At 43.2% G+C, this 129,922-nt stretch overlaps 5 protein-coding genes and 1 long non-coding RNA gene across 15 annotated transcripts; 5 read left to right on the top strand and 1 right to left on the bottom strand.

Annotated features, from left to right (window-relative positions):
• Positions 1-43,707: 43,707 nt before the first annotated feature.
• LOC119141021 lies at positions 43,708-48,645 on the bottom strand. Its single transcript, XR_005101805.1, has 3 exons — positions 48,286-48,645; positions 46,702-46,742; positions 43,708-44,278 (listed from the first exon to the last, which is right to left on the bottom strand). It is a non-coding gene; the product is annotated as an uncharacterized LOC119141021 (long non-coding RNA).
• Positions 48,646-48,874: 229 nt separating this feature from the next.
• SLC30A5 (solute carrier family 30 member 5) lies at positions 48,875-74,641 on the top strand. 3 transcript variants are annotated; one of them, XM_037373515.1, is made up of 16 exons: positions 48,875-49,090; positions 49,312-49,434; positions 53,090-53,156; positions 54,494-54,579; positions 56,362-56,449; positions 58,218-58,305; positions 61,395-61,471; positions 62,681-62,851; positions 63,476-63,764; positions 64,132-64,340; positions 65,400-65,557; positions 66,163-66,292; positions 67,780-68,005; positions 69,416-69,642; positions 71,324-71,452; positions 72,200-74,641. In XM_037373515.1, the coding sequence occupies exons 1-16, from the start codon at positions 49,017-49,019 to the stop codon at positions 72,368-72,370; spliced, it is 2,313 nt and encodes a 770-aa protein (XP_037229412.1). In that variant the 5' UTR covers positions 48,875-49,016; the 3' UTR covers positions 72,371-74,641. The 3 variants fall into 3 exon arrangements, with proteins under 3 accessions (XP_037229412.1, XP_037229413.1, XP_037229414.1); XM_037373516.1 differs by having other exon boundaries at positions 49,042-49,113; XM_037373517.1 differs by lacking the exons at positions 48,875-49,090; positions 49,312-49,434; positions 53,090-53,156; positions 54,494-54,579 and adding an exon at positions 55,674-55,782.
• A 1,144-nt stretch (positions 74,642-75,785) lies between these two features.
• Positions 75,786-78,459, top strand: CCNB1 (cyclin B1). The gene is made up of 4 exons (XM_037373665.1): positions 75,786-75,960; positions 77,020-77,085; positions 77,448-77,558; positions 77,827-78,459. Exons 1-4 carry the CDS (start codon positions 75,856-75,858, stop codon positions 77,926-77,928), a joined length of 384 nt encoding a protein of 127 aa, XP_037229562.1. The 5' UTR covers positions 75,786-75,855; the 3' UTR covers positions 77,929-78,459.
• CENPH (centromere protein H) lies at positions 78,457-85,547 on the top strand. The gene is made up of 9 exons (XM_037373664.1): positions 78,457-78,591; positions 78,684-78,739; positions 79,395-79,443; positions 79,867-79,929; positions 80,600-80,656; positions 81,446-81,509; positions 81,798-81,849; positions 83,065-83,228; positions 84,840-85,547. The coding sequence occupies exons 1-9, from the start codon at positions 78,518-78,520 to the stop codon at positions 84,930-84,932; spliced, it is 672 nt and encodes a 223-aa protein (XP_037229561.1). The 5' UTR covers positions 78,457-78,517; the 3' UTR covers positions 84,933-85,547.
• A 99-nt stretch (positions 85,548-85,646) lies between these two features.
• MRPS36 (mitochondrial ribosomal protein S36) lies at positions 85,647-91,113 on the top strand. Its single transcript, XM_037373666.1, has 4 exons — positions 85,647-85,776; positions 86,536-86,599; positions 89,382-89,584; positions 90,843-91,113. Exons 1-4 carry the CDS (start codon positions 85,738-85,740, stop codon positions 90,858-90,860), a joined length of 324 nt encoding a protein of 107 aa, XP_037229563.1. The 5' UTR covers positions 85,647-85,737; the 3' UTR covers positions 90,861-91,113.
• Positions 91,114-91,599: 486 nt separating this feature from the next.
• CDK7 (cyclin dependent kinase 7) lies at positions 91,600-115,335 on the top strand. Of its 8 annotated transcripts, XM_037373453.1 has the most exons (13): positions 91,600-91,684; positions 91,716-91,797; positions 92,200-92,259; positions 96,704-96,737; positions 98,494-98,561; positions 100,446-100,514; positions 102,081-102,191; positions 103,463-103,581; positions 104,620-104,719; positions 106,522-106,608; positions 112,223-112,372; positions 113,992-114,139; positions 115,107-115,335. In XM_037373453.1, the coding sequence occupies exons 2-13, from the start codon at positions 91,738-91,740 to the stop codon at positions 115,130-115,132; spliced, it is 1,032 nt and encodes a 343-aa protein (XP_037229350.1). In that variant the 5' UTR covers positions 91,600-91,684; positions 91,716-91,737; the 3' UTR covers positions 115,133-115,335. The 8 variants fall into 8 exon arrangements, with proteins under 8 accessions (XP_037229350.1, XP_037229352.1, XP_037229357.1 ...); XM_037373455.1 differs by lacking the exon at positions 92,200-92,259 and having other exon boundaries at positions 91,606-91,684; XM_037373452.1 differs by having other exon boundaries at positions 91,631-91,797.
• Positions 115,336-129,922: the final 14,587 nt, after the last annotated feature.

Raw genomic sequence — 129,922 nt, 5'->3', positions numbered from 1 at the left:
ACCACATCCCTTAAAGACAGACAAAAGTTTAAACTCAGGGTTCCTCTGTGTTGGTAATAACACAAAAGACTGCTGGATGAAACCCTGTGAGTACAAACCTGTGTGAAATATCCATTCAGATATTTACAGACATAGAGCAGAATCAGGTTTGCTTCAGAGATGATAGTAACTATTCATCCCTAATTTTCTGATGACAGCCTATAGCCTACGACAGGGTCATGCTAATCCATTGCCCTCTTCTCCCCAGATAAAAGAACACAGGATACCAAGGGGACAGAAAGCATGTGTTAAATAGCTGACTTGTGCCTTGCTATTATCCTTCTCCTTCCTACATAATAACCTCCTCTTCTCTATTTATATTCACATCTATATTTAATGCTCACTGAAGACTACAGACTTGTGTTTGATGTTCAGCTAAAGACATGATTCATCACAATCCTCATTTTAATAATGGAAAAAGGCTGTGTTAGAAAAAAAACAGATGAGACTGCTTTTCATCTTGGTAGCCATGTAACCTTTATGTGAACTTGGGAAGTCATACAAAGAATAGCAGCCTCAGTCTATCATGGGTGATTCACAGAGTTTTCTGAATGCTGCATGATCTGCCTAGCAGTATCTGATCTCTCCTTTGAAGAACGCTCATTAAAAATAGACAGCAAATCACCCATTCCTTGACCTACCATTTCTGTGGTTGTTTTTAACATAAGATGTAAAAAAAATTTATTTTTTATAAAGTTTTTTTAAAAAACAGATGTTATCATTTCTGTGTCTGCAGTCCTAAGAATGAAAAACAAGGAGGTAAAGGTCAGTTATTAACTTGTTTTTCATGCTCTACCTTGCAGCCAGAGCCACCAGTGTTACGACTCTCAACCAGGCAGCTGGAGGGGAGCATGGCATTCCCTTCTCACCTACCAACCGCAATCTAACAGCAACCTACTTCAGGGTCACTGAACGCAAACAACCAAATGCCAATGTTCTTGGAGTTAAAAATAATCTTATGCACAGAGGCCAGCTGCTAGCTATTATTTATCCACAACTTTATGAAGTTTTTTTCACAGAAAAGAGTTTTACCTCTTTTCCAAACTGGCTAATTTCCCTTGAAATAGCTAACATCAGCCTGCTAAGAGATCAGACATAGCTGGGTTAGATGACACTATAATTTCAGAATATAATTTAATGCTAACTTTTCATGCCAATGTGAAAGATTGAAATTCAATGGAATATGTGAATTCATTGAATTGAAGTTATTTTCATTCTTCAGAATGCATTCTTTACATAGATAAGAAATACTATAAATTACCTCAAAATTCACAGTTGCTATTAGGGATATTGTAGTTTTGTTTGAATTAAAAACTCTTTTAATTTCTGGAAAAGAAAAAGTATGCGTCTTTCATCTCCCATTCCTGTCTTCCCCAAAGGAGCTTCAGTCAAAGGGGGGTTATGGTGAGCAAGGAACCCACAGAGCTGGCTGAAAATGCACCTGCACGGTCATGAAGCCAAAGCAGGTGTGGTTTAGAGGCCTGAAGTGCTGCCCCTGACTGAGTGACAGGTGACTGAGAGGCTCATCTGCTAAATGGTGCTGGGGTGTGATTTGAAGCTGTTTGCTCAAAATCACTTCGCAGATCCAAATATGTCCTGGAGCTGGCCCCATGCTGAGGAACTGTCAAAGGCAACTCCTCCTGGCAGAGAAGTGGAGCAAAGCCTCAGCCCCAGACACGTACTGCAGTGACAGGGCAGGACAGAGGGCACGCATGGGTGCTCACTCAGGCATGCCACCCTGCCATCGGGAAGGGGCTGTGCCCAGCACAGAGACCTGAGCACCCAGCCTCCCACACAGCCCAGACCCCAGACCCCACCACGTGTCCCCCTCCTCATACTGACTGCCCGTTTTGCAATGTCTGTAGATGTTCAGGTTCCCCAGAAAGCCAGCCTGTGACCTCTCTTTGGTCCAGCATCGCTCCATCTGTCCATCTCTCGTAGTGGGCAGCATCAGCCATTTCTACCGAACACGTAGGCTGCAGCTCCCGGTATCAGCGCCAGTCCCAGCCACTCGTTTCCCCTCGCTCCCCCTGGGGCCGCAGCTCTCACACAGCCCCTCAGCCACACCAGGTCAGCTCTTGGGGTGGGTACAGCTAGGTGATGGGACCAGCCTGAGTTGGTTTGTTCTGCGGGACTGTGTTGGGGCGGGGGGGGGGGGCGGGTGCGGGGGGGGGGTGTGCGTGCTGTTTTTGTGACCCCCTGCTGGCCAAGGGAGCCAGGGCAAGCAGAGCAGGAGGACAGCGCTGCTGAGCTGGTTCTGCTGCCAAAAGAAAGCCTTGTCCAAGTCTAGCCGCAGTGGTACCATTAATTGGGGTGCCTGAGACTGGGTACTTCATGCAACATTTTAATCTGTACTGCCACTTTATACAGACGCTTACAGCAACACTAGGCATCGGGGTGTCCTATGTGCATGCGTATGCTCTACCGCTTCCTTCCAAGTCCAAGGAAGGACTTCCTTCCAAATAGCATGCCATATCCCACCTCCCCTCTCTTCCTTCCAGCAGCCTTACCTCTTCCCTTCCTCTTGCCATCACTGCCTGCATGCCTGACTGGTGGGGCCAGGGACTCAATGCCTGAGCAAGTGCTGTGGAGAGGCTCAGGAGAAAACCTGGGCAGTACAGGACAACACTGGAATGGTTGTGCTAGAAATCAAGGAGGTCGCATTTTATATGTGAAGGCAATTGTCAGTCTCAGTCCTGCTCTCCCTTCCATCAGCAAGGGTACTGCAGTACCACACAGGTGAAAATCTGGCCCATGCACCCCAGAAAACCTTCCCCCAGATGCACTGAGGCTAAAACCGGAAAGGCAGGTCAGGTGCCGTTCTGTTCTCCTGCTATCCCCACCCCTCTCCACATTTCTGTTAAAAAGCAATGACTGAAACCCATTTCCCTTCTTGTTATTCCTGCATTATAATTGTTTGTAAATGCTGTTTTTTCTTTAATTACCCCTTCCTACACATACATGAGAATGATAGGGTAAAGAACAACTCAACATTGCAATTGAATTACAAAAGTATTGCACACAGCTGTCCTATTAACTTCATAGCAGCGATGTGTTATAAAATGCAAAGTGCAGGAAAGGGGGTAGTAATTTGTTTATAAATATGTTAGATAGGTGGAGCAAATGCCATATTGCCCGAGAAAAGAAAATCACTGATTGCAAAGTATGCCTTCTAGCATGGATTTCACAGGGCAAAACGAAGTTAATAAAACTACCTTTATGGGTTTTATTGCAGCTTTTTAGCATAAATAGCTAATAACCAATTTACATTAATGGTATTGGCACAAATGTAAATTAGGGTCTTTTTGTTTGTATTGCTGAAGTGCAATTCTATTGTCAGATGATTGTATTTGGCCATTTCATTAACTGAAGAGATCTAAGAAACAGATACAGTTCCAGAGCCTGCCTGAGGAATATTAATATGGAAAAGAAATTGCACCACACACCCGGTTACAAGCTGGGGGCCTCACAAAGAACACGTGTGCTTTTCACACCCAAGCCTGTTCCTCCATCAGGCACACTGGCATAGAGGGACCGCATCTCGAGCACACTGGTACCGCCTCAGATCAGGTTTAGAAACAAGGCTTTCCAGCCTCACACAGCATTCCAAGAGTTGAGCCATTTTCCTGTTCTGAGTCACAAGCACCAGGGTCTCGGGATGCTGGTTGCCACCCACCTTAACAAAAAGCAAGGGGGGTGGCTTGCTCTGCTGGGAACAAGTCCAGCTAACATGTCAGGAATGGGGCTGTCCCCTCCCTCACAGGGCTCCATTCTCCAGGTCTGGCTCTCCTCTGCTAGCAAAAATTCTCCTGCTCCTGACTGATTTAGAGCACCCTCCTCCTCGCCATAGGGAAACTGTTTTCCTGCAGCTGAAAGACCTGCCTTGTATTTTCTCTGGCACAGTAAGTGGTGTGGAACCCTGCACAGGATTTACACCACCACTTCTCCCCATTCCCTGGGTGATGGCTTTCCTGCTTGACACCTGGAAAAAGGGATGGTTGCAACGTAATTTTTATTGGTTTAGAGGGCAGGTAGAGAAAGGGGCTTTTACAGCCTACTAAATGAATGCTTCTGCTAGCCAAAGATCAAATGTAAATGTTGGCAAATTACTGGCAAGGCACGTGAAAGCCACACAACCCCGTCTCCTATTGCAATACAGGTTTTCCATTTCAGGCCTCGTTCATCTGGGACCTTTCATATTCACAGGGTCTTTCTTTAGTCATGCTACATAAGCAGCTACTGTACATACTGAAAGCCAATTTTCCCACATGCTTAAGTGTGCTGCTGGAGGAAGAATAAATCATTAATCTATTTCAAATTTCATTACCCTTTATGTGATATTGATACAAAAGCATCCTTTCCCTTCATCTGCTTGCTTCTTAGATGAAGACTAGAAGAAAGCCTTCTTTTTATACAAATTGGCAGTTAGCTGTTTTCCCTTCACCAATACAGAAGGCAACAGACATTTTCTACAGCAAAAGGATTTTGGAAAAGGGATGCATGTATTGATTGTGTGTCATTTTGCTTCCAAGCATGCAATATACTGGGCTTAATTTTACTGTCATTGACACCAGTATAACATCTCCAGAAAATCCCTGATGAACACAGAATATTTTTTTTTCCTTTTGAATGATAACAGCCATTTAAAAAACATAGAATATTTTTTTTCCTTTTGAACAATAACAGACACTTAAAGAATCATTATGTAAATATACATACATATACATTAGCCACATCCCCTTCTCATCCTCATCATGAGCAATGCCATTCTAGCAGATCAACAGAATTACACCAGATCTCAGCTTTGTACTTACGCTGCACTGCTATAAATCAAGAATAATTTAATTGAAGTTCATCAAATCCTGCTGATGTAACTCCAATGTAAATGAGGTCAAACACAGGCTTCATGACCTCTGGGTCTTCTTGACCAGTATATGCACAGAACACAAACTAAGCAAACATAGTAGGCAAGATAATGCTATTCCTGTAACATACAAAATATTAAAAGCAATTTACAACATCAGCATTATGTGATGAATGTTATGAATGGCCAAGACTTCTTACAAGAAGTAAAAGAGAAGAATCACTTCTCTGGAGACCTGGCACCAGGGAACAGAACCCATCATTCTATAGGAAGGCAGTACCCCTAGCTTGTCCTGGGTTTGGTAATTACTTAGAGTAGTTATGATCTGATTACAATTAGGTTGACTAAGTGAAAGACTTCATGGTTTCGCTTCCATTCCTAAGCAACAAGACCAATGCTTCACCTGGCTTATATGTTTCTCTGGCATATTATGAGCCATACAAATACCAAATCAAGTTAATTATGATTCATGTTAAACTTGTTAAACACCACCCAATCCAAATCCCATTATCTGAATACAAAGATTCCCAAGGGGTCCCACAGGGTTTGGATCAGATCTACAATGACAAAGACCAGGTTTGTAGGGCCAAAATGACTGTACCAGCATAATTTCAGCAGACCTCTATTAAAGTCAGTGGGGCTACTCTGATTTATGAGACTCTGAGAGAAGAATTGAACCATTAGTGGTTTGTACTGGAATACAGTGTGCTTCTCATTTTATAGCAGCCCTAAAAATTTGGTTCTGTTCTTGGTTGTTGGGGTTTTTTTAAATCTTAATCATTTTTTCTTTCAGCTCTAGCTGTTACATGTTCTTCTGATGGTTTTTCAGAGGTAAGATACCTCATTTAATGAGCTCATGATTTCTTCCAGTAAAAATACTGGTTACACCCTATAATAGGGCAGGAAAGTTTTAGTACAGTGTAGCCTTTGAGCCAAATTCAGCTCTTGTTCATTCTTCAGTGGGATTCTGTTCTCACTTGACATCAATAACATTATCTAAGAGGAAATGAGAGAGGTGTTTCGTCAATTATACACGTATAATTTTAACAGAGCCAGCTTGAAAGTGACAGAAATAATCATTAATGAAGACTAATGGGAAGATTCTGGGGTACAGAAATAATCTTTTACTATTCCACTTTAAGGGAAAGAATGGGAGGACAGAAAATGAGTTATTACAAGAGCTACAACCCAGTATGGAGCAGTGTGTTTAGGAGTAAATGGCTATTAATAAACTCATATGCCGCTATTTCTATATGAATAATATCTCAAAGCTTTATGGAGCTGCCGCAGCCTCAGCTCACATTTAATGAGAAGGCACCACCTGTTGCTTTGAAGCACTGAGTGGGTTACAAAGCTAGATGAAACTGTTTGCTGCTTCTGAGCCGTGGCTGGCTGTGCCAGCTCCAGCAACTGAGGAGCTGCCCTGCGTTTCCCTGCTGTCGGTGTCAACATTCCCACTCACCTCCAGCACAGAGGAACACGGGGCACCATCAGCCACTTGCATGCCTCCCAACTCCATGCAGGAGTTGTAGTATTTTACAGATAAATAAAGCTGTCTGCAAGGAAAAGTATTTGTTTTCAAGTTTTCTCCTCCAAGGAAAAAGCCCATTTCTTTATCAGTGGGAATAGTAAGTACTGTTTGTAAGAAAAGGACAACAAAACAGGCCACTCTTCCCAGAGAAAGTCCTCCAGACAGACAAAGTTCTGGAGAGTTTGGCTGGTGAACTGATGCTTCCTACAGCACCGCTGAAGCTTTGAATGCCGTGGCATCATTTTTAGGGGATAAAACTGCATATTCCATAAACCTACCTTAGTCTGGCAACTTTTACAAGTGCTAAATTCCCTTTTAATCAGGTGTTTAAAAAAAAAGTACTGAGGCACAGACTTAACAGCTGAGATTTAGTCAGTCAAAATCAAAAGCAGGTACAGAATAGCTATTAAAAAAGATCAAATGGTGTGTGCATCATAGCAGAGGTGGGTGCAGTGATATATGGTGCAGTTGACACTGCCCCATTTGCCCAGAGTCACTGCATTGCCAGCACTATATCCTAACTTAAGTGCTCCATGAAAGTGCTCTGGAATAGGGAAGTGTGAGACGAGTCATATAAAACCAACTTCTCTTTCATTCTCTTTAAAAGTTAAAGGCACCAGTAAAAAGAGAATAAATATCACTCCTTGCTTTATGCAGATGAGAATATCCGTCACAAAATGATTGATAAGCCGTTTTCAAAAGGCAGTCTTCAGGGTGCTCCTCTCTGCTGCCTTGCTGAGAGATGCAGTGCTGTATCCACAGGCCACAGCTGCAGAGACAGTGGGAATCTCCCTGCCAGCCTCTGCACACCCGGGGCAGGGACAGCCCCTGTGGGGCAGCCTGCAGAGGTGACAAGCCTGCTGCAATGTTTTGGCTGGGGGCCTGGGCACGAGCCCTTGCACATGCCTCATGGATGACTCTGCACTATGCCATACCACTTGCTACACCTTAACCATTTCATTTCGGAGAAGGAAATAGGGATGCTCCAGCCTATCCATGGCATCAGAAAGCATGTGCCAATAACTGCCCTGTCTCTGGTCATGTCACTCCTTGGATGTCTTCTCTAGCAGAGGAAAAATGTTTGCCCATGGCCTTTATGAACCCAGGGAGTGTGCAGGAATGAATAAATCGTCTACAGCAATTACAGATGCCTGGAGACCTCTTCAGTGCCCACTTGCAATACCTGCTGTAAGGAGTGAGGGAAATACTCAGCAGTTATCAGTCATTAACAAAGCCAAATGCACCTCAGGGAGAGGACAGGACAGGATTTGCACAGAAAAGCGAACAAGAGAGTGAAGCTGCCATGCCAACACATATTTAAATACCAGCTTGTGGTCCGGAACAACTGCCTGCATTAGGCTTGACTAAAACTTCTGGGAAAGAGACAGCTAAACAAAACTTCTCACCAAGGAAAAATTATCCCAAGAAGAGAGATGCTTCAGGAGCACAGCAACCTCTTCTCAGCACTCGGCTCTCAACCATCACTGTCTGCGGACAAGGCGGCAGGGCAGAGTGCCTTGGCAGGGAAGAAGCCCCTGTCAGTGCTCCCCACAACCATCACCCTGCAAGCCCTGCAAGCTCACAGCACCTCGTGCTTGGTTGTAGAGAAATGAAGCTGGGTTAATTAGCATTGACAATACATAGTTGTGGGCTGGCTTGGGGGGGGTGGCTGATGATGTAGATAAGGTGCAGCTGTGGCTGGTTCTGTTAAGTGGTTGAGAGCCAGTGAAGGGAGAGCTGCCGAGGTAGAGAGAGGAGGAGGAGGAAGAAGAAGCAGAAAGAGCCTGCACACTGGGTGAGGTGAGACGAGACTAGGAGAAGGCAGCAGAGGGACTGGCATGAAGATTATGCTCGTATGTGATGGTAAAAGACCTTGTTGCAGCTTGATAGTTTGGAGAGTGCTGTGACACTTGGTCTCCCAGAAAGCTCTGGTTTTACCTGCTGGTGCTCCAGTCTGCGGTCAAAACTTGCAAAAGCAGGTGTGTCATGGGCCCCCTAACAACTGGAGCATCATCAGACACAGCCCCAAGGTGTTCAACAGTGTTGGGCATAATGGCAAAAAGCAAATTACTTATGTATATATCAGACTTATATTCTGTTGAATTACGTGTCTGTCTTATCTTTACCTCCTGTCAAATGCAGTGACGTTTCCCTTGTGATAGCCTCGGCAGCCAGTGTCTCCACGTGCCGGCAGCCCTCCTCCTCGCAGAGGGCAGTGAGCCTGTCAGACTGCACACTGAGCCATCTCACACCTGCACGCATGGGCACAGACATCAGCTTGTGCTCACCCCTGACCAGAGAATCTATTCATGTTTCCAGCTCTTCCCTTCATGAAGAAGTTTCTGGAGGCTTTTGCTGATCAACAGCTGTCAGGCTGGCCCCTGCTGCATGCTCATTAATCTCCTCTAATTGCTACACGGTGGAATATTTAAAACAGCTTCTTTTGTGACTGGTTTTTTGCCTGCAGTGGAAATTTTGTTTGCATTGTCCATATGGGGATGCTTATTTCTAAACTTAATTATTGTTTTCTACCCATCTGTGTATAAAGACAGGTGTAAAAGAAATCTCTTCTTCGATATTACTTATGGATACATTTCTTAGAAATAAAAGCAATTAAAGAACTAAAAAGAAAGTAAAAAACCCTATCACAAGATCATAGAGATTTCAATTCTTGGAGAAGTCAGGATGGGGGGTCAGCAGAATGGCTACACTGGACTTCCAGAGGACTCAGCTTTGCCTCTTTAAGAGCCTGGTTGACAGAGTCCCTTGGAGGATCGTTCTGAAGGGCCAAGGGGTCCAGGAAGGCTGGGCGTTCTTCAGGAAGGAACTCTTAAAGGTGCAGGAGCAGGCTATTCCCATGTGCTGAAAGACGAGCTGGTGGGGAAGACCAGCCTGGCTGAACAGAGCTTTGGCTGGAACTCAGGGAAAAAGGAGAGTTTAGCACCTTTGGAAGAAGCAACAGGCAACTCTGCAGGACTGTAAGGATGTCGTGAGGTTATGCAGGAAGAAGATTAGAGACATGAAAGCCCAGCTAGAACTCAGGCTGTCCACTGCTGTAAAAGATAGCAAAAAACATTTTTACAGATACATCAGAAACAAAAGGAGGGCCCAGGATAATCTCCACCCTTTATTGGGTGTTGGGGGTAACACTGCCACAAAGGATGGGGAAAAGGCTGAGGTGCTTCATGCTGCCTTTGCCTCAGTCTTTAACAGCAAGACCAGCTGCCCTCAGGGTACCCAGCCCCCTGAGCTGGAAGACAGGGGTGAGGAGGAGCAGAACGAAGTCCGTAACAGGGAAGGTTACGGAGCAGATAAGCCTGAGTGCCATCATGTGGCATATGTGCAGGACAGCCGGGGGATCAGGCCCAGCCAGCAGGGGGTTATGAAAGGCAGGTCCTCTTTGACCAACCTGATCTACTTCTACGACAAGATGACCCACCCAGTGGATGAGGCAAAGGCTGTGGATGTTGTCTGCCTGGACATTAGTAAAGGCTTTGACACCATCTCCCACAGCATTCTCCTGGGGAAACTGGCTGCTCATGGCCTGGATGGATGTGCTTTGCGCAGGGTAAAAAGCTGGCTGGATGGCCGTGCCCAAAGAGTGGTGGGGAATGCAGTTACATCCAGCTGGTGGCCATTCACCAGTGGTGTTCCCCAGGGCTCACTACTGGGGCCAGCTCTGTTCAGTATCTTTATCGGCGCTCTGGACGAGGGGATCGAGTGCACCCTCAGTAAGTTTGCAGATGACGCCAAGCTGGGCAGCAGCGCTGATCTGCAGGAGGGCAGGAGGCTCTGCAGAGGGGTCTGGACATGCCGGACCGATGGGCCGAGGCCAGCTGGATGAGGTTGTGATTGATGATGGGATGAGGGAAGTGATTGTCCCCCCACCAGTCAGCACTGGTGAGGTGGCACCTCAAATTCTGTGTTGAGGTTTGGGCCCCTCACTGCAAGAAGGACGCTGAGGTACTGGAGCATGTCCGGAGAAGGGCAACAAAGCTGGTGAAGTGTCTAGAGAACAAGTCTCAGGAGGAGTGGCTGAGGGAACTGGGATGGTCTAGTCTGGAGAAGAGGAGACTTAGGTGGGATCTTATGACACTCTACAACTGCCTGGAAGGAGGCTGTAGGCAGGCAGGGGTCAATCTCTTCTCCCAGGTAACAAATAACAGGACAAGAGGAAACAGCTTCAAGTTACACCAGGGTGGTGGTGTAGATTGGATATTAGGAAAAATGTCTTCACTGAAGGGGTACTGAAGCACTGGAACAGGCTGCCCAGGGAGGTGGTAGAATCACCATCCCTGGTGGTGTTCAAAAAACACATAGATGCAGTGCTTCAGAACATGACTTAGGGATGGACTTGTTAGTCCTGGGTTAATGGTTGGACTTGACCTCAGAGGTCTTTTCCAAACTAAATGATTCTATGATTCTATCATAAAATAACCTCATATATGCCAGTCTCAAAACGGCATTTTCATTAAATCACAAACATAAGTTTAATTGATAAAGATACCAAATTCTAGAGAAGGCTTTTTTCAGCACTGGAAGCAGTGCAGCAGCCCCAGCAGACCAGCACGGTGAGCTGCTGTCTCTGCAGGGCACCCAGCAAGGTGACAGCACAGCTGCCTGTGGTTCCATGTCTGGCAGCGGGGACGTTTGAGCAGCTGGTGAGGTGTGAAGGGAGCCTTTGTCCTTCAGAGGATGTCTGAGTAGGGCCAGGGAGAACTCACTTTATAAATAAACGTTGCACCTTAACACAGACCATCTTCTCTGTAGAGGATGCTTGGGCAGGATTCATTTCATTACCAAGGAGTCCCTAAGATCCTCAAGGCAGGCAGATCCTACACTTCACCACCCCACAGAGCCCCACAGTTGCATCTGGCCAAAGAACAGCTGGTTTTGGTCCGATTGAAACATTTTGGTCTGTCTGGACATCCAGTTCTGGTATGAAAACACCAGGAAGCAGAAACTCTGCCTCCTACCTCCATGGTTTACTCGAGAAATACCACCTGTCCTGCACTACAGCTTCAGCCAGTTATGCCTTTCTCTGCAACATTAAATACTCTTAATAGCTACTACGCTATCCCCACAGAAATGTTACTCACTGCAAGTAAGTCACCTCTCTGACAGATAACAAAGAAAATACTTTGATCCCAGATTCTGTATGCACTAAAGTGAGGTGAGCCTGTTGGGACCAGCTTCTCCATAACTTTCTTTTGAGAGGATGAAGCCCCTCGCATGGGAGTCACCACCTTAACTTTGTCCAGGTCAAAGCTGCTGTCCGAGGTGTCCCATTTGATAAGGACAGCAACCCTTGTTTTTAGTTTATGACAGTTCTAATACACTGAAATTTACTTGGATATACTTCTGAGTGTGCTGTTCTCAGCAGTAATTACTAATCTTTGTGGTGGCCTTTACTAATCCTTGTGGTGGCATAAAATTTTGAACAGAAGCTATTTTACCTTTGGAAAAGGGTTACCAATAACAGTGTTGAGTTACATGAGGTTTAGGGCAGATGTCAGCATCACAGTCAACCAGACTCTGCAATGCTTCCCCATGGCCAACCACTCTTCCAGACCTGTCAGTCCATTTTCAGTCCATGGCCTTTCCAAATATTAAAATTAAAAAGGGCGGGTGGATTAGAAGACTTTCAGAAAGTGTGAAGTCAACCACCTACACGTGCTGCATCTTCACAGCTGGGCCTTGCAGGAAAATTTGTCCTCTCAGTGTCTCAGAAAATCTTAGAGCTATGTTTTCTGAAGCCAGTCTAGAAATCAGGTGGTTGTGAACACTCAAACCAGTGGCCACTTCTGCTGCTTCCCAATGAGAGAGAGGTGAACAAGCACATCTTTGTTTGCTGCTTCAGAGTCATCAGGAGATAATAAAAGTGCAGCCAGCAAATATGATGCAATGCACAGAAAATGCTCATATCTCATGCCTAGGTCTACAAATTGTCTAGTGAAAACACATCAAAACTCTTGTTGCTGCTTGTGCCTCCAACCACATTTCCTCAGAAGTAGAAACATGGAGAAAATACAGGTCTCCTTCCACTGAATGGCTCTGTTAGAAAGCAAAGTTTCCAAAGACAAAAGCTCTCACGCACTTCCAGCTGGGAGCACTGCCTAAGGGCTCTGCCAAGTCACACTGGGCCCACAAGGCAAACACATTCATGTTATCAGCCTGCTGGTAAGGCTGTCCCTTACCACTGGAAAGTGTCTTTTTACACAGTCTTGGCAGACGGATGGTATAATCGTTACCATATGAGTTTCGGATTTAGGACTTCCTGGCCCGCAATAGCTCTGTGATCTTCAGCAAGTCACTTAATACCTTCCTGGCAACGCTTCACTCTAAAAAATGTAAGGATAAAAATACCTCCCTATTCACAGCAGGTTGTAAGGATAAACACAGCTCAGATACTGAAGCACTGAGCTACCATGATAACATACGTGCCATAAAAAGGAAATGTCTCATGAATACATTGAAGAAGACAGGAGACAGGTTAGACTTCAAGGAGCAGCATATGTCAGTCTAGCAAAGTACAGACATTTCTACAGCTTTCTCCTTTTCTGCCACCAAGGACTAAAGCCATGGCCCACTAGCATCATCTGCTTGCCATCAAAGCAACAGTGCTCAGTCAACAGCATCAAAAACTTCAGACAAGATCTTAACTGTGCATTAAAAATTAATGGTAAAACCTGCCTGGAGCCTATAGCCTGTAACACAGAAGCAACAGTGCACAGGGAGCCATCCGCAACAGAACTAACTTTGTATCATGACCTCTGACAAAATCTCATAGTCAGGAAGGTGCCTTTGTTGTGGAGGACAGAATTACCCAGACTTTACACAAAGGTCAGTCTTTCTGACAAGTTCTGTCTGCTTATCATAACGCTGGGTCCAAATTTGCCCTAGCTCTGGGGAAAGGTTTCAGGCTTGTTTTGAAAAACAAGAGATGCTGGAAGGCCACAGCGTTCTAGGCAGCCTGAATGATCCTCAAGTAAAATTTGTAATGCTGGTCAAAAGCAACCTCAGGTATACCACCTTGGACCTTTACATCCAAAAATTACCGCTGGGTTTACTGCATTACCCATTTACTCAGACAGGTTATTCCGAGCCCCTGCAGTGCTGTGTGTAGTCCATGCAGTGCAGTAAATATAGGCTTGAGCTACTCTACAGCTTCTCAGATTGCCCTTTTTGCTGTGACCTTCACAGGATTGCAATATTGACAGCAAAATTGTCACTATGGTTGGGGATAAGCCATTTTCTCAAACAAAACAGTCTGTGACAGCTTGTAGTACTGAAAGATTAGAAGGCTGTGATTACAGAAAAGAAAAATTCCATGAACCTGTATCAGAAGTTGGTGCAAAGTGGCTTGTAAAACTTCCAGTGGGGCTATAGAAAAGAAGTTCTTGGGATAAGCTCAGGAAAATCCACAAAATCAGTTTTGGAATAAACATGATGACAAAATTGGATGGATTGAATATACAACCAGTGTTAAGAGTGCATGAAACAGGAAGAAAAAGGTAAAAAGCAAGACCAGAACTGGTACTCCACTGGTACAAGAATGCCCTCCTAGGAACAACATTAAGCTCTCAGCATTTGATCTAAGTGGAGCAAATATGTACATCTGTCACCATGAAAAACAAGAGGAAGATAAACACTATGAAGAACAGCACAGAATATTGGGCTGCACATAGTCAGACAGGAACACCTACATCTAGACTGTTCCTTCAGCTTGACCAGGCCACGGACTGGGTTCCTCTGGACACATTAGTCCCATGTTATACACTGGTGTACAGCACAGCACTACTTTTGTCTGTCTTCTGTTTTTATCAGAAAAGTACATGAATGTATCAGCAAAATAAAAACACTTCTGGAAAAAAATATGTTTCTTCTGATTCTCTGCTCTGCACACAAAAAGGCAGTCATTCTTAGGAAGCAGATGTATTTGGATCACATTTCTTCTTTCTCTTAAAAAGGAGAGGCATTTTAAAATAGTCCAGCATAATTTTAAAATAGATTTATCATCTGGTTTTCCAGTTTCCCTTAGGCTTTTATAATTGTGAAACTATAAGCATGAGAGGGATGCTCTGTCCTATGTAAAGAAGGCATCTTGTGGGGGACCTAGGCATGGCCACGTCTCCTGTCCACACCTCAAGCTCATGGCTTCTCCTACCAGAACACTTAAAAACCACACAGTTGTGCTTGCTTTTGTCCCTTAATTTTCAGAACAAAGGCTGATAAATGCAAACAAATGACCCCCAATCCTTATTCAAACAATGGTCTGTTTACACTTTTCCAGAATTCTGGAGGATCTTTCAAGGGGGTTTGTGATAAACTTTCATTGCCTTTCTAGCACATGCTGCTGTCTGGAGTCTTGACTTAACAAGGCTCATTATTTCTCCATAAAGATGTCTTTCTAGATGAGCTTCCTGATTTTCTTGTTTGTGTCAGTGTTTGTGATTGAAAGTGTCATGTCCCCAAACTGCTAGTATCAATCATTACAGTTTAATTATCAAAACATTTTTTTCTCCTCCAAGTAATCTTTGGCTAAACAAGTCAATGTGACAAGTAAAGAAGACAGGAGTTTTTACAGACAGCCTGTACTTATCCAGGTAATGTGGACAGCAAGTGCACATGTAAGGTCTTTATTTCAGGAAGCTCTGCAGGATCAGATCATGTCCTTCATAGCAGAACAGGCAAAACATGGTACACAAGCCCAAGCACCACTCCTTTGTCTTCAGATGGTTGCTCCAACATGGTACTGACAGGATCTCACCCAAACTCCATCTGCATGAGGAAACTCCACTGTGGCTCCTCCGGGCATCCTCAGGGGTCAGCTGGATGCACACCCTCTATCCACGCTGGAACTGATGACAACAAACGTAACACTGTATGTATGTTATTCAAAAGGTAATGTGGCTCTGCAAGAAAGCTAGCAGTTTGCATCTGCAACCCTGACAGCCTGAAGTGCTGAATCTCTTTGCTCAGGCAGTCCAAGGGCAAAAAAAAGTGTACATTTGCTAGAACTGTAAGAATATTTCCAGTTAATAGGCTGCATTAATGTCTAAAAGTTAAATTACCATCTTTACACTTTCTCTGCCTTTCCTCTGAATACTCAGCTCCATTTGTGCATGTACAGACAAGAGAGATTTTGAATTCATTCTGAATTAATAAACGTGGTATTATGGCATGATCCTTTAAGCAACTCTGAGATGAAAGGCTGATTTTTGTTTCAGTCCTAAGCACACTGACATCAGGGGTAAATTTGGAGCTTGATGCAAGGGATTCAGCTGTGCAAGTGACATTAAAGCTAATACAAGCCACAATAAAAACAAAATGACATTCTCTTCCTCAGACAAGAAATTAAATACAGATTGCAACTTATACAAAGAGTTCAAAGTCAATTACTTTCTTCCAGTGAAATCAATGAAAAGGACTTTCCATTTCAGTTCATCAGACTTGATGCAAGCTGAGAAGAGTGACTTTATCTGGGATCTTTATCAACATTTGCTTTCCTGGGTTGTTGGGTTTTCTTTCTGTCTTCGTCTGATTGATGATCAGTCTCATAAATACAACATTCATTTTTTTCCAAAGGCAATTCCAATGTTTTCCATAACTGGCTAGAATTTTGAAAAATCACTGGCATTTTCCTTTAAGACACTGTAAATGCCACAACAAAGACCAATATTAGGTGGATGAAACATCCAAAGCACACATCCTGTTCCCCAACAGGCCTGTTAAAGTGCAGCTGCAGATTTATGGAGACACTCTAACCAGGATCAACTTTAATCCAGTGACCTCTCCAAAAATGCTGTGCATACTTTGACTTGGTCTTCATTTGTTTCTGTTTGGTTAAGGTGAGTACCACTTGATTGGACTTGATCTTTCTCCATCGGTGGTAGCAGTGTGCACAACAGCTGACAGTCACTTATAAAACCACTACAGAACATGGACTACATGTGCCTGAGCAAGATGAGGCTGACATCTACACTCCATTCATTCAAAGATGCCAACTTCATCTGCTTATATGTACTGATTCCACATTTTGTTCTAAGGGACTGGGTGTTGGCATTGCCATCTCCAAGATCTGGGCTGGTTTCTGGCCTGACACCTGTCATTCATTCTTAAAATCACATGTCCACACAAACACAACATCTCATCCCTTTATTTTCCACACAAGATTTGTAGCTGATCTGGGGCTAGTATAAAATTAGTGCGCCCTCTCGGCTTACGTACAGCTACACCAGCCCAGGCAAGCTGAACATCCAGCAGCCAAATCACCAGGGCCCAATTTCCAACATTATTTAATAATCATCATAACATTTAGCTGCTAAGTAGCCGAAGTAATTAATCACATCGTTCTCAACTTCCCATGCCCTGTAGTTACCTCACTCCCTATGACTGCTGCTCCGCAGCCTGCCTGGTGTGCCCACGGTGGCCGGTGAGTGATGCCGCAGACCACACAAGGGCTCTGCCCAGCTGATTTCACCCCATGGTCATTTGCACCCCAAGCTTGTGCTTGTGAAGACAGATGTGCATGATACAGCAGGGGCACAGCTGCCAGCAGGACAGGGGTAGGAGCAGGAGCTGACGGTGCAGTTAATGCTGCAGGGTGTAGTTTGCCATACAGTCCCCGGGGGAAGGGATATGGGGAAAAGGGGGTTTGTCTGAGCAGCACTTGCCCTCTCTCCCTTGACACTACTATATATAAGTACTAAATACATATACAGTATATGCAGGATTTGCTATAGTTAGCTAAAGGAAAATATTTAAAGGACTGTTCTTCTCATGGTAGTTTTCTTTTACTCTTGAACTACAATTTGCAGTTTAGGGGGAAAAAACAGATCTATACTTTCGTTAAAAATCTTGGTGTACACTAGGAGAAAGAGAAATGGAGAGACCCAGATCTTTTGGAGAAAGCAGAGAGCAGGAAATATCCCAAGAGGACAGGTAATGGGTTTATCACCATTGACCTAGGCTCTGTACAATAACATGTGTGTCAGCCACCCAAACAAAACTGAACAAAACAGCCAACATGATAAAAGGCAGAGTCTGTTGTTTAGCAAATACCCATATGGGACACACACTGAGCACTAGTATTGGGTCTTTGATGGCACTGGAAAGAGGAGCTGTCTCGCTGGGTTGAGCTGTGGCTGCACCCAGCCCCGACCAAGCTCCCCACGCCCAGCAGGCATCCATACCGAGCTCCCCATGCCCGGCAGGCATCCGTACCGAGCTCCCCATGCCCGGCAGGCATCCGTACCGAGCTCCCCATGCCCAGCAGGCATCCATACCGAGCTCCCCATGCCCGGCAGGCATCCATACCGAGCTCCCCATGCCCAGCAGGCATCCGTACCGAGCTCCCCATGCCCGGCAGGCATCCGTACCGAGCTCCCCATGCCCGGCAGGCATCCGTACCGAGCTCCCCATGCCCGGCAGGCATCCGTACCGAGCTCCCCATGCCCAGCAGGCATCCGTACCGAGCTCCCCATGCCCGGCAGGCATCCGTACCGAGCTCCCCACACCCGGCACGCATCTGTCCACTAAGGGCAGGCTCAGCCCAAGCACTGCTGGCTCAGCTGCGGCTGCCATATAGCAACACTTGTGCTCCAGTGCTGCATTTTTTCAAGCCATCAAAGGCTGCAAACTTCACCCCAGATAAGATGCAATTGTCCTGCTGAAGTGGACACCACCAGGCTGTAGCAAAGGTGGTGGGCATTTGTTTGCCCAGAGCTGTCACCCCAGGAGTCCCCTTCCCTCATGGGAGGGAAGTGCCTTTCCATCACAGGAACTCACCACTTCTGGTGTGACGTGCACACAAAATGCTGGGAAGCACCAAGCAGCCATGAAGGGACTTTATTTTGATCATATTGCCCATGGAAATACAGTGCTTCCAAGCAACAGTGGTGATTATATAGGTTGTAGGCTTTTAATAATCAAGGGTTTGGCACCATGCAGATGTTCAGGACAGCCTCGTGGTTTCAAGACTGCTTTGGGGCCTTAGAGAGATGAGTTCAGCTCAGCCACAAATTTCCTGAAGATGAACTCCTCTCAGCCTGTTCTGTGACTCATCCTCCACCTACACAAACAGAGCCACTACCTCACAGGGATGTTCAGAGAACAAAATAACCCAGAGAGTACAGGGCTTCTTACCTGCACCAGCGCTGAAGGCCAGTAAGGCCCCTAGAGCCTCACAGTTCAGCCAACGGCTGGTCCAGGACTAACTGCCACCTCCAAAAGTTCAGAGCATTTAGGCCTAGTTATATCCCGACAGAGCTTTTACATGTGCTTATACAGCCAAGGTTGCAAGACAGGCTCTGAGATTACTAGGGCAAGTTTTAATGTCATGAAAAAATTAAGTGAATCTCATTGCTTTTTACGTTTCATAAATAAAAACAACAAAGCAAGGATTTTTTTCCTGAAATACCAGTTCAATTGATAAATTAATTCCCTGTTGTTTGGCTTTACTCAGGGTATAGTTCTACATGTACTAAAAGGATAAAGAGGACAGAAGTGGAAGACCATCTACACTATGAAGATAAAAAACAATAAGCATCGTGATCTGTGCAAACCCTCTGAAACACTACTTTTGTTCTTGATTTTATTTCTGTCCTATATTTTTAAGAATTCAGTTGAAATAATAAATATCCCACCTTCTACCACTGGAAGAATCACTGCATTTTGTAAGACATAAAACAGATGTTCATATGGAGAGTTCATACAGCTTATTTTCAAATATATTCATATATATTCACAAAGATTTTTAACCCCGTAATAGTTCGGAATCACTTTCATCAATGTGTGCCTGTATGTACACATTTCTTTCATTATATACATCATTAGCAAATAGAAATGTTTACGTTACAAAAGGACACCTGTATCAAAGTGGCCGTTACCTCATGGGATTTTTACAGATAGCATTACAGCAAAATCACTTGCAGAGCTTTATGTACCATAAACAGTATATCTCAGCAGCACAACCAAGAGCATGAAGAGGCATCAGGAGTAGGGAAGGCAAGGGACATAGCCTTCCCACCACATCAGCAAGGGGCAAAAATATAACCATTGCAGTAATAAAAGCTTGTCACAACGTAACCATCCTCTGCAAAGGTGTGTAGTTATTTCCTGTGCGTTAGCACTACTATCTACTGTGACAGTGAAGGTACTGCATCGAAGTATCTAGCAAAGGGCTGAAAGGTACTGAATGTTGCTCCCATCAAAGGGCTTAGAATGGTGAAGAGAGAGGAGATGCCTTGCCAGCCTCAGTGCCCTGCCTGCTGTGAAGGGGGAACAGCCCCCAGAGTGGGATCAGGGCACCTTCCCAGTAGGCCTCAGGGGACATCCCTGCTCCCACCAACCCTAAGGCATCCCTTGCTGCTCACTGGGTCACTTGGTTCTGGTGGATGAGCCGCTGGCAGCAGCTGCCCCTCTCTGTCACCCTCCCCTGACTGTCCATGGAACCTGTGCTTCGCAGTCCCCTCCCCAGGATGCTGGCTGGAGCCCAGGTCAGGTTTGGAAAGATTCTTTTCACAATGTGTTTTCCAAAATCCTGCCCTCTATCCCAGCAGCAATCTCATAAGCCACCTTGTCCCTGGCATATGAAGCACCAGGAGAGCATGGGTCCCATGGCTGGGTGCTGACCCACATCTCCCCAAGCTGCTCCACATGGAGAAACAAGATCCCTGGTGCACGCAGAGAGAGCCAAAGCCCACCTCAAGCCTACCTCTGCCCTAAATGCTGGAAACACAGACAGCTTCGTGCCTTCTCTATCCCTTTTCTAAAAACTCCTGATAACCTTGGCAAAGGGAAAAGAAAAAGAAACCAATCGTGAGAGAGCCCTCTGCTGGTGAATTAATTTCTGGTTGGAGAAGAAATGACAAAATCTGGCTTGTGTTGGGATTCTTCTCCACCCTGTCAGCAGATCTGTAAGGTTATACAAAACAGCATCCTTTCATAACTGCATTAAAGGAACAAGGACATCTGAAAATCTGTGTGCTGGGAAGACAGTGGTGAATGAGGTCCCCAGGTTAGGAAAATCAAGTTAGGACAGTTTGCTGTTGATTTCCTGGGGCGGATTTAACTATTGAGTTAAAACCCACCATTATGAGAGGTGACATTACAATGTAAGTCAAAGGAAGATGCTGTGAGAGTTCAGGCTGGGGAGCAGAGAAATAAAGGACTTGCTCCCCATGCCCTGTCCACACTGATTATCCACGTGCATTGCATATATGATGAACGCCAAGTTTTCATACAAGGCACAAATCTGGCCTGCAATTTGTGCCACACTGGCTGTCACCCAAGTGTTGGGTATGAACACTGCTCTCCCCCATCTCTGCATTCGGTCCTACTACAGCAGATGTACTGATGTACCAATCGTGGTAGGACAACACTAACACCTTTGAAAATGCTTTTAGGGTTGAAATAAACCCAGGGGAGAACATAGAGCCAATTAGGTGTGGGCTGGCAGTGGTGGGTGGCTGGAAGGCAATCAGTGCAGTGTCCTTCTGCAAGCAAAAAGGATCATACTCCCAGGGCAGGAAGACAATCCTTCCTTCCCTATGCAGTTTTATCATGACCTTCCCTGGGATTCTGCCATCAGTCCTGACCATTCTGTTATCCATGACCTACAACCCAAGAGAAACTGAAAAGCAGAGGTGAGGGATACTGTGCTTCAGGGGATTTCTATCATCTTTCTCCATCAAGAATATTTAAAATAAAATAGGCCTCAGCAGTCTTTCCTCCACCACCACCGATGGCTGTAAGCGCCATGCCATGGTACATGTCCTCTTATTTTTGGTCACTGGCCACACAAAGGAGAGATCAGCACACCTGCCCATGAGGCAGGAGAGATTCATAACTTGAAGGTCCTGTGAGCTCCTTCAATACTTACGCTGCCTGAACCCCAAGCACCACATGTTAGGGTATTGATCTAAAAGTTCCTTGACCACGCACAGAGAAATACTACATTGATGACATATAGTAAGGAGAAATATATTTTGGGATCTAATGATAACTTGTTGCAGTTTGAAATGGTGACAAGATGTGATTAGCTGAGGTAAAAATACGCTACCAATCATTTGGCAAGAGGTCAAGTGTACTTCAGCTTCATGGTTCCCTTGCAAAGGCCAACAATAAAAAGCAGAGGGAACAAACTGCGTGAAGGCTTTTTCTCACTAAGATCAGCATTTTATGTTCAACTATTGAATTATAGAACCGCCGATTTGGAGAGGGAGCCTTAATAAACTGACCTATTCTCTGCGATGCTGGTTTCATATTTTTCATCTCTTTCCTAATATGATCGATAGTAAAGGAAAAACTGGGCTGTAAGTAAAATTGCTTATGTGGGCAGTCAATGGAAAGCATTAAGAGGATGTTTTAAAGACTCTTAATAACCATTAACATCTCAGAGAGGGTGTTGCAGCCATCAGTGGGGCCCGGGTTAGTGCGCTGTCAGTGGGAACTGCTTCTGTCAGACCACACACCTCTGCCACGCCACAGACTTCTTGCTTTATGGAAAAATGTAGTGCAATGTAGTGTAGGGTACAAATCTAGCAGCAGTTCACTTCTTTTTGCAGGGAGAGTACAGGATGCCCAGTCCTCACTCCAGAGAGAGAAGCCAAGTCCAGCTGTAGAGAGGGCAGAGCAAAAGGACCAAAAGTATAACTGGACCCCAAACCACCCATGTCAGGAACATCTACTGCCAACACGACCCAGGGTGGGTGCCCTTCCTGATCATCCTCCACAGAGCACATCTTCCCCTTCAGTGGATTGAAGGGGTCACCAAACCATCAGAAATTATCCCCTGATTGCCAAAAATCCTGGCCACAGGCCAGCACACAGGTTTCATTGATCCTTCAAGTGGACACAAGGCTACTTTGTATCTCCCAGGAATGCCTGCCACATCTGGCAGAATTGCCCTGCAGGAAAAATAACAAAAGCCTCTTCTTACATGTCTACATTGCAATGCCCAGATGTTCATCTAAGTGCCATTTGCACGTAGTGAACTTCCTTTTTTTAAAAGTAATCTTGTTCCAAGAATTGTAGTACAGACCTCAAAATGGATTTTATTACTATTATTTTATTTATTAAATGTAAGGTTGCACATAAAACAGAGAATGCTCTCCAGCTGTCAGATGTCTTATGCCAATTCATTATTCATTAATCTGACACTAATTTTTTAGATATTAAGCTATGGTGCAATAGCTGGTCGGACATTTCAAATAAGGATGGGGAGTAGAAATGAATGCTTTTGGAGTGGGCCAGACTCATTGTAGAGGAATTGCAATTGCAAGTACCCCTCACTCCTCCACTGCTGACTTACTCCTCTTCTGCAAGGTGATTTCTTGGACCTCATAATGTGCCCCAGCAACCTCCTTTGCACCTGTTTGTCTGCCAGCACATGTGAAGGGGATGCAACTTACAAAATATTGGTCTCTGCTGTGGAAGGTGGGAAGAGGTACCAAATGACACCACTGGAATCACATACTTCACAACCTTTTAACAGTGCCCTGAGGCATCCAGTTATGGGCAAATCTAGATTTTCATCATTTAAGTGACAGTCAGGTCTCAGCGACATGCAAGGAATCAGTTGGGCTGTGGTTTAACTATGTCCCAAGTGCCAAGAAACTGGGAGGGTTTCCACAAACTCACCTATGACCAGAGGCACTGCGGTCCTGTACAAAGCAAGAGTTGCTGTACCAACACGCCTCTCCACCCCACAGCCCATGGAACTCAGTTCTTTGCATGAACCAGCGTCATCTGAGCTTTCTTTTTCTCCTCACACTTTCACTGTGTCTTTTGGGGCCTATCTTCTGTACAGCTTGCTTTATCCAGCTTGTTCCAAACTACCCACTGCTTCGGGTAACCAAGAGTTATTACTGAAATAACCATGCAAGAACAAGGAGGAGATATTCAGGAGCACAAATGAGCACAAGGGTCTCATTTGTGTCTTTGAAAATTCCCCTCATTAGTATTACAAGCGTATCTTGAGAAGGATGCCTGATGGTGGCAGCCCATATGGCGAAAAAAAGACAATGTTCAAATAACAAGAGACATATTTGCCAAAAGCCAGCACAGAAGCATCACGGGATTACATCCCAGGTGTTAAGTGCATTCCCCCGGGCACTCTCTGCTCATACACCTTTGCTGTATGTCAGACCCTTCCTCAGCACGTTCTTCAAAGAGAAGAAATAAAACATTTCAAAGAGTCTGGTGAGACACCCAGAATCAGTGTGTAACACCACACCCACCCTGCAGTGCCTTCAAAACCCCGTAGCAAATGCAGTATTTCTCTTGCTTTTTCATTCTGGGGTCTACTTGTTCCATGAGACTAAAATCTTGTCTCCATGCAAGCTTTGCTCTATAATTCACTCTCCAGTCTCTGCTTAAGACACACCAGATTCCAGCTATAAACTGCTTCAAATATCCTGAGAACTTCTGCAAAGCACAATGTAAATTTGAAAAGTTCAAGCCTGGTGCTAATGCAATAAAAGAAGGCAAATATGATTCCAGATATACAGTTGGTGTAATGCCTTTAGGAAGCGCTCCATCAGTTTGATTTAGAAAATGACTGTATTATGTTAAAACAACTAAATTGGATAACAGGGAGAGGGATTTGTTGACGTAAATCTTGTGTCTGGGCTCCAAACCCCTCCAAGTAAATGGAAATAAGAAAATATATACAGAGAGAACTGCCGATTTCCCCTGAGGAGATCTCTTCTCAAGGAAATAAAAGTCCATATTGGAAATCAATCCAGTTGTTTATAAAGCAAGAAACCTCTATTGGAAATCAGCGGGAAGGAACATTGGAAGCAAACCATCAAACAAATAGCAGAGAATAAAGGGAAAAAACACCCGAACTATATATCCCAAACTTACTGTTTTCAAATAATGGTTCTGATTCTGACCTCATCTGCAATAAATTGGGAATAATTTGGCATACATTAGCGGAACGTAACCAGCTCAAAGCAAACAAAACACAATGGAAGAACAATAAGGAGTAGGCCAATAGCTTTAGTAGGGCTCACCGTGAATAACCAGCACAGGGAAGAAACAAGGCAGAAACAACCTCAGGCAGCAGAAATTCTTTAATATTTTGCACAGACCTGACACTATGTGCTAGTGGCAATCTTCAGCCTACCAACTGACAGTGGTAGCTATTCACTTTAATATTTCTCCTGCCAGAGGAGTCCTGCCAAACGACATCAGCCAGGTGGGAACAGGGAGCCTGGGCAGAGGCCAGGGTAGGAGATGAAGGATTTGCCTCCCTTCTGCTTTCTTCCATCCCCACAGCTCCCCAAAATCAGGAGGAAGAGAGACAGGGAGCAGAGCCTGCTGGAGGCACCTTTCCACAGACAGCTGTGATATTACCAATCAATTCTTCTTCCAGCCCAGCCTTGTTTTTTCCCTAACCTCCTGCTTAAATAGGTAATTGAATATTGCTTCACTGAATTAAATAGAAGATCTGGGAAATAAGTGCAGCTTCATGCTGTAGAAATGATGGCAAAAAATATCAATACGTACGTCTGTGTAATGCTAAACAGCTGTCAAGAAGTAAAAAGAAACAAATCTGAAATGACACTGTTACGCATCCCCATTAAATTCTTTCCCTGTAACCATTACTGCTCCTTCATCTGTTATGCCAGCAGGGAAACATTTGCTAGGTGGTGAATTAACTCATTAAGATTACTCAAAGCTTTGATTGCTGAGCAATGGCCAAAGGCTGGTTGGCTGCTGTCCCTCTGCCCACAGGCTGGCGTGGCCATGCCAGTTACTTGCAGCCCTTCGTCTGGGTGGACGGCAGTGGCAGTGATGGTGACAGCTGCCTGTGCTCAGCGTAGGTGCTGGTGCAGATGAGGTGGACTTCAAGCCATGCACTGGGCACTGGCTGTGGGGAGAGGGATACATTTTAAGGGTTGCCAGCCCAGAGGCACCTGGATCCTTGCCTCAACTCGCCCTTAATTTGAGTCTGTGAGTAAGGTAGTCTTAAATCTCAACAGGCGGCACAGTTGCAAAGCTTGTTACAGACAGAGGCTGATAGAAATGGAAAAACCCACGCTTTATCTCCTCCTGCACAGAGTGAAATCACAAAGGCATCTTACCCTCGCTGCAAAGCCACAGGACCTTGGTAACTGTGGGGGAATGGCCCTCATCCCTGGACCAGTAGCAGAAGCAAGGTGTCTCACACACTTCTGTCTACCCAGGTATCACTGCTCCTTGGCCTGTTTCAGCACTCTCCCTTGGTGAGTGACAGCTTTCACTTCTCCAGAAATGCTACCATCTTGGTAGACTGAGCATACTCATTTCTTGTCCCAGTGGTACATACTAGCACCTGCCCTAGCGCTTGACTAAATCTTGAGAATGTTACTGATCTGTTAAAGAGTGAAATGCTCTTTCCTTCTTGGCACAGTAACAGACAGCCTGAGAGCCTTGCCATACACTGAATGAGATGTGGTCTGTGACCATGTAAAACTAGTGCCCACATATTGTTCAGGCATTTATGTTAGATCAGTGATGCCAAACAGCATCATCTCTTTCACCATGATGAAATAGAAGTGGTTATGGCAATCCATCCGGAAGAGCATGATCCCACCCTGGTTTTTCAGGAAGGCAGGGGAAATTATTCTGAGAAAGTAGAAAACAGCAACAGCTCTTCACCAGCATGTCTTTGCCAAAGGCAAAATAAAGAACAGCAAGGAGAGTGTCTTTTCATTCTCTTTTACTAACGTATAGCTCAGTCCTTGACAAGGAAGCATGCCCTAATACCAGGGCTCTGATCCCATAAGGATAGGGATGAAGCTAAGGGCCAGAGTTCCTGGCTACCAAACCAGTGCAGGCATGGGTTTATGCATGGAAGAGAAAGCAAGCTGCATGCCTTTCCTTAGACTTCACTGGTTAAAATGCAGAGATCCTGAACTGCTACAGCATCTCAGCCCAGGAGAGGACCCAGGTTTCCCCACAGACAGGGCTGTGGGAAGTGAAGCAACCAGAGATCGAAAAAATCTCACCTGCTATTCAGCCAATGTTTTATCAAATAAGAATTCTTTTCTCCCTGAGAGCCAACTCTCACTGATGCTCATAGAAATTCTTGCACTGTCAGCTCATATTTTTGTGATCCTTCCCAGGGGACTGAAATAACCTTATTAGCATTACGTAATTAGTCTTTCTTTACCCTGTTTAAATTGTGGCTGTAACATAGTAAGAGGAGCACAGTTACAAGCTGTAAATGCACAGGAACAGCAAAGCTCGCTGGAGGTCTCACTTGATGTCATGCAGAAATCTCCATGGAGAGGCATTATCTACTGCTACCTCACTGCAAAGGCCTGTCACTCAAGCGATGGAAATTCATTTTCCATCACAGAAGAGGGTGTTGCTTGAGATGGCATCATCATAACTCCGTTTTCACCCCAAGATGAGCTTAGCCTCTACCAGCACTTGTCCTCAAACCCCACTCTACTCCTGCCCAGTACCACCCTGATGCAACAATCTGCTTCCACTCCTGCAACATCCACAATCAAAAATGTCATGGACATCCCTCTTGATGGATGTAAAAATGTTTCTCCCTCCCTTTAGAAATCCCTAGGTCAGCTGTTCATTGCCATGACACTCCTGTGAGAAAGGGAAAAATATGTTCATCCAAAAACCTCAGGTGCTGGAAAGAGAGGTTTTCATCCTAAAATGTCCCACTGCTGCCTCTGCTGCTAGTAATAGTCATTGTGGCTCTGTGCATGGCCAGCTTTCAGCCCTGATAGTGATTTCTTTTCCTAAGGTCACCTGCAGGAAAATCAGAAACAGGAATAAGGCATCCTGACTCCAAATCTTACACTTCAATCACATAGCCATTGCCTCCCTTTTTTGCCTTTACTAATTTTATACTGTCCTGCTTGCAGCAACATTCATGCTCTACAGCATCTCTCTCCTCCAAATGAAAATCAATTAAAGTCACCACTCGTTTAAAAAACCAAAGCAAACAAACTCTTCAGTAACTCTTAACAATGCTCAGACAGGAGAAAAGCACGCCAGAAGGCTGCACCACATCGGTGTTCTAGAGCAGTAAGTTGTAGCTGGACTGCTCTGCTCCCCCTTGCCATTTCCATCACAAAAAAACAAAATTGGATATCGCACCCAAGAGAGTACCACAACCGACCATTCTGTACCAACCTTGGGAAAATATGGAGGGGGAGTAAAATGGCTGTAGCAACTAGCTTCATGTATGTATCAGGCAGACCTACACTGCTCGATAAATATACCATATGACAATCCCTGGGAGAAAGGCAATTACAGTAACAGTGGCTTATCCGCATGATATTTGAGTAACTTAAAAGGAGCTAAACAAAAAACTATTTCTCTTCAACAACCTGTCCTGCTTCCTCCTTGAATTGTAGGGTATTGAAAAAAGAAAGCAAAAAGCCCATCTTTAGATAGAGCAAGTTCTTGCCAATGCCTTGTTCCCCCATCCCAGGCAGCTGCCACCCACCAAAAATTTGGGGAAGGAGAGCGTCACCGCTGCTGGGAGGGCTGGCAGCCTGTGTCCCAGCAGCACCACACACAGCACCACAGCCACCACACCAGGACCTCCCAGAGGCTTCAGAGGCAAGAGGTGCAAGGCAAAATCCAAGTCCCCTCAAAACTGATAGCAAAACTTCTGCTGAATTCAGCCAGGTCAGGGTGTCATCCATAAATTTTTGTAGTAGACACTTCTATTTCTGACTTAATTTACTGGAACAGCTGATTAAATACATTTCAACTAACATTCACATCAGTGCATCGTGTTGTCCTGCCTGGCACCCCAGGTGAAACTGAGCACAGCAATTCACCCCAGGGATGAGGAGAAGAACACACTGAAGGATCACCCACATGTCTGTGTGAAGGAGGACCAGGAGCCTATAAGAGCAGAAAGATAATTCAATTCTTCTTTGCAGTGAAAAAAAAAAAAAAAATCCCTGCGGAAAACACTCAAGTACATATAATTCACACCTGGTTTTTTTGCTAGAAGTCTGACCCCAGGGTATGGGTAATGATGCAAATTAGAAAAACTCTTATTTGGGGAAATTAACTGTGCAACCTCAAAAAATCCCCATCACATTAAAGATGAGATTCTCTTACAAAACTGAAAAAATCCTGCTTGGATGTTAACTATTTCACAGGCATCTCAGACATCATATTATTTGCATCAAGATGGGGGTGGCAGAACTTCTCGGGGAACCTCAAGCAAATATTTCAAGGGTTTCTTTTTTTTTTTTTTTTTTCCATTTATCTATGTGCAAAACCTAATGGCTTGTTTTTCACTTTTCTCAGAGAGAAAAAATTATCCTGATTCAAAGCAGCACTGAAATACAAGGCTCTGCCAGATGTTACATAAACGATGATGTAATGCTGAAGTATTTCATTACACATGCAGCTCTGTTCTTCAGCCCAGCAGTGATTTATTATATTTTGTCAATCCCATTTTATGTACCCACATCATTTTTACATCATTTTTCTTCATGACATTGTTACATTCTCACAGAAGCACACAGAGATAACATCGTAACAGTGCAGGCAATGAAGTTAGCATTTTACAAATAACGTTACTAATAAATAAGTATACCAGTGAGGGGAAATGGTCTGTCTGAGAGAGTGAAAAGCAAATTTACCTTTGAATAATCTGATGGGGGAAAGAGGCCATAGGTCCAATAAGAACACTGAGCTTGTATCCTCTCGGAGCATCTTCTGCCTTCATGCAGAACGGTGAGGAAATGCTGTTCTTGCCTCTTTTCAGTTTAATCTCACACTCCCTTTGTTTTCCTAATGTTTTCTGTGTGCTGCCGGCTAAATCTCACACACCAGCTGCTTGGTCAAACAGATTCATCAGGAAGTGCAAGAAGATCAATGCTTAAAATCTGTTTTGACCCTGAAATTATCAAGACATCTGACATATTAGCTATTTTTTCCTGACCATCCATCAAGGTTTGTTACAAAATGCACACCCAGCAACATTGCATCTTATTGGGAGGAAAAAAAATCCAGAAACGATAAGCTGAAAAGATATGAAGATTGTGTCAAAATAATGCAGCAGGATACTCAAAAGATGCATCCCTACAGCAATATGGTTAAAGAAAATAACCCTTCTAATGAGCAGGATGCCAAAAATCCTGTTAGACAACTGAAACAGAGAAGTCCTCTTTTCTAGCAGACAGCCATTAACCTGCATCATGCAAAATGTTGCAGTGAAAAGTTGCAGCTGATAAAAATTTGAAATTCCCTTCTTCCAAGGAGCACAAGGCCAAATTCTGCTTTTGCTATGTTGCTAGAAAGTCAAAGAAATCTGCTGTTTTAAATGGCGTGTCCCCCTTGGGCATGTAAAAGACATATCCTTGTTTTATGCGGAGGTCAGGATTTGTTACTCAGTAATTAAACTACAGGTCAGCAGAAGACTCAAGTACATGCTTAATTCTCATTAATTTCAATGGCTAAGCACATGCTTGGGGATTTGGTGAAACCAAAGCTTCCTTGTCCTGTTCTTTGGGATATGCTTGGGCCCTATTCCAACACCCATTAAAATTTGTCTGAGGCCACCCACCAACCACACTGCATCGGGGATTTCTTTGCAGAGCACTCAGCCTGCCCTAAAATGTCAGTGTTTCACAGAGATGTGCTTCTACACTTACAAATAGCTGAGTATGATCCCAGTCTGGATGTCAAAAACAAGCAGAAAGGAAACTGCTTTCTGCTCCAGGACATCTCTGAGTAGCTGTCTGGTCCACAGACTCTTACTGACTGAAGTGAGTGAAGAGAAAAGCTGGGTTTACTTTGACTCCCTGCTTGGGTTCCAGACCATTCATAATTAATCCTCTAGTTGCATTGGTAGGTTGGGACCCAACACCTACTACTGTTTGTGTTCCCCAGATGGTGAGACTACCCTCTCCTCCAAAGGTAAGCAGAGAGCAGAAGCGGAGAAACCTCAACATACCACAATTTTTTCTGTCTCTAGCTAATCCGAGATCTTTCCAAGCAGAATCTTCTTAAAACAATTTACTCCATTCTGCCTTTACTGTTTATTTACTTATGTAGGCTCAGCCAGTCATGGCACCGCAGCAAGTCATCCCTACTGCCATTGCACAGTTCAGAAGAGGGATGTGTGGGTAAGGGGAGGCACAGAGAAGGGAAAGGACCTGCCCAAGGCCATGCAGAAAATGAATGGCAGACGCAGAAACAAAGCTAGGTCTCCCAAATGTCTGTCGTCTTACTGGACCTTGCTGTCACAGTGAAATGCCAGCTGGGAGCAGAGTTTCATCTCTTTTGGGTAACGTCAAGCAAAACACTCATGTTTTTTTGTTTTGGAGGTTCAGCCTATTGACCAGCTCATTCAGAGCTCATGTCTTTGGGGTGCCACACCAGCAAGTGCTGAGGTGCTGAGCAGCTGGTGGGTCGGTTTCTGGAAGGGCAACACACCCTGCCTGGCTCCAGGCATCGCTCATGGAGCCCATCAGGCTCTGAGGACACTTCCATGGTTTGGCTTAGAAGCTGACATTATTTTGAAGGGGAAGGAGGAAGGACTGGGTGTTCAGCTTTCTCACAAAGACTGAAGTAACTTCCAGCACCCCAGCAACACAACACAGTCATCCTCTCAGCCCTGCCCTGTGTAAGGATACCTGGAAATGGAGAAAGAGCTTTTAACATACCATGCCACACATGAGGATATAACCCCTTGGTGGGTGTAGGCTGCTTTTATCTTCTCATCAGAGTAAAAAAAAAAAAAGTTTATTATCTAACTAGCCATGAGATTTAAACTGGGGCAAACAGGACTTTGATTTCTTTTCAGATAAAAGGGATGTTACAAATGAGAATTTTATCTTACATGGAGGCGTGACAAAGTATAAGACAGAATCTTTCTTGATTACAATCTTCCATCATTTGATTTTATAATTACTGAATGGAATCAATCAGCTTTCAATTGTTACCTTGGCAAAAGATTAAAACATCATTACTTGTCATACATATTTCACACTTTAGCAAATTTTAATAAACTGAATGCATGAGAAATGGTCATATTATCTTTCACAGCACTGGGACGCTAATGACATTTCTATTGATTTTAATTCACATTTGTTGGTCAAAATAACTCAGATTCAGGCAAGGCATGACTCCCATAATGAACCCTAACAAATGAAGACTGCTGAGCACTAAAATGGCTGAAATTGAATCGTTAATCAGTAATATCACAAAATTATTGCCAATGAGCTAAGGAGGTCTTATCTTCCTAAGGACTGTCCTTTATGGGCTATCAATCCGTTTATAAGGGGTATGTGTTGGTGATCTCTCCATAAGAGTGCTAGGCAGGAGGTAAAGGAGAGCACCACAAAGTACATGATAAAAGACAAGCAGGGGAAGCCATCTTGGATGCAGCTGCCCATCAACCATCACAGCCATTTTCACCACCCCAGTATTTCGGTGGGAAGCCAAGATGCCTCCTCAGGGATCTGGTATTGGCTTGCTGTGGTGGAGAACTTTTCCTCATGGCACTCACCACCCTGTCATGGTTTAACCCCAGCCAGCAACCAAGCCCACACAGCTGCTCACTCACTCCTCCTGCACCAGGATGGGGGAGAGAATCGGAAGGGTAAAAGTGAGAAAACTCATGCGTTGATATAAAGACAGTTTGATAGGTAAAGCAAAAGCCATGTGCAAGCAAAGCAAAACAAGGAATTCATTCACCACTTCCCACGGGCAGGCAGGGGTTCAGCCACCTGCAGGACAGCAGGGCTGCATCACACATAACGGTTACTTGGGGAGACAAACAGCATCACTCCAAACGTCCCCCCCTTCCTTCTTCTTCCCCCAGCTTTCTATGCTGAGCATGACATCATATGGTATGGCACAGCCCTGTGGTCAGTTGGGGTCAGCTGCCCTGCTGTGTCCCCTCCCAGCTTCTTGTGCACCCCCAGCCTGCTCGCTGGTGGGGTGGTGGGAGAAGCAGAAAAGGCTTTGGCTCTGTGTCAGCACTGAGGAGCAACAATGAAAACATCCCTGTACTGTCAACATTGTTTTCAGCACCAATCCAAGATATAGCCCCACTTCAACTATGGTGTAGAAAATTTCTTCTATCTCAGCCAACACGAGCATACCAGGCCAGTCAGAACAAGCTTTGGACCTGCCAGCAATGTCCCTGCCAATCCACAGCTGGTGCCAGCACTACCAGCCTTTATGGCTGTAGCAGTCACTCCCACAACACCACGTGTATGCCAGGTCTTGTTCCTGCCAGCCCGGTCCATGCAAAGTAGCAACACCTCTACCATGCATAAAGTGACGGGGAGGAGGTTTGGGAGGTTTTTGGTGGGTTCTGAATACCTATTAAATACAAACTACAGGACAGTCTGCTTCTCTTACCACATATACTGTGAGTAGGCCAATAGTCCATTATCCAACTTACCCAAACAATCCCATCTATTAAGACAGAGATACTGACTACTCAATGTTCCTGAAAGTTTTAAAAATCTAGTGCAACCAGCACTTTTTTGCTGAATCATATTTTGTTCTTTGAACTCATATTGGTGGCTTCCACTCTACTTCTAAGCACGACTTAATAGCAAGATGATGTAATTAGATCTTGAATTACTCAGACTTCATTACTATTATCAATACATTACAGAACATTTACTAATATACACTGAAATATTATAAATAATTAAAACTTAAATACACTTGTTGAATTAATACAGCACATTCTGTGATACATTTTTTCCCTTGTTCTCCTATGGTCCAATACTGGGATGCTATTAGCCTACGGACCTGCAAGCTTTTAAGAATCAACTCATCTCTAAGCCCTTGAGGAGTTCCGTTAACACCAATAGAGCTAGACACAGCTTTAAAGTTGAGCACATGCAGAAGTGTTTGCAAGGCCAAGACTTAGCCTTCTTGCCTACTACTGATTTCCTTGAGCTCCCATGTTGGTCAGTGGAGTAAGTAGGTTTACCATCCTGTAGGGCAACGCAATAATACTGTCCCAAGGCTTTATTGCTTCAATGCATGCACTCACAGACATATGCAATTCACTGATTTACAGCAGAACTTCACCAGTCATGCAGCACATTAGCAAAACTGTAACTTAGCTGAATTACCAGCTCATTTCTACAAACACCACTAGAAACCTTAATTGTCCCTTTCCTCATCATCACCAAACATAAACATGAGTGGGCAGGAGTACTATATGTCATGGCTTTAATGAGTGTAATGCAAAACAGTACATTTATTACTGCCCTTAAATAGGGTATGTTTGTTCTAGTGGTGCTGTGGGTTTTGTTTCAGAAGTCTCCCACACAGAAGTATAGATGTACTGTTGTATCTCTTTAGTAAATATTATGATTTGAGATCCAGCATTACCAGGTGTAGAGGATGTGTACCTACTGTGGCTACACTTAGAAACCATGCCCCATCCTGTTACACAGTGTATGCACACACATAACCATTCAACAGTTCCTGCCCTAAAAACTGCTAACTTATTTGCAATGCATCATACAATAGCAGATAAAGTGGGGATTATACGTATCATTCATTGCAAATCACTTAACTGCATAAAGAGAGATATAGGTACTTAGAAGACAAAACGTGGCATGTTTCTTGGTATATCCCTGCTGGAAACAAAGGACAAATTCCCTGCATTCCCTCTGTTGTAGAGATTATCAGTTACCCAGTGAATCTGGCTCCTCCAAGAACCACACCATGAGCACAGGCAATCCAGGGTTTGAGGCTCACTTCCACACTGTATAGTACTGAATGAAATTCAGAGATATCAGGAGGGACAGAAGGGACCTCTTTACAGTCTCGCATGGACGAGTAGATGTTTACAGACAGCGTGAACTAGGAACGCAAGAATTGCTGCACAAAGCTGCATTGGCTGAGTTTGACGCTTAAGTGTTTTAAAAACATACCAGGGGTAAGTGCATGTTACCAGGCATGTTACAGCCTTGGGTACCACATTTTGAGGGTGTTCAAGTCAGGTTTTCCTGATAGTCCTTCTCTTCTATCAGGCATATCTGCTAGGTTAACTAGGGTATTCTCATAAGCAGTAGAAACACTGTAAAAGCCAATACTTATTGGAGGTCTAACTCTGCTGAAGGTAAAATACAAATATATATGCCAGGAAAACTGAACCAAGCCTGGGCCCATACTGAAGGGAATCATGGAAGCAGCCAGTGTTCTGGACCAGCAACAACAGAAAACAACAAATTGTAAATATTAATCTACCCTTTCACCAGGATAATAAAACATGTGTCCCTTTTCCCCCTGCACCTCTTCAGAATGGGAGATATGATAAGCCTCTAATGCTTCAGCAGTAGCACATACTACAAAGGGTTTTTTATGCTTATTCATGTTTTAAAACCCACACTCCAAGCAAAGCCACTAGAGCCCTTGCCTTCAGTTTGAGGCTCCAGGCAAGCTCTCCCAAACAGCTTGTCCGTGTTCACAAAATCAAGAAATTCCAGTCTCTGAATTTCCTTGGCAATGGGTGAGCAGCCAGCAAAAACCCCTTGATATCAGCCGTCAGGACTTTACATCCTCACCAGAAAAACACGGTACCAGGAAAACAAAACCACATCAACTCACAAGGAAGCCAGTAGCATTCTTCCTCTGATTATAGCAGCCTGGGAATAATCAGGCACTGTCCTTCACATCCAAAGGCACAAGAAGAGACACCAAGTTTTATCTTGCTGATGATTTGTTGATTAATGGCCTCCTAACAGTCGAGGTCATTCACTGCATACCCAACATGACTGATGCAACACGCTGTGGTAATAATCTCAAATCAGAGCAAAATCAAAAATGAGCCTCAAGGACAAAATTCCCCCTTTCCTATTGTCACATAATGGCCATTTATAAAGCCTCAACAAGCCTCAAAGTGCACCTTGAAACACCAAATTTAAACATAGGAGCCTGACTTGCAAAGTAAAATGAATGTAGAAGAGTTTACTTGTTTTAGAAACCTCTTAGGGCATCACTGTTAAAAATAATAAAAAAACCCAGAAGAATTGACAAAATTATGGCAGTGACACAAAACCAATAAAGCAGATAAATTTGGAGTTGACGAATCACTCTTACACTGCATCAGTCCATAAGAGAATAAAATGTGCTGCTAAACTAAAGCCTTATTAAGATGTCATGTACTCTTCCTGTTTTCCTTTCCATGCTCACTGGTTTCCAGGGTTTCTCCCTTCTAATCAGTTCCTTTTTAATATCTTGCTCATACTGGGTGAAATATTTGCTCTGGAGCCAGTGTGAGATTTTCCATTTACTTCAGCATTGCCAGGACCTCACAGTCAGATTTTATTGTGTCTGTGGCTTGGCATAGTCCTGTGATGCCCCTTCTGCCCTGCACCGCTGCTCACTATCTGCCCTCCCCAGCCCCCTGCCCACCACATATCCCCAGAGCGCCATCAGTAACTAGAAAATCCTACCTTTTCCTGAGCACATGGCTCATATACATATATGTGTATGGATATAGATACAGATATGGATATGCATATGTACATACATATGTAAATATCTAATTACAAGGAAGGAAAGATAAAGTCTATTCACCTAAACTTGAGATTTTGAATATGTATAGGTCCCACTGACATATCAGCTTACACAGCTATCCTGCCCAGTGATCCAGCTGCACAGCCCAGGCCACCTCAGAGCATAAGGACATTGGAGAGATCTTATCTCCTTGTCCCCTAAGTTTTGCCTCCCCTCTTCTCTAAACTAGGTGGGACCTGGACTGTGGTTCCTGCACGTCTAATATGCAGTCAGGGCCATGGAGACATTCCTGTCCTCCCTTCACTGAGGGTCATGGCTCTCCTGGGGATCTCATTTTACGTCATCCTCTGCCTGTCTGGTCATGGGCTGACACAAGTAAGCCATCACCATGGGGAAGAGAGAGATGCAGGTTTCAGGGCTGGGGGAGAGCTGCAGGTGAATGGGACTCTTTCTTGTAATTTGTTGATTTTCCTCTTCTCTGTTATAACTGTAACATACTTTTAACATCTTTATAGATGTATATGAAAGAGTCAATTCTCTTGTTGTTACGTATTGTTAAAGAACCTATAAATGCCTTTGGAGTCAAGGATCTCCAGCTAGAAGAAAAGAACTTAAAAATGGAACAAAATTGCCATCCATAATTTAAATGGGCATCTCTCCCATTGAAAAATGTGTTTCAATTTAAACTCTATTTACAGGAAATCAGGACTTTTCGCATTACAGTGTTATTGTTTATTTTACAATGAAAACTAAGAACATAAAATACTACAGCTCAGATGTTTGCTAGACCCAGAAAAAAATTAAACCATTTTATTACATTTTTTTACCCCCAATGATTATCTTATAGTCTCTGGCAATTTAAATTTAATTGAAAATAATATTAAGAAGGTAGCAAAATTTTGGACCAAATCCTCATTGCTCAATGGAATTCAATGCTCATTGGAATCAATGACAGAACTGCCATCCGCTTCCATATGATCAGGATTTCAACGAGGGTGTTGTATTAACAGTACCGATACCACACAAGCGGATGACCCTTGACTCTTTGCATGACCAATCTTCCACTAGAGTCCAGAGAAGAATACCACAATTGACACATGTAAAACAAAAGTTTCACACTTCCTGACTGGATTCACTTGTAAAAAAAATAATCTAGATATAGCATCACAGAACCATTTATGTTGGAAAGGACCTTTAAGATCATCAAGTCCCACCATTAACCCAGCGCTCCCAAGTCCACCACTAACCCATGTCCCTAAGTGCCACATCTATGTGTCTTTTAAATACCTTCAGGGATGGTGACTCAACACTTCCCAGGGATATCAATGTAATGTGTATGCATTTTAGGGAAAAACACATGCATACATTTGCATGTAGCTGCGGGTGCAGCTGCGTGTACATATATATGCCATCATAAGTATCTGACTGCACTGCCAAGGGGGCAAAGAGATTGCAATATAAATGGGAATTTTGTTCTGGGAATTTAGTCCCTGTTAAATAGTTACATGTGCAACATAGAGTTCAGCAAAACAGGTAATTCAATATTCCAGCATATGGAATCCTGAGTTTTTATTTGCAGAGCAACCATTAGCCTGAGGCATAGTTTTCAAGTGTCCAAAACCACCTGATCTAGAAAAATGACAACATCACATGCTTTTCTTCCAGGAAAGATTCTGAAAATTCTTAATTTTGGTCTGGCCAGAAATATAGTAACACCAATCTTTCTCATCACACGTGGGTTCTTCTGCAGTAACGTCTAAAAACAAGAAGTGTAAAGAGTAGCAAAAAGGAAAACAAAAAGGCTAGCTAGAATTTTGTAAACCTGAAGAAAAACACAAACTCTAATTGCATTCACAATTAAAATCTTCCCAATCATTGCAAGCTAAGAAAGCTCCTGACTTTCTTTAGTTGGAGTAATTTTTTTTTGTTTTCATATGAACCGTATCGGCTCAGTCATTCCTTGATCTAGTTTTCATCAGTTTGCTTTTCCTGTATCATGTTCTTAGCAAAGAATTTCCACATGTTTACAGTAAAGAAATGTGACTTCTTACAGTATAAGGCTGCTTGTTTTTCTAGCTGGTATCCCTTGTCATATGCCCTGAGGGCTTGGTCTCTGCGAACCAATGAAACCCCAAAGAGCACTAATAAAACCTGGTAATAACTAACAGTGTCAAAACATTTAGGCAAAGAGGACAATGCCCTTCAGTGAGTCACACTTTACAGGAGTGCCTCTAAAGAAGGAAATGAGCCCACAGGACCGGGGTGGCTCTTCTGTGATTTCAGCAGCAAAACCTGCTCCATCCCTTGGGCTCACCGCCGTCGTCCTCTCCCCCCGGCCAGCGCCTCTAAACCCAGCTCACAGCATGCCCCTGACGTGGTGGTTGCATGCTGCAAATGAGGCAAGCTTCTCTATGTAGTTCAGCTCCTTTGGTGACAGGACGCTCACACGCCGCCAGCTAAACCCACCCTCAGGTCTGCACACCCATTAAAGAGCACTGGGAGCTGCTCAGCTGCTGGAGTCCAGCTTCCTGCTGCTTTCTCTCTCAGGCTTGGGTTTTCTAATCGAGCACAAACTACAGGTTAAGCTTTCTTTTACAAGAAACATCCAAAATATCCCTTTCTTGTGTAGATTTTCTATAGGCTTCAGTAAAGGGTAAACATAGACAGGTGCCGGCCCCCCAGAGCAGAACTCCACAGCATCTCTCCTCTTCATCCAGGCTGTCTTTTTCATGAAAATTATTCTATCTCTAGCTGAAATTAGCCCATACATCCAGGTGAGAGGTGCAAGCACATAGACATAAATGCATTCTGGATGGCTACAACAGCCCTGTTTTTGGGGGGAAAGGGGCAAAAAGTATGGGTCTTGGCCATTATTGGTACTGATGCCAAAATTCTCAACAGGAGCACACACAAGCAAAGGCATGTTACACTTTTGGTGCTGCAGAGGATATTAAGCTGTAAGACATGTTAGCTGTCCTGGATAAAAGCCCAGGCTTTTCCTCAGATACTTTTGTGCAATGTGGCTGCCATGAAAGCTGAGATCTCCCTCTCCTGGCAGCTCAGATGTCCATGCTGCTCTGAGCCCTGCCACCCTCTTTGCTCCATCGCCTCTGCAGCTTCAGGTTCCTCCAGCAGATGCATTTCCAGAGGCTATAGGGTAGCATATATCCTTGGTGAGAGCACATCACTCCTCTGAGATCCCCACTTGCATGGGGGAATCTGCAGCAGCTGCCAGGCTAAAGCCAGTTTTGCACCAGCATCACCCCAGACACATTAGACGTCTACAGGGTAGATCAAAGGGAGGAACAGGACTGCTTTGCCTACCTGGCAGGATGTGACCCATGTCATATAGGGAAGTGAGAGGCTACATTAACCTGATGCTGAGCTGAATAATAATCCTTCTACATGCACACAGCACACACTCACTCTGGCTGAGCCCCTTACCACAGCATGCTGAGGCTGAGTTGCTTTGGTGTCCAACCAGCCCTGAGCACAGGCAGAGCTAGCACCATTCCTCCAGCCTGCCCCATAGCTATGTTTAATAGCTGTAAGTCTCAGGCTCTCCATGTCGTGGCACATTTCAATTGCTTCCAGCTGCTACAGACATGAGCAAAATAAGCCTTGGTAACAGGCTGCACTAGAAGGACTGAGACGTGACATCTCCCTCAGCTCATAATCCCAGTAATTGTTTATCAGGCAACAGAGAGCAGCTTGATCATGTCCAGTACGGACTAACTACTTAGCCCAGTGCTTGTTCCTTAATTGTGATAATCTTTCTTCCACATCCCATCTGTCTTTACACTTACTATCAAATCCAGACCTGGCACAATAGGCCACTTTGCTGGTTTCAGTGGACCTGCACTTTTGGATGCCAGTGTCGGATGTTGCCCTTCACCATCCATGATCCTACAGGGCTACTCATCAGCTGCTCTCTCTCAGTGCACATAAAGTAACCATTCATGCAGAGGCATCTGCTCCAAGTGAGCTCAGTGATCTTGGGCTGTTCCAATAACATTGACTAAATCCTTTCCCCTTTTTATTTTCTAAATCCACCTACTGAAAGAAAGGCCACTTCAAAGGGAGAGACCCTCACCCTGCCTGACATCATGGCATGTTGAGATAATTCAGAACAGTTGTGATAAATATTCTGACTATTGGCCTCAAAAAATAAATGATGGGCTCACAGCAACATAAGATTAAACATGTTTCCACAATTGTCTGGGGAATTGTCTTGCTGACCATGTCCTTTCTTGCTATTTTTTACTGCCTGAAACAAACAGGAAACCTTAGAGAGTTGTTTGAAACACAGATGCAGTGCTTTAGAACCCACACACAAGGCAAGAAAGCTCTTTTAGAAGAGGGTTTTCACTTGTCAGGTAAGAAAGGACGTGTTTGTAGCCTCTGCACCACAGGCTCCTCTTGGTTCATTTAAAAGGGATACACTGCTGCTTACAAGGGATAATTCTCACTGTACCGTTAGCTTGGTGGAGGGAGGCAACAGTCAGGAAAGAACAAACCTGGGTGGCAAAAGCCAAAAGGATTTGCAGTAAGAGGAAGCATGGGCTGCCAAGCCTTGATCCCAGCCACCAGCTGTGTCAAAGAGCCTGGTACTCTGTAGGCCAGCCATGAAAACAGTCAGCCTTGACAAAGACCAAGTGGGAGAAGATGGAGCAAGCTGGGGAGTACAAAAACATGAGCTCAGAGCTGCAGGCAGGACTAGATTATGAAAAAAAAAGAAGCAAGAAGTAATTCATCAGAGCACCTCCATCTTAATTCAACTGCTTCTTTCCTTGCAATCCCATCCACTGCATTTCTTCCTTTGTTTCCCACTTCCATTTCTTCTTCAACAAGGATTTACCAGTTAGGTTCCCTTCCTTCCACAACACCAGAACAAGCTACCTTATTTTGCCCCCAGCAACTCCGCACACCTCTCTTTTAAGCCAGCCAGCCACCCTCCATTGCACCTGGCCTCCAGCCCATCGGATCTCACAGGATAAATCGGCTGTGAGTAGTTATGTAGATGAGTTTTCCTGGGGCAAGAACCAAACCTATACCCCCAAAACAGCCTGGTCATATGAGCCAGAAGCTGGTCAAACCATTTCAAAACTTCAGTCCTGTGCCCAGGTGTGTTCTCTGCTTAATATCCTAGCTAGGTTCAGTGCTGCTGGATGTGTGCTTTTCTACCAGCCTGCTTTCCTAAGCATTGCCTACAAGTAATTTCATTGGCTTTGCGTTCATTCCCTCCTATGACAATTTTACTTGTCAGCCAGCCTTAGCTGCTGACAGAGCAGTAGAGGTCCTAGCAGCATTTAGTTCCCAGAGTTGTGTGAAAACACACAGCCAGGTGGAGAGAGACCTAGACTGGTATCCCACTCCGGAAAATTCTTCAGTATGAGTTTGACCCAACTACCAGACAATAGAGCATTCACATAGATTAAGACCATCCTAAATGCCTCAACAGCAGGAAGTTTCATTTGGGCTTCATTAATGATTCAGTAGTTAGAAAGTCATTCTAGACAACCTACATATCATTAATAGCTATCGTTTTGGCGATAAAAATGTTCCTTTGTTCACAGTGACTTTTTTATTTTTCTTCCCTCTTTTCCTCACCTTACCTGCTTTCATAATCATGTTTTTTAAACCAAAAAAAGTCTTTTTTTTCAACCCTATGTTCCAATAGGAGCAAAAATGTATCCTCAGCGTAAGTCCTGGCTCTCCAGAGACCAGGCCCTATTACATATCTTGTCAAAACAAGACCTGAGGAATACCAGTATGGATGCTAACAAGTAACAGTATGGGAAAAAAGCCTGACACATCCCAGGACAACACAAAAGCAAACACCAGCCTGTTCAAGCAGTACATATACATACACAAAAGAGCTCAGCAATGGTCAGGAACCCTCCGCTCTGCAGCCCGATAAAGCAGACCGGCTGTCCCCCAGGGGCCTGCAGAAAAGGAGATGAATGTGTAATGTGAATTCCGCCTCCAATTTATGGATTAATTTTAAAATAACTGGAAATAAAACATGAAGAGGAATATCACCCACAGAGAGTAGTCTGAACTCTGCTTTCTATCACTTTCCTACAGCTCCCATTTATCTCTGTCAGCACAGAAATGAATATGCCTGTACTATGAGTTACGCATCAGGCCAGGCTTGTTCCCAAGGCTGGGCTCGCCCACAATCCACGTTGTTTCAAGCCCATACGTCTGCAGTCCTCCACAGCCCAGAGCCTGAGGTCCAACCACTTACTCATGGGCCATACACAGCTTACACTGGCACAAAGCCAGATACAGCAAGGCATAGTCTACCAGAACTAGCTCGAATATAGGGCTCTTAAAGCACATTTTATTATACTTTTTTTCTAACGCATGCCCAGGGGCTTAAAATTAAGCAGTACCAGGAGGAGGAAGGAGGGCCGTGAAGCAGGTCACAGGGCTTAGACCATCTATTGCCTTGAATTCACCATATCTCCACCATCAGCCCTGCCTGCATTACCAGCTCTCTTTAATTTTCTACCAGTGCTGGAAAACATAGGTGGGCTGGTGTAGACTGACCATTAATATGTTTATCTCTGTATCATCCAGGAGGTTGAAGAGGACAATGTTTTTATTGCTAATGTTCATGTGACTGCAACTCCATAATTGCTGCCTTCAGTCATGCTGGGGAAGGGGGAAATCTGAGGCAAAATGTGGTTGAATTAGGTTTGTATGGTTCAGCTTCTCAGTAGCATGTGTTCTTTGTTACTCAGAACTGTCACAGAGAAGGGAAGACAATGCAAACTAAGAGCTAACTGAAGTTGCTGGTTTTGGACGGAAAGTTAGCATCATGCATTTGTCTCTACTCGCATTAGCCCGTGCTTCATGGGATTCCTAAAGCAGAGTTCACTGCATCAGCAAAACAGACCATGTGTTAATTTATACCCTTAGGATGGAAAGCAGTGAATCATTTCTAATGGTTCAGGTGCTCTACTCATAGCACTGAATTAATTCTGACTAGAAAGATGTAAAAAATTCCCTCAGACGATTTCAAGTATTTATTTCAGTTCTATTATTAAATAAGTCAAAATGAATGAGGAACTGACCTTGTGGTTAAATTGCTGGACTAGGACTGAGGTTCAGTCCCTGACTCAGCTCCCTACAAAACCACATCACTTAGCTGGCCCTTGCTGTATGTGTCCCTCCACTAAACTTTTTAGCAAACCACATACATGACCCTGGGAGATGCTCAGCTCTCTCCATGCATCGCTGACATCAAAGGGCCACATCCTGAAGGGGGGACATGGAAGGGAGGACCAATCTCTGGGGTTTCTTCCTTTTCTTGGGGAAAAGCCAGGCCAGACTGCAGACTAGCCCTCAGCGGGGCCACGCCACTGAGCACGGAGCTAGGTGGAGGAGGCTGACTGCCCTCTGGACTGGAGCCAACCAGATCCCCACCACTGACCCCATCTGTGCCAAGCATGGCAGAGCCAGAACCATGCCAGGAAGACGGTGCTGGGGCCACAGCAAGCACCACTGCTCAGTGCCAACAGCCCGTAGCGAGGACAGGAGGGAAAACCATAGCCAGAGACCTGCATTAACGAGACTGATTAACAAAAGCTGCTTATATCTAAACAAAAGCTTTCTGGTAATGCAAAATTAAACCAACAGTAAAGTAAGCAACACACGTTAGAATACAGTCTAACACATGCTTTAGCATCTGTTTTATGTGAATTTGAACAGGCACCATCCTCTGTGACCAGTTCAATAAGGAACACAACTCTCATTCCAGCACAGCAACCCTGTGTATGTTTTCTCAACTTTTATTTTCTGCTACATTCACCTCAGCTACAAATTTCCCAGCAAAAATACAACAGATGTTTTATGTCACATTACAGGAAATCACAAAAGCCTCTAAAGTGACCCTGATTTTCAGATGCTTTCCTGATTTTCTCTAAGCCCTTTTTTCCCTTCTCATGCCTGTTAAATAGTTAATATTAGAGCTTTATAACAGGCAAATGTAATTTTTCAGTCACAGTAAGGCTTTCTTGCTATGCCATTTATTTTCTCTGCATTTCTACAACAGAAGCTTTTTTTCCCTTTCTCTTTTATCACTGTAATTTCAGTAGTTTACATAGTGATATACACAGATATACCACAGCAGCACAAGAAGAGACGGAGATTCACAGCAATCCAAGTCACAGCGTTGTTTCAGAGACAGGTGCCCTCCTTTCCTCACTTCCTCAGACACCAGTCCTGACATTTTCTGCAAACTGCTGTGGGTCAGTTTAGTATCATGATGGAACTGAAATCTATGGACCACTGATGTCTGCACACTTTTCAGTAATTCCAGTTTCTGCTCAGTTGTTCTTTGCTACCTGAGAAATGAAAGCGCACAGCTTGTATTAGAATCAGAAGGAAGAAATGCATAACCCAAGTCTTAGCAAAGTCACTGTCCTCTCAGGCCAAATCAGAAAAAAAACCACATTTTCTGCCATTCCAATTATGCAGTCAATCCCAGCGAGCTTTTCCTGGAACAGATATCTGTGGCACCATTACTCAATAAATACAAAGCTATTAAGATATTTTCTAAACAAAACTCTGAAAGCACAACTTGGAATAAATGCCCATCAGCAGCATGGCTCTGCCAGAGCTCCCCCACCAGAACATTTGCCACCATCCTGAGTGTGCTTTCCCACAGAGCCGTGTCCAGAGCTCACTCCAGATAACCACTCCTGCATTTGGTGGCACCCGCATTTCACTCCCTCCCACCCAGAAGGCAAATGCTTGATCTCTCTTGACAGACCAAAAAGCCCAAACTTGAAATGACTGCAGCTCTTTGCAGAGCACAGATTTAAGGACTTTTGCTTTCAGGGGGAAGGGATTTCTGGGCTTTTTTTTAAATCTACCATAGTTAAGTGTAATCTTGGAATAGCAAAAAGAAGTATGTCACTTAGAAAGAGGCACGGGTCCATTTTTGCTTCAATTTTCCCAAGTTCTCATTCAGTGGAACAAATGAAAAAAAAATTATCCTCCCAAATTTCTCTCAGACTTTCTCTTCTGAGTCTCCCTTAGCCTCACTAGGTTGCAGCAACAATCAGGTTTATTGTTTCACAGGTACATTTCCTAAGCATCTGGTTTTTCCTCATTCTCTTTCTTACCATGTCACATTTTCATTGAACGGTAACACAGATACCCCAGGACCACTGCTACAACTCCAGCTACACTTTATCCCCAGAGCTGTAACCTTTTAGATACTCTGATTTCACAGCTCAAGTCTTCAGGAGCATGCAATACTTCAGCAAACAAGCTTTGCAAGGCTCCTCAAAACCAAAAAACTTAATACACATTTAGAACTAAAAGAACAATAAATGTTTATACATGATTTTATGCCTTGGTTTTCTCACCATTTCTGCATGTTTTGCAGGGTGTAAATAAGAGCCTTTTCAACCCCTACCCAATAACCCCATATCCTCCTGCATGTGGCCTCTCCTTTCAATCCTAAAGTCTCTGGGTTTAGGTCTATTCTTCCTGAGGCTCCAGTTTCTCTCTCCTTCAGCTGTTCCTGCAGACTCCAACTTTGCTCTAGTTAATAGTTATTTATTTGCACCATTCCCTTGAATAATCCTGACCAGATTCACCAGGTGTTTTTTCTTCCACAATTTTGCTTTTTAGCTACCTGCCCCCATCTTTACAGCAGGGCAGTAGCCACGTACATGTGCAGTGGCGCCCTGCTCGAATATATGAGCATCCACTTTTTAACAGCCCTCACACGGACCCTGGCAGGGTCTAGTAATGTGTATTTTCACAACTAATGGAGACACGGTATGTTTTCACACATAACAGAGTTCACATGTTGATATCAAGACACCTCTTGGCCAAACCAAATACCATTGCACAAGGCTGACAAGTCAGGGGTGGATTTCCAGTACATCAAGACCACAGGCAGATCCACATGCACATAAACTCAAGTCCTAGGTGTGCTTCTGAATGTACAGGTGAGGCAGAACAACTGATGTGGCAGGATACATGTCCTCCCAGAGCACTCCTTTGAGCCACAGGTCCTGCAGGGGTGCCCTAGCCCAGGACACCCAGCACCACCAGCAGCCAAGAGGATGCCACCAGGCACAGGTGCTTGAGACACATGTTGAGGAGGTGCTCAGTGGGGTGAATCAGCAGGGCAGCATTTGGGACAATACAAGGCTTATGCATGCTGTCACCACCCCAGAGCTGCAGGCAAGACACTGACAGGCAGCAGCCTGCCCTGGCATGCCACATATTCCCCCCTTTAAACAGCGTTGAGGATCCATGCCTGCCTCCCACTGTCTTTGCAATGCTGTCATTTAACTCACACCTCTGTTTTCTGCTTTTCTCCCAGTTTTTCGTCCCAGAAAGCTTTCCCCTGTGCCTCTATAGCCTTTCTCTCTTTCCCTCTCTGCATGGCTCTGACCCAGAGGGTTGATTCTCACCCTCTGCCCACTCCCACAGCACTTGGTCTCCCTACTCAGCTCCCAGGCCATCCACCCACCCCTGCCTCTGGGTTGCAGTCCTCTCCTTGTGCTGTTTGCCAACATCTCCATCTCCCGGACACAGCACACACCGCACATAACTAAACATCTTTTTCTTCCTGGCTACAAATGTTATCCATTTTCTGCTTGATCCATGGTCTTCAGGGAACTTGAGGCTGTGAACTGAGGGCTTTTGGACTGGAGGCAGGACCCATGAATTAAACTTTTAAGGGGTCTTCACAAGGCGGCTGAATTAACAGAGCTGGCTTTTCCCTTAACAAGGTTATGCTTACCATTCAGAGGTCTTCACCTGCATTGGGAATAATTTGCAAATCTGCAAATAAGAAAAAAATAATCTTTGATTCCTGAACACTGAAATTCTGAAATTTTCATCTGCCAGCAGCCATACTCCCCCATGTTCCTATCCCTCCATCTCTTCCTAGCTCAAGCCTACCCAAGCTCGTTACTTCAAAGAAATCCAACATGCAGCTGGGACTCATTCAACACATGATGCTTGCAGGAGGGGACTTGAAATAGGCAAGGCCAGTCCCCTTACTCACCTCTCCAGTCTCTCCTGAGATGCTATCCTTTTCCCTGCTCTATTCCGCCCCTACTCCACCTCCCTTCACATGTTGATTTCTCATTTCTTTGTCCTGTCTCAGTGCTGAACTAAGGACTGAAATCATGTGTTGGTATGTCCTGAAACCAAGGAGCTTGATACATGGCTGGAACAAAAGTGCTAATTCACAATATTGACATTTACTATCTTGTGCCTCACTTTTCCCGTTAGTTTCAACTGCACATTTTAGTCCCCTGTGCTCTTCTGTAGCATTTCCATAAACTGTTACACACTTTGTCTGTCATCTAGGATGCTGCTCCACTTTTCCTGTGAGTGAAGTGATTCCTGTGCAGAGACCCTACTGGTACACTGGAGGTGGGGTGAAACCAGCTGGGTGTCAGGCAGTTCACTAATACATACCAAAACTCATCATGCAGGGGACTTTCCAGTGCTGTGACTGTTACCAGAATATTCTGAGCAACCTAGCACATACATGAAGAAACAGCCATATAGAATAGCTTTGCAAGCAAGATCAGGCTTGGGTATATACATGGTGATGTTGATGCCTTGTCCAAAAGGGGGGGCATCAAGGGAGGGAGGCTGACTCTTAACACTGCCACAGGTGGGTGCACCACGAATTAGTTATTCAAAGTAATTAAAGTGCTCAGGCAACTCACAAGACACATTTGCTAAGCTTTCTGGCTCATTTGCCAAATCACCAGGCTGCTGGGGGTAGACTCTGTTTCAGATGACAGGTCTTAAACAAAATATCTGATCCAAACAATCTGCATATTAGAAATTCATCAGGGAAACTAGGACCACACCAGCTTAAGTGGAAGGAAAAAAAAAGGAGATACTCTGCGAACAGTGTGCAGCAATGGTCCTGAGAAAAAGACGGCATGTATTTTTGGTGGGAGTGCTTACAGGCTCGGAACTGTCAGCAGGGAAATGCCCTCCTGTTCCTTGATCCTGACAATGGTCAGGACAACAAGGCTTTGCACATAATACTACAAAATAGACTTGCACAAAAACACCATGCAACTCCACAATTCACCTCCCCTAATGGAAACAAGTTTCACAGCTCTACATATTGCCCAACTTTTTCAGATGGAAAGTAGTGACATGATACACCATGGTCAACTCTTGCTACCTATTCCATGGCAACACAATGTTCTGCAGAAACAAAGCGCTACTGGTATATATAATTTTATTAGTGAGAACAGCTGCAGTTTATTTCCAATATGAGACAGGGGTACAATGCAGCCCCATTCGCAGGGCATGGGCACTCCCACACCTGCAGAGCCCTGGTGAGCCATACCTTATAGCACCACATACCAACTGGAATGGCCATCGGGCAGGCTGCAGACATCACAGACCAGTTTAAGGACAAACATGTTTCCTTTAAAGCACAGGAGAAGTGAAGGTGAAAACCTAAGGACAGGTTGGGAAAGCAAGTCACAAAGAACACAAACATATGCGTGGCAAGCCACAAAAAAACGTGTGGCAATTGTCAACCTGCGGCCAGGCCTCCCTCCCAAGCACAACGCCAGGAGGCGTGAAGCACCACGTACAAACAGCATCTGCTCGCTACGCGGGGGAAAACCAAGTCTCTGAGAGCGCAGAGAAGCACGAAGCCCCGCCCCCACCGGACACGCAGCGCGGACACGCAGCGCAGGCCCGAAGCTGCGCCCTCAGCGCAAACAGCGGACGCCGGCGACCCCGCCCACCCCGAGGGCAGGGAACGACCGCGCCTCTTCCGCGCGCCCGGCCCCACCCCCTGCCCCCCCGCTGGGGCGCCTGCGCACTTCGCCCGGCGCATGCGCGCGGGCCGGCGGGCGGCCTGCCCCGCCCTTCTCCCCTCCCCTCCCACCCCCACCCCCACCCCCACCCCCACCCCTCCTCCCGTGTTCCCACCCGCAGCGGCGGCCGCCGGGCCGCGGGGAAGGCGCTGCCTCGCTGCGGGGGAGGCGGGCCGTGCCGCGCCGCGCCGGAGCGCTCGCACCCCTTCCCCCGCAGGAGTGCGGGGCCGTGCCGCTCCCTCGCCCCGGCATGGAGGAGAAGTACAGCGGGCAGGCCTTGGCTGGCGGCGGCCTCCTGGGGCCTGTGGATGTACCCAGCGCCCGGTAACGGCGGCGGGGAGGGAACGGTTCGTCGCTGGGTGAGGCGGGCCCCTTCGGCGGGCGCTACCCGTGGCCGCCTCTCCCGCTGGGCCGGGGGGCAGCGGCCGTCGCCCTTCGGCCCGCCGGGGGCGGTGGGAGCCGGCGGCCTCAGCGGCGTGAGGCGCGGGCGGGGCGGGCGGCGGCCCTGCGTGGCCGGAGGTGCAGGCTGCACTCTTCTCTTACAGGCTGACTCGCTACATCGTGCTGCTGTGCTTCGCCAAGTTTTTGAAAGCCGTGGGCCTCTTCGAGTCTTACGACCTTCTGAAAGCGGTGCACCTTGTGCAGTTTATTTTTATAGTGCAGCTGGGGTGAGTGTGCAGGGGGTGAAGCCTTGTCCACCGCCGTTACAGCTTGCTTTGTCTACGGTGTTATTTGTCAGCATCAAGTTTATACCGTCCATTATGTTATTATCAGTTAATTAAAGAGGAGAAAGCATAGCAGTGGATCAAGGAAATACTCTATTCATATAAGTTTTCACCCATATCTCTAGTCACTGTAATTTCAGAATTATATAATAAGTTAGAAAGGACCCATAAGGATAATCAAGTCCAACTCCCTGCTCCTTGCAGGACTACCTGAAACTAAACTGTACGGCTAAGAACATTGTCTAGATGCTCCTTGAACTGTGACAGGCTTGGTGCCAGTATCATTTCCCTGGGCAGCCTGTCCCAGTGACTGACCAGCATCTCAGTGAACAACCTTTTCCTCATGTCCAGTCTGAACTTCCCCTTGCAGTTTCATTCCATCTCCTTATGTCCTATCACTGGTCACCAGCAAGGAAACCGGCACCTCCCCCTCGGCAGCACGCCTCGAGGAAGTTGCAGGCTGTGATGAGGCCACCCTTCAGCCCTCTCCAAGCTGAGCAAGCCGGGTGACCACAGCCACTTCTAAGTTTTGCCCTTGAGACCTTTCACCATCTTGGTCACCCTTCTGTGAACACACTGTCAACAGTCTAATGTCCTTGCATTGAAGCACCAACAACTGCACACAGTACTTGACATGGGGCTGCAGCAGTGCAGTGTAAAGTGGGACAGTCACCTCCCTGGACTGGTTGGCCGTGCTGTGCTTCATGCACCCCAGGACATGGTTGGCCCTTCTGGCTGCCAGGACACACTGATGACTCATACTCAACTTGCCATCAACCCAAACGCCCAGCTCTTTCTGTGGGGCTGCTCTCCAGCCTCCTGTCCCTCAGTGTGTATGTATAGCCAGGATTACCACATCCCAAGTGGAGAATCTGGCACTTGCTCTTTTTAAAATTTCATACTGTAGTGATTGCCCAGCTCTGTAGTCTATCCACGTCTCTTCTTTAAGGCCTCTTTACCATTAGGAAACTTCAGTGTTTCTGCTACTTCAAAACTAGTCGTATTGCGACAGTACTGATCGTGGGAAACTTGGACATGTCCACATTTTCTTAAGAAGGGTATAGAAGACAAGCTTGCTTGCTTATAATTTGTATTCGTATAGTTCTTGGGAGCTTCAACTGCTGTTTTTGCCTGATTGAGAGCTGAAGTTTAGGAACTAACAGCAAATACACAGAAGCATCCTTTGCAGACACAATCCTGCTTCATGTTTACCTGATAATAGAATCATAGAATGGTTTGGATTGGAAGGAACCTTAAAGGTCATCGCATTCCAAGACCCTGCCGTGGGCAGGGACACCTTCCATGAGACCAGGTGGCTCAAACCCACATCCAACCTGGCCTTGAACACTGCCAGGGATGGGGCATCCACAGCTTCTCTGGGCAGCCTGTTCCCAGGCTGCTTCACCACCCTCACAGTAAGGAGTGTCTTCCTAATATCTAACCTAAATCCACCCTCTTTTGGTTTAAATACATTCCCCCTTGTCCTGTTGCTACATGCCCTTGTCAGAAGTCCCTCTCCAGCTTTCTTGCAGGCCCACTTCAGGAACTGGACAGCTGCTACAAGGTCTCCTCGGAGTCTGCTTCTCCAGGCTGAGCAATCCCAACTCTCAGCCTGTTTTCATAGGAGAGCTGCTCCAGCCCTCTGATCATCCTTGTGCCCTTCCTCTGGACTTGCTCCAACAGGTTCATGTCCTTATTTTGGGGGCCCCACAGCTGGATGCACTATTCCAGGTGGGGTTTCACCAGAGCAGAGCAGAGAGAGAGAATCGCCTCCCTCGACCTGCTGGCCATGCTTCTTTTGATGCAGCCTAGGTATCCTAGGCTTTCTGGGTTGCAAGCACACATTGTCAGGTCATGTTGAGCTTCTTGTCCTCCTCAGGGCTGCACTCAATCCATTCCCAACCTAGCCCGTATTTGTGCTTGGGATTGCCCCAACACAAGTGCAGGACCTTGCACTCGGCATTGTTGAACTTCATGAGGTTTGCCTCTCAACCTGTCAAGGTCTCTCTGGATGTCATCCTTTCCCTCCAGCCTGTCAACCTCACTGCATAGCTTGATGTGATCAGCTAACCTGCTGAGGGTGCACCTGATCCCACTGCCAGTGTCACTGACAAAGATGTTAAACAGTGCCAACCCCTGAGGAGCACCACTCACCACTGGTCTTGACTTGGACATCAAGTTATTGACCACAACTCCTTGAGCGCAGCCATCCAGCCACTTCCTCATCCACCTAGTCATCCATCCATCAGATCCATGTCTCCAGTTTAGAGACAGGGATGTCGTGTGGGATGTGTCAAAAGCTTTGCAGAAGTCCAGGTAGATGACATCAGTCGCTCTTCCCTTGTCCGTTAAGACTGTGACCACATCATAGAAGGCCACCAGATTTGTCAGGCATGATTTGCCCTTAGTGAAGCCATGCTGGCTGTCACCAGTCACCTTCTTATTTATCATGTGCCTTAGCATATTTTCCATAGTTTCCAGGAGGATCTGCTCCATGTTAGAACAGCCACCACAGCTTATGATCATGCAGTTTGTGCAGCCACCACGTAATGGCTGATCAGCTGACTGAAGAACAGGTTGCTGAATTCAAGGAAGCTTTTTACCTATTTGATGAAGATGGTCGTGGTACCATCACAGCAAAAGAACTGAGGGTTGGGGCAAAATCCCACAGAAAATCTTCTCTCTACAACTACCTGAAAGGAGGTTGTGGGCAGGTGGGAGTAGGTGTCTTCTCCCAGGTAACAAGCAACAGGACAAGAGTAAACAGCCTCAAGTTAAGCCAGGGGAGGTTTAGATTGGATATTAGGAAAGATTTCTTCACGGAAGGGCTGTTGACGCAATGGATGGTAGAATCACCATTTCTGGAGGTGTTCAAAAAATATGCAGATGCAGTGCTTAAGGACATGGTTTCGTGATGGACTTGGCAATCCTGGGTTAATGGTTCAATTTGATGATCTCAAAGATCTTGTCCACCCTAAATCATTCTATGATCTTGTCAGGCACTGATGTGGAAGAGCATTTCTGTAATAAACTTGGCAGAGTTGGTACATTTGGAACCTCATTTTTTCCTTTTATTTCAAATTTTTCACATTTCTGAGCTTTTCACATGCGTATTCTGAAGCACCATAGTCTTTTTCTTTTTCCCATCATTTACTCTTGATCCCAGTTGAGGAAAATGCGTGCTGTTTCTTTCTTACCATTTCTAACAAGGCTGTGTTTAGCATTCCATATGTGAATAAGCCTTTGGGTGTATGTATCTTGCTAATAAAAAGCATAGTATTATTTCTCCCCAAAACTAAGGTCAGTTATTTTGATTTTTGTAAATCACGGGTAGACTTCTCAATTAGCCATTCTCTGGAGAACTTGCATTAAAGTTGACAAGAACTAAAGTTCACTTTTCATCATCTTTGTACTGGTATCTGACGTGTAATGCAGCAGGGAAAATAAAACCAGTGACTCTGGTCAGTGTGTTTTTAAGAAAAATGCAGAGGAAGCTATTTTGTAAACTGAGCTTAGTAGGAGAGACCTAGTTGTTTAGAGCAGGCTTGAATAAAAAGCTGTTTATGTACTAATAGAGAAAACTTTCTCCTTTTAACAGGTCCGCATTTTTTATGGTTTTGTTTCAAAAACCATTTTCTTCTGGAAAAGTGGTAACTAAGCGTCAGGTGAGTTGACATAGGTAATAGTGATTTGATAAGCTTTGTAGATAGTTTTGACAACGTGGCTTTTGCCAAGAGTAAAAGTGGAACAAAGTTTAATCCACTTGAAGATGTGGTTGCAGTTTCTAGAAGTGTGTAACTAACTTTGTGTCTAGTGCACTGTAAAAAACAACCAGCATTTGTAGGTTTTGTTAGCTCCTTTTGACAGTGTTGTGAAAAGTTTGGTCCTTGGCTCCATACAAACATGTCTTTTGAGGATTGAATTTTCAAAAAGAGCTGAAGTCTACTTAGCCGATTTCGCCAGTTCGGAAGGTCTAATTCTGGACTGGCAAAATGTCAAAGTCCTCCAGTCCTGTCCCCCAAGCAAAAAGAGTGGTTTCTGTATGGTGTGTTGTGTTGTGTTGTGTTGAGGAGCTAGTGTAACTGCTCTTCAAACCCATCTTGAGTTCCCAGTACCCTGAGAAGTTAAGAGCAGGGCCAGGTTGGGACCTGCTATTTTGTATGAAATAAATTTTCTTCACCTGCTTTGTATTTATCTTGGTTGTATGAACTATGCAAAAACTTGATTCATGCACGGTGTTAACAGTGCATGTGCCAAGTAGAGACAGTCTGGAGGATAGCCTGAGAAGTGTTCCAAATGTCAACTGCTTTTGTGTTTAGATACATATGGCAGAATTTTAAAGTGTGGACAGGAACAAATTGGATCTTTGATTTTTGTTCAGAAGAATCTGTCCAGTTACAGTTTCACTATTGCTAAAATTTTTTAAATTGGGGATTTTTTAGATGTAATGTTTGTCATAGGCACTTTGTCTTGTTTAACGTGTTTCCAAAATTACTTCCCTTCAAAAACTTGCATTAGAAGTTAATAATGTATTGAATAGCTGAATTACAACCTGCTTCCTGAAGAAAGAATTTAACATGTGCATAAATACTTGTAGACCTAGGGTCTTAGTCTCTGTATCTTGAATGTTTTATCTAGCTCTGTATGTGTTTATCAGATATATGCAATAGATTACAAAATAAACAGCATCTTTGACAGGTAAATAGACTTAATTTTTTTCAGCCTTTTTGTCCAGTTTTTTTGTTAAGGAGATCTCAGATTATACTATAGAATCTAGTACTGTGGTAGAAAAGAAGTAATTAATTCTGTTTCATAATATGTCCAAAAAACCCTTTGTTGCCTGGCAAAGTGGGTAAGAAGATAATCATACTCTGAATTTTGCAGACACTGCAGAGCGTATGTTTCCTTTATATTTCTACAGCTACTGTGCTAATAATGCTAATAATGGGGCATTTATTTTGAAACTGTGGAGAAATAATAATGAAATACCTTTCTTTTGTAGTGGATCAAAATTTTTAAGCATGCTGTTGTGGGATGTATCATTTCACTCTTGTGGTTTTTTGGCCTTACTCTTTGTGGACCACTGAGGTAATTATGTATTTACTGTAAAGAATTTTCTCTCTATTTAAGCTAATTTTTGTGATCTTTCCCTGTCTTATTCTTTTTTTTTTGTTTTCTGTCCGTCAGCCCCTTGTCTTATTTTTTTGAAATTTTAGATGAATCTTTATGCTTTTTCCTGTGAACACTGTTGTGCTTGGGAAAAACTACATGTAATTTTCTGCAGAACTTGTAATTTTCTTCATGCATTCTTTGACAAGATACCAGTGAAATTCTTGACAGTGCTTAAACTATTGATGTGAGTGATACAACAAGATCGCTGTTTTTCTGGCTATAGTTTTCATCATTTCCCTAGACTCATTAATGCAACCCCAACTGTTTATTTAAGGGTTGAAGTCCATGACTTGACAACTAGTGTTGGCAGCTTGTATTCCTATGCCAGGTGACTAGACTCAATCTCTGCATTTGTTGTAGGGCACTTGTACACATGTGCTGTGTTGGACTTGGGTAGCATTAGGGCATATACTGGGAGAAGAATCACTTCACAAAATCACAGAATGGTTTGGATTGGAAGGGACCTTAAAGATCATCTAGTTCCAACCCTCCTGCATGGGCAGGGACACCTTCCACTAGACCAGGTTGTTCAAAGCCACATCCAACCTGGCCTTGAACACTTCCAGGGATGGGGCATCCACAGCTTCTCTGCGCAGCCTGTTCACTCTCACAGTGAGGAATGTCTTCCTAATATCTAATCTAAATCTACCTTATTTTAGTTTAAAACCATTACCCCTTGTCCTGTCGCTGCAGGTCCTACCAAAATGTCTGTCCCCATCTTTCTTATAAGCAGCCCCCTTTAGGAACTGGACAGCTGCTATAAGGTCTCCAGGGAGCCTTCTCTTCTTCAGGCTGAACAACCCCAGTTCTCTCAGCCTGTCTTGCGTGGTTTGTTAGCAGTACTAAGTAATTATAAAGAATAACATTAGACAGCAACATCAACATACAGTTGATGTATTAGAAAGCATCTTTCATTAGAGAGAGGAAGGTAAAGCCTTAAATGATGCATTTTATGAAGTTGAAATTTTATCTTCTATACACAGGAGAAGGCACACCTGAGATTAATAGGACTTTTAATACTGTAGTGCCTTTCTGGATGCTTGCAGTCTTCCCAAACAGAACCAGTAGCATGGGCCCTAACAGGCTATATTTCTATGGGGAGAACAGCAGAAGCATTTGGTAAATGTGACAGTGATTATTACTTTCATGTTCTGCTCTGAAAAGCTGTCAGTATAGCTTATTAGTCTGCCTTTGTCATCTGAAGCAGATTAGTGTGCAAGTTAGAATTTCTTGTTTTCAGTAATTAAGAGGTTCTGAGGTTTTATAAACTATTAGACCATCAACACCTCAATAAACACAATGTAATAGAACAGCACACGACCTCTCTTTTTTCTGGGAGCCAGAAACTTTGGGTTAGAGGAGGTATTGTAGTGGGAATAATAATTCTATCTTGAGCAAGTCATTATCTTGTGTTATAAGAAGAAAATATAAGAAAGTAATCTATAAATGAGTAATTTTAATCTGCTCCTTGAGTTAGGAAGTTCTTAGTTTGTGATATGTCTAGCTGTCCACATCTAGATCTATTACTGGTAAAGGCAAATAGATTCGCATTTATCCTTTTGAATTGTTTAAATTTGTTGAAATGACAGGATGTCTTTAACTGCTGTGTCATTGAATTTTAGGTGAAATAGTGTACATCAAGCTTGTGAGATAAACTCCTTGTAAGTGGATGTAAGTGTTTTATTTCATTTTTTATAGGACATTGTTGCTGTTTGAGCACAGTGATGTGGTTGTGCTATCACTCCTTAGTGTCTTATTCACAAACTCAGGTGGAGGACCAGCAAAGGTATTTAAAAATGTTGGTTTATCAAATGCAAAAAATACCGAATGCTAGAAATTCAAGTACTTCTTTACCGGAAACAAACAATGTTCATAGAAACTGTGGGATTTTTTAGTTTAATTAGTGGTGAAATTGTAAGATTTACTACCTGAAATAATAAAGATGACATTGAAAGCAAAACAGTGGGTGAACCTGTTGGAGATCCATGTCAAGTACCTGAGAGGTTTTCTGTTTCTAGGTGGAAAAGAACCTTGAGAATTATTTTTGCACGTCAGCATTCTTTGTAATGAGGTTTTCAGTTCAAACTGACAAAAGCACATACAAATGTGTAGTGGCACTGGCCTTCAGACACTGAAGTCTAGCAATACAGTCTCCAGATCCTTGCCTAGCCTCTTCAGTGTCTATAGGTTTTCACATACTTTGTTTTTTCTGCCAGAAAGTTCTCTAAGTACTTTAATGTCTGCATGAGCCTATATGTGCTGAATACTTGGGCCCAGTCTGTCACTTAAGCAGAGGTCTATGCCTTTTGTCTGAGTTGCATTACAAAAATTTCGCAAGGTTCTCTCCAGCTGTGTGCTGTATCAACCCTGAATGGAGTGAGCTCATCCCAGCACCTTGAAGTCTTGGCTACTTTCACTCGAAAGCAGTGATAGTTGGAGAAAGGTATCTTATGATGTCACATACCTGAGGCTAGAGTACTTGCTGTGTAAGAGGAAGTCAGGCTTTGGTGTTGCCTCAGACTGGGAGCTTTTTTTAAATTTCTGTCTCATAAATGCTGCTGGAGTCCCCCAGTCACTTTTAAAAAGGCTGGCCATAAAGTGAATAGCACAGTCATCTGCTCTGACACTCTACACTAACCGCCCTCAAACTGAGATGCTTAGGGCATCCAGCATGAAGCGTTTCATGTGGAACAAAAAATTTTTCTCCAGCCAACCACCCAAAGAGTAGATTTAGAGCTTCAGAGAGGCTCTTTGTCAATCTATCTTAGAGGACCAGGCTTGACAATTAAGCTGCATATCTAAGGCAGTAGAAACAAAGAAGCAATAACCCTGTCCTCTGAATATTTCAGCTTTATGAACTGTGGCAAAAAGAAGTCAGCTGACTTTCTGAAACAAGAATGTCATAGCTGTATTTGGCTTAGGAAAATGAACTGTTGTAGTATTTTTTTATCTGTAGAGCTCAGGGTTTTGCCAAGATGAATACGAAAATTGCAGTGTTACAAGTCAGGGTGGTGAAAGCTGGGATTTCATAGCTACCTCTGTCCCTTCCCCAGAGAAGGACTTCAGAGCTTTGCTTTCTCAGAGCCTTTGCACAGTGCTTTAGCCTTTACTTCCCCTAAGACAAAATTCTACAGTTTGTCCACTAGATCTGCTTTATAGCTCCTTGATGCTACAAAATAGGAAGTGATCAGGCTTAAGTAGCTGTGCATTCTGGCAGGCAGAAACACCATGAAGAAGGAAGCAATCATACCTGAAGTTCATAAGATACAGGCATCTAGCTTGCTACAGTGGTGATTTGCTCTGAGTTCTGTGGTAAATCTGAAAACCAGAACAAATATAAAATTATATTGTTACAGTCACTTTAAAAAAAAAAAATGGTGGGTTTTTCATGTTTTTCTTACTGAACTGAAGTATGAACTAAAGTATGCTTGCATCGATCAAGAAAGAGAGAGGGAAGGGACTAATTTCCTGTATTTTTTATATTAATCTGTTAAAGCACATTATAAAAATATTTGGGATGTGGTTTTGTTGTTGGTTTCTTTTTCTTCTTACAGACAAGAGGTGCTGCATTTTTCATCATAGCTGTCATCTGCTTGCTACTTTTTGATAATGATGACCTCATGGCTAAAATAGCAGAACATCGTATCCTTTCTTGTTGTGTGTATGGGCAAGTGCCTGTATCTGGAGCAGAGAGAATGTGAAAGTGAGTGCACTGAATTATACAGGCTTGCATTTTTCTTGATAGGAATCTTAGCTTTCAAGGATATTATAGCGTAAGATTTTACCTTTACATCTAAATACTGATACTTAGAGCTGAATGAATGGCATTACTTACTTTGATAACTTAGAACTCAGCTGTAGATTTTAAGTTGTAATTAAAGGCTCCTTGCTCATTTGCACGTATCAGACCACTTAGGATTGCTAGAAGCTTTTTTGATCGGCTCTCCCTGGTTTTTTAGAAATGCTAGATATAATGGCTGTAGCGTAAGTGTGTGCAGTAAACTGTTGACAGCCTGGCTGGCAGTCCTTTCCATACATCCAGGAAGTCATAGAATCACAGAACACAGAATGGTTTGGGTTGGAAGGGATCTTTAAAGTTCATGTAGTTCAACCCCCCTACAATGAGCAGGGACATCAACTAGATCACGTTGCTCAGAGCCCCATCCAACATGACCCTGAATGTTTCCAGGGATGGGGCACCTACCACCTCTCTGGACAGCCTGTTCAGGGTTTCACCAACCTTATCGTAAAAGATTTCTTCCTTATATCTAGTCTGAATCTACCCTCTTTTAGTTTAAAACCATTACGCCTTGTCCTGTCACAACAGGCCCTGCCAAGAAATCTGTCCCCATCTTTCTTATAAGCTGTGGCGAATGAAGAGACGGACACAGCTTGATGCAAGCAAATGTCAATTTATTGTACAGCAGCACGAGTTTATATACACTTTCAGAAGCTGCGCGTTTTAAACAGATTGGTTCTTGAAGCTAAGCCTTGCATACTAGGCAATCCCCGATTGGTGGTTAACTACCATCAATTAACAGCAAGGTGTTACCTTTCCTTGGCGCCATCCCTCCCCCACTCCCCTGTGCTCTGTATCATGTTAATTGTTGTCTAGACAAGCTCGAGCACATTCCCCTCAGCTAACTGATTGCCACTTTATGGTCCTGATTTCCAGGCCCCCTCCTGCAATAAGCCACCACTGCATGTTATGGAACACTTCTTTGGCTAGTTCAGGTCAGCTGTCCTGGCTGTGTCCCCTCCAATGACTGATGACGCTCCAGCCCTCTCTCTGGCAAGGCCCGAGAAACCAAAAAGTCCTTGACTTATTATAAACATTACCTAGCAACAACCATCAGTGTGGTACCAACATTGTTCTCACACCAAATCCAAAACAGCACTGCAGCAGCTACTAAGAAAATTAACTATCCCAGCTGAAACCAGGAAAATTACTGCAGGTGGGGTCTCATGAGAGTGGAGTAGAGGGGCAGAATGACCTCCCTCAACCTGCTGGCCATGGTTCTTTTGATGCAAGCCAGGGTACAGTTGGCTTTCTGGCCTGTGAGCACACATTGTCAGCTCATGTCCAGCTTTTCATCCACCAGTACCCCCAAGTGCCTCTCCTCAGGGCTGTTCTCAATCCCTTCATCCCCCAACCTGTATTGATCCTGGGGGCTGCCCCAACCCTGGTGCAGGACCTTGCACTTGTCTCTGTTGAACCTCCTGATGTTTACATGGGCCCACTTCTCAAGCTTATCCAGGTCTTGAATGGCATCCATCCCTCAGGCACCTCAGCCGCACCACTCGGCTTAGTGTCATCTGCAGATTTGCTGAGGGTGCGCTCAATTCCACTGTCTGTCATTGAGGAAGATACTAAACACTGTTGGTCCCAGTACAGACCCCTGACAGACACCAGTTGTCACTGAGCTCCATCCAGACATGGAGCGCTGACCACTACTTTCTGGCTGTGGCCATCCAGCTAGTTCCTTATCCACCAAACAGTCCATCAAATCCATCTCTCTAGTTTAGAGGGAAGGATGTTGTGGGAGACAGTGAAAGGCCTTACAAAAGTCCAGGTAGATGATGTCCATAGCTCTTCCCTGGTCCACTGAAGTAGTCACTCCATCATGGGAGGCCACTAGGTTGGTCAGGCAGGACTTGCTCTCAATGAAGCCATGCTGCCTATCTCAGATCCCTTCCCTGTCCTCCATGTGCTTCAGCATAGCTTCCAGGAGGATCTGTTCCATGATCTTCCCAGGCACAGAGGTGAGGCTGACAGGTCAGTAGTTCTCAGGGTCCTCCTTTCTAGCCTTTTGAAAAATGAGTGCTGTATTTCCCTTTTTCCAGTTGCCAGGACTTCACCTGACTGCCATGACTTCTCAAATATCATGGGGGGTGGCTTGAAGATTGTTTTGTGCTTATGTAAATGTGGTAATCTCAGTTCAGCTGCTGTATTGAAAAGTGACGTGAAGTAGCCTGCAGTAGTTCTAACAATGGACTTAAAGCCGCAAATGGAAGCTGGCTAACATGCTTTCAGAGCCATGGAGTAAACTGGAAGTGTTGAAGTTTTCAACACATCATCCCATCATAGTGAAGTACACTGGCAAAAGGTGGTACATCTAAGGATGGGCAGTAGAAACAAACAAGGTGAAAGTAAATTTTCTCAAGGAAGGATGAAAAATGGAATTACAAGTGCAAATGGTATATTCAGGAATAGTATCAATCAATCCAGAGTTTTCAGTGAGTAAATTCATTGTTAAAGTGTGCTTTGGTAGGCTTCCCAAAACCTGTCAGGTTTTTAGTATTTGCTACGTTGTGCTTGTCAATTACTTTTTGTTTTCTAAAGTTTAAATATTTAGAAATTGGAAAAATACAGATCATATTTTAGACACCTCACTGGTTTAGTGCTTTTAGTGAAACTTGATCTGATTTTTAATGCTGTTGAGTATATTTTTCAATTAACTTAAATCCTGTATCATGACTGCTGTGCAGTATTTAACAGTGACAATGTTCTGTTATTTCAAAATACTTGAGGTTTTTTTCCCCCAATATTTGTAACTGTTTAATTTCTAAGGAAATATTTTTATCCTTCCTAAATTTTAATGAGATGACAAACCTTACAGTTCAGTTTGCTTACATCTGCTTTCTGTGGTCTTCTGCTATCTCTACCTGCTCTTTGGTTTTAAAAACAAAATTGTAAAATAAAACTGTTCCTTAATATTTTTTTTATTTAGCTGAAGGTCATCATGATAGTGCTCTTACCCATGTTCTGTATACAATCATTGCTTTCCTGGGTGTTGCAGATCACAAGGTAAATAACTTGTATTTTAGTAGGTTAATATTTCTCTTAAGTTTTGTAGGTAAGAATTTTACCAGCTCACACCTAATCCAAGCCTAGATGAAAACAGGAAAGTTAAACATCCCCACCCCATATGGGAACTGAACTAGCACTGTAATTTTTACATCCTGATTGAGTATGAGCAGCTTCAATACAGCAAGCCAAACCATACAATATTCAGCTTATATAGCTGATACGGGTTTTGCTGTAATGTATAACCTAAAAAGTCTCATTAAAATTACCATGAAATATTCCGTCATCAGTGTTCTGGATGTTCGTAATGCTTTGCATACATGCTGTTTCTTGCTCACTTTTTTGGCCTGTGTTTTCTTGCTGCTTCTTTATCTTTCCCCAGTCTTTCCTTGTATCTGGAATCTGCATCCTTATTCTTTAGACACTTGTATCTGGAGGCACAGATTCTGATACTTCTGCTCAGTAGTATAGTCACATTATAACTGGTGGCATGAGTAACAACTGAGTATCAAAATCTTACCGTATGGAATTGACCTGGCTAATTGAGTTGTTTGGTTAGCTTAGTCTTGTGCCAAGTGGCTGCATTGCAGACTATGACGGAAAAAAAATACAGAGCAGCTGAGAAAGTGTCAATATAAAAATAAATTAAATGTTAGGGAGACTGGTTAACTGTGCTCAAAACAAGTGTGATATAAGGGAGATGAGGTGCTATGTGTGTATCTTGTGATTCATTTATGGAACAGTTGTGAAGGGAAGAAAATACTATGAAGCACTATGATACGGTGCAATTAAAGGTAAGTGATGGAAAGGTTTTCAAAAGCTTAGAAACCCAGGTGACATGGTACTTTTGGGATTTACGTATGCTTTCAACAGCTTTTTAATAATGGAAGATAGGAAATCAAATTCTGTGTAATTTTTCTTTTTCCTCGTATGCTGTTCACTACCAGTTCACTGCTGTTGTATGTCAATTAACACTATTGAGAGTTTTAAACTTCAAGTCTTATTAGGGTGTTGTGTATAGTGCTGAGGTATAACTATGTATGCTGTGTTACTGTTTTTGAGTAGCAATTACAGGAAATGACCCTGTCCTTGGCTTTCATTGGTAAGTTAAGGAAAGCATATTAATCTTCTTTCATGTCAGCGTCACTTTGTTTGGAGTGAGATATTTGAATCCTAAGAAATGCTAATGGGATCCCTCTATGTTTCCAGGGCGGAGTATTGCTTCTTGTAGTGGCATTGTGCTGTAAGGTTGGTTTTCACATCGCTTCCCGAAAACTATCTGTAGATGTAGGTGGAGCCAAGCGTCTTCAAGCTTTGTCTCATCTTGTTTCTGTCGTTTTGTTGTGCCCATGGGTCATTGTCCTCTCTCTGACAACGGAGGTAAGATAGCAAGTACAAAAAATATATTTTTTTGTAATGCTTCTGCTTGTCAAGTACAATTTATTTTAAATCTTTCCTCTAAAATATCTTTAAAATTCCTAAAGTTACCATCATTTTTGTAGTAAGCTCTGTTTGAAATTTTCCCTCTTATATTTTTATGTTTATCTGTGTGATACCTTGATTTCCTCTTTTGTGTAATAACTTTGTTTCATCTTTCTGCCTCAGGTATTATATCCTGGATTCATATAGTAACATTGCACAAGTATTAATGACAATAAATGCAGGGCTCTTTTATCCTGAGGAGTAGATTACTGTAATTTAAAGACATGTTGGTTATGCCTGCGTGCTTAGGGAGAGCAGACCATTGCTAACATGGTGTTGCATATGGTGTTGCTTTTAAGCACATTAAAGTATTTAAAATAAGCTTCTGCAGTGCATATTAGCTATGTGCCTCTTTCCATAGCTGGAATGTTGAGTTTGTGTGATACACTGAAAGTATAAAATAATTTATGTTTTGATGGATTGCTGAAAACATTTGTAATGAAAGTGACCTAGATTTAATGCTGTATATACAATCACATCTAATGGTGAACAGTCCTGTTTGAAATGTATTCTTTGTTGCAGAGCAAAGTAGAGTCTTGGTCTTCTCTCATCATGCCTTTTGTAACAGTCATCTTTTTTGTTGTGATCCTGGATTTCTACGTGGAGTCCATATGCTCTGTCAAGATGGAAGCTTCCACATGTGCTCGATACGGATCCTTTCTTATTTTCATTAGTGCACTGCTTTTTGGCAACTTTTGGACTCATCCAATAACAGACCAGCTTCGAGCTATGAACAAGCCACCACACCATGAAAGCACAGAGCACGTTCTTTCTGGAGGGGTGGTAGTGAGTGCTGTCTTCTTCATCTTATGTACGTATTCTTACTTACCTTTTAATAAATCTGTTGTCCATGTGACTGGGAAGCCAATCAGAAAATGGGTATGTGCAGAATTCTTTTGGATGAGCTTTTATAGTTTCTTCTGAATAAAAGAGGCCTGTAACTTTGTGCTCCTTTACTGTCTGTCTACAAAAAAAAGAATGCAATACATCTTTTCTGTTGTGGAAGTGATGATCTAATCTTACATAGCAATGAAACCTAATTATAAACCTCAAGATGAAGTTGACAATCACTTTGCTGCCTGCAGATTTCATGTAAGCTTTGATTGTTGATAAAACACATTATAAAATAGCTGTGAAGCTTAGAAACAGCAACTGAAACTTCAATACTTTCCTTGCAGCTGCAAATATCCTGTCCTACCCCTCCAGGAAAGGGCAGAAGGGTACCCTTATTGGCTATTCCCCTGAAGGCACTCCTCTCTATAACTTCATGGGTGATGCATTACAGCAGAGCTCTCAGTCATTACCCCGGTTTATTAAGGAGTCACTGAAACAAATCCTTGAAGAGTATGATTCTAGGCAGATCTTCTATTTCTTGTGCCTAAATCTGGTAAGTGCGTGGTTGGTTTTTTTTCAAACCAAATCAGAGTAGTATATACATAGTACAGTAAGAAGAGTTATTCTTTAAAGGTTTCCCATGTTCAATTGTCTTTAAAGTGGGCCTTGATAGAGTAGTTTCATTAGATGGAATGTTAAAATAGAAGATTCTTATGCTAATCTCGCAGTAGGTGGCAGATTACTTTGATTTGTTGTCACAGTGGTAGCACTGGTTCTATGTGTAACTGTTATACCAGTAAGTACTTGTATGGTCGTATGCTTAAGATTGAGGTGTCTGAATGTTACGAGCAGGTAAGCTGAAACTGGTAAGGCCTTCAAGGATGGGGACAACAAAATAGTAAGCGTGGGATTTACTAGTGACATTTTGGAGTAGGCTGGTTTTATTTCTAGCTTCTCTCTTTCTCAAATAGGAAAAGGTGAGGCAGTAAGCAAGACTGATAGAACCTAATTTGCAAAGTTCTCTGTTCTTTGGCAATTATCCAAGAAAACGGGGAGAAACTTGGATAACTTTAAGGAATTCCATTGTGGAATATGAAAGACAAGAAAGAAAGTTCACAGGCAGACTAGTTAATAATAGTAAATCTTACAGGGAAAATGTATGTATTAAAAATGTTTCCTTGTTTACCCTTCTCAAAACTAATTCCTAAGGTTTAAACAGTGAACTATATTGGTAAAGAAAATTTTTACAGAACAGGTGTATAGACAGCATTGCTTTTAAACGTGAGTTGTTACAGTGTTTAATGACAATGCTTAAAACTTTGTCTGTACAATGTTAGTTTAAAATTCTAAATGAGAACTTAAATTGACTCCTGTAGAGGGTTGTTTTCTTAGGTCTAAGCCTTTTGGGAGGGTAGGTTCAAAAATGTCTTTTCATAAACTTGGAATGTATCACTTTTGTTCACTGTAGGAGAGAGAAAATGGTCTAGAAATACTTTGAACAATACTTTTGAAAATGGTCAAGTGTCCTGTGAAAAGAGTTTCCTGCTAGCTACCAAGGCATTAAATTACAAGTTAATCTTTGAAGCAAGATTAAAATTTTCTTTCATTTTAGGCTTTCACTTTTGTGGAACTTTTTTATGGAGTATGGACCAATAGCCTTGGTCTTATTTCTGATGGATTTCATATGCTTTTTGATTGTTCTGCGTTAGTGATGGGGCTTTTTGCAGCTCTGATGACAAGGTGGAAAGCAACTCGTATATTTTCCTATGGGTATGTATATTAGGTTCTTTAAGGACTGTCTGGAAATTACTCTACTTGCTTGTTTTCAAAATGCCCTGCTATAAAGATGTGTTTGGGATGTTTTAATGGTGCATGCTTCTTGTGGGTTTTTTGCTATGTCTCTTCTGTTCCTTTTGTGTTCATACTATTCCCCTCTTACTCCTGCGAAAAAGTTTATATCTACAGTTAAAACTGTATCACTATGAATATTATTTAGAAATCACCTCATTCTATATATGAATATATGTAAAAAAAAATGTTGAAATTCAGTGTTCATATGTTTCCATTCTGCTGACATAATGAAAATTTGTATGCTTAAATTGCATAGCAGTTTAGCAGTTTGAAGCCCTGAATGTACAGTATATATAAAAGTACATTAATATAGCTTTAAATTCTTGGTATTAGGACAGCTGTAAACTAGCTTTCTTGGTCAGAAATAAATAACCCATGAAAAAAGCATGATTTTGTGCCATTAAAGAAACAAATCGAAGCAATCTTAATGCTGTATTAAATGCTACAGCTTTATTTATTATAACTTTGAAATTTGTTCAGAGTACCTGTTCTTCACTCTCAAAAGTACATATGTTTGCTTTCAGGTATGGACGTGTAGAAATTCTCTCTGGATTTATTAATGGCCTTTTTCTGATGGTAATTGCTTTCTTTGTCTTCATGGAATCAGTGGCCAGACTGGTGGATCCTCCAGACATAGATACCAACATGTTAACTGTAAGTTTTGTCGTTCTGTTTGAATGTTCCTTGGCAGTTCCTTGGTTCATTTACGTTCATCTTGAAAAAGTTAAGGAGGGAGAAGTTGCATACTCAAGAGGTCTAAAATATGCTTTGACTTTTTAACATATTCTAATTTTAAAATCCAAAATACATCTAGTTTTAAAATATGAAAGTATATAGGGGTGAGTATTATGTAATTGTAACAGCTAAATAATTTTTTTTTCTAAGATGTTAAAGCTGTAATCTTTTTAGGTGGTGATCTTTCTACAGTGAAAGATACTAAGGAAATAATCTGCACAAGGCTAAATTTTGTTCTGCTGTTACGTCATATGACCAATGTAAATTGTTACAGAAAAGATTTTATATTAGTCTCTGAGAAGCCTCAAAACTCAGCCAGAATTCGTAACAATATGCTGAGTTGATATTCATAACAATATAGCATGAGCAATCATGAAGCTGTGCATAGCTAATAGTAACTACACCTCTGTGTCCTTACATTCCACAGCTTCTTCAGGGGCTCCCTACTTAAAATTTCAAGTTTCCATCCCTTTGTTCCAAATGCAATAGTTTATTTTCATCAAATTAAATATTTTATATTATGGGATTCTGCAAATCCAAGCCTATTAATTTGTCACAGTTCCAGCTTCACTTGTTCACCCCGCCTGCCAATTTGTGCTCTCCTGCTCTCCAGTAAAAAGAGAAAGATTTTTATGTAGACACAATTAGAAATGTGTATTGATGGAACTGAGGCATGATTTTTTTTCTTCTTCTTAATCTTCAATATTTGCTCCATTTTCACTACGGATTTTGTTTCTTGGGGGTGGGAGGGGTTAACCCCTCTACATGAGCACAGACTATGTAGCCAAGGAAAGGTGTCATAACACCTAAGAAGGAATTGCTTAACTCCTTTATTAGCTGAAATTACTCTTTAATTCTACTAGCTTTGCTAGTTTTTCAAAAGAGTAGAAGAATAGGCAGACCGATAAAAAGCACAGCTCAACCAGTAAAGCACTAGCTGCTGTCTTCAGTTAACTACAGTATTAGTGAAGTGCATGTGTCTTAGATACAATATACAATTTTAATTTTGCCAATGAAAGCAAAGCAAAGGTTGTATTCAAAACACTTTATGTGGTTTTGGAAGTAAATAAAATCAATCACCCCTTCTTAAAACTCATTTTGCTATCTTGTCCTGATTAGCGGATACTAGGTTTTGCATTTTGGTGGTCATTATTCGGTGGTTTTTTGGGGAAGATTGGTGAGAATTGGCTTTTTTTGAGACAGGAAGAAAATTCCTTTGAAATCAGCTTGTATACTGAAAGGAATATGATGAGGAATTCACATTAGAATAATCCTTCTGTTGATGTTAATGTTTTCACAGTTCTCCTTGATTGGGTGCACACTGTTTCTGTTTACCGTGTTCTAGAAAATAAACTTGAACATCTGGGAGGATGTAGTGAAGTTAAAAACTTTTTTCCCTCTCACAGCCAGTCTCTGTTGGAGGGCTGATTGTAAACCTTGTTGGTATCTGTGCCTTCAGCCATGCGCACTCCCATGGGGCTTCTCGGGGAGGTTGTCACTTACATGATCACAGCCATTCTCACCATGGGCACAGCCACAGCCACGGGCACGTCCATTCCCACAGTGACCATGGGCACAGCCATGGACATTCCCACGGGTCTTCTGCAGGAGGCATGAATACCAACATGAGAGGCAAGTAGAGATGGTTGAATTGTAAATGATACATGTGATTTCTGGCAGACTTTGAAGATTTTCAGAATCAGACCCAGTACTATGCATCATTCTTGAAGTCTCTTTCCAGAAGTGATCTGGCAGCCATTTGATATGATGTACATTAATTTCTCAAACTGTTTCTTCATTAATGAGTTTAACTTGAAGAAACATTACCTGAAATGGTTCTTTGCATGGCTTTCTTAGACGTAGATTATATCTAAGGACCAATAAAAAGCATTAATAAACAGTCTTCACTAGCATTTATAATCAGTCATTGTAACCCTTATTGAATAAGCTGAAAGTCCCTGTTTCTAAGTCCTATCTGTAAATGAAAGTACAAGGTCTCTTATCTATAAAGTTAGTAGCACACTTCTAGGTATCGTGTGACAGCTGCTTACAAAAACAACTGGGGGAGGGGCTAAGAAGCAGAAGAACAAATTCAAACCAGTCATCTAGAATATGTTTCTATCTGTGATTCAGAAGACAAGGTGATAAAGAAGAAACTTTCTTTTACAAGTGTAAAATCAGAAGCTAACTGAGAAGGGCAATATATAAAAAATTTCAGCTTAGCTGCTGCTTAGAATTTTTTTCCTAGTAGTTACAAAGTAGTTATTTACCAACTGCCTGGCTTATGAAAAAAAAAATGTACAAAAGAATGATTTTTTTATGTAAGCTTGTCAGAACATAAACATTTTAGCAAATAGTCTCATATTTCATTGGTTATGTTCTAATTCAGCAGTCTGGCATTTTTGTGAAATCTGCCTATACTCTTAGCTATTTCAGTATTCTTTCAAATCCTGACGCTTGACTAGCACTAATCTTGCAAATGGTTAGCAATTATTTTTCTGTGCCCATTCAATGTACATTAAGAATGCTACCCACCATTAAAGCAGTATAAAGTATAAAATGCCTAGCAGTAGCAGATAGACAATCTTCTTGTGAAATGGGAGCAGAGCTGGCATACAAAAACCAAGTGCTACATTAATATCTGTCCGCATTAGCAGGCCAGTGCATTTACACTGATCATTTTATCCTCTGTTAAGGATCAGTCAGTCCCTCTATACAGTTTAAATGATTATGCTATACAGTACAAATCCTACTAACAATTTAAAGACTATTCACGTTTGGTTTAATCTGCAAATGCCTGCCTAGATCATTGCACTGTAGAGTAAAAATGTTTTATTTCATTGATCTGTAATTAAATATTAGAAAAGCTAAATGTTTTATTTAATTTTGCACAGGTCAGACAAAAAAAAAATAGTTGCCTCTGTTTAGCTTGAAGGGTATTTACCAAATTTAATAAAGCTTACTATGTTTCTGCTGTGGAACATACACATACATTTTAAACAGAACTTTTCAGCTTAATCACTCCATTGATTTTGTTTCCAGGTGTGTTTCTGCATGTGTTAGCAGACACTCTCGGCAGTGTTGGTGTTATCGTATCCACGATATTCATTCAGCAATTTGGATGGCTCATAGCTGATCCACTCTGCTCTCTTTTTATTGCTACATTGATTTTTCTTAGTGTTATCCCACTATTGAAAGATGCCTGTCAAGTGCTTTTGTTGAGGATACCTCCAGAACAGGAGAAAGATCTGCATGCTGCTTTAGAAAAGGTCAGAACTACAATTCTAAATGTTTTCATATACAAACATACAAAGCTATAACTGTTCTTAATAATGACTAAACTCAAGTAGATAAGTCTGACAGCTTCCATTGTCTTAGACCACTTCATGTCTCAAGTTGTTGTAAATGTATTTTGCAGAGACATCACAGGATTACTGTTCTTTGCTTTTATGGGTAGTTCATGATTTCAGATATGCGTGGTAACAGCATGGGAAGTACTAAGAAAGTTACATAGCAATTCCCCAAAGCTGTGGCCTCGTTAAACTTGATGTGCACGGTTCAGGCTACAGGATTGTATCTTGAGACTGTAAAATTGCAGGTTTTCTTATTTCTCCATATCATAAAGGGCACGATGGTTCACAGCAGGTGAGATGTTTGTTCTAATTACTTTTTCATTCTAGTCCATTCTCTTCCTGTCTGCTGCAGTGTGGTATGTACATTGAGGCTGTACTTAGTCTTCACTGTTGGCTTACTTGGAGTTCCTGCCCAAATCTGTAGTGCAGGCCTCAGTGTGGAGAACTCCTCTCTGTCAAAGAACTAGTAACATGTTCTCTGAGGATGCCATCAACTAGAGGCAGCAAGGAAGACTATCCTGATGGTGTCCTGTCAGTTAGTAGAGAGGGAGAAGTGTTCTCGTCTGCATGAGAAAGAATAACATCACAGTAAAACAATGTGCTTGCTGTAGGTTGACCCCAGCCAGCAGCCAAGCATCCATACACCCAGGTGCCTGCTTCCCCCTTTACAACTACCACTGCCAGTGGGACAGGGAAGAGAAAAGGAAGAACAAAACCAAGAAAAATCTGGGGGCAATATAAAGGCAGTTTAACAGGTGAAGGAAAGAGGAAAAACCCAAACAAACAAGCAATGCAATGGAAATCATTCACTGCCTTCCATGCAGACCAATACCCAGACAAGTCCCTAGAGCCACCCTGGAAGCCCAAATTTCCCCCCCTCCCCCGCTTTTACTGCTGAGCATGGTGTCACATGGCTCGCAATATCCCTCTGGCCAGCTTGGGTCGGCTGTCCCAGCTGTTTCCCCTCCCCACTTCTTGCCCACCCCAGCCCACTCACCGGGGCAGGTGCAGTGCAGAGTGGAGTGCAAAAAGAGAAAGCCTTGATGGTGCCCAAGCACTGTTCAGCAACGGCCAACACACTGGTGTGTTGTCAAAACTGGTTTAGGCACCAATTCAAAATGCAGCACCATACGGGCTGTTGTGAAGAAAGTTAAATCCATCCCAGCCAGATCCAGTGCAAAGATCAGTTTAAAAAAAAAATGATAAATTAAGTCCAGCTATGATAACTAAACAGCTGCTAATCCTGAATAGTACAGCAACAGATGACCCAGAAATAGTTAAATGCCCAGCCAGCTTTTTGGTTGTCCTGACTGTTGATGTTACTCTGATTTGTACACTGAATCAGTTTTTTCACATCCTATTTAGCATGGCATTCTGCTGGGTTTTTTCATTTAGCTTGACTTTTAGCTTCTTGTCTTTGCCAGTAGTAGCAAGATGACCTTTCAATACTACGTATTTCTGAATACAGGTCAGCTGGAAAGTTGCTTTGCTATACAGCTTTGTTTCACTGGGAAATATTTGCCACCATTATCCATGTACATACACAAGTTTAAAATGTGTTCTTAAAGTAACTGTTGCTAATGTAATTTCTTTACAGATTCAGAAAATAGAGGGGGTCATATCCTACAGAGATCCTCATTTTTGGTGTCACTCTGCAAGTGTTGTGGCAGGTACCATACATGTGCAAGTGGTATCTGATGTGATGGAACAAAGAATTGTACAGCAGGTAAGATGCAAGGTTTTTAAACCCTCATCACAGAATAGTCCTAACCCATGGGATTCCTCCAGGTGGGTCCTTTAAGGGGCCAAAATTCTAAACTCCACTATGTCATGCTCACTGCAGCCAAGCCTGTCTGCAGCCTCCACAATTAATGTTTTAATGTCTTATTCTTTAGCCCTTTGTCAGTCATAGGCTGAATCTGAAGCTGCTGTTCATGATTTATTTTTTTTTTGTAACTATTAGTTAAGGTCTCAGAGCTGATCTTTAATGCTGTACATTCCCTTGCCTGCTAGCTTGGAACTCTAAAACACCTGCAAAACCAAAACAACAAAAAAAGCATGTGATTTTTTTTTCTCACTGTTGCAAGCGTCGCTGCATCTGGTCTGAGAAGACGGACGTTGCTTTCATGCTGCAAAACAGTGGGGATATCTGGATGCTAATTGTGGGTTTATAACTGACATAACTAGTATGTGTCTGCCTGGGTTTTTTGTTTTCTTTAAAACAAAATTTTTCCCTTTTTTAAAAGATGACTTCTTCCTAAGTTGCAAAGGCTTGCAGAACAAAAAGTTCTGCGGCTTACAGAAGTTGCAAAGCCGTACGTACCCTCTGAAGCTAGTCTTTGCTTTCCAGAAAACTGAATTCTTTATGATGATATTTTTGTCAATCTGAAGTATTTCAGAGCCAGGATACTGCAAGTTACTGGGAGATGCATATAAAGTGTAACACTAATGTTAACCATACTGTTCTGTGCAGGTTACAGCAATTCTCAAAGATGCTGGTGTAAACAACCTAACTGTCCAGGTGGAGAAGGAAGCTTATTTTCAGCACATGTCAGGACTCAGTACAGGATTTCAGGATGTCCTTGCAATGGCTCAGCAACTAGAATCCATGAAATACTACAAAGATGGTACTTACATCATGTGATACAAAGTTGTGCTTGCCAAAGAAGGTGTAAATTGTGAAGCTGTAGGATTCCATATTTGTATTTTTGTCAGGAAATCTTGCATGTTTTTATGCATGTACATGAAATTACATGTACAGAAACAAATGTACTATATATTTGAAATTTTTAAGCATACTATCTTTATTAAAATTGCATCAGGATGTTTTTATATAGGAAATAAGATGGACTAATTTGATGTACATGTGAAAATAACTGAAATCTGAAGTACTGTGCTTGGTGTTTATTAAACAGAAGTCTTGCAACTTGTGGATGAGCACAGCTATATTCCATACTTTAAGTATGGAACATCATCATTATAATGTCATGTTAGCAGTGGGAATGGAAATAATTTATATTGAAATGCAAATATAATCAACTGAAAATTATTTTTCTTTCAAACATAGCTCGAAGATTCATTAAATGAAAAAAAGGTACACCTTTATTATGGGGAGTAAAAACCAACATGAAGTCATGGGTTTTGCACACTGTTAGATAATAGAAATATACAGTTTTTATATTATGTCTAAGCATACAAATCTGATTTCTAAACTTAATGCATCAGAGCAAATAGATGTTACCATTTTAAATTTATATCAAATTATTTTTTTAAGGAGAGAAATCCACAGTTTAACAGAAATTGGGAGGGGAAAATATTTCAGACACTTTTCTGTTTCCTGGGAATACTCAGGATCAAAAAAACACTCTGTAAGATAATTTTTTTGTACTTTTTGTATTATTAACTGTAAATGCAATAGTTTGAAGCTTAATTAATCAGCATCATAGCACTTGCTAAACTTCACCTATTCAAGATACGTTACTCTGTCATTTACTTGACTTTTTTCATAATACCCTAACACAGCTGCAGCGTACTGTAGCCAGCTATACCTTTGTGTATTCCCCAAGGAAGCAGTCCTGGGTTAGAACGCTGAACTGTGACAGTAGTCTGGGACTTGCCAAGTTGCTGAAACAAACTGTGAACTGACACTTTTTGACTGGAAAGAAGAGTGTGTTTAAGAAGGAATTGCGCATGTTGGGGTCTTAATACTGCAAAGAAAACAAATCTCAGTCTTCAGTGAAAACCTGTTAACAGGGTAATAACTCCTCAGAAGTGTTTATCCTTACATCTGTTTACAGTCTCCCTGTGCCCCCTTTTCTTTTTGTCTGAAGCACTTAAATTTTATTTCCCTTGGAATTCAGCAAATCAGTTCTTAGTTAGCAAGAATGAGTACGTTTCTCATAATAAAAGTCACATTGCTTTTACATTGATGATGGCACAAATCACAGTCCCTCATTTCTTGAGATAGCACTGCAGAACCAGTAGAATTCTCAAAGCTTGATCCTGTTTTCTTCCGATTTGTGGCACTTCAGTGGTTTTCTCACCTTGCCTTCTCCAGAAGGCTCAGGTCACTGAATAACAGTGCTCCAATTAGACACAGCCTATAAGCAGGGTGATCTTACGGTTTTGGAAACCGTTCTCGGACAAAAAGCTTCAGTTAATATTTACATGCACCACTTGTGTTTGAGGTGGTAGTACTGGAGCTGACAGCATTTCACCAAACCAAGCATTAGCCCCCCATAATAGGTATGATAGGTAGGTGAAAAGGGGGGGAATTCTTTCCTTTTCAAATCAAGTTAGCTTAACATCATTGAAAAACCTTCATGCTTGCCACAGCTTTTCTCTGAGCAAATGCCAATTTATTACTTCAGCTGGTGGCAACAGGACCCAAAACAAATTAAGGTGGCTGGGACCATGTTAGATGATCGCAGCAGTGAAGATCAGCCCGTACCTGGATACTTCACAGGCAAGTGTAAACCTGCATCTTAACATGCATTCAGCAGCTTTCTGTGTACCCAACACACGTGAAAGGTGTTTTTTTCCTGGCTACCGAGACAGGAAGACAACAGCAATAAACATCTACCTTTAATTTGTTTAACAAGAGCCAGTATCTGGACGTGATCCCCCAAAGAAGAGTTTGGCCTTCCCCCCTGCAAGGTCTATTGGAACCCTGCTGTAAGGGCAGGTTTCAAATCGCAGGTGTAGGCCAATTGATTTATATTTTAATAAAATACTCTGGCAGGGGGTTAGTGTAGTCACTCCGTTGTAGACAGACAGTTGCAACAAAACACTTTCAGAAACATTGAAAATGAACTGCATCGTTCATTTTAATGAATGATGAACTGTATCATACATCCAGCAGCAAGCAATGTATGTATATAATGAGGAAAAAATAAATGTGTTTTTCAGTAACGTTTTACGTAGTGCATCTTGACTTTTCTGGTCAAAAAATCAGTTGGGATGTGAAGGGGAAAGTACATTAAGAAAAAGCCTGTATGAAACGCCTCTGGGCTCAGCTCCAGCGGGTTGCGCAGGAGCTGGTCAGAGGGGGCAGCTTGACAATGGGCTGCGGGAACGGCCCCGCTGGGCGCTGCCCCCCCGCGATGCCGGCCGCTCGCCGCCCAACGTGCCTTCGCCGCGCTGCTGCCGGCGCGTCCGCACGGCCCCGGTCGCCACCGGGGGGGGGTGGGTCAGTGCTTCGTGCCTGTGCTGCCCCCGAGGCTCCCCGCAGCTGCCGGGACGCCGTGGGGCGGGGGGCTGCCCTCGCACAGGCCCTGCGCCGCCGGCACAGGGACTGAGCACGGGGTCGCTCCGCACGGCTGGGGACGCGCGGCTTCTCCTCCACCGGGGTTTGCGGCAGACAGCGCTGCGCGGGGGGGAAGGGCCCCGCAGGCGCAAGACCCCGCAGCGGGCCCAGCGGCGCGCACGGCTGGGCGCCCCCCCGCCGGTTCCCCCACCCCGGCTGTTCCGCCCCCTGCCGGTTCCCCGGCCCGGCGCGGCGCGGCCGTGCCCCGCCCCCTCACCGAGCTCCAGGGGCGGGGCCGGGCCGTCGGCAGCCAATGGGGAGGCGGAGGCGGAGGCGCGGCGAACGGGTTTAAATCGGCTTGATGCCTCGCTTGATGTAGATGTGGCAGATGACACTGAGCCATGCTTCTGCAGCAGCTATGTGAAGGACATCTGCATGTATCTAAGAGACCTTGAGGCTGGTTAGTAGGAGCAGGTTAGAACTGCAAAGGGCGTCTTGCTGACACAGTGGACCTGATGTCATAGGTGTGTCTTGGATCTGGTATTCACTTTCACCAGTGGGTTTTCCTGAGGCACTAATAAGTGATCCCTCAAATTAAAATACAAGATTAAACTGAACTGCTAACAAACATGCTGGTTGTTAGACCAGTCATCTAGCAGTATTAGTGCCATGCCTTCTTTAGCCCATCTCTAGTAAACAAAGAAACCTTGTGGCCTACACCTTTGGGCTGTGCCTGCCCTGAACTCCTTGATAGGCCTTAAGATGCAAGCAAGGCTAAGCATTGCAAATGGTTCAGCTAAGTGACTAGATCTATTAACGCTATTCCTTCCACACAGGTTTCCATCAGTCCCAGTTACCTGACTGGTCAAGGAATCAGTTGGAACATGCGTGCTGTACTAGTAGACTGGCTTGTGCAAGTACAGCTAAAATTGAAGCTCCAGCAGGAGACCTTGTACATGGCAGCTGGTATCACTGACTGCTTCCTGCAGGTGAGCGTCTCTTGCCAGTGTCAGGCAATGCTTTTCCCTAAACTAAAGCCCAGCAAGCACTCGTCAGCAACACCATACTTGGACAGACATGGTACCTATAACAAAATACAGCTGACCCACAAAGTACATTTGGTGTTGAATTGTATGCACCACATACCCTTCTCAGCTATGAGTAGTGACTTGATACATAAAAACTGCTCACTGCTCTCCCTAATGTATTCTCAAAGCCTTTCTAATACCTCTGCAGATGCCAACAGAGGCAACAGATGTGTAATTATTTTGAATATGCCAGTATGAGCATCTTGCCGTAGAATAAACCTTACATTGACTACACTGAAAAGCTGTGTTCTGATCCAAGTCATTCATGTAAATCTCTCCTGCTTCTTACTACAGGACAATATTGTTTCCACAAAGATATTGCAGCTGGTTGGTGTCACAGCTCTTTCATTGCCAGCAAATACAAAGAGTTGTTCCCCCCACACATTGGAGATTTTGCATATGTAACTGATTAACAGTTACACAAAGATCCAAATCTCTCAGATGGAGATGACAATCCTGCAAGCCCTGGACTTTGGTCTGGGTCGCTCTCTCCCTCCGCACTTCCTAAGGAGGGCTTCAAAGATTGCAGAGGTAGTGCTAAGAACCAGCTTTACTGTAGGCAGTATTTGGAAAATAGAATACTCTATTGTGACAGCTCATTAAAATGGCTCAAAGCTTTTGAGCACTGCAGCAGTTTAGCAACTGAGCCTGGTTGAGACCTGTCTCCCATGTAGAAATAGGCCTTGTTGCTCTGTTTTCAGTCACATGAGCCCAACCCACCCAAATCTAGAGTTAAAATGTCTGCCTGGTACTGCAGGTAACTGCTAGACTGCCATTGAAAACAGTGGTCCTAGATGATGAGCAGCATAAATACAGCTCAGAACTGCTGTGTGATTAAGCCACTTTAATTTTAAGTCTATAGCTCTAAACATATTCATTTGGGAAGTATTCCTGCCAAAAAGGCTTGACAGGATGTTCTTGCCTTTGAGATAACCAATACTCAATTCTTACTTAATGCAGGTGAACTTGGAACAACATATTCTGGCCAAGTACCTGATGGAGCTCTCCATTGTGGACTATGAAATGGTTAGTTTCCCTCAATCTGAGGCTGCCATAGCTGCTTACTGTTTAGTTCAGAAATCCTTCAGTGGATGCCAATGGGTAAGTCATGCTTGTGAGACCACCTTCTAGTTTAGGACTTGGTGCAGCTGTGCACCAGCTAAGAAGGCCACTCTGGGCCAAGTCCATGCCTCCTGCTTCCTTCGTGGTATCTCAGCATGTTCTTGTCTCCCCATGGCCCTTTGCAAGGGGGCAGCAGTAGGGCGGTAACTGTTAACCCTCCCCTGTGGGACAGGAGACCACAACTGCCCAAGCCCAACAGAAGACAAAGAAGCCGGTGTACTCAGATTGTTCTAGCAAGCTTGTCTAATGACTTCTTTTTCTTTCAGACATCAGCTCTGCAGTACCACATGTCTTATAATGAGGAAGACCTTCTCGCAGTTGGGCAATGCACAGCAAGGAATGTAATGCTTATGAATGTGGGCCTTACCAAGCAGATGGTAAGAATCTCACAGTTCAGGTGGGGACTATGTGTGGTTAAGTGCTGATACATGGCACTCTGAAGCTGGCTTAGCTGAGCCACTGCTGGCAGACTTGGATACGATCTGCTCCCTTGAGCAGACCTCTAACTTGCCAAAGTGGCGTGAGCCGGTCATGAACTGGTTTGGTGTGCTACGGTGGGCTTGGCCTGACTGCCAAGCCTCAGGTAAGCTGGAATCATGTAAGTTTATGAACAGGGTAAACTTAATGAAACTTACGTCTCTGCAGGCAATCAAGAACAAATATGCCAGCTGCATAAATTACAAGATGAGCACTGTTGGACAGCTGGACTCTTCCATCATACCGAATCTTGATCAACCTCTGATTTGAATGCTGCCTCTAATTCAATGAAACTACAGCATTTGAACTCAAGCACGATTATGTCGCTGTATGATGCCCCTGTACACAACCTGTCCTTTGTCCTGTGTTCAGGCTTCTTAAGAAAGTACTTCTTTTCACTTGCCACCTTTGTGGTAGTAAACTGCCTCCTGCAGCTGAGGCATCGCAGCGGCGCCTGTGAGCGATGCTGTCTGCTGTTAAGCTCTGGGTCTAGCCCAGGCGTGGCGGCTGGTCCTCCGGGCTCTGTGCAGGCCGGAGCGCCGGCACTGCGCTGACAGGGATAATGTCTGCCACAGCGGCCAAATTACGCGGGCTTTGCTCGCTCGGTTACTAATCAGAATATGCCGTCAGCTCGGCCCCCCTGGGCTCCCCGGAGTCACGCCCGGGAGGACGGGCTGCCTCGCTCCCATCTGCCCGCGGCACCCGCACGGCCCGCCACCGGGGGGCCCTGGGCGGGGACTAAGCTCGGCGGCTGACCAACGGCCCTCCGGCGGCCCCGCCCCCGGGTCGCGGGGGCTGCCGGGAGGCACCGCCCCACCGGACGGAAGCAGCGGCGCGCGGGCAGTTTGAAGGCGCAGCCATGGCGGCGTCGGGGCAGCTGAGCGGCGCGATGGGCAGCGTGGAGGACCAGGTGGATCCCTTCTTCCTGCTCTGGTCTGTGCCGGGGGCCCGGGGGGCGGTGGCGGGGCCGGGCCGGGCCGGCCTGGGCGCGCCCTCTGACCGCTGCGCCTCGGTTTCTGTTGCAGCCTGCGGGACCAGCTGAAGCAGCAGCTCATGGAGTGCGGCGTTGCGCTTCATGCCAGTAAGTTTATCCGTACTCTTAAGTCCCCCCGCGGCCCACCGCGCTCCCTCTTAACGTGATGTTACGGTAATAAGGCATGCGATGCGGCTAACACTCGTCTTCCAAAAAATTGTTTCTCAAAAGTGCTCGTTATAATAACGAAATGTTTTTCTTGGCTGAGCGTCTGGGCTGAACTCCGTTTTCTAGACGGCTCTTGAAGACCCGTTTGAATGCTTACAAAACTGCCGCGTGACTATTGCCTGCTGCCCCTTCTCCTCCCGGGTTTTCACTTCAGGCTCCTCTGACTCCTGGTGACGGTTTTGAGGAAACAGGCCTTTGGCAGAAACACTGACTGAAGGTGTTTCTTCCTGTTGCCGTTGTTTCCGTTACCTGAACCTTCTTCCACTGAACGAGCCGGTTGCACATATACAACAATGCTGTGAGACAGCTCTGGCATTTGTAAAAAGTGCTAAGTGGAAGCACTTAAATTAAAGCCTAATTATTTCTCTGATACAGTCAATTGATAACGGAGTCTCACTGGCAGTGGAAGAAATGATAAGGTGTGGAGGTAGAAATAAGAAATACCTTGAAAGTACAGCTATCAAACTCTTTATCCTCTGTAGATTGTGTTTAAGTCTCTGATGTCGTTTTTTTTGGTGACGTTCGTTCTTTGCAGGTCAGGGAAATCACCTTGGTGGTGCTACTGAAGGAAAGTTTATCACTTGGTATGTTATTGCATAACTTCAAACTTTGGATGTATTTGAAAGGGGAGAAGGGTTAAGAACTGAGCTCGTAAGTTCTCTTGTAGTTTACTCCTTAGTAAATCTCTGTATTAACAATCAGTACTTTGCCAAAGTCTGGTGAATAAAAAGGAAATTAAGATAAAATATGGGGAAGAAATATTTTACTCAGTCTTCTAATGTAGTTCTATATCTGATGTGGCTTCTAAATTTGCAGGCCTTCCTGTGATAACTAGAATTTCCTAATACAGTTCCACACGCTAAAATACCCCTGGCCTTAATAATTTGTGGTTTACAGGAAAAATTCTTTAGACATGTAGAGAGCAAGTTAAAAATGTGACATTGCTTTTGAATTTTTTGTTTTCTCCAACTGTTTGAGGTTGGTTGTTTGGTTTTTTTTCCTTTCAGTGCCCTGCAAGATTTGGAGGATGCAAAAGCTTCTTTCCTCAACAAGACATTAGCCCTGCAAAGGTAGAATTTTCTTCCTGTTTGTTTGGAGGTTCTCTGTTTGTTTGTGTGCACACATATACATGCGTGTGCACATATACATAATTCTGATTAAAATAGGATTTCAAAGTGCTACAGTGTGTTGCAAACATGAGAGATTTTAGTACCACTGAACAAGCAGAAATGCAGATGGAGATACCATAGAGAACAACGACAACAACAAAAAATCCAAGTTGAAACATGTAAACCCAAAGGTTCCTGCAAAACTGTGAAAGGCTGACTTCATAAATCTGTAAAAATATTTCTTGGCAGGATTTCACAAATGCATATGAAAAGGTGGAATCCGATAGGTGGTACACATCTCCTATGTTATATGGCTGTTCATTTGTATTTGCTCAGCTTCCCTTCTGCAGGCTCTGGGATTAATGGTGTCCAAGTATGTTTGGTAAGAGAAAAAGGAGTTGTCATTGTCAAATAATCACTGATGTACATTTCTTGTCCTGAGAGTTAAGCCTCATTAGTTAAGAAGTATGATACTGAAAAGGTACTGAGTATTTTATATACATAATTCCAATGTGAAATTGGACATAAATGGAACCTTGGAAATATTTTTCTGTTACTTGTCTAAATCTGCCTTAAGTTTCTTATCAGTTCTCATCAGTTGTGTGTTTCTTCTCCACTATCTGCTATGCAGGATCCAACTTACGACTGCCCTGAGAAACAAAATTAAGGAAAATGACAGTGGCTCACGGTAAGGTGTTCATAGGGGAAGCATAGCTGTACTTCACTGTACCTTTTTTTAAAGCCAGCTTTCTTCTAGATTTTACTGAATGACGTACCATCCACCTTTTAGCTAGAGCCAGCATGATCAGACCACTTATACCCTGCGTGGATTTATGTTTGGGCTCCAAATTAACCAAGCTTTGATTACAGCAATCACAACCTTTGATTCACTTATGAGAACTGTTACCTGCATTTATAATAGCTGGGCACATATTACAGGCTTGTGACAGAGCCTTGCCTCTGCTTTGCTGCCTTCATTAATTAAAGCTTAATGGCTTTGAAAAAGAACTGAAAGTTTCAAACGTTTTTAGAATTAGCTTTTCATATCCTGCCTAATATTAATGGGTGCACATGTATGAAGTGTTATATGAGAAACTTAATTTCTGTCAGAACTACAGCTGAAAACATTGCATCTCCAGGATGTCCCTGCCACACACCAGAATTCAGGAGCTGCAATTCTTTGCCATTCTCGGGTGACTAGGTTTCCTTGATACCTTCCAAGCTCTGTGATTTGAAATGTTATACAACCTTAACTGAAACATTAGGGAAACTGAGAGGGAAATAAGGACACTATTTGGCTCCTACAACAATACTTAGTATAATAACTGTAAAAAGAAAGGGTGCAGTTGTGTGGGGGGGTGGAATTTTTTTTTTGGTATAAAGGGAAATGGGGATTTTTTTGTGCAATCCACATAACCTTTATGCTGTTGACTCATATTAATTGTCTTAAGGTGTGCAACTGTGTTTCCTTCCTTAGAGTGATCACAGAAAATATATCCCACATACTGACACTCTGCAAGAAAATAATGGAATATCAAGAGGTAAGTGGCATTGTAGCTCCTGTTGCAGTTGTGCAGGTCTGCCAACCTCAGCACGGGCAGCAGAGCAATTTGAAAGGAACAGGATCGCACCAGCCATTTGAAGCTAAATGCGTGGCCAAAAGGTACAATTTCTACCGGTGTTAATTACTGAAATGATGACTTCAAGTGAGTATGTAAGAAAGTCTGCTTCTAGAGCTGCCCTTAACTGCTTTTGTGAATTGAATTGGCATCTTTCAATATTTTTGGAGCCAAGAGTCTGGGAAATATTTATTTTTTTTTCTCTTTTAGCAAGCACGTGAGAAGGAACAGAAATTGGCTGACATTAAAAGGAAAAGATTCTGTAAGTGTGTTAGCAGTACTGACTTTATATTGGAATTTTATCATTTGTATTTTAAAGTTCTTCTTGTAGCAATATTAATTTACATCTGAAGTAACTGTGAAATTCAACATAGTTACAAAACTTGTGAAAAGCATTGGAAGTACTGCAAAAATGACCTGGTGTGTTGTTTACTTGAGCATAAGACTGACACATTAGTATGACAGGTGCAAGAAGATACTCAGAGAGAATATGGTAGTGTTTTATTATTTAGTATAAGTTCCCCAGAAAACTACACAACATTTAGTAAAATTTAAATCAGTCCTACAACACCTAAATGATTTTTTTTTGTGTGTGTGTCAGACTGCACCTTTATAAAATGTTTGCAGACCAGGGGAGGGGATTTACTTACAAAGAACTCTAGTAATAGTATATATGTTGGTGTTCAGCAGGCTTGTTAGTGTGTCAAATTTAGATGTGAAGTCAATCTTCAGAACTTCATAAACTAAGTGTGTTTTTTGAATGTTTCTACTGCGCTATGACCAGGTTTGCCAACAGTTTTAACAACTATTGTTTGTTTCATGCATAGGAAGTGGTGTGTGTGTTGACAGTAATAAGCAAACACAATGAAATACCTGTGTTCATAAAAAAAATTAATATCCCTAGTATCTTTGGAAATAAGGGAAGGAATGCAGTGTCGGCATTCTTTCAAATGCTGTCCCTAATGGTTTTATCCAGACTAGGTTTCAAACTGTCCCTAAATGGTTTTATCCAGACGAGTTTTTAGTATGGTTTCCTATAAAAAACTAGTAATATTCACTGGGGCTGTCCATATGTTCCTTGTACAACTCTGGAATTTGTTTTTGATCAAATTTGAGAAGGGAGAAAGGGTCTTAAACACCTCTGATTATAAAAGTTGTGACAACCGAAGATGGGGTATAGGACAGATATTCAAGTTACAGTCCATGCCTGATGGAAATGCAGACAGGATACAAAGTACTTTCGGTTTTGGCAGCAACCAGGGAACCAATCGATGTACTTTGATACCAGGTAAGCACAGTATGCATTGCCCCTTGTGTGAAAGGAGTATCTTGAGATATATTGGAGGGAGGGGATGGAGTGTGAGGTTAGGGTTATTGCCACAGAAGTGCCTTAGTTTTTTTCTCACAGACATCCATCTTTAGTTCTACTGCTCGCCTAACTACTTCTTAATACTTCATTTTCCTAATAATGGAACAGCACTAAAAGAAGCCGCAAGACAGAAACTACTGCAAATTCAAAGCACGATGAAAAACCGAAAGGAGACACAATCAAGTATGGAAGCAAACAAAACCCTGGAGAAGATGTTTAAAAAATTACAAAAAGAAAGGCAGTTGACTTCAGTAATTCAAAATGTATTCCAGGTAATATGTTGTAGCTTTTAGAAGCAAGTTTGCAGGTTTGCATTAGTCAGAATAACATAGAGTATGGTAAATGTAACTTCAAACAAAACTGTTTTCTAAAAACTTTAAGTAACAGCGACAATAGACAAGCTGCTGCTATGTGAAAGAAAAACGTTAATGCTTTGAGAGCTAAAACAGTGAAATTGTCAGAAAGTTCTTCAGAATAATTATTTACAGAATTTAGAGACAGTTTGTCAATCTATCTTTAATTCTTTGTTTCCTTAAAGATACACAAATAATGCATTTTCTTGGTGAATGTGTTTCCTTGCATGGAGTGTCACCCGTACACCACCCCCCCACCCCCCCCCCCAAATCGATTTGTGCATCTCATGTTTAGGAAAAATAAGTAGATCTTAATCCCACGATACCAGTGAGCCAGACTGCTGCTCCTCAGTCTGCCCCTTCTGACCACATGCACACCTCTGCTTGTGTCACCCACCGCAGCCTTGTGAAAGACTTGGCCTGCAGCCACAGCCAGTGTCCAAATACTTTCAGCAGCGTAGCTTTTGACCTTTTGGTTACCCACGTATTTAGATGCCACTAGGCAGCCTGTACCCATGCAGCTGGCTGGCAGGTCATCCGGAGTGTGGAGCCCTGCAAAGTGAGGAGGAAAACCTCATGATTTGGGATAGCGTGGGTGGGCCTCCTGCAGCATCCTGTGTTGGGAGTGGTTCTACTACAGGTCACGTATGCTATGCTACAGTCTGGTACTCTGCCTCTCACTGTGAGATCTCTCTTGGCTTCCTTTGCCTGGCCTCACAGGTCAGTGACTTAAGTACAAAGATGGGAGGCAGAGTGAATGCTAAACTGTAATTGCAGCACTCTTGAATTTATCTGCAATCAGGTTATAAAATCCCAGTTAAGTGCGCACAAAGCCGATGTAAAAAATTTAGACTGGGGAAAAGAGAATATATTGGAGGGCTTCAGATAGAAGACAGGATATAACCGTGCTGTGAATTTGGGTGATTGGAAGAATTTCAAAGATGGAGTATCACATGTTTTTCTATTGCAATGCTATGTCTACTAGTTTGCATCGATAACAATGTTGCATCTCAAATTGAGAATGAGAATTTAAACGTTTTAAGTGGGGTTTAGATTGGATTCCTACTGTTATCTGGGATACAAAACCTAGGAATGGGTTTGTGTTCCTGAAATCTTCTGAACCACAAGTAGAGCAAATCTTCTTTGACAACATGTAATAATTTCCATTTTCAATCCAGAATGGCAGGGCGAGAATATTAACTGTGTTATCTTGTGCTTGAGGCAAACTTTATTTCTTGTGTTTAAAAAACAAACAAACAAAATTCCTCTAAAATCCTATGTTTAAAATAGGGATGGTGTACAAGGTCCTCTAGGAAATGCAAAGCACTGCTTTTTTTTCCCTACATGTTGACAATAGGTTTTAAAACCATACTTCCCTTTCTCCTCTCCCCTCATCCCACTTACTCCAAAGACTGCTGTGAATTTTAAGAGTGTGCAAATTAAAAGTTAAAGATCAGAAAAATTTGAGATATTTTACTAGGAATAATTCTTTTTAAAGGCTTTGTTTAACCAATACTCTTTTTTTCTTAGGGTATCATAATTGGAAGCAAAGTTAACTGGGCAGAAGATCCATCTTTAAAAGCAATTGTTCTACAGCTTGAAAAAAATGTTGAATTTATGTGAGTCAGGAGAAATGTGTTTTGCATAGTGCATGTCACTGATGTACTAAACTTGATAGATTACTATGCATAAATAAAGTATAGTTTAAGAATTTGAAAATTTAACCTTTCTGGAGGTTGTGGCTCTCTAGAAACGTAGAACGCACGCACATAGTGTAGCTGCTGAAATTGCCTGAAGAGCCACTTAATAGCTGTCCCATCCCAAGCGCTCATCCCCTCCTGAAAGGCAGCGGTAACACAAGAAATAGTAATAGTAATCTATATATTTCAAGCATTTATGTAAAGGTGGGCTTCAGCTAAGGCTTTGCTGTTTCTGCCCTGTTCCACAGGGCAGCAGCTGCAGGCTTTTCTAATGGGTCTTGGTGGGGGGGGGGGGCGTCTGCTTGTTTAATGGAAACATTTTATCGAATGTTCAACACTGCGAATTTTGCACTCTTTTCTGTAGCAGCTGTTTGTGACCCTGCTTGACAACTGCATTTTATGTTTGAACAAAATCGATGGTATCACAGCACGTAACATATTAACATAGTCTTGCTTTTCGCCTGGTGACATAGTAAACCGTTTTCAAAAGGTGGATGTGGCTTGCCTTAATCGAATAGGAATTAAATGTGAGAACTTCCTGAAGTGTTTCGGGGTTTTTGTTGGCTTGTGCGTAACGCGCCGCCCGGCCGGCGCCGCCCCGCCTTCCCTCGCCGGGCCGGCCCTGCCGCCCTTGCGCGGCCGCACGTCGCGGTGGGCGGGGCCGTGCCCTCGGCGGGCGGGGCCCGTTGCTGCCCCTGAGGCGCGGGACGCGGCGGCGGGGGGTCACCATGGGCAGTAAGATGGCGGCCGCCACGAGGGTCGTTCAGGTAACGGCGCTCGGCGTGCGGCCTGGGGAGCGGGGGGCCGAGGCCGGGAGCCTGGCTCGGGCGGCGGGCTGGCCTGGCGCGCCGCCGCCGAGGCCTGAGGCGGCCGGGCCTGAGGCGCCGCCGGGTAGGCCGGTGTCCTTGGCGCGGGGGGGGAGGCGTGCGGGGGGGGGCCCGCCGGTACCGGCGGTGGTCTTGGGCCGGTGCCTGGTTCCCCGTGCGAAGGGCGCCTCCGGGCAGCCCGCACCCTTCCGTGCGCTATGCAGGGCGGGGGGCGCTAGCTGGCCGCGCCTTCCCAAGCTCTCTTCCTTCAAGGTGAAGGTGAGACGTGGAGTCATCTTCAGAAGGCGTCTTTCAGGAATAAGCAGTGTGGCTTCGGCTACTAGGCTTCGTAGTTCGTCGGGTTTTCTTAACAGAACTAGTCGGTCCTGCCCAGCCAGGTGAACAAATACAAAGCAAAATAAAAACGGGTTCTCCTGGGATCATTTAAGTGGCTCACTGGTTCAGCAGACAGCCCTTTGGGTCGATACAGTTCCAAGTACATTCCTGTACAGTCAGAGCGCAGCTAGCAATTCCGTGTGCTAAACCTTTATAATTGCGTTTCCGTGGCTGTCGCTGCATGCACACACAGGCTGCGGTGAGGGAAGGAAGGGAATGCGCGTTCCTGGCATTAGTTGTATTCGTTGTATGTTTTGAAGGTAACGTGTGTCTAGAAGTACATCTTACTCTCTCTGTTTCTCCTGCTACCTTGCCTTTTTCTAGGTAGTCAAGCCACATACTCCGTTAATTAAGTTCCCAGACAGAAAAGGTAGTCCCAGACCTAAAAGTAAGTATTTCATCTATAGAGACAACTTGCACCACATTTCTTAGTGTTAACTGTTTTATTTAAGAAACCAGCATGCAATTTTTCTGTTTCAGCTATGCAACTCGGCTGATTTTGAGCAGGGTTTCTGAAACACAGTTGTTTTAGTTTGAAGGCAGTTCCTTGACTCTTCCTTTTCAGACTCTGCGCAACTGTGGAAATACACATAATATATGCATGTCTTTATTTCTTGGTCAAGGCAGATTCACAAAGATTTCTGGTGTAAGTCCCATTTTTTCCAGATACTACTATGTGTGTGAAATGATTGTGCCCAAGTCAGTGTGAAGGAACTTTAGGTATTCAGTGATATTTGCAGAAATTACTGCATTTTCCTCATCTCTTCTTAGTTGGAGTCTGCAATGTCGATGGTATTTAAAACCATGATTATAGCTGGGAGAGCCACCCCACTGTACATTTTAAGAAGTATTTTGTTGTGTTACTAATTAATGCTGCGAAAAAATTAATTTCATTGCAATCTTTGGCATGAATTTTTATACTTATATCTGCGTTGATATTTATAGGATTCCCAATATTGTTACATTTAAACATCAAAGTTGTATGAGCAGTATGTTGGTTTAATACTGCTTTTGAGTCAACAAAGCATTTGAAATTAAAGTAGATGTCTTAAGCTTTTTTATGTTATTCTCACTTCTTTAGAAATTATACCATACCACATTATTTGACACAGCATTTTTGTGTTTGTGATTTAGCTTTGAGTTTACTTTATTCATTAACATTACAAAGTATCTACAGTGCACATCAGTGCCACTTCAGACTTACCTGTGAACTCTTCAGGAGCTATTTTCTGTGATAACTTTCTGTCAGAATTGTGTGCACAGTTGTACACAGTTCAGCCAAATGCACCACCTCTCATGCCAGGGAACTGCTTTCTCGAAGCCTTGAAAACATGTTACCTCTTGTTTATCTCTGCATCAGAAGATTTTTGTGACAGTATCTTTGAAGTATGTTAGACTTTTCTACCTTAATCAGGTTCTGTCATCTCATTAGTAAATTGCAATCTACCTCATCTTGCTTGAATGCTATAGCAATAACTACATTTCACTATACCAGGCTGTTGCTTCTATGTAGTAGCCCAGCAGAGCTCTGTAGATCAAGACTAAACTTGTAGGGACGTGGGTGCCAAATTCTTTTACCGTATTACTACTACCGTATTACTACTGCAACATGATGATCTCGAAGCAACAGCAGTATTAAGTCTGGCACTTCTGAATCTTGACCTCTGATGTTTTTAACTGGATAATGCATGCACTCCAACTACACTTCAGAGTGAAACTACAATACAGGAAAATCCTTGGCAGATCTCTAGACATTTTTGCGGTGTGTGAAACAAACTTGGAGAAACTGATTCTTGTTTTTTTCTTATATAAGGTGTGATAGGTACTTTGCCCCCTGTTCAGAATATGCTCCTTCTGATGGGCTCTATTCCCCCTTGCTGTTTTTGGGCCCTCCTGTTGTTCCTGAACCACCTGATCAACTTGGAGCTTTCAGATACAATCCTCTGAGAACTTCTGAATATGCCTCTCAATAGTGGCTTTCCCACGCCCCCACCCCCAATATATAGTGGTCTGATCACATTGCTGCAGGTGTTTTGATGTCCCAGTCCTGTTACTGACCCAGACTTGCTATGGCTAAAACTGGCTCCTCTCCTTTGTCCTTACTGGTCTTGTTGGAGGCAGAAGGGAGAGAGGCAGGCAGTGCTGCTGTGTTGTAACTCCTCGCATTCTTTGACTCATCCAGTCTTGATGCTGCTTATTTTGAAATTATATAGTCCCTCCATCCCAGCTGTTTAAATGTTGCATTTGTCTTGCTCATTTTTCAGGAGCACTGAGAGGGACTTCCTGTGGAAGTCGTTCTGCTTCATCACGTGCTTTAACCTTGTATACAGAGGTCTGAGTGCTTGTAAAGTAACCATTGTTGTGAGACTCTGTCCTGCCTGCTGGGGTGATTGTGTACTTCCACTGTAAAATCAGCCATGGTGGGACAGATCTAAGTTCAGAATGCTGACTTTGACAGTGTGGCCCTTCTGTCATCTCTCCTGTCCTCAGAGTCAAGGCAACTTCTCCAATGTGAATTCCTTAAGCCTAGCTCCTGACCCTCACCTGTGAAGTACTTCAGGCGCTTCTTGGTCTCTGTGTTTCGTTAACATTGATTGCTGATGCCTGATACTTGGTGGTCATTCTGCACATTATTAACAAAATTTGATACAATGCCTTTTTGTAATGTTAAAAATGGGTACAGCACTGCATTGCGTGTTGTGGCGTGTCATAGTTGCAAGCTTTATCTTTCTGTAAGGCTCCCACCTTTTTTTCACGTGTCTGTCTTTACAGTCACAGTAAACAAAAAGCATCATCTTAGGTGGACTGGTTTTTTATCTTGCGTAGTTGCCTCCACACACAAATGTATGATACTTTATGTATTTTTTGTATGTACAGCTGCCCAGTGAAAAAGCCTTTGTTAGGATATATGCTGACTTATCCTCTGTCTATACATCAATATTTTTGCCACTCAAACATGCTTGCTTTTACTGTCATAATTTTTCACTGTGCTCTTGATACATATAATTATAGTAAAGACAGGTTGTGAGAAGTAGAGTGTCTTAATTATTCTAAGTGTTTGTTATAACGAAAAAAAATTGTCAACAGCTGGTAACTTCTGTTGGCTGCTTATTAATTAATTTTACAGTCCTGTTACATTTCTGTAAACGGTTTTGCAATCTGTGTTTCAGTACAGGAATCTCTACAAGCGGGTGTGCCATCTCTCCATGCTTCAAAAGCACAGGAGTCTGTAGGAGGCAGCTCTCTGGGCTTTCAAAATATGGCACTTGTTAGTAGAGTAAAAGGTACACCAGACACTTCTGAATTAGCGAGAACCTTGCCTCAGAAATACAGAAGGAAACTTATGTCAGATGAAGAGATTGAATTTATTCAAGTAAGTTTCATTTATTGGTGTGTATTGTCTGTATTTACCCAGCATCTGGCTTATTTCTACACATGCTTCGAACTTTCAGATACGCTAGTACGTTGTGATTCTTGGTAAGTGCCTGCTCTGAGCTTTCGTGGCTTTCATGCACAATACCCAAGCTACAAATTCTTAATGCAGAAGGAACCCAACTCTTGACTAATTAGTGCTTTGTGGTATTGCTGATTAGAGAGAGATGGACTTAGAACAGACATGCAGATAGCTATCGATAGTCGTAACCTATGTTAATCACTGCCACTACCTATTTTGTAACAGCTGTATAATGTGTAATTTGAATGTGCTGGACCCGAATACAGGAGTCAATTCTTAGACCAGCGAACGTTATTACCAGGTGATTGAAGTCCAAAATATTTCTCAAACTACTTTTTATAAGTTATTTTGTAAGTTAAATCTTGTATTTCTTGTAGCGGAAACATTTTATTAAACTTCATCTAAATATTTTCTGCAATATTTTCAAATACAGCATTGTACATGAAAGGCAAGAAATGCCTGCTTTTCTTCTGTAACAATTCTTGGTTGTAAACACTGATGCCTAAAAAGGGAGAAGGAATGAACTGTGAAGAACGTGTGAGATAGTTGTGAGTTTGAAATGAAAAGACACTTGCATACGTTTGTTAAATGAGAAGGACACCTACAGTGTAATCATGTTAGTAGAGGAAATCAGTTTTCCTGCACGTATGTGGGTAGGGTATTATAATTAGAAATAAATTGGGTTCTTTCCCATAGTAATACACTTCTTGACCTCTAGCACAGATTTTCTGACAGTGAGATAAGTTGTAAAATAATTTGGTTGGGAAAATAATGAATTGAATTCTCATAAAGATTGCAGTGGCTCACCTTGGCCTTGTTTTTAACTGTGCACTTTAGAATTATTTCCACTGCCTAAATTACAAAAGTTATCTTCACTACTACCGTGTTTGTCAGACCTCTCTAAATTGAGTAAAGAGTTGGGTTTCTCTAGAGTGGGAGAAGTGGAAGCAGCTGTAATTGTTGGTTGCGTGTGTTGATCTTATTGTATTCTCCCCTGAAAAAAATGGAGCTGTTACTGGTAGATGCTAATATTTGACACTCTGTGCATGTTCTTACATAAAAACAAAATGTATAAATCAAAACTAGAACTCTGTCAGTTAGTCTATACTAGTGCAAAAGAAGATTTTATCTGCATTTCCCATGCTAACATACTTAACTGTCCGCTTTTCTTTTGCAGCGTGGAGGTCCAGAATAGGTATGGAAGATAGTTTGTTGGCCACTGTTGGAAGAATGAAGTATTGTATTCACAATAAAGGCATTTCCTTAATATTAAAAGTTATTGTATACTAATAGTTTCAATAAAAACCTGTATGAAGGGTGAGACGGCTGACACAACACACTATGTATTGATTTGTGATTGAAGTATTTTCTGTTGATGGCTAACTAGCAACTGAATGTATTTGGTGTCCACGCCATTAAAATATTTTTCTAATTAGCTGCTTGCAAACGACCATTGAGTCATTTTATTTTTCTACTTTAAAAGATTAGGATATCTTAGTAGGAGTGATTTTGCATGCAGGAAAGGGACACTGAAGCATTCTCAGGGACCGTCGAGACTTTGTGGTGTGGCTTTAGCAGCCGTGCTGGTTCCGTCAGGCAGCTGTGGCCGTTGTCCCCCCGGACACTGGATCTGATGGGAGAGCAAAATAAAAACGGGCTCCTCTGGGATGATTTCAGCCGTACCCGGGCACGGTGATGCCCCCGCAGCGTGCCGGCTGTGGCGCTCAGCCGCGCTGGGGGCAGGAGGGCAGGGGGCGGGGGCAGGAGGGCTGGGGGCAGGAGGGCAGGGGGCGGGGCAGGGGGCGGGGGCGGGGGGCAGGAGGACAAGGGCCGGGGGCAGGAGGACAAGGGCCGGGGGCAGGAGGGCAGGGGGTGGGGGCGGGCCGCGATTAGCGGTTCGTGGCGGCAGTTGAAAAGGGTGGGGCGGGCCGGCGCGCCGGTAGCGCCGGAAGTAGCGCGGGGCCTGGCGCTGGGGGTGTTGGAGCCGCATCGCCGGCCCAGCCGCTGCTCCGCCGGCAGCCCCCCGGCAGCCCCCCGGCCGCCCCCCGGCCCCCCCGGCCCCCCCGGCGGCGATGGACGCGCGGGCACGCGCGAAGCGCTACGAGAAACTGGCTTTCCTGGGGGAGGGGCAGGTGAGCGGCCGCTGGGGCGTGAGCGGCGGGGCGGGAAGGTGCGTGTGCGGGTCCCGCTCTGCGGCGGGCCGGCGGGCGGCCGTGGTGAGGCCCCTCATGTGCCTGGAGGGGCTGTGGCGGGCGCCCGCGACCCTGGGGCTGCCTGCCGTCGGGCCTGGCCTCGCCTTCCGCAGGCGGCAGCGGTGCCCCGCTGCGAGGCGGGAGGGTGCCGCGGTCGCAGGGCGAGACGGGGGGCGGCTGCGGGGGCGGGTTGCCCCCGCCGGAGGGCAGGCGCCTGGGCCTGAGGGGCTGGGCGCGGGGCCACCGCTGCCGCCGCAGCGTCGGTGCCGCCGGGAGGCCGCGCAGGCAACAGCCCATGCGGCCGGCCTACCCCTCCAGTTACTCGAGCCTCTTTCTCCTTAGTTTGCTACCGTTTTTAAAGCAAGGGACAAGAACAACAACCAAATTGTGGCTATTAAAAAGGTAAGTGTCGCGGATTTTCCATTCTGTGATCAAATGTCTGGTTGCTCTTGACCTCCCTAATGATTTTTTTTACCACGCTAATGGGGTAGTGGGACAATATGTATTTTTTTCTACAGTGTTTTGTTTAAATGATCTGGTTAACCTGTCTTTAATGCTCCCAACTCTCCGCAGTGAGAGACTAGCTTCACTATTACTACACTTCTCAATTTCAGAAGGGTTACCTGGTCTTTAAGTTGAAATTTTGACTATTTCTTAGATTTATTTAAAAAAAACCCCACGTATTTCTAAATTAACACTTTATTATTCATTGATGGTAGCTTTTTTTTTTATGTTACCTCCTGCTGTGTCCCATTTCCTTCAGTCCAGGAATGTTAATCCTGATAAAGTTCTTTAGAACTGATGGTAGTTTTTTGACAACATTTGACAAAAATGACCTTAGATGTGCAACTTACCTGAATACAAATGCTGACAATGTCTGTGTTGTCATAAAGTGTTCCCCTTCACACTATCTGGAAAGATTGCAGGAACTTTTTGTGATAAAAATAGGTGATTAGCTGTGCCTTGTGAGGGATGAAGAATGCACATTACAGTGTTTTGGTGGGGTAAAGAGCCTACTTTACTAGCCAAGCGGAGCCATATCTATAGTAAGTAAACTTGTTCGATACACTAATCCCTTTTAGCATTTTATTTCCTTTCCTGTATGGTTGCTACTAGCAGCAGCTGTTGTGAAAGCATTCTTGTTTTTCACAGAATGGTTAGGGTTGGATGGGGCCTCTGGTGATCATCTAGTCCAACCAGCTGCTAAAATTGGTTCTCCTAGAGCAGGTTGCACAAAATCACACCCAGGCAGGTTTTGAATGTCCCAGAGTCTGAAGGATACTCTGCAACCTCTCTGGGCAGCCTGTTCCAGTGCTCGCTCACCCTCACAGTAAAGAAGTTCTTCCTTATATTTAGATGGAACTTCCTGTGTTGCAGTTTGTGCCCGTTGCCCCTTGTCCTGTTGCTGGGCTCTACTGAAAAGAGCCTGGCCCCAGCCTCTTGACACTCACCCTTAAGATACTTGGAAAGATCCAATTTTCTCCAGGCTAAACAGGCCCAACTCCCCCAGCCTTTCCTCAGAAGGGAGGTGCTCCAGCCACCTCACCATCTCTGTGGCCCTTGCTGGACCCTCTCCAGTAGTTCCCTGTCTCTCTTGAACTGGGAAGCCCACCACCAGCCTCACCAGGGCAGAGCAGAGGGGGAGGATCACCTCCCCGGACCTGCTGGCCACGCTCCTCCTGATCCCCCCAGGATCCCACTGGCCACCTTGGCCACCAGGGCACACTGCTGGCTCATGGGCACCTTGCTGTGCTCCAGCACTCCCAGGTCCTTCTCCGCAGAGCTGCCTTCCAGCAGGTCAGCCCCAGTCTGTGCGGGTGCGTGGGGTTGTCCCTCCCCAGGTGCAGGACCCTACACTTGCCTCTGCTGAACTTCATCAGGTTCCTCTCTGCCCAATTCTCTGGCCTGTCCAGGTCTCGCTGAATGGCAGCGCAGCCTGCTGGGGTATCAGCCCCTGCTCCCAGCTCTGTATCATCAGCAACTTGCTGAGGGGGCACTGTCCCTTCATCCAGCTCATTTATGAGTAATGAGTTGAACAGAACTGGTCCCAGTACTGACCCAGGGGGAACACTGCTGGCTACAGGCCTCCGGCCAGACTCTGATCTCAACCCCCTGTGCTCTGCCATTCAGGCTTCTCAGTCCATCTCACTGCCTGCTCATCTAACCCACACTTCCTAAGCTTACCCATGAAGCTGTGCTGAGGTCAAGGTAGACAACACCCACTGCCCTTGCCTACCCAGCCCAGTCATTCCATCATAGAAGGCTATTAGGTTGGACAGGCACAGTTTCCTTTTGGTGAACCCACACTGACTGTTCCTGATGACCTTCTTTTCCTACACGTGCTTTGAGATGGCCTCCAGCGTGAGCTGTTCCCATCACCTTTCGAGGGATGGGGGTGAGGCTGACTGACCTGTAGTTTCCTGGGTCCTCCATCTCGCCCTTCTTGAAGACAGGAGCGACACTGGCTTTCCCCCAGCCCTCAGGTACCTCTCCTGTCTTCCATGACCTTTCAAAGATGATGGAGAGGGGCTTGGCATTAACATCTGCCAGCTCCCTTAGTGCTCAGGGGTGCATCCCATGGGGGCCCATGGATCTGTGGGTGTCAGGTTTGCTTAAGTGATCTCTGACATAGTCCTTTGACCAAGGGGAAGTCTTTCTTTCTCCGACTCCTTCTCCTGCCTCCAGGGTCTGGGATTCCTGAGGGCCGGCCTTGGCAGTGAAGACTGAAGCAAAGAAGACATTCAGTAACTGCCTTCTGTCTGTCCTTTGTCACCAGGGAACCCACCTCATTCAGCAGCGGGCGCATATTTTCCCTAGTCATCCTTTTCCTGCTGATGTGCTTGAAGAAGCCCTTCTTGTTGTCCTTGCTCTGCGCCACTCCCCCACCCCAATTTAATTCCAAATGGACCTTAGCCTTCCTCATTGCCTCCCTGCATGTTCCGACAGCATTCCTAGTTCCTGCCCACTGGCCTGTCCCTTTCTCCACATTCTGTAAACTTCCTTCTTCTGTTTGAGTTTTGCCAGAAGCTCCTTGCTCATCTAGGCAGGTCTTCTGCCCACTTTGCTTGATTTCTTACTCATAGGGGTGCACCAGTCAAGTTTGGAGGAAGTAATGCTTGAATATTAATCGGCTGTCTTGGACCCCCCTACCTTCTAGGACTCTAATCCATGGGATTCCTCCGAGTAGGTCCTTGAAGAGGCCGAAGTTAGCTCTCCTGAAGTCCAAGATTGCAATCCTACTTCTTGTCCTGCATCCTCCATGCAGGACCCTGAACACCACCATCTTGTCGTCACTGCATCCAAGGCCACCCTCAACCTCCGCATCCCCAACCAGTCCTCCTTTCTTTGTGTGTACAAGGTCTAGGAGCACGCCTTGCATCGTTTGCTCCTGCACCACTTGTGTCAAACAGTTATCATCAGCGTACTGCAGGAACCTCCTGAACTATGCGTGCCTAGCTGTGTTGTCTTCCGAGCAGATACTGGGGTGGGTAAAGTCCCCCATGAGAACCAGGGCCTGTGATCATGAGGCTACCCTCAATTTTCTGTAGAGGGCCTCATCAGCTTCCTCTTCCTGATCAGGTGGCCTGTAGCAGACACCCACAACAGTGTCACCCGCATTGGCCTGCCCCTTAATCATTATGCATAAGCGCTTGACTCCTTCTGCATCCACCCCTAGGGAGAGCTCAATACATTCCAGTTGCTTCCTCACATAAAGAGCAACTCAACCACCTCTCCTTGCTGGCCTGTCTTTCCGATAAAGTACATAGCCATTCATGACAGCATTCCGCTCGTGGGAGCTATGCCACCATGTCACTGTAATTGCCATGAGATCGTGGCCCTGCAGCCACGTACAGATTCTTCCCATTTATTCCCCATGTTGCGGGAATTGGTGTGCAGGCATTTGAGAGGTAATGGAGCACATGGGTTTCACAGCAGGCGTGCAGGTGGGTCCACCATAGCCACACACACCCTTGAGGCTGCTGGCCTTCTGATACTCATCTGTGGAGGCAGTTAAGGAACATACATCACTGCTGTGGTTGGCCTGGCTTATTCCCTTGTTGGATGCAACTCTATGAGCATTGCTGCTTTGGACCCCTGCCCCCGAGTCGTTCAATTTACAGCCTGCCTCACCAGGCTGGCCAGCCTGTTGCCAAAGATTCCCTTGCCTTTTCTAGACAGATGGATCCCGTCCCTCCCTAACAGACTGCAGTCAAAGAATGTTCCGTTGTCACAGAAGCCAAACCCCTCACAATGGCACCAGCCATGAAGCCAGAAGTTGATGTGCATTATGTGTCTGTTTCTGGCTGCACCCTTTCCTCTTACTGGTAAAATGGAAGAAAAAGCAGCTTGTGCACCAGAATATTTTATCAGAATATTTTCTTAATTTTTATCACCTGGAAAAATCAATGGTGCAATTCTGGACCTGAAAATTCCAGGGCAATAGATGATTGAGACCGAAGGAGTTTCAGCCAGCCCATGTTTACAGAGTACGTTAATTTTACTAGAATTGTAAGACAACTGTAATTAACGTTGCCCTTGTTTCTCCCTGAGAAGCTTGTTAGTGGCGTAACAGTGGCTACAAAGCAATTTATACTGCCAGTTTGCATTATGTCTGTTTTCAGCACCAAACAGACTTACTTTAAGCTTTTATAAAAACTAATGCTGTAGAGACAATTTTTTTTTAAAAGGGGGAAAAAAACCAACAAAGAAACCTCCAGCCCTAACTAGTGAAGTGTTTCATGGTACTGAAACTCATTCTGTCTTGGAAGGGTAATAGTAAAGAATATATCCCATACTGTTGGGGCAGATGGCTTAACCTCATATAATATGAAACATTTCTTTTCAGATTAAACTGGGACACAGATCAGAAGCTAAAGATGGTGAGTTTTATAACAAATTCATGCTGCAGAATTGTGCTTCATTTGTTTTGGTTTTGTAAATGGGATCGTTAATTTCCCACACCATAATTTGGCTGAGGAAAATGAGTTAAACTCTCAATGTAGGGCTTAGGGGAGAAATACTTCCCAAACCGCAGGGACAGAAAAAAGCAGCAGAGCTATCTGGATGCGTGGTATGTGTCTAAATATGAGTATATAACCACTTAGCTTCTTAATTTCAGTGTGGTACAAACGTGAATATAACACAGAATAATCATCTTCACAGCATGGAGTTCAGAATAAATTTTTGTATTGGTGTATCTCTGTGCCTTAAATATTTAAGGCAGGTGAAAGTATTTATCTCTGTCTTTAGATATTTCCTTTGTTCTATTTTTGTTACTTATTCAGAGACAAAAGTTGATAAAAACAAGGTCTTCCTTGTCTTTTGATCATGTGCTCTGACTAGTCACGTTCCTTTCAGCATGGATATTGCAATAACCCTGGTCTTCTCTTACAGCTAGAATTTTTGTATGTGTGTAGGTTGCCATCATTTAGAGGTCCTGCACGAGGTTACCAATCTTTTCTCTCAACATTTCAATTCCATTCTAAGGGAAGACATTTTGAAACAGAAACTAGAAGTCATCCCAGAGTCTCACAGCTGAGTTGTGATCCACCTGGCTTTCAGTGACTAATGTTCTTTAAGGACAATCATTACTTTGGCCTATACAATGTCTAGCTATAGTTCAAAGATGTTACTAAAAGTAATGGTCATATCTGGTTTCCCTGTGTTATCTGGTAACCTGGCATACTTTTTTTTTCAATCTAAGGCTTTGCCCACCCAAAAGCAGCCATTGTCATCTTGATTCCAAAATAAGGAAATTAAAGTAGGCAAAGCAGAGGTGTAAGGTAATCCATGTAGCTTTGCTTAAAACTTTGCTAGAGTCTTACATGTTGAATTGGATCCCAGGTTTTGGGAGAACACTTTTTTTCAGCTCATGCATAGCTGAATCTTCCTGTACAACATAACACAGGAGCGTTTGCTTGCCAGTCAGTTTTCATGCAAGCCATACATATCAGCATTTTTGAAGGATGAATTGTTACCCTGAAGGAATCATTGTTTGGTGTGGTACAGGGTACAGTTGGTGTGACTGCCAAAGTGCACCATTACTGCCCATTACCCCTTGGTTTTTCCTTTATGAAATCCGGCTATTAAGGATTCAAGCAAGGATGAGCAGGTTTTGGCCACCGTACCTTTTATGCCACAGCATGAATGTAGAAAAATATGTGTCTTGCCTTATTGACTGATGCTACGTTAAAACAAAAAAAGAGATATATTCATGAGGTTTGTGACTGTGCCTCCCTCTGGAGGTGAGACACATGGAAGAACTGATGTGTGCAAGATGTAACTTATAAAACCAAAGCTTACAATACCCTGAAAGTGTTGTGTTTTTTCCTAGGCTTCTGCTAGAGCTTTCCTTTTTTGCCAGCAGGGGTCCGTTTTGCCTCATAATCTAAATCAGATTAATGTGGTGCAGAATATATTTGCTGTGCAAGAAAGTCTATGTCCACTTCTGTTCTGCAGCAATCCACTTATCTGTTGCAATGTACTTGCCATTTTGTAAACTGTTGAGTAGTCAGAAAGTAGTTTTTAGTTGTAAATCATCAGTGAGTAACAGGATGATAGGTTTCTTTGGAGCTAAATCCAAAGTTTAAAATTTTGTTCTGTCTCTCTTTTCCCCACCCCCACCCCCCAATGTAGGAATCAACAGAACAGCCCTCAGGGAGATAAAATTGTTACAGGAGCTAAGCCATCCAAATATTATTGGTGTAAGTAAAAGGAATGATACTTCTAGAATCAGTCCTCAAATACTTTTGATACAGGTTCAGACTGAAATTTAAAATCAGTTGATTCATGGAGATGCTTTTTTTTTTTTTGAGCTATTTTTTGTAGCGCAAAATGGGCAGTGAAACAACTGTTTCAACAAAACACCAATTTCAGTAGACATGGTAATTTCTTTTGTAATTATCTTGCATTTTATCCTGGAGCTATGTGGGTATTAATCATAGAAATTTAGATTACCTGATTTTACATCTCTCTGATAGACTTACAAATGAGTGCAGCGCTGAGTCCTTCACATGGAACTGGTGACAGCCAGAAGCAGGCTTTCGTAAGCAATGGAAAGTGAGATTCAGGTGGCTTACTAGTGTTTAGTACTGATACCTAAAACCTCTGTTAGAAGGATTAAAAACCTGTATCTTTTCAGTTGTATTTAGGTGGACTTAGAGCTACAGATACCCAGGTGGAGCTAGAGATATTTTAAATTAGTGAATAGTGATAATTTGAAGGTCTGCCATAAATATTGGACCAAATACGGGTTTTCCAGGTATTTAACTTTTTCAGAGTGGAAATATGGGTCTCTTCCAGATTATGAACTTACTTTCAAAGTGGTTGCTTTAGCTGTTAGAGAATGTACAGAGAAAGACAATTAAAATGGCAAAGGGATGGAGCATCTTTGTTGTGAAAAAGTCTGGGATTCCTTACTCTGGAGACAAGGCTGGGAATGGGGAGGTCTACAGAACTGAGGTAGTAGGTAAAGTGCATGCAGAACAGATACTTGCAAAACTCCAAAGTACTGGAAATAAGAGACGCATTTAAAACATGTTTACTTCGGGGGGTATGGAAATTGTACTACTTGACACAGTGTGTAGAGAATTTTTTTGAATGTGTTGTCACAGGCATTGTAGAAGCAGACAGCAACAGCAGTTCAAAAAGGAATTAGACAAATCTATGATCCGCAAGTCCAGAATCGGGTACTAAAGGCAACAGACAACTCCGCTTAACAGTCCTCATAAAACTGTTGTGGATGTTGGAAGTGTAAGAGGCAAGAATGAGAAAAACTGGCCGAGCCTGTAGGCTCACCTGCATAGTATCTCCTGTTACCATGGTTTCTGCAGAACATGAGCACAGTCACTGCTGTTATGAACTATGCAAATGACTGTCTTGCAACTGGGTAATTCACATGGTCGTCATACTGAGACTGTAAGGAATGAGCAACACTATGGAGAGCATACCTTCCTGATCTTGAAGGTAGAATACCAGGCTAGATGATCTGTTATGTTTAATTATTATCACGCTTGTGTTATCTCAGATTAAAAGCTGATTCTGTCATTACACAGCTGTTTGAATATTTCCCAAAGAGTTTTATTTATCATACAAAACTTGCTACAAAGATGAATGCATGCCTAAGAGTATATTTACAGGGAGGTTAATAAGCCTAACACTTAGAATTTCTGAAGTCTGCATGCTTACAGGAAGGACATACACAGAGATCCATGGCCAAAACTTGGTCTGAGCATCAAGAAAGGGTAGCAGTTTTATAGAACAGCAAAGTCTGGGGAGAGGACAAAGTGTTTTTATTACATTAGATTATCATGTTAGCTACCACAGATAAAGTTAATTCTTTTTTTTTCTTTTCTACCTCCAGGAAGGAAGGGCAGTTGTGCAAAATGTTCTTACCTACTTAATGAGGTGGGGTTTTTTAGAGACTAAGTTAAAAAGCTAAAATGAGTAAGAATTTTTATATTGCAAGTTGAAAAACTTCAAACAAGTTCAGCAAGCTAAAAATCCACATGCAGACTACAATGGTTGCAGAATTTTAGAAAACTGGAAGTATGACGGTATGCTTCAACATAATGTGTTTTGATTTACAGCTCCTAGATGCGTTTGGACACAAGTCCAATATTAGTTTGGTCTTTGATTTTATGGAAACGGATCTAGAGGTAAGGTTTTATTTCAGTGTCTTCAAGTGTTTTTTTTTGAACATCTTATTTTACAAGGCTTTTATTTGCCTATGTTAAAAAGGTGACTTACATTATGTGAGTTGATTAAGCTCATGTCCTAAAAGTAGTTTGAATAATTTGACAATTTTTATGAGTTCTCCACTGATAATGCTTTTACTTTTAAATATTTGTCAGCATGGTCTTCAAGTAACAGATTATGTTTAGTATGTTAGTTTTCTGGAACTCCAGTGTAGAACCTCAGTCACAGATCAGCATCTCAGAGTGCAGTTGCTAAGCATGGTATTGTCAAACAAATTCAAGTGCAATACTAAAGTATATCAAGTGATAAGCTGGTACTGAAATCACATGCACCTGAACCATTCTTTTAAATGTAACAGTGCTAGGTACTTGCATATGACCATCTTACAGTCTTGGAGAATGAAACATCTGTAAGTCAGTTGATCTGACTTAAGTTTGCGGAATTCTTTATGAGAAATTTTGATGCAAGGTACTTGAGTTTGGAAGACTGTCCTAGATGGCAGTTCATGTCAGATCTGTGTAAGCACATGTTATACCTACTCTGGACTGAAATTAATGGGGTTGTTAAGCTAGCTCATTATACATACGCTGTTAAGAACTGGGGCTAGCATTTAAAGTATTAAAAGAAAATGTTGACAGGCTTGCTGAAACCTAGATAAACACAAGATTGAAAAGGTTAGATCATTTTTTTGTTAATGGAAGTTGAAGTCATGAGTAGACTTTAGAGGATTCATTCTGTTTAACCAGTAACTGTGCAACATTTAGAGCTGAAGAAGATATGATGTATGGAGAGGAATTAAATACTCTTGTACTACATAAGGCTGTGGTATGCAGAGCATTTATCTGTATTGTATCACTCAAGCCACCATGTGGGACTGCAGCCTGTTGGATGTGTGCTACACACATTAAATTTTAGGTAGCTTTAGACAGCTATTTTTTAGGTCTCAAACAAATTTTAGGAAAGGGTATTACTGAACTGAACAGTCATATGAAGCAAATTTTGGGGAGTAGTATAGAAAATACTTTCAAACAAGGTGTTTACATATAATCTTAATGTTAAGAGTCAAAGAATGTAGAAAACTTTTAAGTAGATTTGTTAACATATAGCAAAGTGGCCATACCTCCTGCTCTTCGGAAATAGAAAAGGAAACCATTGCTTTTACAAAGGTTAGATGCTTAGGTTGCTCAGAGAAAGAATCAGTAAGTGGGAATGTAATTTCAAGTTTACAGACACATTTATCATTTTTATGTAGTAGTCTTTGTCATGTGTTTGAGTGTCAACCTGGAACTGAGATAGCCTACGTGAACTTTGCATAACTAGCAAATGAGAAAATGAGTGGGAAACAAGAGTTTATTATTCTATCTGGACTACTCATTTCAGTTTCTGATCTCCAGAATAGACCTGTTTTTCTGGGAAAAGGGTGAGAACAGTAGAGAATATGTGACTGCCAATTTGAACTTTGTCTTAAAGAATTAAATAAGTTTTCAGCTGAAATAATGGAAGTCTATCAATCTAACATTTTACAGGTTATTATAAAGGATACTAGCATTGTGTTGACACAATCTCACATCAAGGCGTATATGCTGATGACACTTCAAGGGTTAGAATATTTACATCAGCATTGGATTCTGCACAGGGTAAGCATGTACTAAATTGACAGCCTTTATGCTATAACAAAAGTCATATTCGATAGAGTTTGAGTTTAAAGTCTAAGGAAGATAGTTTTGAAGTTCAGACATTCTTAGTCCGTAAGCATTCATGCTAGCTGTTTTGGAGAGACAGTAACAGTACCAGAAATGTTAAGAATTACTGATGTGGTTATCATTTAGATATTTATATAAAAGTGTCTCAGGTTACATGTGACTTGGATTAGTACTGTGAACTGCCTCTGGCTGGGATGGATTTAACTTTCTTCACAACAGCCCGTATGGTGCTGCATTTTGAATTGGTGCCTAAACCAGTTTTGACAACACACCAGTGTGTTGGCCATTGCTGAACAGTGCTTGGGCACCATCAAGGCTTTCTCTTTTTGCACTCCACTCTGCACCTGCCCCGGTGAGTGGGCTGGGGTGGGCAAGAAGTGGGGAGGGGAAACAGCTGGGACAGCCGACCCAAGCTGGCCAGAGGGATATTGCGAGCCATGTGACACCATGCTCAGCAGTAAAAGCCGGGGAGGGGGGGAAATTTGGGCTTCCAGGGTGGCTCTAGGGACTTGTCTGGGTATTGGTCTGCGTGGAAGGAGTGAATGATTTCCATTGCATTGCTTGTTTGTTTGGGTTTTTCCTCTTTCCTTCACCTGTTAAACTGCCTTTATATAAATGCCTATATATTTATTACATATTCCTGCTTTTGTTGCTGCTTTTCTCCCTCCTGTCCTCCTGAGGGTAGGAGGATGGGATGAGAATGGAGTGAGCAAATGTCTGTGTCCGTGCTTCTTTGCTGGCCAGAGGTCAACACTGTCAATACTGATACTGTATTAAACTGTATCACTTCCATTATTTCTGCAGTCATCTGAAACTTTTGCAAGGTCTTATTTCATATGGTAGCTTACTCAGTTAAATCAGCACTGCTGTTCCTGCAGCAAAGCTAAAAACCTGTAAGGAGATAGGTTTGTTTTAAACTCAGCAGCTTAAATATTATAATATTCAAATGGGTGTGTTTCACGCATTTTCACATATAATGATATACTTTATTTCCTTGGTTTTATCGTTTGGGGTGGTGGTGGGTAGGTTTGTAGGGAGCTTTCTTGGTTTGGGTGTTTTTTAGGATTTTCCTCACAATGTAGGCTTAAGGTAGAATCAAAAGCCTGCATTTTAGAATACTGTATGACACGCCTGCCAGGAGGTTCATTATATGTCTGTTTTTATCAGCACTGGCAAAACTAATTCTTTACTTTCTGAACTGACAGGATCTTAAACCAAATAATTTGTTGTTAGATGAAAACGGCATTTTAAAACTTGCTGACTTCGGCTTGGCAAAATCTTTTGGAAGTCCCAACAGAGTTTATACACATCAGGTAGTAACAAGGTAAGATATTGTGTTTTGTTCCTTACATAGTGATTGTGTAGCTGTTTTGCAGTGTCTTTTGAAACATGTCATGTCAAATCAACATGTTCAAAGTTTGACATCTAGCTCATTTGATAGACCTGTAATGGCAAGAACCTCATAAAGGAAACATGAGAAAGCATTGTTTGGCAAAGTCTCCACAAGAGCTGTTAGAATATGCATCCATAGCTGTTGTTCTGGGGTATGACACTCTTTTGAAACGCCTGGAAATAATATGTATCTGCCTGGCTTTCAGAACAAGACAACTGTTACTTTCTGTTAATCATGAGAGGTAGAATCTTTTTTCTTGTAGCTAACCAGATTACCTATTATGAGACAAAAGCCTGGAACAATTGATTAATAAATATTATTTATGGCATGCTTATTTAAAGTATGCTTTAAAAAGCAGGACTGCAAAATACACAAGGTATTTCCTTTTATCTGCTGTAATGGTAAAACTATTCGGGCAAAGCTGGTTTTTTTTAACACCTTTACTCAAAAGGCAGAAATGCTACAGTAGTTTGAAATGCAGCAGTTGTCAGATCACTACGTTAAACTTGCTAGTTTTTAGGCAGTGGAAGTAGCTGTTTTAAACAACTACTGTCAAGGTCCATTTTGCATAAGACTAGTTTCTATACTTAGGTCTTTTGGTATGGAGATTTTTGGAAGCTGGAAGGAATTCTGTCTGTCTTTAATTTCTGCAACATAAAGTTTAAAGAAAATTTTGGTTTATAACATGCAAACCTGCCTGTTAAATATTTTTTTCCTTTGCACGTCTTCGGTTCTGTTAATCAGCTCAGTTGAAACTGCAGTTAGTTTGTGGTTATATATGAACCTATGGTGAGGAATACATAATTTTTATCAATCTTTCTTAAATGAAGGGTAGAATACAGCTCTTCAGTGTCTGAAAAATACAAGGAGGACACTGCTCTTGCCTGTGTAGTTCTTGCATTGCTACAATGTATAACATTTGACATGAGAAAACCCAGGTGATTTTCCCAAAATGTGTTTTATTTTCAGGTGGTACCGAGCCCCAGAACTATTGTTTGGTGCCAAAATGTATGGTGTTGGTGTTGATATGTGGGCTGTTGGTTGTATTTTAGCTGAATTGCTCCTCAGGGTAAGTCTTCAAATGTAAGCATTTTGTATTTGCTTTTCAGTGCTTTACAGCTTTGTCTGCAGACTTCCTCTCTCCTGTTAACAGCAGCAGGTGAAGGCAATTAAGCTATTTAGGAAAGGAAGAAGATGTGGGTGGAAAAAGCTTCCAAAAGCTTGCTAACTGTAAGGAAAGTGAAGGTTTGGAACAGGCAGAGGTTCCATAAGCGTCACAATCATTGGTAATCAGCTGGGTAAAAAAATTGCAACAAACTGTCACAGTCTTGCCTTGGGGTAGGTTGAGTATATACATAACTCTTCTAGTTTTCTGAGTGTTACCCTTTCGCACAACCTTCCATTAGATTTAATTTGCTACCCTTCTACAAGTGTGACGTCCTAGATACGTATATACTCTGTCCCTTTTACATTGTTCCTCAATAACTGTAAATAATTATCAACAGTGCCTTAATTGTGAGTTTATTTGTAATGAGCAGAAGGCTGATGTTTTTCGAAGCTGTGATTAGTTGACAATATTGGAATGAAGCTGAAGGTTAACAGGTACTCAGATGTAATGTCCTTATGTATGTTTTCCTGAAGTGGACCATTTATTATGCAGCTTTTTGGAGAGGACATGAAAGTGTGAGGTGGGGAGTGGGGGGCACGGGCACAGGAATAGCTGAAAGCATGAAGTAGCCTGCAGTAAATTTTGTCTTCCATGAGTAAGTGGCTTCCTCTTGGTTTTTGCACTGTACTTTAAATGTTTGTGTTGCTCTGTCATGAGCTAGCTTGGGGAATTGGTCTGTGAAAACACCTTGAAAGAAATCTTTTGCCTTGGTTTATCACACAAATAGGTGTTCTGGTACAGTTTGATTGACAGTTTAGAAATTGAAATGTACAGTGGCTGTTTAAGCAGCACTAGTCATGTGTACATAAATATGCATTAGACTGGCTAAAGTTGGATAAACTCAAAGGAGGTCCAAAAGCAAATAAGAAATTGTTGAATTCTGTTGATACTTAGGTTTCTCACAAAGCAGAAAATGTGTTACAATTGTTTTATCACTGTGATAGTTTTAAATGTGTCTGTCCTTTTTCTTCCTGATTGTACTGGGTTGAGGGACAATGCAATTTCTGGGAACTTTACAAAAGCAGTTTGTTATGTTCAAGGGGCTTTCATGACACCAAGTTTTAGTACGCCACCTAGTAGGGATGATCATTATGTCCTACATAGTTAAACAATTTTACCTTGGTCACAAATTCCATTTTTTCTTGCATTGTGTGCCTGATTGCGAGCTACAAGTTGAACTGGGCGAATATCCCCTCTTCTGTCTTATGCTTAGTTTAAATGAGATGTGACATTGATTAGGCAGTTTCTATCCTAGTGGGTCACTACTCTCCCTCATGCTGTGATCTCGTGCCATCAATATAACTGCTGCTTGTATAATTCAGTTACAATTCACATAAATGTTTTGAAAATATATAAAAACCTAATTTCAGGGAGCAAAGGATGGAAAGATCACTGGGACCAGCTGACTTCAAACTGGCAACTGAGATGTAAAAATCTTTCCTAAGTTTAATTATTAATGTGGTGGTGGTTTAATCCTATGTTTACCTCTCTGCTGTCAATTTAGTGATATCAAGCCTGGGTTGCAAGAAGCATTCAGAATCTATTTGAACACCACCAGAAAGCCTCAAATATTCAGTGTACCTCTTGTGAGCAGCTGGTATACAAAGATATTTTACCTTGCAACTACGAGGGATAGCTCAAAGCTCCTCTCTAGACTTGATGTTCAGAAATTAATTCAATGAAATGCTGTTGCCTTCTTCCAGGTTCCTTTTTTGCCTGGAGACTCTGATCTTGACCAGCTGACAAGGATATTTGAAACACTAGGCACTCCAACAGAAGAACAGTGGCCTGTGAGTTCCTTTCTTTAATAGGCTGACATTAGTTTTACTTGATACTCTCTATTTTAGCTTTTGAAATTAAATTAAAGGGTATACCAGAATGGTTGAGTAGATTTTTCAGAAGGCAGCTGCCTGATCTCACGAAGTGGAGGATAAACAACTGAGGTCTATAGTTTCTTTTGACAAATCCGGTCAACATGGCAGTGTTGTTAGCATTAAGCAACAGTAATGAAACTTCTTGGTTTCTTTTCTGTGTGTATCCAGTTTCCCATGTCCATTGTTGTAAATTATTGTTGTCACTTAATGTTTTTGAGATGCTTGATTAATTAGTCTGTTTTAACCTGAAAGGCTTTAATCACTTTCAGAAGTAGAAACACTTCATAGGGACTTCAGTTGGCCTAGTTTGGGGTACAGCAAGAAACACCAGACCCAACAGCTTTAGGGATAAACGGTTTATCTCAGAGTAACAGTACTGTAACAAATATAAACTGGTAGTACACTTATCTCTGAGGTGAGAGTAAATCCAGGCCAGACTTAGTGTCAGGGTGCACAATGACCTACCTAACCATGGTTAGCAGGCAGACTGACAGGAAGCAGGGCATGACTTCTGATGAGTGACCTGGACCAGCTGACAGGCAAGAGGGAGTCCTGAGTTCCCTGATCAGACTGTCCTGTTTTCTAGTTGAGTTGTGGAAACACTGTCTGGACTTGCTAACCAGTTACCACATCCCACCTCTGCTCTCCCTCTGTGCCAGTTCCCTTTGTGAATGGTGCTCGAATGCTACCTTAAGTAGTGCAAAAATACCGAGTGGAGCTATAGCCATAGAAGACAAGTGGTCACCATATGGAGGAGACACGTTATAAGGCAATATTAGTCCCACATTTCCCCTTCTGACTGTGTGGGGGAAAGAGCAGTTGTCTTGCCATGGCAGCATGAGCCCGAGAGTGATGTTGACACTACCCACCTCACCTGGGAGCGTCAGGTGTGGAGAGTAGTCTGGTCATGGAGTGATGAAGGGTTAAATTGAGAAAAGACTTTCAATAAGGTGGTGTGCCAAGAAACCATCAGAACAGTGTGAGACAAAAGCCAAGTAAAAGTCTTCTAATATGACAACTAGAACCAGTAAGAAGCCACTCAAAATAATAACAACTAGGTAAAGAAGTAGAATATTCCATGTCCACCTAACGGTGGGAGGCTATCCTAAAAGGGATTCCTGCCAACTATGTTTGATTTCCTTAGTTTGGGCTTGTTTGTTGGTTTGCTTTTTTAAACCTGGTACCACAGCTATTAAAGTTTGTTGTGCTTGCTTCTTTCCCAGTTTCAGTAGTTGGTGCAAGTCTCCATGTTGCAAAAACCATTCAGTTAGGGAAAGTTCATACTGATAAAGGTGTGGATGATATGGTGGGTTTGGGAAGTGAAGTAGGAGAGGGACTTGGAGATGTGGTAGTGATATTACATTTAAGAGAGCTATCAGGGCATTAGCCAAAGGCGTATGGAGTTCACAGAGTGAGAAAATATAAAAGCCATGCTACAAAAGGGTTAACATAGGTATCCAGCATGATGATTGTTGGTCCGCTGATGTGCTGGTCCCTTAACTGATACAGAGGTATCTCCCATTTGAATTGCTTATGATCCCACAGCTAACTGTGACATTCTGCTCTTGGGTTATAGAGGTATAAGATGGTCTCAAAGGAGGATTCCATACCGGGGATCTGTGGGGTTTCCCCCTACCAGTGTTAAAGTATCCAGGTTCCCTAAGCCAGGTCTTCCCATCTGTCAGTTTGAATACATCCAGTTCGCTACATTTGAAGACTTATTTCAGAGTGTGCTGCAATCTGGGCTAAAGCTTTAACAGTGGATTAACTCCAGTACTCATGCAACCAGTGTGCTACAATGGTGGTTCTACATTCCAGGTTGCAGGTTTGGACTAAGATTTCCTCAGTCTCATCTGCTACTACTGGGCTGCTATCAGCTTATCATGGGTGTCAGTGTCCACTCTCACTTCGACCTCTCTGCAGCAGTAGCATGTGCTCAGTCATTCCATCTAGCCTCAGCCATGGTGGAGTGAGCAGAATGGGATCAACATGACCCACAGCCAATGTGTGCCAATATCTTCCTAAAGAAAGTGGCCTCTAACTTCTGCAGTAAGAATGTGGAAGGAGCATGCTGTCTAAGAGGGAAGGCCACTAAGTGTGCCTAGAAGAACAGCCCAGGGGTCAGACAGCATGGGCAAAGGACTGAATGGCTAAACAAAGGGCCAGGAGTTCTACCCGTTTGAGTAGTACCATGGCAGTTGGCCATAATGATTTGGCAGTCAGTGGTATAGATAGGGGTGTTGTACCCAAACCAGTCATTGCGGCAAAGGATGGCTGAGCCATCAGTAAACCAGGCAGCCTCCTGTGGGATGGTGGAAGGAGGGACTCAAGTAATGGGCAAATCTGAGTGATTGTTGGTAGCTAAAGGAATGGGAAGGGCAAGGTGGGTGAGAATGCAATGGTTGGGGCGTGAAGTTTGGGTTCCCATCAGTGATGACAAGGGATACCAAGAACCCTGTGTTGAGTGGCACTGGATTGAGTTCATCCTTCAGGGAAAGGAATGTTGTGAAGGATGTCGTGAAGCATAGGATGTCAAAACCCAAGTGTAAGGGGATGATCCCGGGGTTTGTCAATGTCAGAAGAGGTAGCAAGTAAAGCATGCTGCTGTTCACAGTATGAGGCTTGTGCACCTTGCTACCCCTTGCTACCAAAATGTTTTGGGGTATCGTCCTTAGAACTTCTTTCCTGGAGCAGTACCCACCAGGGATCGTTTCCACTCTACTGGATCCTGAGTTCAAATCTGCCAGTAATGGTGGTGGATCCTAAATATTGATACTTTTGAATACTTTTTAGGAGAAGGGTTAAGGCCTGTTGATGATTTGTGTTACAGTCCCAAGTGAAATGTTTTTGCAGCAAGGAATACAGAGAATGGACTAGATGACTAAAACCAGGGATGTGGGCATGCTGTAATTTATAAAGTGCCTAAAATCTCTGGAGGTCATGTTTGGAGGAGGTAGTAGGTAAAGGTAAAACACATTGCAAGACTACTTCAGGAATACTTTTGGTACTGGCACAGGAGGAGATTGGTACATTCTGGGCAGGGCCCTGCCATTTACAGGGAGGAACAGAAAGATCCCAGTGGTTTTTCAGGGCTGAAACTAAGAGTGTATTATCTTCTGCAACAGGTGGATCTGTAGGTCTGCCCAGGGTAATGTCATTGGTATACTGCTGGCAGGGGAAATAAGGAGTGGAAGAAATTTCAGCTAAGGTTAAGAGACCATGAGTAAGGGTATGACTATGGTGATTATGTTGAGGTAAATGAATGAAGGTGTACTTCATTTATCTTGTACATTTATCTTGAGGTAAATGAGTGAAGAATGCAAGTCCATTTAAAAGAGTTGGGAAGATAGCAGAACAGGCACAGTAGAAACTTAGTAGCAGGGACGATGGTGGGGGCTGGCTGCTGTACCTGTAAGGCAAGCACCTATTGGCATTGGATGTCCTGAGAGTGGACCCTTTTCAAGTAGTAGACACTACTGTGTCTCACTGGGATATGATAGGTCTTCATCTGCCACAGGGCCTACATATAAAGCATGACCGATAACCAACCTAGCTATGCTCAGTTCTGAATCTGTGAGACTGGCCAGGGAATTGTAAGTGTCCTCAGTCATCTCGGAGTACCTCTCTTTGAGCATAAGCTGTTGATGCCCAGAAGATGGAATCTGTGTTTTCTGGTGGAAACTGTAGCCAGATTCCAGACTCCAAAGTGAGGATCTAGGCTTCTGATTCTGAAATTTGGATGGCATCCCCACCACTCTCCTCATATTTGCAAGTCGGGCTAATCCACAGTAACAGATCTGCGATAGCACTTGCTTAGTTTGGCTACATGTATGTTTGTGAAGGGTCATGTAGAGATACTTGCAGTGCCTCCATTAGCATCCTACTCAGTTTCAATAATTGATGCAACTTGAAGGTCTGGTGGGGCTTCAGGAATTTGATATTTGATATGCCATTGTTTGAATCCAAACTGAACCAATTATTTCCTTCCCAGTAGTCTTGGTCAATATATAAAGCTTTATATATGTTCCTTGCAGAAACTCCCTTTTCTGTAGCTTCCAGCTGCCAGTCCAATTTTTCTTGGGCGGGTGCTGCCACTGGGGGGAACCAGGAGGCACTCTTAATTTCTTAACATGAGCCTGCATGCTTTTAGCGCAGCAGTGGTGACAATCTCCAAAGTAGGCTGAGTATCCTGCTGGGCTTTTTGCAGGGAGACAGCTCATGCTTTGGCTGCGGCCAAATAGTGCTCACTATTTCTGAGACAGTGAGCAAAGGGGAACAGGCAGAGTAACTGCCTCTTCATGGTTAATTCGCTAATACTGGGCTAAACTTCATGTCAGGGTGCACAATGAGCAGGGTGATAGGAAGCAGGGCGTGGCTCCTTTGGACCAGCTGATGGGCACATGGTGTCCAGAACTCCCTGATCAGACTGTCCTCTTCTGTAGTGGAGTTGTGGAAGCACTTGCTGGGCTTGTTAACCAGTTACCGCATCGCACCTCTGATCCCTCTCCGTGCCACTTTTCCTTTGTGGCAATGGTACTTGAATGCGATGGTACACAATCACCAAGTGGAACGATAGCTGTACCGAGAAGAACTGTATGAGACGCTACTAGCCCCACACAATCCTGTTGTTGCTCTGGGATTCTAAGTGAAATGCATGGAGATTTTTGCAGTGACATTTCTGCTTTCTTTGGCGAGGAAGAGGGAAGATATACTTGGAGAAAAGAGAGACTACAAGATTTGCTAGCATGACAGATTATGCATTCGCAAATTAATATGCAAATCTATGCATTTCAAGAATTGAAGTCTTTACTGTCAGGGCTGTAATTGATTGAGCACATTTTCACTTCATTGTTAGTATTTTATTTTGCTTGGATAATCTTACTGAAGTGTGATGACTAGAGGTTTAAAATAATTAAAATCTGTTTAGATAATTGTCTGTTACAAGATCATTTTTATCACAGGATTTGAATACAATGGGATTGATTTCATACCTTCAGGAGAAAAAATGCGATTCATGTGTTATTTTTAACTGATTGGCATATATTTCCTTCCCTCCTCCTACTCCCCAGAAAAAAGTTTCAGTTGTGCATTTCAAAAGTATCTCAAAATGCTCAGGATGATCAGCTAGCTTTGAGGAAGTTGAGACTGCGTGTTATTAACTTGGAGAAAATGCAGACTGGCTGTTTTGTGAATCTTGTCTCTTCCACCATGTCAGTTCACAAAAAAAAAAGTTATACTTCATCTGTCTGTACCCACTCTACTACCACTTTTCCCTTTTGGACTGGTCACCACTAAAGCTAGGGAAAGACAGATCACTTGGAAAGGGCAAGTGTGAGACAACATTTACTAAAAAAACCCAAATATTTATGACCTACTATTCCTACACTACTTTTACTTTGGTGACCAAGTATTAGCAAGGTGTTTTGAAAGATAATTTATATCTGCTAAAAGCCATATGAAATTCCCTTTCTGTGAAAAGTGGAACTTTTTCTAACTTGAAAAACCTGCATTCCATTTTTGGTCTTAATAGGGGATGACAAGTCTTCCGGATTATGTCACATTTAAGTCTTTTCCGGGAATGCCACTTCAACATATCTTCAGTGCAGCTGGTGATGATTTGCTAAGTCTTCTGCAAGGCTTATTCACATTTAATCCTTGCACTAGAGTTACAGCTACTCAGGTATAGTACACTTGCATTATGTCCAAATGTTCATTAACCTACTGTTAATAGCAGATAAATGTGCTTTGAAGCCAGTAATACAGGTTTGAAATGAAACGTCATATAACAGAAATGCTAGCAACGTTATTTCCAGTGTTTTATGGAGAGAACTCTCTAAAAGGCGTGAATAATGCTGACTGATCATCTTCATCCCCAATGTAGAGCAAACGTAGAAAATGAAAAGGTGTATGAGTCATGGCCATCAGACAGCCGTTACATTGACATCCCAAACGCAATCACCTAAAGCTTGAAGCTGAAGTCTTAACATTGCATATCTTATTCCCTGGGTTTGAAAGAAATTCTGTGGTGATTTAAACCAGCATTCTGATCTGAATATCCTTTTCTATTATATTTGGGTGAAACTGATCTCAGTTTTAGTACTACTTGATGGGGAGAAATGAAGGATTTTGAATGAAAATCTTGCAAAATATTCTCGTTCAGAATAATGATTTCTGCTGTGAGGAAGACATAGCAGCTGACAGTTTCAAAACTTTCTATCGCCTTACACTGTGAGCAAAGCATGAAACAGAGCTGTCCCCTTAAGGCCAAGATTCCCTCATTGCTTCTTGGACAAGGCAGATTCCAATCCAGGGAGTTAGTGCATGTGTGTCTTTTTACTAGAGGATCTTTTCAGAGCGCATTCAGGATTTTTTTGGTCACCATATTCAAGAATTTTCAATATAAGATTCCAAATAACTAGTTCTGCTGTACTTCTGACACTTCTGTACTAGCTCGGAAGTATGAAGTCATTTTAGAAGTCATATTGTAGGGTGGTGACTTGAATTTTGAATATATATGATTTTTCTGGTCTTAATGTTTTTGTTGACAATGCCACAGTTTAAGGCAGAAAACAACTTGCACTTACTGTATTGGCTTGATTTATAGCTAGCATTGAATACCATGTAACTGACATTAGTAGGAGTAATGGTTTACCTAAGAGACAGCTTTTCCTCAACTACAGTTTATAGAAGCTGTGGAATTCCTAAAAATTAAAACAGACCATGTCATTCCACTGCATGAAATTAACCCTGCTCATTTGTTTTCAACTTCTGCTCTAATTCAAACTGTGTTTTTCTCACAGTTTGTAGTGTAGAAGCAGCACAGTTAAAGAATTTTGGGGGAAAGACGTGTCTTAAAAGCTAGCAAAACAGCTGGTGTCCAAGGTTTGGATCTGATCAAGCAAGGCTTTGGATACATTCTTACTATGTGGTTTTATTCCTACTTTTTTTTTTGTATCCTCTTGTCTCATCTTTCTGTTAAGAATGTAAACTCTTCAGAGCTAGAAAATTGCTGTTTTGTACAAAATGTCCTGCATTGTGGTCTAGGGTTTTTTAACTAGCACTCAAGCAGTCTAACAAAATAACAGTACACAATTATCTCTTTCCTGACAAATCAAAGTGCTGCAGATACTCATTGAGAACACAAAATCTTGATTGGCCTGAAGGCCATCTTCTGGTATAAAAGTGTCCAAGTAGTTTTGGAGTTCCAATTGCAAGTTCTTATTGCATTATATCCTCTTTATATGTGTTCTGACACTTTACAATAATTACTTGGTTATTTTTTTTGCCATTATCATTAAGGCATTGAAACAGAAGTATTTCAGTAACCGACCAGGACCCACTCCAGGAAATCAGCTGCCAAGACCCAACTGTCCTGCAGAAGCTATAAAGGAAGAACAAAGCAAACTTTCAAATTTAAAAAGAAAAAAAAAAGAAGGAATAGTTCAAGGTAACTTCTGAATCTTTTCACCTGTTTTGAAACAAGAACTACATGCTCAGGGAGAATGTAATTCAGTGGTTGAGAATTTCATTTGACATCCTTATGTGGCATTATACCATCTAAAGTGAAAATCTGAATATTGGTTTGGAAGAACAATCCTACAGTCTTTGTTTAAATGAAATTTGAAGTACAGCATATTTTTATTGCTATTGAAGGTAGAAATGTGCAAAAGTAATTTCAAAATAAGTTGCATCTCCTGAAGTTCTTAGGCTGACCTATGCTTGCATCCAGCACACGACTTTCTCCTTCCCTTAGCCCTGTTGAGGTAGCACTCTGGAACTTAGTAGAATAGACTGAGTGATTAGTGATGTGTACTCTCGTACAAAATGTTGGCACTGGGGTCTAGCTGTCAGAAGAAAAAATTTATGCCATCCACTTAAGTGCTGCTTTTCCATAAGAACAAAACCTTGTAGCCTGTGGGGAGTGTTCCCCAAACTTAGATGTGCAGCAGCTGTACTTCTCAAAAAACAGCCTCTTTATTGTTACGGGAAAACTATCACTGATGGATGACTGCCTGTGGAAAGTATTAAGCATGCACCGTTTCTAGCTATTGCTGCCACTTATTTCTGATCAGTGAGGTATGTGGAGACACTGATGTTATGATAACATCATTGTCCATCTTCTCCACTCTGGCAAACTTATCAAAAGCAGCACGGCTTCCCCAGAACACCAATTCCTAGTCCTATTAACCTGCATTTCTATGGAGCCGTAGGTTTGCAAAACAAGAGTATAAAAGGTACCACACTAAGCTTTTTGCTGACTTGACACAGTATAAAGAATCTATCAAATTACTTTTGCTGCAGCAAACATTAAGCATCTTGGAGTAGATGTATCTCAAGAACGGTATCAAACAAATAGTAAAACCCTGAGGAGGGGGCTGGACCCCTTCAGTAACAATGTGATTTACACTTTCCAGGATTACCAAAAAAATTGATTTTTTGATTGCTGTGGATGAAAATAAGTGAAAATGGCCCGAGTCCCAACCACTGAAAAAAACGCTGTAATAGTTACTGGATGGCTACTTTGTAAGAAATACGTATTTCACATATGAAAATAATATTTTTCTGGACTGGAGATTTAATTAACTTACCTCTCTTTATTTCAAAAAAAAAGTCTTAAATAAACGAGAAGATTCCTTTCTCTGGTTTGCTGTCTTGTTACTTTGACTTGTGCTTTGAGGTAGTAACTGTAAAACTGCTTGCTGGCTACAGATTTACATACAGCACAAAGCTACTTCAAATTAGTGTATCATGCTATCCTGTACAGATGAACACCCTCGGGACAAATAACACCCTTCTCACCTGAAGCCTCAATGTACATGTGATTGTCTGCTAGCCCTATAATGTTGATATGGAGAAATAGTGTGAAATGGGGACACTGGACATCGATTGTGATTGTATATGTCTGCTCAAGGAATGTGGGTATGGTGACTGGTCATGGGTGCGGTGTCTGGTCACATAGCCACACAGCTCTGAGGGGACACCTCTAACAAAGGGGCTATTTATAAAAAGGATGAGAGACATTCCAATGTTATCTAGAGGGAGGGAGTGCTAAGTCTTCTTGCTGGAGAAGATGGGATGGTCACAAGGACATGAATTGCCTACAAACCTGCAAGACCACCACATTCCAGGCAAAGGACTGATAAGCTAATTAACATAGGAAGCAAGAGTAAGCGGGTTTAGGTAACGAATATGTATAGGCGTTAATTGAATATTCATTTGTTTTATTGTATAAATGTGAGATGGTTCATCACTTCAGGCACGCATGCTTGTGGAGGAGCGATCCCCCGAGCATCTGTGTGCAATAAACATACCTACTTTATAACTTTCGAGTTATAGAGTCTAATTCCGCACGTCAGTTTGGCGAGCCAGGCAGGAGGATTTCTGCTCGGCTGAGGGACCAGCTGCGGAGCGGACGCTCCTAGGCACGCCCTGGGAGATCTCCTCGGAGGAGCCTCCTCTTCTCAGCTGTTCCCCCAGGAGCAGAAGAGAAACCCCTGGATCCACGGGTAAAACGGTATGTTTAGTAATAGGGCGGCTGGCGAGACGCACGGAGACATCCGGCGCGCAGCGTAGTCCCCAGGCGGAAAGGTACCTTGGGAGGGGGTTTGCTGACCGAGGGGTGGCCGCTAGCGATACTGAGGGCAGATCGAGCAAACCCGAGGTTACTGCCAGATCCTAAAAGCCCAGAGGCCTCGTGACGGAAAGCGGGGGGGCGCGACGGAATAAGGCGGAATCTTACAGTAATAAGTTAAGAGGGACCTCACAGCAAAAGTAAAAGGGAAACTTTTGCGTTGGGGGGGGGGGGGCGGGGGAGAAAACATGGGAGTAACAAAATCTTAAATACTTCATAAAGATTTGGGAAGCTAAAAACTTCCTTTAGGTTGTCTTAAATTTGGGAAATTCCTAGAATGTAACAACTGAAATAGCGCTCTGTGTCTTGTTCTATGTGTTGTCTTGTTACATGTGTTACATGTTCAAACTTGGAGTTATGAAATGTATGTTATAAAAAAAAATATTCTGGTAATTCTAGGCAAATAGCTGAAAACTTAACACTCTGCTTAAGGCCAGAAAAGAATTAGAATCTGTTTTTTGGCAGTTGTTCATTGAAATGCGTACTTTGTGTGATAACGCGAACTGTCAGCATTACTAGGGCTGTATGTAAGCGCACGGTACCGTGTAACGTACTGCCTGTGTGACTGCGGGCTGCCCGGAGAGTGTGACATGTGTGGGTGTCACTGCAAAGCGAGTGGGGAGTCCCCATCTGCCTGTCCGTGTTCCCCGCGAGGGGCCGGCCAGAGAGGGACGGAGCGATTGAAAAATCAATTTATGAAGTGTTGGAATGCATAATTAGAAATTAGAGCGGGAGACTGTGGACAAAACATTAGAGCTAACATCATTTGGAAAAAGCACGAATTAACCTCTGCCCTTAGTGTCGTAGGTGCTGTCTGTATACTCGAACAAAGGGTGGCAAGTGTCTAAAATATATTATCTCCTTTCAAAAAAAAAAAAAAAGAGACCAAGAAATAAGGCTAAATAACTAATACATTGTAGACAAATATATCAGACTTATTAAGAAGATGGGGGGCAAACCGAGCCAAGAAATAAATACCAAAATACCCCTGAGATATATTTTGAAGCATTGGAAAGAATTTGGCGGAATTCCCAGAGGAAATTTGAACAAAAAAGACATTTTTAAAATATTGTCAGAATTGGTGGCCTTTGTATACATTAGGCGATGGTGAAAGATGGCCACCTGAAGGAAGTCTTGTATTACAACACAGTTTTACAGCTTATGTTGTTTCTTCGTAGGGAACAGAAGTGGGATGAAATAATGTGTGCAGATATGTTTATGTGGCAGAAAGAGTGCGGGATTAACATCACCCGATCTTTGAGTATGGCTCCAGAAAAGGATAAGGAAAAAAGCCCTGAGACCTAAACTAGAAAGATGTTCTTGTTGAAATTTTTGTGTTAAAAACCTCAGGTTGTGGTTCCTTCTGTGGAGCAACCAGAATGAAACACGTTGTAAGATAAAAACTTGTACTAATGTATGTAAAACCTGAGGCGGGGTGTGTGTGTGTGTGAGACCTTGTGAAAGTGTTAAGAGTATTGGAGTAAGTTTGTACAAACCCCCGTACCCGCTCGAAGGTGCGACTGAATCATGCTGGGATGCATGGCAGGGTGTTTGCTGTTTGCCTGCGGAGGCTGATCGGTAAGAACACAGACTTAAAGCAACAAGGAGCAGATTTGCATTCAGGGTCAGAAAGAGTTAAACCAGAAGTGCTGTTGCAGAGGCAGGCTTGTGTAACCTGCGGAGCAGGAACAGCATCTCCTGCCCCGAATCCTTCTGCTGGTGAGGAGGAGGGGGTTGCTGTTGCTGACAGTTGAGCAGAAGGACCTGACAAAGTCACCCCAAGTGCTGCAGCATTTGCAGCACAACAGGACCGGTAACGGCCCCTTTAGGGCAGGCAGTGGGTCTGAGGAGAGTAAAGGTGAATCTCTGATGGGAAATTTAGATGTTTGAAAGTTGGTTATGAAAGGCTTGTCAGGATGATCTAATAGGACTAGATAAAGGTTCGAGTTACTAGGTAAGCGTGATATAGAAAAGTTGATAGAAGGAACAGGGAACGTGTACACAAGGTAAGAGAGGAAGAGCTGGATCGTGCTAAACTGGTAGAGGAGACGAGGCAGAGACAGGAGGAATGTCGGGCAGAAGTGAAAGAGTGAACCCCTCTCCTATGGGATCGGATCAGTGTGCATATTGTAGGGAAAGCGGACACTGGAAGCGAGATTGCCCTAAGCTAAAGAACCAGCAAGGGGCTCTAGTGAACTAGGGACTAGGAAAAATGAGGTGGAATTTTAGTGAATACAGAAACAACTTATTTGTTAAACTTCAGTAAAAAAAAAATAAATTAATAATTTGTTACAGTTGTGGGAGCTGCTGGCCACCAGGAAAACATCCTGAAACCTTTAAAGTACAAACTAAGAAAACAATAAGAATGCCAAATTCACCAAAATCTTTGTTGGGATGAGATTTATTAGAACATCTAGACGTTTAAAGGAGAAATGAAACTAAAAGTTAAAAATGATCAAGTAATTGAAATAATGAGCTTATCTTTAATTAAACAGAAAAGAGGGAAAGAGGACCTCCCTGAAGTAAAAGAAATTTTTAACCAGGTGTATCTGAAAATAAATTCCAGGAAAGGTGAAAAATGCTTTACCTGTTACAGTAAAAATGATAAGGGGGAGGCTTGCCCAGTTCAGATAAAACAGTATCCCTTGGTCAGCAGGGCTGTGGGGGATATTGGCAGAAAAGCTGAAATAAAATACACTCTATAGTAGTTCTACTAATGTAAATCTGTGGTTTTTCCCATGACAGTGACTTGTTATGGGATGTGCAGATAAAACTCTGCATTGACAACGAAGTACAAGGAATAAGGTTGGTCAGGTGCCTCCTACCATAGTCAAGGGCAAGACTGGGTTGGCCTCGGTGTTTGCCACCAAGAAGAATCTTGAGCTCCGCTGTTGGCTGCAACCCAGTAGGCGTTGAGCGGTGGGAACATATGCCATGCCAGACCTTGATGAGAGGAATGGCCCCCGCTGTTGTAAGAGGGTCATCCAGGAAGGAAGAACATAAGATGGCCCATAGAGGCACTGATTTGGAAATTGGAAACCGCCTGGCTGACCATGAGGCCAGATGAGTAAAAGAGGAGGTGGGGAAAGAGGAATTGTCCTTAATACCAGATGGTAAAATCCAAACTGTAAGTGCAGATCAGGAACCAAACTATTCTAAAGAAAACTTAAAGGTAATTCAGGACATGAATGATAAATAAGTGGACTTATTTAAGGGATGGTCGTATAGTGGTACCATCCAATTTAATATAGACCACAGCCCTAACAGAACATAATAAGACGCACTGGGGAGCTGATACTTTATATATAAAGTCTAAATCAGAAATTGATAGGGCGAAACTTGTATACTGTAATAAAACAGGTGACTCGGCAATGTGAAATGTGTTTACGCAATAATCCCAATACAGCAAATAGAATAAAACTAGGGAACATTAGTAGAGGAAATTATCCAGGACAACAGTGGCAAGCTGATCCGAACTCCCAAGAAAAGGGGGGTACCGATATTTATTAGTTATGTCTGATATGTTTTCAGGTTGGCCAAAAACCTTTCCTTGTCGAACAAATAAAGCAAGAGAGGTAACGAAGGGATTGTTAAATGCAATTATCCCCCGCTTTGGGGTTCCGGCAACAATCTCTTCCAATAGAGACTCACACTTTTGTGCCAAAATAGTACAACAAGTGAGTACAGTATTGGGAATAGATTGGCAATTACATACTCCTCATTACTTCAGTGTTCTGTTTGGTGCTGTCGAACAATGATCAGAGAGCATAATGATCAGAGAGCATGATGATAGTTTTTAGAACAGGGGGATTGAATAATGAGCTACGTACAACGAGTGATGAATGGTATACTACTTTTTTAGAAAATTATGTGCTTATATATAATTATCCAAAGTTGGGAGGTGTTCAGGGACCCTTATTGTCAACATGATGAACACACCAAGACCCTTAGTGTCAGCACCACGGATGTACTAGACACAAGGTCCTTGGATTCGTTACCTTTATAAGGGCCATCTGGTCCTAAGTTTCTGTTGTGTATATAACGCTACCTAAACAAGGAATTTGAATCATGCTCATTAGTCTATCGAGGAACAGAGTCTATGCAGAAACAAGAAGGCAAAAAAGGTTCACTGGAGGAAGACTCCTGATCTTCATCTTGGAGACCCCCAGACAACCACTCCTCAAGGACATTGCGCAGGAGCGAAATATGTAAATGAATTCCCGGAATTGTAATGAATATGTAAATGATTCCCTGATGGAAACCATAATTGGTGGGATACTCTCTTTGGCTGGTCACCTTCTGCAACAGGAATTCTTAACGCTATGGTACACCCCATTGTGATCTTATTGATCAGTTTAGGAATTTCCTTAATACTAACCATTATGTTATGTTCGTGGGTTTGGAGAATGTTTAAAAGGGTAACACTTATGTATGATGCTTTATATCATTCGGGAAGACTGCTTAAGTAAAAGAATTTACTTAGTTTGATAGAAAAGGGGGGATTGATACGGAGAAATAGTGTGAAATAGGGACACTGGACATCGATTGTGATTGTATATGTCTGCTCAAGGAATGTGGGTATGGTGACTGGTCATGGGTGCGGTGTCTGGTCACATAGCCACACAGCTCTGAGGGGACACCTCTAACAAAGGGGCTATTTATAAAAAGGATGGGAAAAGGATGAGAGACATTCCAATGTTATCTAGAGGGAGTGCTAAGTCTTCTTGCTGGAGAAGATGGGATGGTCACAAGGACATGAATCACCTACAAGCCTGCAAGACCACCACATTCCAGGCAAAGGACTGATAAGCTAATTAACATAGGAAGCAAGAGTAAGCGGGTTTAGGTAACGAATATGTATAGGCGTTAATTGAATATTCATTTGTTTTATTGCATAAATGTGAGATGGTTCATCACTTTGGGCATGCGCGCTTGTGGAGGAGCGATCCCCCGAGCATCTGTGTGCAATAAACATACCTACTTTATAACTTTCGAGTTATAGAGTCTAATTCCATACGTCAAGGGGAGATTAAGAGAACTGCAGTCCTACTTCTCACAAGCATATCTACAAAAATAGGTTAATCTTAATAGGGAGGAAAGAGTTAGGAAAACTGTAAACTTTTTTGCATTGAACTTATCTAGGGCAACATTCTGACTGGACTTCAAAGGCTGGAAACCTTCAACTCTGCAAACAGGTACTACATTTTTCAGTGAGTATCCTACCTGGGTATTACAAATACCAGTGAGACCTGGACAGGCCAGAGAATTGGGCAGAGAGGAACCTGATGAAGTTCAGCAGAGGCAAGTGTAGGGTCCTGCACCTGGGGAGGGACAACCCCACGCACCAGCACAGGCTGGGGCTGACCTGCTGGAAGGCAGCTCTGCGGAGAAGGACCTGGGGAGTGCTGGAGCACAGCAAGGTGCCCATGAGCCAGCAGTGTGCCCTGTGGCCAAGGCGGCCAGTGGGATCCTGGGGGGATCAGGAGGAGCATGGCCAGCAGGTCCGGGGACGTGATCCTCCCCTTCTGCTCTGCCCTGGTGAGGCCGCATCTGGAGTGCTGTGTCCATTGCTGTGGTCCCCAGTTCAAGAGAGACAGGGAACTACTGGAGAGGGTCCAGTGAGGACTACAGAGATGGTGAGGTGGCTGGAGCACCTCCCTTCTGAGGAAAGGCTGGGGGAGTTGGGCCTGTTTAGCCTGGAGAAGACTGAGAGGGGATCTTAGTAATACCTACAAGTATCTTAAAAGTGAGTGTCAAGAGGCTGGGGCCAGGCTCTTTTCGGTAGCGCCCAGCAACAGGACAAGGGGTAACGGGCACAAACTGCAACACAGGAAGTTCCATCTAAATATAAGGAAGAACTTCTTTACTGTGAGGGTGAGCGAGCACTGGAACAGGCTGCCCAGAGAGGTTGTAGAATCTCCTTCTCTGGAGACATTCGAAACCTGCCTGGACACAACTCTGCAGCCTGCTTTAGGTCCAGCCCCCCTGCTTTAATGCATGTACATCACAGAGTGAGATAAGATTACAGAAAGGATCAGCACAATATTTTTTCTCAGTGTAGGCTTTTGGATAGTTTTGATGTAAATTTTGTGACTTAGAACTCTGGAAGGAATATTTGGGACTTCTGGTGAATATAACTTAATATGCAATCATATGCAATTAGTTATCTAAATACTGTTTGATTTGTGATTTGGTTACCTTGTAAGCTTTGTATCATGCTAATCATGTTTCAGCTTGGATAATCTGTCTTTTATCACACCAACTCATGGAATATACAGCTGCTGCAGTCTACTTTGCTTCTGTTATAAACCACAGCAATCGAGGATGGTTTGTCTTGAGCCTGCAATGTGCATACCTGTGCAAAGGTCTAAACTGTACACTTGTGCAGACTGGAACATAATCTAAATGCCTTCTCTCTGGGGTTGAGACAGTTGTTCTGCCCTTACCACCTTTTCATCATGAGTTACTCCTGTTTCTTCCTGAAAGGTTAGTACTTCTCTTTGCAAACTTGATGGCTCTTACCTTGAGACTTAATGGAATTTGAGTCACTTCTATGCATTGCACAGGTATTGTTTCTATAATTGAATTATAACTTTTCTTCTTCCACTAGTTGCCACAATAAATGTAGCAAAACTCGTTATATGAGCACACAATACAGAAGGAGAAGGAGCTCTCTTGTTTCAAGCAAAACTGATTTCATTTTCTCTCAGATACCAGGATTACTTGTGGTGGCATGGAGAACAAGGACTGCTAGTTTACATGTCCTCATCTTGTCTCCCTGGTTCTTGATTGATGCCAATGCTGCGTGATCCCTGCAACATTTTTGTTTTGGCAAAGAAGGCTCAGAGCCAGGTTGACTTGTAATATGTAGTTGTTGCTTTGCATTTGTGGTATGCTGTCATCCATGGTGCAGCCTCGATGCTGTCAGCACTCCAGGCAGTACAGCCAGTTCTTTGCTTTTACCTGTGTGCGTTCTTGGCTTTTATAACTGTTCTTGTTCTCTTGACTTACTGCATGTACACTGCTTGCTTAACTCCTACTCAGCCATTTCTTCTGGTGCACAATTATTTATGGTCTTTGTGCTCCAGTGTAATGATTTGTTTACAGAGCAGGTTTCACCTGTGAACTTCTAATACCCATTTGCTTCTCTGAGGGAAGGAAGGCATCATTACCAAAAAAGGCTATAGTTAGGTCTGCTTTTCTCTGAATCCCTCTGCCCCCTCTTGCATTTCATACTCAACTTTGTCAACTATGTCTCTGAGGTAAGGTATTCTTGCCACAAGGTTCTAATAAAATCACAGGATAAAACAGGGATATGTCTGCATGTGGCTTGTCAGGTTGAGGTAGAGAAACTTCTTGAAGAGCTAAACTGAGTGCTTTGAACACTTTTGGCAGGTTGTGTTTTGACATACGCCTTGCTGATACCCAGTAGTGTGAGAGGCTGGGGAAAAGACATGCATGGCTGCAGTCTCTTTTTGGCTCTAAAATACAGCACTGGCTAGGATAACCATCTGTTGATTCTAATCTTCCCAAAGACCTACTGGGAATTAGATTTGTTCCTTCTATAGCCCACCACCACTACCAGGAAGGCTCCAGAAGCAGCTGTGTTCTTGCTAGTTTGAGAACTCCACTTGGCCAAAGTTTGTTCATTGTATAATGTCTATTTCTCATTTTTAAGCTTCCTTAAGTAGAGCTGGAATAAAGTCTTCCTGGATGCTATTTAACTAGCCTTGTATCGTCTCTGTGTTCAGTTCCAGTATTTTCTTTTTTTCCCCTTCTATTTCTGAGCAATTTATTCATAAAATTTATATTATTTCCTTTTAGAAATGCTTACTCTTTCAAATAAAAGGACAGGGAGTTGTGTGACATGTGTGCCTGTCTTTTTCTTCCAAAGAATGAAATCCGCAGGCAGGTCCTGCAGAAGGATTTTCCAAGAGACTTGCTGTGTGGTCAGCGCCGAGGCCATCAGTGCTGTGACCATTTCTCTAGTGCTGTTGGCTCAGACAGTGCCCATAAACCCCTCATGCTAACAACGTTCATTACTGTGGTGCAAACAGAATGGTATGCAGAGAAGGGAGGAGGAGAGGGGATGTGTCACTTCTAGTTAGAAAGCATTAGTTGGATGTGGTTTATTGCCTACTGCATACTGCGAGAGATTTGTGCCACTTCAGTGGGACACTGGTGGTTACACTAAGCTGCCTTTGACAACTGTTTGTGAACTATGTGCTTTGGTTTTGGGAATCTGTGAATGATTTTTATTTTTTTCCTGAGGAAGAAGTTCACTGGCAAAGAAAATTAACAGATAATTAAAGTATTGCAATCTGGCAATTCTGAAGAAGTCTACTACTGGGCTGACAAATGTAAAACTTTTTCTGGCTACTTGAAACTCAACCATATGTTCAGGAGCTTCCTCTGGTTTTCTCACATCAGCACCCCAAGGCAGCCAACAGTGCAGAAAGGCAGTGCCACCATGGTTTTTGTATTTACGTATTATGGTAGAAACTGATTTTAACCTGTTGGACTTAACTGTATGAGTTGAAATGCTGATACACAGCCAGATCACGTTTCCCTCCCACTAGAGGCAGTGTCTGACCTAAATAAGGCAGATGGTCAGATGTGGCAACAACTGACTGGTATTAACACTCATCTCTCTGAGAACCATCACTGCCAGCTTGAAGCTCCTTGTAAGGATGGAAGAACTGGGCGCTGTCACTCAGCATGCAGCTTGAGCCTGCTTAACTTCATATTCTTGTAGAACTTCTTTAATAAGACTCTTTATATTGACCTTACATAGGAATCCAGGGGCATGCAGGATTGCTTTCTTCCATCTGTCACTCATTAACTCCAGTAAGACTTAGTGCCTTTAGCCAGCACCAGACTCCCTGCTGCTGGCTGGTCACCTGGGTGTCAGAAATGTGTAAACGTGCTGGGAAATGCTGCTGTCTCCTTTTTTCCTAGCACAGTGTTTCCTTAATTTCACCACAGTTAAATGTCTATGTCAGTTATTTGCAAGGTAAAGGTATTGGCTGTGATTAGGAAACCTGAGATATCACATAATGAAATCCCGATTTAGGAATTAAATGCTATACTGCACACAGTTGCTGGGAGGTCAGAAAGAATGACATTTATATTTGGCATTACATGATACTGTGCTAGAAAGGGTCAACAAAGCACCTGCAGAGTTCAGTGCAAAGCTGTCTAATGTTACTCTTCTGTACTTTGATTACAACAATTAACATACCTGGAAAAGTTTATTTGGTACATTTCCTTAAGAGACGATGCAGATTTTAATCCACTTTAACATCGGAGTGAAAAAACAATTACGCAACATAAAAGTGGTTTGGTGGGTTTAAGCAAATTTGCCTGGAAATACCAGCCTTGTGGGTTTTTTAATACTAAAACCTTCAAATGCAATGAAGTGCTTTCTTTAAAGAGAGTCCAACAAGTGATATAAAACATTTCATTTGATCAGAGTCTAAGCAAATCTGACTACTTAAGTGCATGGATTATTTTTTTCTTTTGATTTTTTTTTAATTAACTACTACCAGCTGTAAAAGATTAGTGTGAATTATGGAAAACTAATCAAGATGTAGTGGAAGACACCACCATTTAGCATTATTACCAACCTGATATTCTGGAAGGGCCAGTTACAGGTGCATGTGTGGCCCCACATGCACTGACATTCTCTGTCGTCAGCCCCGTCTCAGAGATTTATGTTTGCAGGTTGCTCTTGCCTTGCACTGGCAGATCATTCAGAGTTCTCTTTGCTGTTGCAGTTACTCCATGTGCCTTCCTGCACCTCCACACACAATCTTGAAGGTGTTCATCCAATTACAGCAGTAACAAATACTGGAATATTCACAGTTGCTTTTTGTCAGATCAACTGGGCTATACTGTGCTGTTGCAGCAGGTCCTGGCCTGATTCCTAGATAGGCTAGCTTTTGGAAGATGTCCAAAGGTGTCATGGCTTCTGGAAGCCCTTGGCTACCTAGGAGGATTTGGAGAGGAGTGGTCCATAATCCAGCTGCTGGTGCATACTTAAAAAAATTGAGAAAGTCATGAGTTTATTATGGCCTGCAGCCACCTAGACTGCGAGACAAGGATGGTCTTGCAGTCACACACAAGTGAAGCTCATACGTGGTAAATACATTATTTTACTCTCTGATCAGGCCTTTGCATGATGCTCCCCTTTACTGGAATACTTTTTCAGGTAACCATACAGGAAACCATTCCAGCAGACATCACAGCAGTTAGGTCATTAGCTGTATAAGAGGTCCGGTTGGGATCTGAATGGTGGTTTCCAGAACATGTGCATGCACATGCACAGACATGTCCCCTGCTTCCCATAACTACATTCTTCACTGGTGTCTAATTGCTATGCTCAAGAAAAATACACATTTATCTATAAAGCAATTTCACATGTATTGTATATGAGTCTAAATTTACACCATAAAAATTAACTGATTTTATGTAAGTGTTGACCACAATGCGTAACAATCTGGTTTTGTTTTCTTTCTGACTGCATTTACATTTTGAAAGATTTTCTGTGTTTCATTTCACCTGAAAAACAGCCAAATGGTAGATTTCTCCTTCTCATTGGATGCAGACTTTTTGTGCTCTTCTCATTGCCAGTTGGCACAAACCAAAATCCTTTAATTACTGAAAAATCCTGAAATTACAGCACTAAAGCATCATTCCAAGTTGCAGCTTCATTCCAGAAGGTGTGAACAAAACAGGACAATTCCTAATATTCTTACCCTAAAATACGCTGGGCCGGTCTGTACTGTGCAAGTACTGAAGAAGCAGAGAGTCCTTGACATTCCTGGTAAGTTACGATTTCCCTGTGCTATGCCAAAAAGTTTTCTGCTTCACCACTCACATCTTTTGAGTTCTTTATAGAGGTAGTAATACTGCAATCTTCTCACAGTGAGAACCTCTGCTTCTGTTATACGCGTAGAAACGAGTTGGGAATGAGTAAAGTGGATGCATGTAAAGGTGCAACATGTGCAAGTGAAACTCATCTGAGCAAAGCCGATGTGGCACAGAAGGCCATGAGTGCACGTGATACTGGGCTGGGTATCTTGCAGGCACAGTTTTGTAGGCTGCCTGAAGATAAATGGCTCAAAGTTACATGCTTCTGGGACTCCAGGTTCTGCCACTCTGGCTCTGCTTGTACACACACAGAGTGAGGAAAGTGGCTTGCTCCCAGGGCACAACTGTCTTCTTACCAGTTTTTCATCTGGGAAGTGCCACGTAGTTAAAATTTCTAACCATGCGCTTTCTTTTGTTCCTTGCTCCCTGGCACCTGTACTGAGACCAAGGTTTACTCCATTCCTGAGTAGTCCTTGGCTGTCTTATTCCCTATAGGGCCACTTCTTGCCCCCATTCAGCCTGATTCATTAAATCCGTAGATCTGTGTTTGTAAAATTCCTCATATAAAGCAAGGCCAAAGGATCTTGCCATGCTGTACTGATGCTATGGATTCCCTGTCACTTGAAAGCCCTAAATCAGAATTAGCATCTCTCTCTTCAGAGTGGCACACTTTACCCTGCCAAAAGCAACAGTCTGAGGCAGGAATTACTGGTTGAAGATTTCTGGCCAGTAAATCAGGTTAGCTGTCTCGTGATTTCAGAATATGTATTTGATGGTTAAGCCTTATTCTAAATGCATGGGTAGTTTCAGAGTGACACTTTATTCATGCAGTAACATCTGCTCATTGCTTTGCTATTAGCCTACTTAATGCTTGCCAGCAACACAGCAGGGAAGTTCAAGCCTTTCTGGTGACAGATTTTTCACTCAAAAAGCCAGAACGCACTTCCCAGGGCTCTGGGGTGCTCTGGCTGGTTGGCAAGTCCATTACAGAGCTTGGCTGCGCAGAGGCTGGATGTATCTGTCAGTGATAACAGTGCTGACTGGCACTAACAAACCCGCTTGGAGCCGTGAATTAGTGGTGTTCCCCACCCAGTGAATGCCTGTCCCTATTGCAGACACGCTGATGCATGGTACAGCTACTTGCACCCTTTCACCATACCCATATGTCACCTTCACCATTCTCTCTTTGCAAGACAGTTTCCTTTTTAAATTAAACCTCAGATTCTCTTTCATGCTTTGAGCTGATTTTGCAGATGTTGAAATTAAACAAAGCCTGACCAGTCAGTTTCTGTGATTGCATAAGAAGTCTGGAAGAGAAACAGCAGATGAATGCGGTTTTGCTGAGTTCTTACCGTGTTGTGGTGCTGGGGCTCCCATGTCTTAACCACACGCTTCAGGAAGCTGACTTATGTTTCAAAGTTAAAAACACCTGTGGTTTTCTATTGCCTGTTCGCTGGCCATACTACTTTCCTGTCCGTTCTTCAGTTCTTTATTCTTTCTCTTCAGCCCTGCCTCTGGGGAGAGGAGGTGTAAATCAGAGAAGGTGTGCTGTGACTGCTGCCCCCAGTCCTGACTTAAGAAGTCCTCACCCGAGGTTGGGGCTTTTGCTGCTCCTACAGAGCAGGAGAGTCTGCCACATCTGTGCCTGAGCTGTGGTGGGGCCCTCTGGGATGCCCACAAGCAGTGTTCTTTGCAGCTAAACAACCATCTGGTTGACAGAATTAATCTTAGGACAGTGGTAAATACCCTGTCTCTGAGTGCATGCAGATGTTAGAGCACCATTAAAAATAAAGCACAAGTCTGCTTTTTATAAACGGTATCCTGATGGTAACTCTAGTCTCTTCGGTCCATGGTATAACACCAAATTATGTAATACCAATCCATTGCATGATCTGCTTCCTAAAGCATCAGCTTTCTGTTTGCACACACGAAAGAGAAAGGGGGTTTATGCAACATCCTGCAATCCATACCGATTGCCTTTTTGGTAGGTGTAGCTATGTTATCTGCATATATGTACCTGTGTGCAGGTTAATAGCTTTTAGTTGTACTGATCTCCTAAAGCTAGGGCAGTTTAAGATGAGAAATAGAGTTCAAAATAGTTATCTTAAATATTATAGCATGCATGCACACATGAACACAGGCAACAAAGCAGACAAGGCAAGGGTGTCTTTCCACAGAAGCCTTTGCTGCTTCATTGGTAGCTTTGTCTGCCATACCAAAGATGTACATGGACCTGTTGGAGTGAGGCCGGAGGAGGGACATGAAGATGACCAGAGGGCCGGAGCCCCTCTCCTATGAAGACAGGCTGGGAGAGTTTGGGTTGCTCAGCCTGGAGAAGACTCCAAGGAGAACTTATAGCAGCCTTCCAGTATCTAAAGGCGGCCTACAAGAAAGCTGAAGAGGGATGTTTTACAAGGGCATGTAGTGACAGGACAAGGGGTAATGGCTTTAAGATGAAATAGGGTGGATTTAGATTGGATATTAGGAAGAAATTATTTACTGTGAGGGTGGTGAGGCACTGGATATAGAGCAGCTGTGGGTGCCCCATCCCTGGCAGTGTTCAAGGCCAGGCTGAATGAGGCTTTGAGCCACCTGGTCTCATGGAAGGTGTCCCGGCCCATGGCAGGGGGGTTGGAACTAGATGATCTTTAAGGTCCTTTCCAACCCAAACCATCCTGTGGTTTTATAATCACTGCATTGGAAGCTGAGAAATCCTTGGCTAGTGCC

Source organism: Falco rusticolus, chromosome Z (assembly GCF_015220075.1).
Source record: "Falco rusticolus isolate bFalRus1 chromosome Z, bFalRus1.pri, whole genome shotgun sequence".
NCBI lineage: Eukaryota > Metazoa > Chordata > Aves > Falconiformes > Falconidae > Falco > Falco rusticolus.
Note: the sequence above shows the minus strand (reverse complement) of the source record. Positions and strands in the feature narration are given on the sequence as shown.

Coding starts and splice junctions, on each gene's coding strand:
- CCNB1 (XM_037373665.1), top strand. CDS start 75,856: ATGCGTGCTGTACTAGTAGACTGGCTTGTGCAAGTACAGCTAAAATTG. Junction 75,961..77,019: donor TCACTGACTGCTTCCTGCAG/GTGAGCGTCTCT, acceptor TACTTAATGCAG/GTGAACTTGGAACAACATAT. Junction 77,559..77,826: donor TGGGCCTTACCAAGCAGATG/GTAAGAATCTCA, acceptor ACGTCTCTGCAG/GCAATCAAGAACAAATATGC.
- CENPH (XM_037373664.1), top strand. CDS start 78,518: ATGGCGGCGTCGGGGCAGCTGAGCGGCGCGATGGGCAGCGTGGAGGAC. Junction 79,444..79,866: donor GAAGGAAAGTTTATCACTTG/GTATGTTATTGC, acceptor TTTTCCTTTCAG/TGCCCTGCAAGATTTGGAGG. Junction 79,930..80,599: donor AAGACATTAGCCCTGCAAAG/GTAGAATTTTCT, acceptor TCTGCTATGCAG/GATCCAACTTACGACTGCCC.
- MRPS36 (XM_037373666.1), top strand. CDS start 85,738: ATGGGCAGTAAGATGGCGGCCGCCACGAGGGTCGTTCAG. Junction 85,777..86,535: donor CCGCCACGAGGGTCGTTCAG/GTAACGGCGCTC, acceptor GCCTTTTTCTAG/GTAGTCAAGCCACATACTCC. Junction 86,600..89,381: donor AGGTAGTCCCAGACCTAAAA/GTAAGTATTTCA, acceptor TCTGTGTTTCAG/TACAGGAATCTCTACAAGCG.
- CDK7 (XM_037373453.1), top strand. CDS start 91,738: ATGGACGCGCGGGCACGCGCGAAGCGCTACGAGAAACTGGCTTTCCTG. Junction 100,515..102,080: donor TTATGGAAACGGATCTAGAG/GTAAGGTTTTAT, acceptor AACATTTTACAG/GTTATTATAAAGGATACTAG. Junction 104,720..106,521: donor TAGCTGAATTGCTCCTCAGG/GTAAGTCTTCAA, acceptor GCCTTCTTCCAG/GTTCCTTTTTTGCCTGGAGA.
- SLC30A5 (XM_037373515.1), top strand. CDS start 49,017: ATGGAGGAGAAGTACAGCGGGCAGGCCTTGGCTGGCGGCGGCCTCCTG. Junction 53,157..54,493: donor AAGTGGTAACTAAGCGTCAG/GTGAGTTGACAT, acceptor TTTCTTTTGTAG/TGGATCAAAATTTTTAAGCA. Junction 58,306..61,394: donor GGCTAAAATAGCAGAACATC/GTATCCTTTCTT, acceptor TTTTTTATTTAG/CTGAAGGTCATCATGATAGT.